At 49.2% G+C, this 136,861-nt stretch overlaps 4 protein-coding genes across 5 annotated transcripts; all 4 read left to right on the top strand.

Annotated features, from left to right (window-relative positions):
• Positions 1-62,244: 62,244 nt before the first annotated feature.
• On the top strand, positions 62,245-79,547 carry CABP1 (calcium binding protein 1). Of its 2 annotated transcripts, none has more exons than XM_063315631.1 (7): positions 62,245-62,416; positions 70,120-70,296; positions 71,813-71,843; positions 73,246-73,389; positions 76,366-76,475; positions 77,120-77,267; positions 78,950-79,547. In XM_063315631.1, the coding sequence occupies exons 1-7, from the start codon at positions 62,372-62,374 to the stop codon at positions 78,973-78,975; spliced, it is 681 nt and encodes a 226-aa protein (XP_063171701.1). In that variant the 5' UTR covers positions 62,245-62,371; the 3' UTR covers positions 78,976-79,547. The 2 variants fall into 2 exon arrangements, with proteins under 2 accessions (XP_063171701.1, XP_063171700.1); XM_063315630.1 differs by having other exon boundaries at positions 70,117-70,296.
• Positions 79,548-89,646: 10,099 nt separating this feature from the next.
• Positions 89,647-112,379, top strand: MLEC (malectin). The gene is made up of 5 exons (XM_063315627.1): positions 89,647-89,949; positions 98,620-98,798; positions 100,122-100,298; positions 101,478-101,535; positions 106,680-112,379. Exons 1-5 carry the CDS (start codon positions 89,736-89,738, stop codon positions 106,907-106,909), a joined length of 858 nt encoding a protein of 285 aa, XP_063171697.1. The 5' UTR covers positions 89,647-89,735; the 3' UTR covers positions 106,910-112,379.
• Positions 112,380-113,215: 836 nt separating this feature from the next.
• Positions 113,216-125,013, top strand: UNC119B (unc-119 lipid binding chaperone B). Its single transcript, XM_063315639.1, has 5 exons — positions 113,216-113,456; positions 118,917-119,030; positions 120,795-120,903; positions 121,860-122,032; positions 122,466-125,013. Exons 1-5 carry the CDS (start codon positions 113,249-113,251, stop codon positions 122,576-122,578), a joined length of 717 nt encoding a protein of 238 aa, XP_063171709.1. The 5' UTR covers positions 113,216-113,248; the 3' UTR covers positions 122,579-125,013.
• Positions 125,014-125,734: 721 nt separating this feature from the next.
• Positions 125,735-131,239, top strand: ACADS (acyl-CoA dehydrogenase short chain). Its single transcript, XM_063315552.1, has 10 exons — positions 125,735-125,824; positions 125,965-126,095; positions 126,975-127,124; positions 127,258-127,369; positions 128,099-128,250; positions 128,709-128,879; positions 128,968-129,105; positions 129,593-129,688; positions 130,158-130,214; positions 130,423-131,239. Exons 1-10 carry the CDS (start codon positions 125,773-125,775, stop codon positions 130,573-130,575), a joined length of 1,212 nt encoding a protein of 403 aa, XP_063171622.1. The 5' UTR covers positions 125,735-125,772; the 3' UTR covers positions 130,576-131,239.
• Positions 131,240-136,861: the final 5,622 nt, after the last annotated feature.

Genomic DNA, 136,861 nt, shown 5'->3' with positions numbered 1-136,861 from the left:
TGAACGAAGCAAACTACGCTTGGATAGCCTGCTTGAAGCGTTGGGGGAGTGATGGGCTCAGGACTCTTCCAAACTGGGAATCAACCATCTCTTTCTCCTTCAGCTTCAGCAACACAGTAAGTATTGATTATGCAACAAAGATGTAGAAGCGGTAAGGGGCACATTTATAAAAATGTGTAAACACCAATGGGAAAAAATGACTGCCCTTTTACTTCCAACTCTCTCCACTACCTTGAAATGTCACCTTCCTCTTCTAACAAACATTTTAAGAACTTGGTTCAATTTGTAGCTTCTGCATCATGTTGCAGGAAATTTACATAACTGCTTCCACGTAGTCCCCCAAAACTATTTTTATGGTTATGAATCTCCTCCAACTGCACTGCCAATTTTTCCAGCAAGATTGCCAAGAATTGACAGCAGTTTCCTGTAATTCTGCATTAATTAGAATTGATCAGTTAGAATTAATACAATTTATTACAGGAATTAGAATTCATTAATTCTAATTCCTGTAATAAATAAATTGTATTAATTAGAATTCTAATTCCTATAATATAGTAGGAAGCAGGTAAACACAGTTTAAAAAAACACAAAACCTGCCCTTCAAATACAAAGGAAAACCCTCTCACATATAAGGGTGTGTGTGAGACGCAGACGTGACCACTGCGCAGCTTATTGTATTAGGGCTTCTTCCATGCCAAAAAATAGTGCAGCCCACGCTGCTGTAACATGTATGTTGTATATTTAAACATTTATTGTTCTTTGTCTAAAATGTGTGTTAATATATCCAACATTAAATTCATAAACTAGTCACATCCCTACCTTTTGTGCCTGAAGGGAGCTTGTGCACAATACCAGGGGTATCCACAGCGTATGGTCAAAAAGGTTGAGATGGCACCCACAATGCACCCATGTGTATGTGCAACGCATATGAAAAATGAGCAGCGCTTCAATGGTGCCATTGTGGCCACCACCTTGACTTTTTTGACTAGAAACTGTGGACGCCTCTGCAACCTTTTGAGTCTATTAGAGTCTCGGCCCAACACTCCTGCTTCAAACCCACTTTTCCCTTCCTGGCCCTAAACTTGGTTGTTAACTTGTGTTTAATCTGGTTGCTGGACATTCCTTCCCAGAGAATGGTTAGCCTTCCTGCTTAGGATCCCAGTGGGTTTTCCACTGTGTAGAAGTTTCTCCAAGTAACATTTTCTGTCTTGTGCCTGATGAAACTATGAACTTAGGTTGTGCTCACGGTGTTTTTCCATTTGACAAAGATGCAGCTGAGGCTTTGGTACCCTGTCTGCCTCAGCGCACTCAGTTGGGTAATCTGATAGGATGGGTGCACTGAGCCAGGTCCAGCGAGTAGCAAAGGTCTTCTATTTTTGGCTCAGGAGTCTGATTAGGGGTGACATGGAAAGCGGGGGCTGGGTTTTACAGAGAAAGTGCAAAACAAATAATTTTTCCTTCGTTTTTAAACAGGAAAACACCATTGTAACTACATTCACCTGGGGTAACTGTTAATAGAACAACTGCTATCCTTGTGGAAATTCAACAAACTTATCGTCATCAATATCAGCTTCCTTAAATTCTTCATCAACTAGAAATTAAGGAAACTGATAAGTGTTTTATTGTCCATGCTCTCTAGCATGAGAGAATATCAAATGCACATCACCTACAGGTGGTTCATGGACAAATACAGGTGAGAGGAGACATGGATCCATGACACTCAGTGACCAGTGGCATGGGAAAATGGGGCTTCAGAATCTCTAGGAACTTTGGATGAAGAACCATCCTGATGGCTCAGAGTAAAAGATTTTTTCCCCTAGCATTCTGTTACCAACAAACTTTGTCCAAACTAAATGAGGTTTCAATCATATTGTCAATGTTGTAGAAGGAGCTTTTTATTATGATTAACAAAGTGGGGGGGAGACTTAGATTGGGGAGGGCTTTTGACCTGGGAGGAACACACCCATTGGATCAAAGAGAGCTTTTTTCCCAAGAACTAATGGCAGGGGGAATGCTTTGGTCCTTTATAACACAAACATGGGATGATTGACAACGATGCTGTAGAAGGTGGCTGTAGAAGCTTCCAATGGGCTATTTGGAAAATCTTTGTAACAAGGACCTCCGTAGGGGATGAGTTCTAGTCAACAGATGTGAGGCTGTAATTTGGATTCCTGATTCAATACACAGATGGAGTCACAGTCTCTTCCAATACAATCATGGCCAATGCCCTCCTCTTTGTTTTAAGTCAGAAAGTGGTGCACTGTAGTGGTTATATGTTTGATTAGGACCATTGAAAACCAGATTTGTCCCTACTTGACCATTGGCCTTACAGGGTGAGTCTCAGCTGAACTTGTTTGACATAGTGCTGTTGTGGAATCAAATGAAGGGAGCCCCCAAGAGTTAAGAGGGGGATGTAAACATACCCACAAATAAATAATGAATCCTGTTGAACATTCCCAGGGAAGGATAAAAAGCGGGTCTGGCCAGAATGTGAGCTTTCTTTGAGAAATCCTGGAGAACTGATAAGTGCCAGATGACCAGAGGAGGACAATATTTTCTCTGTCTTCAAAAATGAGAGAAAGGAGAATCTGGGAACGATTGACCAGTCAATCTGACGTCAATATCTGGGAAGGTTATAGAACAAATCATTAAGAGATTAGTCTGTAAGCACCTTGAATATTAACAATAATATTAGACTGTGAGGTCCAAAGTGACCTTAAGATGATCTAGTCCAAACCACTGCCTAGTGAGACTACTACTGTACTACAGCATCCACAAGAAGTGGCCATCCAGTGCTGCCTGAACACATCCAGTGAAGGAAGGTCACCGCCTCCAAAGGCAAATCGGTTCTGTTGTTGAACAGCTCTTAACATTAGGAAGTTCTTACTGATGCCCAATGCAAATCTTTCTTGCAATTTAATCACCTGGTTTCTTGACCTGTCTTCTGCCCCATCTTCTACATGATCGGCCTTCAGTTATTGTGTCTCCTCAGGCTATACGTACCCAACTCCTCTAACTGCTCCTCCTAAATCTTTCCTTCTAAGCCTCTTGGGATTTGACATATCTTCAGCGTTCATTCAGAGTTCATTTTCTCTGTTCAGCAAGTACCACTGGAGATGCTTCTGCTTTGGTTTTGTTAGCAGGACCTTCCTTCCTTCCTTCCTTCCAGCACTAGCCACAACTTTATAGAATACAGAGGTTAAAAGCCTCTTCTTTTGGAGAAGCTGTGGAGAGGCTGTCCAGTCAAGCAAAATGTTCCATCTTTGATGTCTACCCAGAAACCAGAAATTTAGAGATCAGAGGCCTGGTGGCTAATGATGCTAGATGGAATGATGAGGACACAGTCCACTTTCACCACTTGTGTCCTTGTACAATTACCAGAGAGGCTTGGGGGAAAACAAAAGCTGAATTCCATTTATTCAGACCACTCAGCATGGGGTCTACTTACCAGGTACTGTAGAGGGCACTGTTGTGCCGTAGCTAAAGCAGGGATACATAGCTGGTTTGCAAAGGGTACTCAGTGCTCATCAGGCTGGAGGAGGGATCAAGTGGAGTCCAAGCTGTGCTTTGACCATTTTAATTCATGACTTGGGTAGGAAGGTGGAAAGAACAGTTACCTGATTTGCATATCATGAAAAAATGCATGGAATAAATAGTGAGAAGATGGAAATAAAAATTTAAACCAATCTTGATAGATTAGAGAAAGGGTGGAAACTTAACAGTTTGAATTAAGGGGAAATAAATCAGACTGCCAGATGCAAGATGCACAATACCTGGCTTGGCAATAGTATTGGTGGAAAAGATTTTGGAATTGTAGATTGCAACTTTATATGAACCAGCAGTGAGTTGTGGCTGTGAAACAAAACAAATGAAAATTTCAGCCACATCAATAGAAATTTAGTTTCCAAATCATAAGATGGTAATAGTTCTACTTGCAGTGAATTGCTCAGACCCCACTTGGCATATTCTGTTCTGTTCGTGGTGCAGTACCACATTTAAAACCTTAAAATTGCTAAGGTTGACTTAAAGTAACCAGACAAGCTGCAGGATTGAGGCATGCCCATATAGGCACCTAAGGCAGCACAATGGGTAAAGCAGCAGGTAGAAGCTGGCTGCAGGCGAATGTGCCCAAAGCACAGTGCGCACTGACTGGGGAGACCACTAGAGGGCAGCAAAAGGGTACAGAAAGATCTACCTTATTGCTGCTCTCTAATGATCATCCAGATTTTTGCAGCTCAGATCTGGTAGCCCAAAGCCAGTATTGATGGTTATTTCTTGGCAAGATTTCGGAAGTAGTTTGCCATTGCCTCCTTGCAGGACTAGAACTCATGGTCTCCTGGTTTCTAGCCCGGTGCCTTAACCTTAACCCCTACACCAAATTGGCTGTCTTATAATTTATTACAAATATGTATAGTATGTTATTTAGTTATTGCAAATGCTTTTCTGCCTGCAGTTCACAAGCAGCAACATGTAATGACACAATAAATAAAGAAAAAATACTAAATATATCAAACCATAAAAATTACAGTCAACAGTCATGATATTATAGTCATAAAACCATAGCATTCTGTATCATCAGTCAACAAGAAGATTCATCCCATATTCAGGGAACCCCCTGCTCTCTCCTGGCCACCTCCGTCCCAAATTCACATTGGAAATGCCACATGGTTAAAAGTACGGGCGCAGATCTTACATCTGGCAGGAGGGAATTCCAAAGGAGGGGACCTCTGGTAGACACTGCTCCCCTCCAAGGCCCCGGGGATGGGGGTTGTGGCTCTTGGCATTCATTCCGGACTTTCTTCTCTTCTTGCAGACATTACATTACCGAGGTAGGGAACATAACCAAGAACCCAACAGTTCAACCTGGAGCTACAAATATTCTCCACTGTTGGAACGGGGATTGCTAGTAAGCGTTCTCTATAGCAGAGGATTTCAAACTATTTCAGGGCGTGGAACCTGTTAGTTAAAAAAAATTAAAAATCCCAGAAGCCCTGATCAAGAGGCAAGTTTTAGGGATAGAAAACAGGCAATAAAATGAAACTTCTGCCTGTTATTTATGCATATGTATATATTAGTTAATTAAATTATTTATTCCATTATACTTATTATAAGTATAAACTGTTTATTGTAAATGCAAAGTTAACATTTCTAATATACTTGAATGTCGTAGTTACTTGGAAAATGAATGTTTTGACCAAACAAATTACTGTTCAGTGATTGGAATGTGATTGTTCAAAGGACTGTTTAGAGCATCTGATATTGTACTTTTAAAATGTAAAACTGGTTGCAGTTTCTGGCTATGCTTTCCATTTAATACCAGAATTACCCTGTGCATTTTTTCTTTAGAGACTGTATTATTTTTTGCACACTTCTTGGAATGACCATGTGAGGCAATGTTGTGTGATCCCACAATTCTGGCACAACCCTGAAAAAAAAAATGCGGCTCCTGTAGAAAACCCTGTCAAGTTACTTATTATTAACAGAATACAAGAGCCCACCGCCCTGGTTGTCCTCTGTATTTTAAAATGGCAGGCAGGTTTTGATTACGAGGAAGACACATGCCAGGTGGATGTGCTGTCGGCTACCGCTTCTCCCATCACTGCCCTTCTGGCAGCGGTGCTCTCAGTTGGTGGTGTGATTTTTCACGCCCTCCTCAGTCACCGCACACTGACAGCCAAAGAAAGGAGGCATAGCTTTTTGGCTCCCCCATTGTACTTAACATCACTTAACCTTTCAGATAATGGAGGGAAAGAAGATCTGGCATGGAGCTGATGCCTCCTAGATGGTGGGACAGGAACAAAATTAGCCAGCAATGGCATTAATTAACAGCACAGAAAAGAAGCTGAAGGGATTAGGCAGACTCTGCCATGGTGACATATGCCCAAGCCGCTCAGGAGTCTCAAACGCGTACCAAGCGTGGCTGGTTTTTGAGATCTCAGAATGGACAATAGCTGACCAGCCTGTGGAGGATACAGGTCTTTCTAACAGCCTCATCTCCATCGTGAATTGCTCTAACCTTATTCAGAAAGCTGCCCAAGACCAAGTGTGAAAAAGCCTTCCTCAGTTCTGCAGCTCGCGCTGTGTCGGTCCAGCCCCACTTTTTCTTATACTGCTTACCGTCGAGCCATCCTGCTTAATCCGAGATTCACGTTAACTGGAAGGGCCTTTCAGGCAATCCCAGTGGCCCTGGGTCCTTCGCCAGCCCCAATAAACAGCATTTGCTTTTCATCACCACTTGGAGAGCTGTTTGTCTGCCACTGTTCACTTAACCTTTTAGTTTTCTTTTTGGTTCCTATCCTGCAACCATCAAGATACACACTCTCTCTGTTTCAAGCAAAAAGCCTAAACAACAGCGAACAGCTCACTCAGAAATATTTATTTATTTATTTTCTCTCCTGCCTTTATTTTTATAAATACCTCAAGGTGGGGAACATACCTAGTGCTCCACCCTCCTCCTATTTTCCCCACAACACCAACCCTGTGAGGTGGGCTGGGCTGAGAGAGAGCGACTGGCCCAGGGTCACCCAGCCGGCTTTCATGCCCAAGGTGGGACTGGAACTCTCGGTCTCCTGGTTTCTAGCCCGTTGCCTTAACCACTAGACCAGACTGGCTATAACAAATAACAAACAACAAACATAGAAACATAATAAAAGCTGGATGATAAACAAACCAAAATTAGCAACCCGGAAATGGACTTATTTGCTAGGAGGGGTTTGGGTAGATTCTTCCCCTGCCCAGCTTGGAAGGTGCCAGGGACCGTCTACAGGCGCAGCACCCACAAATAATAAGCTGGGTAGAACAAGGGGCTAACTTGCACTGGATTCCTGCCATTCCCTTATCATTCCTCCCCCAACCCATAACCTCTCACACAATTATTCTGGCCTTCTCATGAGCTGTTTTTCAGATGCCTCTTTGGAGGAGATGCTTTGGAACAGGCCGGAATGCAAGCACAGCAGCCATGACTTCTTGCCGGCTTCACAGAAGCCCTCCCCACCGCCCAAACCGGCTGCATTCTGGTATGTTCTGAAGCACCTTTTCAAAATCGTTTTTGATGCATGCAGAGCCTCACACAGGCAGAATTGTTTGCCTGTCTGATTGTGCCTTCAGTGATCTGCAGAATTCCTCTGAAGCTACACTTCCATTCTGATCTGGCTCATTGTTGTGCAGCCTCAATTATAATCACTGGGTTGAAGGGCCAGGAGCTCTGTGCCTCATTCTCTGAGGACCTGCTGTCTTGCGCAACTTCCCAGCTTTCAAGTTTAAAAAACAGCACCTTTTTAGCTCTTGTAGAACCCACATTACAAAACATCCAGCAAATGTGCCCATTGTTTGGTGAAGAAGAAGCCTGCTCTTATGTTTAGCCAAGGTACACATCCAATAATGACAATCCGTGATCCACCTTAACTATAAAAATGGATATGAAGGGAGCTCCATTTGGAAACCGGACTTCTTCTTTTAAATTCAGTGTTAGGTCTCCCTTCTTAGAATGCTGGTTACCATCAGTAGAAAATATTAGTTTTCTGCTTTCAAGAAAACCTGGAATATATTTTCCATTCAAACATTTCATAGAGGCATTGCCACTCCAGGCATATCCTGGGTTTCATCCAGTGTGCAATGCGCATAAAAAATGGGCAGAGCTTGGATTGCACTGTTGTGGCTGCCATCCTGGCATTTCTGACCACGACCCCGAGGTCACCCCTGCCACCAAGGCCTGCAGGATGTGGTTCTGGGAAGGGTGCTGTCCACTGCCGGAAGAGACAGCTACCTGCACTTTCTCCCCACCTGGATGCCTCAGGCAGTGCCTGTTAGAGGGGCTGCATTTGGGCTTACATAAACCTGGTGATGCGACAAGACAGGCTGTATCCTTCTGTTGCACTTGTTTCACCAAAAGCATATTTTCATCCTAAAATAACCTCCTCCACTGAATGTACAAAACAATCCGGCTAAAATTAAAACAGCCGTTTGAATCTTTTGCTGCTCCTGCCTGGGGCTTTCTGTTCTCTGCCATCCCTCCACCCCAACCACCCTTTCCCTCATTTTACAAAGTCACTGAAACAGAAATGAGCATTTTTGGCACACTGGCCTGGAGCCCAGCGCACCAAGAAGGCCACTGGCACAAGCTGAGCCATCTCAAAGGCTCCCTCTGGAACATACAGCTGAGAATCAGTGTTTTGCCGAGAGAGATGCGGGCAGCCAATGTCTTTCCAAACCAGTTGCTCATTAGACCAAAATAACTCAAAACCATCTGGGGGAGCACTCCTCCCTTTATGCCCAACCACAATTCTTGACGGTTTTCTTTCAAAAGAGCCTCTGCTATCGCCACTTGCCAGGATAAATTCTGCCTGCTGTCCAAGCTGCGGCGAAAGGTTTTTGGTGTATGGTGTGAATCTCCTGCAAAGGTCGCTTGGGAATTTCAGCTTCTGATTTTGGTGCTGAGCACAAATCATACCTTGGGGGGCACTTTTTTGACACTTGCCCTGATTCTGGGCTAATCAATGTCATATCAGAGGAAATGTTTAAAGGCAGCCCATAGGTAAAGGTAAAGGTAAAGGTTTCCCTTGACATTAAGTCCAGTTGTGTCCGACTCTAGGGGGTGGTGCTCATCTCTGTTTCAAAGCCGAAGAGCCGGCGGTTGTCTGTAGACAGTTCCGTGGTCATGTGGCCAGCATGACTACACAGAACGCCATTACCTGCCTGCTGAAGCGGTACCTATTAATCTACTCACATTTGCATGTTTTCGAACTGCTAGGTTGGCAGGAGCTGGGACTAGCAACGGGAGCTCACCCCGTCACGCGGATTCGAACCGCCAACCTTCCGATCGGCAAGCTCAGCGGTTTAACCCGCAGCACCACCGCATCTCCCTGCAAAGGCAGCCCATACATTATTAGTAGCATTAATAATTAAGATTTAATATCTAACCAAGATGTCCAGGGGTGTCTGTGAGGAATGGTCAAAATGGTCAAGATGGCAGCCACAACAATGCAATCAAAGCCACCTTGACTTTTTTGACCATTCCTCACAGACATCCTTGAAGATGTCTTTCATAAGCATTGAAAATGGCAATTGGCACCATTAAAAACCTTTAAAACCACCAATGAATGAATACAGCAGTAGGCTAGAAGAACAGAATAGAAATATGTCAGAGAAACAATGCTGATCAGTTAGGCAGTTAATTAAGGTTTTTAAAAACCTGGAGGTTGTTGTCAGAGCCTCAACCAAGGACTTCTAAAGGAGCCCCTCCCCAAGGCTGCGCATCACCCCTTCTGTGGGAGGAGGGCGTCAGTCCCAAACATCCCTCCCCCTCAGGAATTTCCCCCAGTGTTTAACTGAGAGCTCCCATCTTATCACTCTTAAGGAGCTGGATCTGTAGGGATCAAAATCTGCAGGTCAGTGGGGACAGGGTCACAGTCAAAGATGATGGAATGGTACATAGGAATGACCTCCGGAGACAGGAGGAAGAGCCGCAGACCAGACAGCAGTCAGACAAGGGGCAGCTGAGCCCGCAGAAGGAAAGGGGCATGGCAAACACCTCGGGAGGGACCCTCCCTCGTTTCTTGGACTGCAAACACCTTGGGAGGGACCCTCCCTCATTTCTTGGACTGCAAAGGCAAGGGGGGAGGGTTGTACTTTCAGACTTGCAAGGTTCTGCTAATGCAACCTTGCAGTGAAGACAGAGCAAGTACTTCTGGGCGTGCTTCTTGTCTGGACTGCCTCAGTGACACTCCCTTCTATGAGCATGTACAGAAGGGGAGGAGCTTCTGTCACGGCACTGGACCCACCACTTTCCTGGCCTTGACACCCTTCCTCCGCAGTTGCCCCTCTCTTAAACCCCATTTATTTGGGGGGGGGGGGAATGGAGAAAAAATTTCTGCTGTCTTTGGGTTTTTCAAGAAGGCTCGCTTGTTCCCCTCTTAGTCTTCTGTCTTCCAGGTGAAACCTACAGCCAGGTCTCACGAACACTTAACCTGGTGGTTGAAATAGCCCATTTTTCTGGGTTCATGCACTGTTGTTGTTTATTCATTTAGTCACTTCCGACTCTTCGTGACTTCATGGACCAGCCCACGCCAGAGCTTCCTGTCAGTCGTCAACACCCCCAGCTCCCCCAGGGACGAGTCCCTCACCTCTAGAATATCATCCATCCACCTTGCCCTTGGTCGGCCCCTCTTCCTTTTGCCTTCCACTCTCCCCAGCATCAGCACCTTCTCCAGGGTGTCCCGTCTTCTCATTATGTGGCCAAAGTATTTCAGTTTTGCCTTTAATATCATTCCCTCAAGTGAGCAGTCTGGCTTAATTTCCTGGAGGATGGACTGGTTTGATCTTCTTGCAGTCCAAGGCACTCTCAGAATTTTCCTCCAACACCACAGTTCCAAAGCATCGATCTTCCTTCGCTCAGCCTTCCTTATGGTCCAGCTCTCGCAGCCATATGTTACTACGGGGAACACCATTGCTTTAACTATGCAGACCTTTGTTGTCAGTGTGATGTCTCTGCTCTTGACTATTTTATCAAGATTTGTCATTGCTCTTCTCCCAAGAATTAAGCGTCTTCTGATTTCCTGACTGCAGTCAGCATCTGCAGTAATCTTTGCACCTAGGAATACAAAGTCTTTCACTGCTTCTACATTTTCTCCCTCTATTTGCCAGTTATCAATCAAGCTAGTTGCCGTAATCTTGGTTTTTTTCAGGTTTAGCTGCAAGCCAGCTTTTGCACTTTCTTCTTTCACCTTCATCATAAGGCTCCTCAGTTCCTCTTCGCTTTCAGCCATCAAAGTGGTATCATCTGCATACCTGAGATTGTTAATGTTTCTTCCAGCGATTTTAACTCCAGCCTTGGATTCCTCAAGCCCAGCATGTTGCATAATGTGTTCTGCGTACAAGTTGAATAGGTAGGGTGAGAGTATACAGCCCTGCCGTACTCCTTTCCCAATCTTAAACCAGTCCGTTGTTCCGTGGTCTGTTCTTACTGGATTCCTTTAACTGGGTTCCTTTAACCTAGGTGGGGTGATGGTGCGGCGTCTCCCTCACGGATCAGGCAATGCCACCCTGGAGAGTTGGCTTGCAATTTCCACCAGGGGATATGCCATGGTGTCAAGGGCCTTCGACACATGCTGCATCATCACCTCCATGCCCGACATCCTCGCCTCCAGTCCCCAAATTGCTTGCAGGGTCCCATCAGGGTCTGTTGCAGTCCCACAAGCACCCGACTGTGAGGGCTCAGCACCCGCATGTGTGCCTCCAAAGGTGGATGCGCTCTCTCCTCCACCTCCTTGGCACCCGACTGTGAAGGTCCCATTCGAGCATTCACACAAGGACAGTCAGGAGCCTGGGTTCCTTTAACTGTTTAATGAAGCGAAATGACTAGGACAGAGGTAAAGCTGCGAATGGAGAGTTCCCCCTAAAACACACATTTAAAACTACATTCCCACGTCTGCCTCCCTTTCCCACGAAAGTGTGTCACCCCGCTTCTCATCCAGGTGGTGTTCCTGGTGTATCTCTAACCACTGGCCTTGATGTGATCCATCATAAATCTGTAGCCACAATAATGCAGTTCACACTCCAACCCCACACCCCCTCCCACCCGGTGGCAGGGAGTCTGACCCCTTGATAAGGAAGTGATGGAAGATGCTCTGATAAGGGGTTCGGTGAACCCTTTGATTGGAGGGATCTGGCACATAATTAATTAATTAATTAATTAACTTCAATCTGTTTGTATAGCCATCCATCTTGCAGCAGCCACTCTCATGGGTGGCTAACATGGATTAAAACTCAATTAAAAAAACACATCAGTAACAGTAATAGTAATGATACAGCAATACTGGCAGCTGAGGACAACCATCACGACAGCACCTTGCAGGCCCCATTTGCCTCCTGACAACCCCTGCCCAGGAGCACAGCCATGTTTCTAAGGCTTTTTCATAGTTTTTTTTTTAAGGCATGAGTGACTGTTTGAAGGGCCCCCGATCTAGGAAAAGGCACAACTGGCGCACCAGATGGAGTTGTACAAAAGGCCTTCTGGACCACACCTGATACCTGCTCTTCAAGCAGGACCCCCAGATTGCATGCCAGTGTCGAAGGGGGAAGTGCTATCCCATCCAAGGTCAGAGGTGGAATATCCCCAGATCTGGGTGGCCCAAACACCCACAGCCTCTCGGTCTTGATAGGATTGAGTCGGAAATGGTTCCTCCCCGTCCAAACCCACACAGCCTCCAGGCACTGGGAGAGGAACTTAACAGCCTCCCTTGCCTGGTCTGTGGTCAAAAGATGTACTTGGGTGTCATCAGCATACTCCAAACTAGCAGATGACTTCACCCAGCGGTTTCATGTAGATGTTGAAAAGAAGAGGAAAGAAAGTAAAACCCTACAGCGCCCCACACAGGAAGGGCCGAGATCTCTCTCTCCCCCGCAACCAACACCAACTGGAAATGGCCCCGGAGAAAGAAGAGCCACCATAAAAGAGTAACCCCAATCCCCAACCCACGGAGCTGGCTCAGAAGGATACCATGGTTGAAAGACCAAGAGTGCAAGGATGGATGCACCACCACCACCAGGTTCAGAAAATGTGGATGAGCACCAGCACCTCCATAAGGGGAGGGAGGAGTTGACCATAACCCAAACACCCCACAGCCTTGGAAGAAGAGACCTGGGGGGGGGGGGCCCTCAGGCATTTTTTTACAATAAATGGCAGCATCCAAATGGTCTTTCCTAACATAGTCAGGAAAAAATCTGTCTTTGTCTGCAATCTAGGTTTGTGGTCTTAGAAGTGCCCAGTACGCACATGTCTTATTTTCACTGAACTACAATGAAGAACTGCTGGGCTTTGACAGTAAACTCATGATCTGAGCTTCAGAGCCCCTGGACCCCTCGCCAGCTTGTTCGGAGCCGCTGTAAGTCACTCTGAGCCCTATAACCTTTAAAGCAGGGAGGCAGCTGTAAACTTCTCTGAACAAAGACAGGGTATTTTAATTTTCCTCTAGACCATATCTTTGAGGTTGGCCTCTTTCTCTGCTCAGGAGCTTCACTGGTCTGTTTGTTGGTCACTCAAGCTGGATTCTGACATGAGGATGGCTGCCTGGGAAGATCTTAGATTATCCCCCTTTCACACATGGACATGCAGCAGGGCAGATGCGCCCTTAGGGGGAACAGCCAGTTGTGGGGAGAATAATTGTATTTGGAGTCTGTGATGGGTAGCCGGCATGCCACATCTTGTGCAGGTGCCAACATGATGCCTCTTGGATGCCAGTCACTGACAGCCCGTGGGGCATAAATTTTGTATTTGCAACTAATCGGCCTTGACCAAAAGCTGTCTACCTCTCAGCTCCAACCTCAGGTAAATTTTAGCTCTTACACACCACCCTAGTCAAGTCCCTAAAAAACAGGTGATTGCAGGGTGTGGTCAAAAAAGTCAACTTGGTGACTGCAGAAGTGCAATTGAAGATCCAGGCTGCGCATGAAAAATGGGCAGAGCTTTTATTATACCATCACAGCCACCATCTTGACTTGGGAAAAAGCACGGGTGGTAGTGTATATGAAGAAATTGCACAGGCTTGAGCTTTCACAGTCCTCCAGAGCCCTCTGGGTTGGGAACTGACAGGACTGCAGATTTGCCTTACCTCCCTCAAGGTGTCTTTTCTCATGCTGGCTAAATGGCTGGCTGAATGGACACCGCTGATGGCCTTTGATGGAATATAATCCCCATTTTCTTCACCCCTATTTAGTAGAAGAGCCAGTCTGGTGTTGTGGTGAAGGCACCAGGCTGGAAACCAGAAGATGGTGAGTTCTAGTCCTGCCTTGGGGATGAAGCCAGCAGGGGGACCCTGGGCCAGTCCCTCTCTCTCAGCCCTAGGAAGGAGGCAATGGCAAACCACTTCTGAAATCTTGCCAAGAAAGCTGCAGGGATTTGTCCAGGCAGTCTCTGAGAATTGGACATGACTGAATGTATTAAAACAAAAAAAAAAATCCTAGTAGACCCAATGAGTTCAAGTAAAAGTGGCCTTTATCAAATTGAGCTCAATTTCCTGAACATGTCCGTACTGTTTCTCTTAGCAATAGTATGGAAGTGGATTGGCCCTGGCAGGGGTGTCCACAGGTTGTGGTCAAAAAAGTCAAGATGGCAGGCACAACTGTGTGATTGAAGCTCCACCCATTTTTTATGTGTGTTGCAAAGGCAGAGCTTTGATTGCAGCATCATGGCTGCCATTTTGACTCTTTTGACCACACTCTACAGACACCCCGGCTACTGGGATGTTTTTCCAACTTCCCAAGACTAGTCTACTACCCTGCAATTCCCTGGTGGCTTTCCATTCAAGGTCCAACTCTAGTTAGCTTTTCAAATCAGCCAAGGTTGGCTTGGTGCTGCTGGCTGGGCAGGAAGTCAACAATGGTGATTTGGGGCCTGGGTTGCTTTTCTGCCTCTTGGAGGCATCTGAGTGCATGTTCCATTCTCCTTTCTTGCTGTTTTTACTTTTTATTTTATTTTATTTTATTTTATTTTACTTTATTATTTTATTTTATTTTGGGATTTAAATGGCTGCCCATATAAACTGTAACTCTGGGTCGCATATTTCAGCTTGCATCTGTACAATATCTTAGTATCAGACAAGTTGTAGAACAGGTTTCTTTGTACATCTTTAATTAGACTAGTGTAATAGTTGCTTATTTCTTACAGACTGTCCATGCAAGAACAGAGTCCCAAATCAAAGCATCTCGGGCAGATGGCTCTCTGTCCTCTGATTCAGCCCATCCAGTAAAGGGAAATCCCCTCTTTTCTGGGGAGCAGAATCCACTGTCAATCTTCCCTTACTGTTTGGAATCTGCCTTCTTAGATAGAGCCCCCCTCTAAATCTCAGCTTCTGAAAATGCTCCTTCAAGTTTTCTTTTCTCATCAGCCATAGAGATGCATGATATAAATCGCCTTAGAGTCAGTCTTGATTCATACAGTTTCCTAGGCAGCATTTTTGGAAGGGGTTTGCCCCAAGTCACCCAGCTGGCTTCAGACTTCCATGGCTGGAAGTCACCATCTCCCAGCTTCTAGTCAAATGCCTTTAACTACTATACCGAACGGGCTCTCTTAAGTGCATTAGACTACTGAAATAGCCATGGGCCCTTGAAGAGTAACCTGACAACACTTGACAGGGAGTGAAAGCTCCTGAAAGACTTTGTCCTTAAGGCATCAGTCACATGCTGTCCTTTGCTGGGATAACAGGTCCCCTTACCTTGAGGATGTTCCAGCCGGTATCAACATCTTGTGCATTACTTAAAATCCTGACAGTGACTTGCCTTGCAGTGATGGCTTCCTCTGGGTTGCTAGACAAACCGGGAAATTTGGGGCAAAATGATGCAAGAGGAAGTATTCTGTAAAGGGTGCACCCAGGCCAGCATCCCCTTTGCCATAAATGCCCGCCAGCCCTTCTTGCCGCCTCCCAGCAGCTGTTCTTCAGTGACATGCTGCTTCTGAAGATGGACCCTCCAGTAGTCATTAATCCCTCCGTTCTTTTCCATTACTGCGGCTAATTTTCTTCTAAACCAGTGGCCATCATCATACCGTGGGCAAGAGTTCTGTATAGTTTAAAGCTCTTTAAGCGAGCAGGGTGTTTCTGCCTTTCACAAACCCACTGCCAGGCAAAGTGGGGGATTAAAGGAGAAGGGCAAATATCTCTCCACGTCGCCATTCTCCACGCCGACATCCCACTTCTACAAACCTCTCCCTGCATCTTCTTTTAGCGGTGCTTATTCCTCACCAAGAGCCCCAAAAGTTTCTTTTTTCCACGGGGAAGTCGCAGGGGCTCCAATTCTCCTCTTCCGAGATGGGACAGCAAAAGGTGAACACAGAATGTGCCCAGTGCGGCTGCGCCCAGCGCGTGACAACGGCACTGGAATCTTCCGTCTCTTAGCTCAGCGCTTCTCGACCTCAGCGACTTTGACATGCTGGCTGGGGAATTCTGGGAGCTGACGTCCACCCGTCTGAAAGACGTTCAGGTTAAAAAAGCTGGACTCGTTCGGCACCAGCGCAGGAGGCAGCCGGCAGCCGGTCTTGAAAAAAGGGCTAAGCGTGCTCATACCGAGCTAGCCCTTGGATGGAAGACTATGACGGAGTAGCAGGAAGTTGAAATTTTCCCAAAAGAGAAAACTGCATCGGGCCTGCCCGTGACATCACTGGGGATCAAGTCTGACCTTCTCCCCAGCATTTGGCATTTGGCATTTGGCAAGGCATTTCCATGGAGCTGCCCATCCCAAGCTCTCTTTCGGAGCTGGTCCTTGGCATGTTTAGATTCCCTTCAGTGCAAAGGCATCCACAGGGTGGAGTCAAAAATCCAGGTGGCAGCCACAACTCTGCAGTCTGAGCGCCCCCTGCTTTTTGTGTGTGTCGGCCCTGCTTCAGTGCACACGTGCATTTGAAATGTTATTTCGTGTTCAATCTGCATCATTTTGCCCTCACATTCAACCCTGAATGTGGTTGCCACTCTTTGCAATTCAGGGGAGCTTTTGTCATCCTGAAGATGAAGGTGCTTCACATTCAGTCTGGGCTGTATCTGTCTGCAGCTCCCTAAAGGAGCCACATCTTTTTTGTCTTGCGTGGACGATAGTTGTGTGTGATCTTAAGAAGACATAAGGAGGTGGTGATGGGGCAGTTCTCCTGAGCCCCATGGCTGCTGTGAAAGGCCAGGAAAATATGTGGTTTCTTTAAGAAGCTGCCAACAGGTGCTGTATGGCAAGGGTGCCCACCCCAATCTGAAGCACCTTTGCCCATCTCAAAACTGATTCCTGCACACCCTGATTCTGTTGAAAATGTTAGCGAGTCAGCATGCCTCATTAGCATATTTATGAGTTGCTCTAGGATGCAGCCTCTATGTACGAGGAAGCTGTTTGTTGCAACTCCCACTTCCTCTCTCTCTCTCACTTCCTCCTTCACCATCTAGGAAGAAGCATGTTTTGCTTCTCTCTCCATCTTGGGCCTAAAGCCATGTGGCTGCCCCTTTCTTCCATGCAGCTCTTAGCAGCTATAGGGCTAAGAGATCACTAAGTATAGGGAAAGAACAGAAGAAACAAGGAACTTCATTTTTCCTCCGAAGATGGATGTAACTGAAACAAGAATAAAGTCAGTAAGACTCTTTTTACTTATCTTAAAACTACTTTGTCTAAGTGTGTAATTCTTTATGCTTGGGAGGGCTAAGTGTGTAAGATCAATAACCTATGTTTCTCTAACGTGCTCATTAAAGCTATTTAAGATAATATTCTTTTTCTGTGTGCAGCTTCTCTGCTGTGTTAAGCTCTGCTCCATTCCGTGGTCCTAGCTGTCCACTAATGACTTCAGATTCGACCATAGGTGAAAAAAGATCTGCCTTTCTATAGTAAAGAGCTCTACAAAAAAGAGAATGAGCATAGAAACATATTGACACCCCCCTCCCAACTCTGGGGGAAGAAATAACTCTTAACAAAATTGGTGACATTGAGGCACATATTTTCCTCCTAAAAAGCCCCCCAACCCTGGCACAATGGCAATTCTGGGGCCAAAAATGAAGTCCTGGGGACTTGGTGCCTTGCTGTGCAAACTCAGACCATTGTGAGTTACTCAAGTGAGCTTAAACAAACCAGGAGTGGGTGATTTAAGAAGAGATAGTGATTCCCCCCTCCATCCAAAATAATGGATGACTTTTTGCTAGTAGATCTAAATGTTGGTAATCTGGACACAAACTGTTCCCTGCTTGATTGGAGTCAACACTCCAGTGGCATCCTACATCCAGTTGGATGCAGTTGTTTTTTTCCTGTGACTCACGGTGTCTCTTCTTAATGGCAATCAAACCCTTTTGTGCTTTTCACTTTGGGCAGAATTATTATATCTCCTACGTAGCTAAAGCAATGTTTCCTTGAGCTCTTTGTTCTCCAAAAGGTTCTTGTGGCTAATTACACCCGCCCTCCCAAAAACTGGACATTTGTCCAGGGTGTTTCAAGGATGCAGAGCTGTCTTGTCACTTGGCAGCAACTCCTGCGTCTAGCAGGACACGCAAATCCTTCTTCGTTAAAGTTCCTTGCATACAAATTGAGATAAGTGCCACTGAGTCTCACTTTGCATAATTCCCATAATGCAAAGCCATTTCCCCAGATCATTAATAAGCAATAAGGACACAGCATAAGCTGCAACACTTTCTCTCCCCCTCCTTCTCTTCTTATTAAAGAAAATTCCGGACATCTCCAAGTAAGAATCAGATTGGACGTTGGCCAAGGAGGACAGAGGAGGAGGAAACAATAAGAGGTGAATCTAAATGTCATCCTGGCTGAATGAGCCCATGAGACTCAGCTAACAGAGCCAGAGATAGACTTAGTCCTCTGGGTATGCAAAAGAACACACACACACACACAGTGAGAATTGCTAGACTAGAATGCCCATCATCCATCACTGCCCTTCCTCTCTACCAAAGGCCCCTGCCTGAATTGGAGGTCCATGGGGAGAACTGACTTAGGCCTCAGGAAAAGCCCAATGTCGTAATGGCCATCACCTCCTCTTTCTCCACCTGCTGTTCTGTTGAGGTGCCTCAACAGAGCAGGAGGATACATAGCTCTGGAAAAGCCCTGCAAAATTACAAAGGCCTGGTGATTGTTTGACTCCTTAGCTCAGGAGCTTTCCTGGGGGTGTGACTTTAGTTTCACTGGTTGTGTGTTTCACTTCACTTCCTTGAAGATGTGGCAAGCCAGATCAGGTGGGCCTGTGAGGTCCCCAACCCTGCACATCTGCTCTCCAATCCTGTCATGATGGAACCACCAGATGCATTCTGCAGGGTGTCATCAAAAACATCAAGATAGCAGTTGCAACAGTGTGATAGAACTGCTGGTGGGGCTTCAACTGCACCATCAGGGCCACCATCTTGACTTTCTAGACCACATCCTGTGGACACCCCTAATTAGATGAAAGACCAGCTCCATAGAGTTCCTCCTGCCTCTGAATTGCTTCATTCCAGATAGGAATTGTAAGAACAGTTGTTTAAAAATTGCCATCCCCCTGACTTCTTGGGGAGGCCTGGTGAACTAAGTGATAGAGTTTTTAAAGGTTAATAAAAGAACTCCAAGCAGCTAACAGCAATCTTGCAGAGTAGAAGTGTGAACCAAAAGAAAAGAAAGAACTTGCACATTAAGCTTAATTATGTTCAGAAATAATTCAGTCTTCACACTGTAGTTAGTTGAAGAAAATAGAGATAGCTTACTTTTATTCAGTAAGATCTGGATACAGGTAGGTTCATGGTAGAAATCATCACTGGTTCTTTGTAGATACTTTCTATGTGGAATAGAAAGTCTGCATGCAGGCGAGATGGAAGGAGGAGCTGCATGCAGCAGCAGCTCCTGCTTGCATGTCTGCCCAGAAGGGTAATGGAGGTTGTTAATCCCCAAGCCCAAGAAGAAGGAGGAAGTGGAAATCAGGTGACCCATGTGACATCCCACAAGCACAATAGAGATGTGTTTGCTAGAGAGACCCCCATATGCTTATGAGGCAATGCTGAGTTGACCCCTGAATTCCAACACTAAGCATGTCTCTGAAAGAGTGAAGATGATGACCGCAGCAAAGACCGAAGAACTGGTGTGTAGAACGGTTCTTCGGAACCTCCTCAGATAAGGAGAGGATGGGAGATTACCTAGATGTGCTCTGGATGGCTGCTTCTTGCGAGGAGACAGCAGGACAACGGTCTCTCATGGGTTTGAGTGCTGGGAGACAAAGGGATCAGTCAGCATGCTCACAGCCGTGGAGGAGCCTTTTAAAGGACACTGGATGTATCAATCAATCAATCAATAATATTTATTCGGTTAATGATCAGCAAAATTTAAAAGGACAAAAACAGAGTAAAACAAAGAAATACAATAATATACTACCAACTAATAAAACAGTTCACATAATAATACAGCATTCGCTCCTCTATTACTATATTAATAAATTTGTTACCCAGGTCATGTGAGTCTAAAACATTAATAAGTATAAAATAAAAAAAATAAAAATATGTATCCCCTAACAATTTATTAATTAAGATATTTCAATTTAAAAGTAATATTTAAAACAAGGGTAATTACTTTTTTAGCCAGTTTTGTCCCATTTTCATTGCAGCAACACAAAATTTGGCTACTGCACATGTCATGTCTGGTTTTAGATCTTGAAGAAGATGGTTCTTATTGTAAACTGCCCAGAGCCCCTCCTTGGGGGTAGATGGGCGGTGATAAATTTGATTAATAAATAAATAAATACATGGCTCATGTGCAAATTATCTGGATTCCCAGGGAATTTATTTATTAGGGGCAGAATGTAGACTGACCTAACGTCCCTATAAAATTTACAGTATAATACTACGTGTGAGACGGTTTCAACTTCCTCTTCACCACAAGGGCAGCTTTGCTCAGCTCTAGGGATTTTATTGTACCTGCCTTGAAGAAGTGCAGATGGAAGAATACTGAATCTGAACACTGGATATACAAACAGGTTGGTTAAAGCTTTGAAAATCAAAGTGGAAATACAAATGATATACCAAGAGAATGACCTAGATAATGACCTTTTACTGGATTTACAGAAGAGGTTTGTAGGAGCCTTTGGGATGAAAAAAAGAAAAACGGAAGAGAGATCAAATCCTATGACAACATCTGAATGAATTAAAAATCAAGATTGTCAGAAGTAAAAGGAAGGAATATAAAGTTGGTTTGTCTGACCAAGATTAAAATAAGACATGTTTCTATGAAGCTCTGGTAACTCTTTACAGACTTTTTGCTGACACCAGGACTGAAAAGTTGATGATTTATGGATTGCATATGGATAAGGGGTGGGTTATGGGAAGAAGATATTTGCTTGTAACCTAATAGAGGGTGAAGAGTTGCTAAGTTTGTTTACAGCTGTCGTGGTGAAGATAGGAAGTCACTTCTTTACTTCTTTCTTTTCTTTTTCTTTTCTTGTACTTTTTATTCTTTGTTTCTCCTTCTCTCTCTGAGTAGTTTGCTATTACTACTGTAATTAAAATCATATACAAGATAGACACAGACACAGATATGGAAGCATTGCCACCCCTGACCCTCAGCCACCACAGGGAAGTAGAAGTCAAGGCAACAGCCCTGTGTGGGTCACTCTCCTCTGCTTCCTCCCTTGCCCTCCTGGGAATCTTTTGATTTGCCCAGTCCAGAGCCAGCAGTAGGAGGGTCTTAAGGATGAGGAGCTGCCAGGGAGCCACAGATATAGGAAGGACAATCCATGGCTGTGCTGAGGTGGCCTGTTATTCCACGTTGCCTGCCAGGGCTGTTTTCCTCCAGTGCTGCCACAGCCACAGCAACTGGCATTTCCCTGCTGTTTGCTTTCACTCGCATGCCAGCACAGGCGGAGCGAGGCACTGAAGCGCCAAAACAGTGGCAGGAAAAGTACAGCAATTGAGGAAAGCGACTGAATTACTGCAAACAAGCATTAATACCACCACCTGGGTCGAGTGGCTCATGCTGGTTTGGAGAGATGGGGAAGTTCCTGCCTCCTGCCCACTCAAAAAAGGGTCATGGGTGTCCATGGCGGGGGGGGTCAAACAATGAAATGAGCACAACCACCACCTTCAAGTGAGATGGGTGGTGACAAAATTCAAAATATAAACCTCATGCAAATGCAGATGACTTACATACTGGCTGCAGATGTCAGGATGCCTGTAGATAATGATGTGTCTACTGATGTGACCACATGGGTGTTGTCATTTTGGCATCATGGCAGTCTGCTGTGGACACCTCTGAAACAGGCTGATATGCCCACTTTCACACACCTGTTTGCTAGGAGCCCCAATCCCCCCTCCCCCCTCATCAGCCCCGCAAAGGCCCAAAATCCAGGAGAAGCAGAGCTCCAAGGCTGGAGCCCCATCACTGCCGCTCTTGACAGCCCCCAGGCCTTCCACGTCCCTCTAGGGGGCAGGGGCATCTCATTCCAGCCCACATCTTGCTTGCTTGTGAATAACGTTATAACCATACTTCAGAGTTAAAAACAAAATCCCGAACTCTTGAGCCCATGGTAGAATATTTGAGAGCTCCCTACTTTTTCCAGGAATAGTTACAAGCAGAATTAGAGCCGAGGTTCCATGCAGCACTTCCATAATCAGCGACATCCTTCCTCCAAGCTGCGGGGGGGGGGGGGTGTCTCCTAGTGACCTTTTGACTTCAGTTATCTATACTGTCCCCTGGACAATCCAGCAGCCATACTTGTTAGCCTTCTCCCCAGGTCTCATCCCAGTCCATCACTGATGCAGCCTTATCTTGATATTTCTGTTTTTACTGAGCAGGTGAACAGGGAGAAAAAACAGGTGTTCGGCAGAGGCCAAAATAAGATAAGAGGAAGGAGGCAAGGGAGGAGGGGCAGGGGGTCTAAAGGGTATGGTGAAAAGGGGCAATGAACAAACTAATGGGTGGAGCTTCTATCACCATCTTGACTCTTTTGACCATATCCCATGGATACCTGTCAGCCTTGTGGGGTAGAAGCACACCCAGAAGAACTAGCTCTATTTTACTGTAAGTTACATTAAGAGAATCTTGCAAATCTGAAAGTACATTTCTCCCCCATCACCTTTACAGCCCAAGAGACTAGGGAAGGTCCCTTCTGAGATGTTTCCCACATTGCTGCTGCGGGCTCAGCTGCCCCTTTGCCTATCATTCCCCTGGCTGCAGCTCTTCCCCCGTCTCCCATGGTCATTCCCACAGACCTTCTCTCCCTGAGAAGGACAGATTGTGGACTGCTGTAGTTGCTGCTGATTCCTGAGAGCTCTGCTGTGATTGTAGTAGTAGTAACTTCCATTTAATGTGTGTTTGCAACCAAGCACAATACTGGCAAACTAGTAAAATATAACACAGTGTAAACCAATACTACCAATAAAATAGTGTAGTAATCAATATAAAACATTTCTTAGTACTGGCACAACTGTGACATAATGCAACTATAGCATAACAACAAAGAAAGTTCTGGCTTCATAGAGGCCCTGCGAAGAGAAGTCTCTGAAGGGCCTTTTTAAACTTCAGCGATGGGGCTCGACGTAATTCAAGGGAGAGTCAGTTCCGGAGGCTAAATGGGGAAAAGAGGTAAAACGTGAACCTGCGGGCAAAGAAATCAGCCTTGATTTCAAGGCCAAGCTGAGCGTGCAGGAACACCCACTGCACGGAATTATTCCAGCAACTGGGAGTTCCTACGTGTGCGGCCCAGAAGGTCAGGACCGGCCTTGTAAATGGCCGGCTCGCCCAAAGACCCCCAATATGGGGCCCGGCAAAAGAGAAGACGGGGGTGGCTCAGGAGAGCCCTACAGCTACACTGAAAAGTGAAAACAAAATATTATCAACGCCTAATGAACTCAGAGAAGATAATAAGATTTTGCGATTAAGGATATCAAATGCTGCAGACAAATCTAGCAGCACCAATGCTGGTCTTAGCGTTTTGCCATCAGCAAATCCCTGATGCCCTAACAGAGTGCCAGTGCCATAGAGTGGCCCACTCAAAGCCCCAGCTGAAATGGGGCCGTGAAACTGTCAGCGGATGAACAAGGAGGGAATTGGGTGAGAGCAAATTGGTACTCTTAGGTAAAACTGAAAGGAAAAAACCTGGAAGAAAACAAGAACCAAAACATCTAAATAAATTTGTTTCTTCTTTTAAATAAGATAAGCATGTATGTTTGTATGCATATTAAAAAGAAGGATGAAAACTAACCAAGAACTCATATTTAGAATGGAGAGAGAAACAAAAAGAGGGAAATAAGAAAAGAACAGAGCTAAAAGTGCAGATAGACCACGGAACAACGGACTGGTTTAAGAATGGGAAAGGAGTACGGCAGGGCTGTATACTCTCACCCTACCTATTCAACTTGTACGCAGAACACATCATGCAACATGCTGGGCTTGAGGAATCCAAGGCTGGAGTTAAAATTGCTGGAGGAAACATTAACAATCTCAGATATGCAGATGATACCACTTTGATGGCTGAAAGCGAAGAGGAACTGAGGAGCCTTATGATGAAGGTGAAAGAAGAAAGTGCAAAAGCTGGCTTGCAGCTAAACCTCAAAAAAACCAAGATTATGGCAACCAGCTTGATTGATAACTGGCAAATAGAGGGAGAAAATGTAGAGGCAGTGAAAGACTTTGTATTTCTAGGTGTGAAGATTACTGCAGATGCTGACTGCAGTCAGGAAATCAGAAGACGCTTAATCCTTGGGAGAAGAGCAATAACAAATCTCGATAAAATAGTTAAGAGCAGAGACATCACACTGACAACAAAGGTCCGCATAGTTAAAGCAATGGTGTTCCCCCTAGTAACATGTGGCTGCGAGAGCTGGACCATCAGGAAGGCTAAGAGAAGGAAGATCGATGCTTTTGAACTGTGGTGTTGGAGGAAAATTCTGAGAGTGCCTTGGACTGCAAGAAGATCAAACCAGTCCATCCTCCAGGAAATTAAGCCAGACTGCTCACTTGAGGGAATGATATTAAAGGCAAAACTGAAATACTTTGGCCACATAATGAGAAGACAGGACACCCTGGAGAAGCTGCTGATGCTGGGGAGAGTGGAGGGCAAAAGGAAGAGGGGCCGACCAAGGGCAAGGTGGATGGATGATATTCTAGAGGTGACGGACTCGTCCCTGGGGGAGCTGGGGGTGATGACGACCGACAGGAAGCTCTGGCGTGGGCTGGTCCATGAAGTCACGAAGAGTCAGAAGCGACTAAACGAATAAACAACAACAAAAAGTGCAGATAATAAAAAGAGGAGAGAAAAGAAATATGAAGAAATGACTTCCAATTTTCTTTTACAGCAATTATATGTATAAATGTAAATTAACCTCTTACTCTTACATCATTGCTTAATTTTTTTATAATCTATTTTTTTCCTAACCATCAAATCCATACATCATAATGTCATTTGTTTTCCTGTTTCACGCAAAAAGTCAATAAGGAGATTCCAATCAGCATTAAACTTAGACAATGTCTTATCTCTGATTAAAGCTGTCAAGGAGATAAACATGTTTTAGAGGGCCTGGGAAAAGCACCTGCCATTAAAGAGCAATTTACTAACCTAGTTTAAGAACACAGAAAAGAAGGAGGCAGGCAGGCAGGCATTGTATGGTGAGCCTATGAGCCTATTGTCTCAGGAACAGAAAACGAAAAACTAGAAGGAAGGCTTATGTAGATCAGTGGGGATGGCACCCAAGCCTGGCATAGAGAAAGAAACCTGGAGCATTTCCATTTTGACCAGAAGTATCTCCCAAAGTCATCCAGGGTAGGAGAAGATGAACTTTCCACAGCACCCTCTGGCAAAGATTAAGCGACCGGAACAGGCAAAACCCTGCTTCCAGGACTTGGGACACGAAGCTGCTTGTCTCCCACACGCCCCCAGCCCCTCCTTCAGCCCATGCCGGAAACTCCAGTCCGGACTGCAGAGGGTTGGCAGTGGGGCCGGGCTGAGGCCCCCCCAGAGCCGGTCCCCTGCTTCTCGCTCTTCCCGCCCTTCCGGTCCATACAGGGAAGGGGAGCCTCACTGGCCGGCTCCCGCGTGGGCCCATCTGCCACCGGAGCCTCCCCACCCCGTCCTGACGCGAACGCAGAGCCTTTCGATGCCTCCAGAACCAGAGCCGCGGGGCTGTTCTCCCATTCCCACGCTCCTCTGGAGCAGCGTTTCTCAACCTCCGCAACTTTAAGAGGTGTGGACTTCAGCTCCCAGAAATGCTGGCTGGGGAATCCTGGGAGTTGAAGTCCACACCTCTTAAAGTTGCGGAGGTTGAGAAACGCTGCTTTGGAGGTCCATGGAAACTTTGTAGCAAGGAAGAACTGGTCGTTCAGCTTCGTAGAAAGGAAGTACAGCATTCCTACATCTCCATGCGAAAGGAAAGGGAACGTTTTCCGTACTGGGGGCAGGAGGTAGGGAAGCCTGCTTTTTAGGTCGAACTGCCATGAGGACGTGACAGACACGTACCTGGATTTCAACAAAGCCGGCGACAAAGTCTCCTGTGAGATATAAGTAGAGGAGATGGGAAAATATGGGCTGGCCGACGCAATGGTTGGATTTATACCAGGCTGGTTGAACAATTGTATCCAATGGGTGTGCATCAGTTCTCCTCACCAAGCTGGAGGGAAGTCCTGAGTTGTGTCCTGCAGGTCTCTGTGCTAGGCTTTGTACAGTACATTTATAAATGAGTGGGTTGAGGGATAAGAAAATACAATTACCACATGTGCAGATTATACAAAGATAGGGGGAAATGGACAGTAATGAGAATCAGAACCCAGACACCTTAAAGTTGCCAAGGTTGAAAAACGTTCCTCTAGAGCAGCCTTTCTCAACCTTCTGACCCCGGAGGAATCCTTGAAATATTTTTCTGCCTCGGGGAACCCCTGCGCATTCGGGCTCAAATATAGGACAGAAGTTACAAAATTGTTCTATTCGTTTCCTGGGTAGGCCTGTATAGATGCAGGAACAGTGTTCTTAAACTGAAAATAAAGAATGAAACTTTCCACTTTCATGTGAAGTTGCCTGACTTCGAAATAATTTTTTAAATAAATCGTGATCTCCCAGGGAACCCCTAGTGACCTCTCGTGGAACCCTGGGGTGCCACTGAACCCTGGCTGAGGAACCCTGGTCTGGATAGTGCTTGGCCAGCCTAGTTGAGCAGGATGTTGGATAGGCAGGAGAATGAGGGAATGCAAGAATGAGTGCTTGGTCCATGTTTACCGAGGCTCTAATTTGGCAGGTCTCTTTGTCTCCTGTGAGGAACCTTAATTGCCTCAAGGCTCAGTTGAAAGTGGTCTGCATATGCTTCCAATTCTTTTCCCAGCTGTCAGCCAAGCCTGCGCACTCCCTCCATTCCAGTCACACCGATCTGGACTGCCTGGGTGGAGAGCACAGGGGAGTGAAAACACGGCTTTGCCATCTGGCCTGGGGATCCAGTAATGTGGGTGTGGAATCTGTCAGGTGGTTATAGTGTTATACATAACTGACTGCGCTCTTCCATAAATAATGGTTTTTAATGGTTTTACTGCTTTTAATGTTTTTAATGCTTTTTGTTGTTAAGTTTTTTTGATTATTCATTGTACTGTTCTTTTTTAACTTTGTTCACTGCCTAGAGTCACATATATGAGATGGGCAGCTATATAAATTTACCAGATAAATAAACTAATATGCTGTCTTGAGCTCCTATGTGAAATATGGAATATACATTTAAGAAATAAATAATAGACACATCTCAATGGGGAAGAGACAAAGGTACAAAAACCTTGGGATGCCCGATGGAGACACCCTGTCAGAAGGCCGAAAGCTTCCCTTAATAAGGGGGATCCAATACAATTCTGTCAACATTTCAACCTGTTGTATCTTCTGTAAAAGAGTACTAAAGATTTCCTTTAATAGCTAATGTATTATTTAAATCACGTTTTAATACAAAGTGCAGCTTTTTAGTTTTAAAGAAAATATTGTTATTTTAAGAATGGTTGTAAGGGTGACGATGATGGTGACGATGATGTGCATTGAGGGTTCTGTTGGATGTATTCCTTTGGGGCTTGAGAGACGGGATGTGCGTGGGGGAGGGAAGGACTTAAATCCGTTTTGAACTAAAATTAAGTTCTTTTCTTATCCAAGACAGATCTGTTGTTCCAAAGCCTTGTTTTAGAATTCAAGAATAAACACTGGGGAATTCCATCCAGTTCTGCATGTCCTGCAGTGGGTAAGGAATTCATAAAACCACTTGGTAAGAGGGATGGCTTTTGTCTAGCTTTTGCTTATGCATTCTCAAGATCTCCTGGAGAGAGTCAAGTTACAAAGCAGCATATGGATTTGGTCGAACAGAGGACATGTGAAAGTTGAGAAAATAAAATCTTCTCAGGTACAGACCAACTCTTTCTCCAACCCACACAAAGTAACAGAGAGAGGAGTCAAGGCGGAACTATTTTTATCTGTTTTTTTCTTTTACTTCAGCATAATTTGACATTTGTAGTGATTGACAGTTTCCGAGATTGGTAGGCATTTAGTTCTTGGTATTAGGAATTTCCTTTCCTTTTCTTTTTTTTGGACTTAAGGGAATTCTGCTCCCATGGTGGCAGGCACTGTTCACTTACTAGGAAAGTGTCCATCAGCCACAATTCATTCTGGATCTGAGATTCAAGATTCAAAGGAAACAAGATTCAGTTCAAATCAATTTAAGATTCAATCTCATATAAGAATCAACTACAGATTATCAAGAGGATGTATTGAAACTTTTGCAGTTGTTTTATTGTATTTTTATTTTGGCAGATCTTTGATGACAATAAATTGAACTGACCTTTATTTTTTTTTTGGCAAAATTGGATGAAAATTGCAAGTAGGTCCTTCAGATGTTATTTTCTCTGCAAGGTTTTAACCAGCCTTTAAGAAAACAATCTTCTTCCTGCATTTTTTAAGGACAGAGATAGCAGGGGGGAAGAAAGCAGCCTCTAAATTATCCAGGGCAGAGCATATAAAAAAAAGTTCAGAACCACCCAAAAGCTGTTTAAAAAGAGTGCTCTTTCTAAAAACCAAAGAGTCCACCTTCTGCAGACCACTTGCAGTTGTGGATTAGAAGATTTTCTTGCATATCTTACAGGCATCAGCACAGCCCTCTTCTGGAAATGGCAACCATTTAAAAAAAAGTCTTTGTGTCACCATATAAAGCTTTCTGCATTATATGCAACAACCGCCAAACATCAGGCACATCATTTCAGACCCCCTCAAGCACTGAAGACGACACTACAAGACAGGCAGAGCAAACAGAAAGAAGTGTGTTTGTTTTTCTTTTGGAGGGGATGAGCAGGCAGAATGGACTAACAGAGCTAATCAGCTGGACACAGAGATTAACAGGGACTAGACTACAAGTCAGAGGAATAGACAGAGTTAAGGAGGGATAAGTGGAAAAGAATATGGATCTGGGTAAAAATAGAGGATTGCAGGAGACAAAATGTGTCAGATCAAAAAAAAGAACAGCAGAATACATCTCTCCCTCCCTCCCTCCCTCCCTCCCTTCAGGTGAACCTGCCTGAACAAATTCTGGCCGAAATGTTAGATACAGAGAGCAGCCCTTTGCTAAGCCCTGTGATAGGCCCTGTTGGCAGAGGTGATAGCATCCACTGGGCTGCTACTCATGTCAGCATCGAAGAACATGTCACACCACTTCCTCCTCCCCACCCCAGCCTCATTCCTGTATGGAAAGATAGCTGCTGTGATGTCTGAGACTGCAAAATCCCAAAGTTCACTGAATCTCTGACTTGCCTTCCAGTTTCTCTAGTCTCAGGGACCTAATTCAATTGGATGCCTTAAAAACTTCATACACCATAATTATTAATATCAGTTACTGCTTCCTTCTTGGGATTTATCCCTTTCAGTTTTGAGAGACAGACAGAAGGTGGGCTGGGTGGGCGGATAGGAGTGAAGCAAAGAAATAAATGCTCACCAAATATGTGCTTCTCAGCCCACACAGTATAAATACTTTCTGTGAGGCATTTCCAGCAGAGTTAGAACAAGTTTTGCCCCTGTTCCTGACCAGGCATGAGATTATCTGGAAGGCTAATTCTAGACTTTGCAGGCACTGGGTTCTCTGCTTTTAAATTAAAAGCACTGTTGAACCGTGTAGAAAGTCCAGTGGGGCAGCAGGGGTGTCTGGAAGGTATGGTAAAAAAGGTCAAGATGGCAGCCACAATGGTGTGCTTGAAGCTCTGCCTGTTTTTTATGGATGCTGCACATGCAGTGCCCATAAAAAATAGGCAGAGCTTCAACCACACCCTCGTGGCCACCATCTTGATCTTTTCAAACCAGGTCCTGTGGACACCCTTATGGGTCGGGGAGCTCATCAACCCGAGAAGAGGGGCTTATGGTTCTGTGGGCATGTCCCATTGCCATGTTGAGGTGGATGATGGTCCACTGGAATGAGAGCCACCAAAAGAGGTCCTGCTTGTGCATCAGCAGAAACTCAGGAAGGATTTGCTTCCTGTGATTTCGGTTTTGCTTGTGTTCCATCTGGGGAAAATCCCTTTTGACAGCTTGGGTAGAGAGCTTCTAATTTCAGTCTGCAGCTCATTTTTCAGTTCAGTCCCTCAGGGAAAGGATTTTAACGCTTGATGGATTCAAACTAAATTATTTCTGTTCCTGTGGCTTTGCAAAACCCTCCAAGGGGTGCATGTGTGCAGTGGGAAGGGCAGTACAGTTTTTGCCTCAGATTTTCCTGCTGAAAACTCAGTCCTCTTTCTTATTCCTGCCAAGGGATCCCCACAGAATTCTTGGAGCTGAAATCCGTCTTAAAGATGCCAAGGCTGAGAAACACTGCCATAGACTAAGCCAGCTCGCCTCAGTTGTCTGCAGTGGAGGCAATTTCCCCAAACGCCTTCCTGTTTGGTGGACCGGTGACTAAGAGAAAATCCACTGTATAGACCAGCGTTTCTCAACCTTGGCCACTTTAAGATGGGTGGCCTTCAACTCCCAGAATCCCCCAGCCAGCACAGCAGAGAAACTGCTTTAGATTTTAGAACACAACTCATAACTGTGGGAGAAATGGGAAGCACTAGAAAAGCCACATGTTTGGGGCAACCATGTTGAGTTTAGGCTTCCCAAGGCCACTGCGTATGTTGGGCTTGCGGTCACTCCTTCATTTCTGCGCTTTGAGGCAGAGCCGTGGCTGCTGTTTCCCTGTTCATCACTCTCCTGAGGAAGTTAGAGATCTCCTCCCTCCCATGCTATTATTTATTTATTTGGAACTTCGATACGGCCACCCAACTGAAACAGTGTGACTCTGGACAGTGTATAAAATCATCAAATAAAAATAAAAATAGAAAAGAAAAATAACATATACCACTAAAGCAAACGAAAACAATTAAATGGAGTTCAGAATTAAAATACAATAAAACTCACCAACTGGGACCACTACTCATCTTGACCCAAGCACCTGAGGAAAAAGCCAGGTTTTAACTGCCTTTGCAAAGGTCTGCAGGGGTGGAGCTCACTGTATTTGGGGGGGGGTCATTCTAAAGGGCGAGGCCCCCCTCAAGAAGATGTGCCTCCTGGGTTCCAGAGAAGGGCCCCTGCGTGTGCCTCCCCTGTTCGAGTGTGTAGGGGGGTGGGCGGATACTCCTGGGAATGGCAGTCATGCGCATAACCTGGTCCTATGCCAATTCTATCCATGGTGCTTTCCTTTTTCTGTAGTAGACATAACTTGCCAGAGGTTCTGATGTGGTCTCCTTCTAGGCCTGGGAGGGAGGAACAGGCTCAGATCTCAGGCTGCTTCAAGGGCACTCTTACGCTTCTTGTATGCAGGAGACGGCCCCGGATCACACCCCCCACTTCTGAACTGCTGCCGGCTCCTCCTCTCTGGAGACCATGCTGTCTCCCTGCTCAGTCTGGAAAAAATTGGATGCTATTCCCCACCCACAAGCCCATAACCCCTACATCCCCCAAACAGTGCCCTCTAGATCCATTGAGTGTCAAGTTTCATAATCCAGTGGACACACAGGATGAGGGATTATATGGAAACTGATGTGCAACACATCTGGAAGGCTTGAATTGGGGAAGACTGCTTAGACCAATGAAAAAATTAATCCATTTAATAGCTGGAGACTTTCCTTGCTTAAGTCATTTTTTTAATGTCCTGTCTTAATTGTGATATGCTTCAGTGATATCTGACAACATATCTTACATAACCTTCTTATCCATACCGGGCTTGTCAAATGTAGTCCCCAGGAACAGATTTCACTCTGACATCCTGATCTCCAGCTCTTTCATTATATACAGAGCCCTCGAAAATGGGCAAGGAAAATGAAAGGCTTAAAGGCCTATTTCAGTGTCTACTTAAGGCAAATCTCGTCCTCTCATGCTGATTATGCTTTGGACCATCGTGTTTTGCATTGCAAATATGGCAGCAACTTAGCACGGAACAAAAAATGTCCTTACTTGTTATGCAGCAGAATCGGTTTCTCTGCCCTCCCAGGGGCAACGAGGGTTGCAGGGAAGTGTGGCAAGACCGTCTGCCCATCTGGCTGAAGACTTTTTTAAACCAGGGGTCAGAATTAATGTGGCCGGCCTGGAATTTCCTATATCTTTCCCTGAACTTTCTCTTGTTGATGGAAGAGAGGACCAGTGGAGGTGAGATTAGGCAGTTGCTCCTGGCCCCCGTCAAGAGGAAAACTGACCAATTGCCCTGGAGTCCTGAGCGGCTCATGAGGAGGCGGAAGATGGGCATGTAGTGGGGCCAGGCTGTCCACTGCCTTCCCAGCTGCCACCAGGAGCAAAGAGCTGCCTGTTGCTCAGAGTTCCTCAGGGCAAGATGTTTCTGAGAATCCGGGCCAAGCTCTTACCCAGCCTGCTTCACCATCAAAGTACCAGACCTATTTAGTCGGGGGTGTTCCATGCCTCCCCAGGAGAATGTTCGACCAGGGAAAAGACAAAAGGGAAGTTACGGAGTGAAAGGTGTGACATCTGGGATACAGTTGCTGCCTATCCTGGCTACTGACCATGCAGCTCTCCCCCCTCCCCTGCTTAATCTGTTCACATCTCCTCTGCTGCTGCTTGCAGAGACGACCATCGACTAGCACTCCGAAGTCCTTCAGTGTTTTCCTTCAGGCCCTTCTCATCTTGGTTGCTCTCTCTGGACACCCTCTTCTGGTCAGTGACCTTCCTAAAATGCGAGACCCAGAACTATCGAGCCCAGTGTTTCTCAAACATGGCAACTTCCAGACATTGGACTTCAACATGCTGGCTGGGGAATTCTGTGGGTTGAAGTCCACATGTCTGAACTTTTGCCAGTGCAGAAGAGGAAGAAGCCATGACTTCTTTTGAGCTTGACCAGGGTTATCTGCAGGGTATGGTAAAAGAAAGTCAAGATGGCAGCCGTAACAGTGTGATTAAAGCTCCACCTATTTTTATGTGCATTATGTACACGCACTGTTGGAGAGCCCTTGCCTCCTGGACTCATGCACATGCACATGTTGCAGTTATTGGTGTGGCCTCAGCATTTTCAGGCTGCCCGGGGTCATTCCCCAGCATGAATAACTGATGGTTCTTCTGCTAAAGGTTACCGGCACTGCTGCAACTGCCCGTCCCAGGGACTGGATGATGTTGTGCATTTCCCATGTGCTTAGACTGTCCTGACAACCTTCTGTGGCGCTGTTCTTCTACCTAGTACCAGTGTAGTATTCGTACAGTAGTTCACCAGGCCCTATGCAGCGAGCACTGTTTTCAGCAGCTGCATATTTTTAATCAATGGTTTTTAAGAGTCCTATAATGCAGGTCCACCCTGTGATCTGCATCCAGAGCAGCACAGCTTGTGAGTGGTCTCTGGACTTTCTGCCAGCTACCCTTCCCTCCCTCTGCCACCAGTCCCTACACTGGGCATTCATAAAAGATGCCAGTTTAAGTTGCTGGGTGGGGAATTCTGGGAGTTGAAGTCCACACATCTTAAGGTTGCCAAGTCTGAGAGGCACTGATCTACCGTACTGACTCACTCCTCTAGCCAGGCCAGCTAGTACTTCACGCATTGCAGTTAAGAGCTTTTTCGCACCTAGGGCCAGTCCTCCAGAACCAACTTCCACCAGAATTATACCTGGTTGGAAAGAACTAAAAACATTACTTTTTCAGGAGCCTTCTTTAGGGGTTAAGCTTCTATTCTTTATGCAGAAATATATTGTTATTTAGACATAGGAGAGCAAGTGTAGTTGGTGGTGAAGGAACTGGACCAGGAGCAGGGAGCCTCAGATTCTAGCCAATCTTCAGACAGGGAGGCACCTGGGGGGCTGTGGGCCAGTCACATTCTTGCAGTTACCCTACCTCACAGGGAGGTTGTTGTGGGTCAAATAGGAAGAGGAACACTACGCATACCGCATTGAGCTACTGTACAAAAGGCATAACTCTAATAAATAAATAGATACAATTTTAAATGCTATGGGCCATTCAGAATTTTAATTCTGATCTTAAATTGGATTCTATTGAATTATTGTATTAATTTTTGGTACTGTCTTTCATCTAGTTATAAGTGCATTAAAAAAAAACACCCTACTAGTAGTATTATCCTAAATGTGGCTTGACTCTCCTCTACAATGGAAAGCAAGTTTGGAAAAAACACCAGTTAATAATCTTAGAAATCTCCAACCCTCTTGACTCATCTGTAATTTTCATGATTTGCTGAACTTCAAACAGGGGATCTTGTTCTCACGATTTGCTACAACTGTGACAGCTTTCCTGAAGATTAAGTAAAAGGAGATGAGTAAATTGCACACAGATAAGAAATTATGCAAAGTTGCTCAACATACATAATTCATACTGAGCTCCGCTTTTCTTGGACCAGAGACCTGAATGTTCCCAGCAAATGCAGTTTGTGCGTCTTTCAAGGGGAGAAGCGGGGCCAGTGTAGCTTCGCCCAGCATTCCAGGACAAGAAATCCTGTCCCACGAGGGAACCCCAGCATTGCCCGTCTCTCACCCTGCAGCAGAAGGAGAACCAGCAGAACGGGCTGCAACGTCGTTTGGCGCTGCCCGGTTAACAGATGCGTTTGGCTTGGAGAGACACCCTTGAAAGCTCATGCACTCAGGAAGTTCTTCCTGATGTCTAGCCTGAATTTCCTTCCTTGCAATTTTATCCCACCGGGTCTGGTCCCGCCTCTGGGGCAACAGGAAATAAGTCCGCTCCCTCTTCTAGGTGACAAATCCTCAGATATTTAGGGACTGCCATCCCAACTGGCTTCAATCTTCTCTTCTGTAGACTAAATGCACCCAAATTCTTCAATCTTTCTGCGTAGGGCTCACCACTGTGGTAGCCCTCCTCTGGACTCACTTCAGTTTGTCAATTCCTTTTCGAACTGGGCACAGTGTTCCAAGTGAAGTCCAAGCAAGGCAGAGTAGTCCTTGCTTAACAACCATTCGGTTAGTGGCAGTTCAGGCTTATGATGGTGCTGGAAAAACCGACTTACGACTGGTCCTGTGGTCAGGTGATCACGATTTGGGTGCTTGGCAACCAGTTCACATTTATGACCATTGCAGCATCCCGTGGTCACATGATTGCCATTTTCAACCTTCCTGGCCAGCTTGTGGCAAGCAAAATTAATAGAGAATGACATAATTCAATTAATGCCTGTACTGATTCACTTAATGGCCACCACAAAAAAGGTTGTAAAATCAGGTTGGATTTGCTTAACAACCACTTTGCTTAGCAACCGAAATTCTGGTCCCAACTGTGGTCGTTAAGTGAGGACTACCTGTAGATGTACCTCAAGATCGCATCTGCCTTTTCTGCAGCTTCACCACCTTTCCTGGTTGTCCTGTGCCAGAAATTACAAGTGCAGGAGGTCAGAGTTAGATCAGAGTTCTTTATGGCTATAGATCGCACTGCATTACAGGAATATGAGAGCTCAGGAAAAACAATAAAGGTTACTTCTCTGTGCAGACAAATCCAAGATTTAGGAAAGCATCATTTAGCAGTTGCACTGCACTGGGCCTCAAGCCAACATTTGCCTTTTTTTAGCAGTTGCATTACATGGTGAGCTGAACAGCTGCAGTATAATGACACTCTTACATATGCTAAAGACGCATGTTGTTTTTGTTGGAATTATCAGGGATCAACTCAGCATTGTCTCATAAGCATAAGGGGGTCGCTCTAGCAAATCACATCTCTATTGTGCTTGTGGGATGTCACATGGGTCATCTGACTTCCTCTTCCTCCTTCTTCTTGGGCTTGGGGATTAACAATCTCCATTACCTCGTGGGCAGACATGCAAGCAGGAGGTGCTGCAGAAATGCAGCTCTCCCCTTTTTTTTTACCATCCAGTGATGATTAAGTGCTTTCTACTGTGAACCTACCTGTATCCAGATCTACTGAATAAAAGTAAGCTATCTCTATTTTCTTCATCTAACTACAGTGAAGACTGAATTTATTTCTGAACGTAATTTAGCTTAATGTGCAAGTTCCTTTTTGGTTCACGCTTCTACTCTGCAAGATTGCTGTTAGCTGCTTGGAGTTCTTTTGTTAACCTTTAAAAACTTCATCAGTTTTATTGTTTTATTTTACTTCATATTTTCAGTTATTCAAACATTCAACACTTTGAACAATAATTAAAATACAGAATATAAAATTAAAAATTTGCAAAGGTGGCATTGTTCTTGAGTCAAATCAAGCTTGGCTCTTAGTCAAACACTTGGCAAATGAATAATGGAACATGGGATTGTGGTTGGTAAGCAATTGGCGATTAGTACAGGTCTTTCAGTACAGGCACCATACAAAATAACAACGATAATCAACTCTGCTGAATCAGGCAAGTCTTAGTTAGACAAGCGGCGGCACCCAGAAGTCTCCAAGCTGCTCACAAGCAGGACGTGGAGGACGGCCATTGTCTCTCCCAGCAACGTTCTCCTGCAACTGCAGGCAACCTGGAAGAGCATTGCTTCAAGACCAAAAAGCCTTTAATGGACTTATCCTCCATTGGAAGCCATCCGTATCGGACTGTCACCACGTCTTGTGGTAATGGATTCCACAGCTTAAAAAAAGTACCTTCTTTGGTCTGCCCTAAATCTCCTTCCAGTCGTTTTCAGTGGGTGATCCCTGGTTTTAGCATTTTGGCAATGGGGGAAAAACTGCTCCCCATTCACCATGCATGATTTTATACTCATGCTCAGTCTCCTTTTCTCTAAGCAAAACAGTCCCATGTTTTCTAGCCCAGGGATGTCTGCAGGGTATGACCAAAAAGTGAAGATGGCTGCTACAATGGTATAACAGAAGCTCCACCCTTTTTTTATGTGCAGCCACCATCCTGATTTTCTAACCATACCTGCATACGTCTGCTCCAGCCTTTTCTTTTCCCCTCCTTGGGAGTCATTGCCGCCTTCTTCTGTACTTTTGCAGCTCTATATAATTTTTCAAATGTAGTGACCAAACTGGGCACAGAACTCTGGATGTTCCAACCAGAAAACACCATAAAATGAATTGGGATTGTATTTTAATTCATTATTTTTACTGCCTTAAATAAAAAGTATCTGTCCATCTGATCATTCAAAACTTTGAACTGAGCCCCCTTCATATATTTGGGGCTGGGGCAATTCCTTGTCTCCCTCCCCATGCTGTTTGCAGTACAAAGGAGCAGAACATCTTGTGAATGGGTGAAGGAGCATTTGACTCATGGCAGATGTTTCCCTGAGGGGAAAAAGTCCATATGGCCTGTTCTCTCTTGGGGTTATTAATATGGAACAACATCCCTTGGGGCATTTCTGTAGGCAAGCCAACTGGTGCATCTTGGAGTTTGCATGAATGTGCTTCATGGAGGCACCATTTTTGGGGGGAGGTTTTTAAAAACAAAATCATGTGACTTTTGTCTCCTGGCACCTTCTAATTCAGTGGAAGAATCTGCTCTTCACTGGAAGAACAGTCTGACTTAGAAGCCAAGAAAAAGTTCCACTTTGAGTCAAGAGGCTTGACTGTTGCTGCATCTGGATGCCACCCCAACCACATCTCACCCTTTGGCTGACGTGGTTTTAAGCTCTCATCCCAAAGCAGTCATAGAATTTAAGGTTGGAAGGAACCTTGGAGATCTTCAGTGCAACCTCTACAGGCCATCTAGCCTTTGTAAACACCTCCCTTGAGAGCCCATCATCTCCCAAAGTCATCCATTCCACTGTTAAAAAGCTATTTCCATTAAGAAATTCTTCCTGCTGTCCAACCAAAACCTGCTTCCTTGCAACTTAAACCAATTCTGCCCACGTTATACATGACGGCCCTTCAGATACCTGAAGAGAGCTATCAGGTCTCCCTTCCCATTTCACATCTTCTCTTGTCTCCAGGCTAAAACATATTAACACCTTTAACTGCTGCTCCCAAGTTTTTTCTTCCTGGCTGCTTATTGTCTTGCTTGCTCTGGACACCCTCCCGTTTGTCAAAGTCCTCAGACGCCAATTCTGGGCGCTTTGTCCAGAACTGGATGCCACATTCTAGATGCTCCATATGCCTTGCTGCACTGCTAGAAGGTGTTTTCTTGCCTTAAAAAGCACATGGGTGCCAATGGTAGGCTTGTTTCAGAAGCAGTGAATAAGCATATTATGTAAAATATTAAGTGTCTTGACAATTCAGTACTGCCAGATGGCAAATAATCCACCCTCTCTCAAAAGGCTGTTTATGTAGCTAGCAGTTTAATCACATGAGATCTTTGTTCTTCTTGGGACGGATTTGGGCCCAGGGCACCTCCACAGCTCTTTTGTACCCATCTGCAAGTTGGCCCTGGGATGAAGAGCTGGGCATAGCAGGAAGGATGTTTGGAACTTCCCAAGCAAATACAGAGCAAGGGAATGTTTCCCAAACTCTGTTACTGCTTGAGCTTCCTGGCTTACAGGCCAGCAATATTACTTCTTTCATGCTCTATTTTGGTTCCAACTGACATTTCTGCTTTCTCTTTCCTGGAGCAGAATCCTACTCTGCACACTCCCAGGAACATTTTGTTCTTTGGCCAGTTTTAAAATAACTTTCCTTTCAGTGAAAAAAAATGCCCTTAAGTCCACTTAAAGGACTTTCAATTATTATAGCCCAGTTATAATGCATATGTGTGGGGGGAGGGATATCTGTCATGACTGGCTTGGGAATTCTGGGAGTTGAAGTCCACACATCTTAAAGTGGCCAGGGTGGAGAAACATTGATTTAGACAATCCAAAGCTGTGCAGAATGGGTGTTCCCCCAACCAACAGCCATGGAAACACTTCCAACGTCTACCGATTAGGACCTGAGGCAAGCACAGACATGCAGTGTGGAGGGAGCCAATGGAATTATTGCAGCCAGAATCCAGGATCCATTGCACCTTAGGAAAGGCCCCCCAAACTTTGGTTTATGTAGCCTTGGGAAAATAGAAGAAGGCATGGGACAAGACCCTGGGCATGGCAGATGTCCTGCCTCAGTTCATCTGGAACTCCAGACCTAGCCTGGGTTGTGTGTGTCTGAGAGAGAGGGAGGGAGGGAGAGAAAATGAAGCTTTCATCTTCAAATGCTTTGGTAAAGCTATTGTATTCACCCTGGGCAGACCATTTTAATTAGCCCACAGAAATAGCCATTTCATACAGTAACTAACCAGGAACTATTGACTTTCTTCATCAAGTCAGTTGCACCTCCAGAATTAGGGCTTCCTGCCTCAACCATTTTAGCTCCATTCATAAATTAGCCACTTTCACCCATGCTGAGTTCAGCTGACTGAAGCAACAGACAGACATTATTCACATATCTTTAAGAATCAAATGGTGTTTTGGAAAAGGGAATCAATTAGGGACATGTTATGCCTGTGCTGTGGGATGCCTTGAAACAAGTAAGAAAAATATAACTCAAAATGTTTGGTGATTAAGGCAGGGTTATATTTAATATCGTTTCCTTATGTAAAGATTTAAGATGTAAGACTTCAGACAGAGTGTCTGTTGGGTACTTATTATCAGGCAACCTGGCATTTCTGTTTTTCGGTCCAACTGTAAGATGGCCTCCCCCACTGGTCGCCTGTGGAAATATATTGCAGATGGTTACTAGGCATAAAAATAGCCTGCTGTGACCTACCTGGGTGTCAAGTGGGCACCTGAGAAAGCTGAGGAGGGAGGAGGTGTAACCTCTGGCTGCTGATACTCAGCATCTATCTGGCCCAAGACTTTCTTTACTTACCTTTGCAAGAGATAATTCAATGACGTGGCCAGCTTTAAGGGATAATTAACCCAAGATAGATTTCATTCCAGAATCTGAGACAGCGAGATTAGTACAGGCAGCCTTTGTGGTTTCAGCATGGGCCTGACCAAAATTAAGACAAAAAGTTAGAACTCTGCCAGGTGGACCAACCACCCTTGGTCAGAAACAAGTTGGCACTCAAGTTTGCACCCAATATTCCACAAATGAAAAACAGACCCAACAGATCAAGAAGTCTCTAGAGAATCCAGGCAGACCTTGGCCTGCCTGCCACATTTAACTGGGTCATGAAGAAGGAGGCAACAGGCATGCAAACAGGCAACCCAGAAAAACTGAGTTTTAGTCCCCATTGGCCCCAAGGCTGTTTGGAGCTAAAATAATTTCTCCTGAGTAGCTGTGTCACCCAAAGAGCTAGCAGTTTCCACTTCTGAAACAAATCCTACAGAGATCCCTGCTTCTTTTTAGTTTCACTAAACTAAAACGTTTCCCTTTCACACACACACACACCCATGCCAACTGGAGGGTGGAAAGGGAGCTAAAAGGGGTGTGAGTGGGTAGGTTTCTCCCAAATCGATCCTATCTAGCCCTCTTAGCAGGATTATTTTCCTCTAACCCTGGCAGAGAGGAGAGAAAAGTTGACAGTGGGAGCTTCACAGCTTACTTGTGAAAATGGCCACTCACCAGTTATTAGGGTCAACAGAGACTCTGTGCTGATCATCACACAGAGAGGAATTCATTAACTGCAGGGGCAGCAAATCAGGTCAACCATGTTGTGGAAACATGGCCATATTGTACAAATCATATGAAATTAAGCAGGTCTGGGACAGCAATGTGGCCAACTATGGTTCTACAATATCGTTAGATGACTTATTTCTTAAAATATCTGAAATTTTGCCAAATCCAACATCAGATGTCACCAAATTTTGGCCAGTGTTAATAGGAGGGAGGGAGGGAGGGAGGGAGGGAGGGAGGGAGGGAGGGAGATCATATTAGCCATCTGGCTAACCCAAGTTAAACTTGAGAAGCAAAGCAGGAAAGCAGGCTTGGTCCTGGTTAGTAGTTGGATGAGAGACCACTAGGAAATTCCATGACTAAGATAGACTGGGAAGTAAAAATACACCCTGGAAAAGGGCAATGACCAACAATTCCTGCATGGTTGCCAAGAGCATTGAGAGCCAGCATGGAATAGTGATCAAGATGTTGGATTAGCACAGGGAAGACCCATGCTGTAGTCCTCCTTTGGGCCAGTTTCTCTCTCTCTCTCTCTCTCGGTTGTACATGGGAGGAATAGGAGGACGGAGGACTAGATATGCTGCCTTGAGCCCCCAAAGGAAAGGCAACCTAACAGTTTAACAAATAAATAGGAAACCACATGGATGGTTCCATGACATCACCAGGACTTGGATTCGACTGGAAGAAGACTTCATCCTTATGGTACTATTACTGGATTTGTTATTCTTGTTGTTCAACATTGCCTCAGAGCCTGGCAGATGCCAGTGTGACCTGAAAAGGTTGTTCATCCCTGCTGTACTTCCCCCATGAGCTGGGGATGATGGACCTTGTAGCCAGCCAACACATCCAGAGATTAGCAGCTGAAGCAGATGATAGAAGAGGTACACCAGGACAAACTGGGTGGTGGGGCAGGGGACCGGAGCCACGTAGCTGTGCCATTGTGGGGGTCAAGGATGAATCCTCCAAAATTAAGAGAGGTCCTCCCTCCACTTCTTGGTTTAAAAGCCAAGCTCCCAATCCTGCACCTCCAGATTGCCGACCTGCCTGGCTCTGCGGCTCCATCAAGATCACCCCTGTGCTTGGACTGCCTCCCCCCGCCCCCCGCCAGGTTCGGGCCCCGCGCTTGGCCTGCCGCCCTTTCAGCGGGCCAGCGAGGCAGCGAGGAGCGTCTGCGGATGCCCCGGGAGGCGGAGGCGCCGCGCTTCAGCACCACGGCCGCGGACAGCGGCAACGTCGAGATAGCCCGCCGTCGCGACTCTGAGCTGTCTCGGCGCGCCTCTGCCCGGTGCTCCCGCCTGCCCCGTTGGCGCTGTCCGCGGCCGTGGTGCTGAAGCGCGGCGCCGCCGGAGCCGCTTCCCGCGCGGGGGGAGATTGCTTCGGCGGCGGCCACAGCGCCCCGCCCTCCGCCTTCCCGCCTTAAGAGACGCTTCGCTCCGCGGGCGCGCCGACCATGAGCTCCGCACCGCACCAGAGCGACTCCAAGGCGCCCCTGCGGCGAGCGGCGCGCAGCGGGAGCGGCAGGCGGGCACCCGGCCAGCCGCCGCCCCCGCCGCGGAGCCAGAGGCGCACCGTGGCCGCGGCAGAAAGCAGCCCCTGCCCACCGATCGCCGCCGAGCCCAGCTCCAGGAGGCCCCTCTGCCAGCCCGACGCCGCGGCCAACGGGAGCCTCGGGCGGCGCCAGCAGCAGCAGGCAGCGCCGCGGCGGGGGCGGGGGCGGCCGCGCCCCCAGGACCCCGCGCAGGCGGCCCCGCGCCCCGTGCGGAACCTCAGCCCGGAGGGTGAGCAGGACTGGTCGGCGCGGCGCTCAGGCTGGGGAACCTCCGCGGGCGGTCCACGGGCCAGCCCCGAAGCGCTGCTGCCGGCCGACGGCAGGAGCCCCGCGGCCAAGCCCGGCGTTGACGGCGACCCGCTGGTCCATCAGCTGCGCCCTGTCCTGAGCGCCGTCTTTGGCCAGGTAGGCGCTCGCCCCTCGCCTTTCTCCTCTGGGGTCGAAAACTCTGTTCTGGAAATGCGCTGCTTCGGGGGCAGACGGGCACCAAACTTCTCTGAGTTACTTAGGGCCAGCCTTTGGCCAGCCTGGGGAGCGTTTGTGTTGCAGGGTCACTGAAATTCCAGCCGTACAACTGTAGGAAAGACAGGGGACAGAAATGGAAAACCACACTAGTCCTCAAGTCTATGTTCAGACAAAATGGGGAGGGAAAGGTGGTCACCTGGGTAGGATGTTAGGTGGCCCCGTTGGCTGAGTGTGGGCGCCACCTTGGAGCTCCATGCCTCCTTCCTGGCCTTCTGTCTAGAGACTTGCGTGCCTGCTGCAAGAAAGACTTGACCCACCAAAGGGGAGCATTTACTGCCTTGTCCGTCCCTGAAACTGGCCAGCCAGGGATCAGGCTGGGCTTTGTGTGCCTGCAGTGCTGGTCTTGGCGTTGCCTTCTTGCCTGTCCTGGGGGCAGGCAGTCTGGTACCTGTGGAAGCAGAGACTACCCCACATATGCACGCATGCACACTCACACACAGAAAGAGGCTGTATTCACACAGCAAAAGTACTCAGTTACAAACCTAGCAGCACCATTTATACGGCATGCTAAACATGGTTAATGTTAAGCTTGGCTAGTTTTGTGTGGTTTTGTCCTGCAAGCCTAGTCCATTTGTTAGATTAGGCTTTCAGAATGTGGGTTAGTTCAGTCACCCTCTTAATCATGTTGTGTGGATGCAGCCAGAAGCAGTAACCTGTGCAAACCTGCAATCCCTGCCCAGCCGCTGGAATGCTGCTCTCTCCATTCCCATCCATTCCCAGAAGGCCTTCTCCGTCCCAGCAAAACAGGTCCCACATGCACCAGACTCCCACCTGCTGCTCTGCTTCTCCTCCAGGTTACCCCTTCGGTGGCAGAAGGGGAAATGTCTTTTAACATCGCCTTTCTTTTTCATTTTCTTGTGTCCCCCGAAGGAAAAGCCAAGGTTCAGCAGCCACTTGGCAGAAGGCAGGAGAGATATCTGCAATCCTTGCTTTATTTCCTGAGTTGTGCCCTTGGCCTGCTCCTGTGCATGCAGTGAGTCACAAAAATTTGGATGAGGGAAGAATCAGGAGGAGATTGACAGGTGTGCGAGCTTCTGACCCAATTCTGAGGCCTTCCGAAAGGCAGGCGGAAGAGAGCTGCAGGAAGCGTGGGCAGGAGTGGTGATGGAAGAGTGGAGATGGGATTCCCCCTAGCAGGGCTATTCATGCCACCTGAAGAGTAGATTGAGGAAGAGGGGCTGGCTGAAATTTCTTGCACAGAGGCTGGCATAAGAGTGACTCTCCTGAAAGGCCTCATGCTCAGCTAGTGGTGTGGTGCAGTTGGCAGGCACATGATAAGACTGTGATAAAGGCCAAAGAGGTAGGGAAAAAATGGTCCTAAGAAGAAAGCTGTGACCATTTCCTCCCTGGTGACTTTAAATTCCCCCCAACCATTGCTGTACTGTGGCTGGATGATCCTAGAAGATCCTACCAGTCATTGTGGGGAAAAGGCTCTTGAGGCAAGGTTGGGCTTTGGCCAATACATTTCCCACATAGTTGGAAGAAGTGGGATTACATGCTAAACCTCAGGCATCATAGCCTCCGCATAACATAGCTTTTTTAATGATCCCAAACCAGCTTTCATACACCATTGCATAAATGTGGCATATTTAAAATGCAGCAGAAACATCATAAAATATAACATCCCATTTAAGGGCAGAGGTTCCCTTAGAATATCTAGGAGTATCTAGACAGGCTCTACAAGCTCAAACACAAAATTTGGCTACTTTGTAGTTGACACATCATGGCCCTTTTTGGCTAAAAGGGTAAAAGCACAATATGGCAAACTTCTGGGCACCCAGGAAGTGCTCCCAGAGAAGTGAAGTGGAATGGGCTCAAAACAGGAAAGCAAGTGGGTGGGAGACAGATGTCCTTCTGTGATCTAGATCCCTGTTTCATTCCTGACACTGGTGTGTTAAAGTCTACAGTTCTGCTTTGCAGGACTTCAAGGAGGTGCTTCCCAAAGGATGGGTGTCCAATAGACCAACCTTGGCAATTTTGAGATGTGTGGACTTCAACTCCCAGAATTCCCCAGCCAGCATCTTAAAGTGGCCGAGGTTGTGAAACACTGCAACAGGCTGGCTAGCAAGGTAAACACCAAGCCGTCATTCTGGAGTTTCTCTTTCAAATATCTGAGATTCCAGTCTCTTTCAAGATAATGTAAAGGTAGCCACTGACAGCAGAGAAAAAGAGCAGGGGACAAGGGTGGAACTCTCCTCTTTCTCATTCACTGAAGTCATTTTTTCTCATTCATATACTGCAGGAATGGGGTGCAAGTCACAATCCCTTAGCAATTGGTTGTGTACTTTGCTGTGTTGTGTGGTTGTCCCAGGCATACTTCACCATGATTTGTGATGCTAGCAATTTTATTTATTTACTTATTTCATTGGTCAAATGTATATATCCGCTCATCCCACGGGAAGTGACTCTGAGGATCCCTCAATTCTTCTCAGTTGAGGAGAAAGAGTAAGAGATGATCCAAAGGATAGTTCTCCCACGAGAGGGCTTCTGACAGAGGACGCAACAGTTCCTAGAGACCAATGGCTGGTCCAGGTGAGACTGCTCTGGCTGTCCCCAGAATCCTCAGATGATTCGCCAGAGCAAGAAAGAGTGCCTGCATTTGCTTTCAACTTCCCTGTAGAAGAAACGTGGGCTCTGCTTGAACTGGCCTCTCCTTTTATTCCTATCTTAATAAATAAGACTATGTAACAACTTATTCCAGGAGTTGGAAAATAATATTCTCCAAGGGCAGCTTCTCTCCATCCCTGTAGCCCTTCCCATGGATTGGACTACGAATGCCATCATTCCTGCTGTTACCTAGGACAACATGGGCTATATTCTAGCCTAACCAGAGGGGGCCCAGTTGGGAAAGGCAGCCATAGTGAAAGAGGCAGATGAGGTAGAGAAGGAATGCTTAATAGTTTGGCATTGCTAATAAAATAAGTGCACCTGAAATCCATGGTTGGGCCAGGTTTTTATAGAATTGATCAAAATGACAGAAAAAGCCTGTGCAGAAAAGTCCTCCAGGACTTTTCATCAGACAAGAAGTTAGAAAACACATTTGAAAATCAGGGCAGATGTTGAAGCCACAGATGTCTGCATCTGAATGTTGGTTCTAGGATGTCGTTGAGGGTTGAATGCAGAGCGTTGCTGGTATCTGGTTGCCCTGAACCTTTGGGGGCAAGGAAATGAGTGTTCCCCAGGTGGGAAAGTGCCAAGACTAGAGTCTCCTGCTTTCCTCTTGCGCTGGGGTGAGGCCCATGGACACCTGATGTTGGCAGAGTGCAGAAGCCAGGAAACCTCATGGAGCAATGCGGGGCTGCTCCCTCATGTGTGGATGGCAGGAAAGTTAAGGAGGCTGGACTGGGGAGAACAGAAGCAGGACAGACAGCTTTCCTTTGCCTCTGCATGGGAGACAGATGTTGTGGGATCTGCAAGCCATTAGGGGAGGTGTTGCAAAGGAGCCTCAAGCCCTTCAGGACTGCCTTAGTGGTGCAAACTGCAGAACTGCAGGGGCAAAACTGCAGCTTCTTGACAGGATGTGTTGTTTCAAGGCAAGAAAGCAGCTACTAAGCTGCGTGTTTTCCTGAGCCTCCCATTTTTGTGATGATACAAGCAAGGAGAGGTTGTGGGGCTCCAGGGAACAATCAGCTCTTCTGGTGCTGAAGAGAAGGAGCCCTTCTCCATTAGCAGGCAACTTTCCTCAACCTGATGCCCCCTTCTGGCTGCAGAGGTGACTTTGGCTCAAGCGTCCGGGGAAACAGGGCATGCAAGGAAAGGCAGCCTGCCAGCAAAGCCACGGCCCAGGTCCAGCATTTAGGCTCCCACTGCTCTTGGCACGGCGTGCTCAGTTTCCAGTGTCACCGGCTGTGCTTGAGCTGCAGTGTCGCATTAGACTAATGACCAGCTAGCGTGTGTGTCTGGTGGAGTCATTGCTAAACCTTAGCCAAGCGGAGTGCTCTGTGGGACAGGGGCCCGGAGCCAAGGTGCAGCCAGCCGGCTGAGGTTGCCCAGCAGGAGCCAAGGTGAAGCTGAGCCACTGGAGCACTGAGAGGAGCAGAACACACACACACGCCCACCTTAAACTGAGGCTGCCTGCCCTCCTCTTCTGCCACCACCAGCCAGCAACATCCCTGGGGCCAGTTGTGCGCCTGAGGCTGGGCAAAGCTGCTCTCAAGGCAGGATGATGCATTATGCCTGCAATGATGGTATTACCAAATCTTGGAGCAGACCACCCCCCATTGGTGGTTCATCTGTTTGAAATGCAGCAGCTTAGGAGTGTGAAACCGAGTCCCTCTCTAAGCACTGCCAGTCTCCTTGCAAAAGCTCTGCTTCTGGTGCAAGTTGCATTTCCGATGGTGCAGGAGGCTACGCTGGTTTGCAATGCTCAGCTTCTCATGCTGGTGGATCCTTCCCACCAGCTGGTGATGGAGACCAGCATCCATCTTTCCAGCTGCTCCACTGAGGCTGTAAAAACACTCTCCTTGTTAGTGGTCATCCCTGGGACGCCTGCACAGTTGCAATCTAAATGGGATTGCCTTTGGTTAGCACACCAAGTCGTGTCCCACCCAACAGCACGACTGTGATGGCCCAGGAAGGGCCCAGGGAAAAGGAGGTCTGTGGCTTGCTAGACACAATTTGCTGGAGGCAGTCCGGGTCTCCTGCAGCATTTCTCTGAAGGCAGATAGCAGTTGTCTCTGGCTGTTGCTTATTTATTAGAAGAGCAGCATTCCTGAATGCGTCACTTTGTAAATTATAGCAGGAAAGTTCCTCTTCAGAGGAGATTACGGTCTAGACATTGACAAACGGGAGACAAGAGAAGACAGAGGCAAGGAAAGCATCTGTGTGCAGCCGTTGTACATTTCCTTGTATCTACCTCTAGGCATCACCCCGGAATGCCCTGGGAGTGGGGGTCCTATACCCAGGACTTTGAGCTGGATGCAAATATCTGCTTATTTATTTATTTGTCATATTTGTCACATTTATTTACCTTGTCTGCTTCCCAAGAATCCTACATTCTTTTTTTAAAAAGTCCCATGTTCAGGGTGCAAAAGTGGGCAGGCAATGCATGTCAAGAGAGCAAGGGCTGAAGAATCATAGAATTCCAACAGAAGAGAATCTCTGTAGCTCAGGGCTGAACGGTGAAGTCCTGGGTGCTCTCTGAGTTTGGTTGTCTGCTTGCAGACGTCTCACTACCCAACTAGGAAACATCATCAGTGCGAGGGAGTGTGGGGTTTGCCCAGAGGTCTGATTCCTATATAAGCCCCCTCTGCAGCTATCCCGGGAGTGGCCATCCAGCCTGTGCTCAACACTTCCGGCAAAGCCGAGTCCACCACCGGCCGTGGCAATCTGCTCCACTGCTGAACAGCTCTTCTTGCTGGAAATTTTTTTCCTGGTGCCTGACCAAAATCCATCTCTGTGTAGTTTAAGCCCCTTGTTTCTTGTCCTGTCTTCTGCAACAACTCTGAAAAATTCTGCCTGTCTTCTACAGAACAGCTCTTAAGATACTGTCATATCGCCCTTCCTCCACCATGTCTTCTCTTCTCCAGGCTAAATCCTTTCCTCAGAAGTATTTTCTTCAAGACTTTTTATCATCTTGATTACTCACTTCTGGGCACCCTCCAGTTTGTCAGTGTGTTTCCCAAAATGCAGAGCCCAGAACTGACATAATATTTATTTAATTTCTTTTGTATTGTTTTAATTGTTTGACTGTTTTTTATGATTGTTAGCCACCCAGAGTCACTGGTTTGAGATGGGTGGCTATATAAATTGAACGAACAAACAAACAAATAAGTATTCTAGGCGTGGTCTGACCAACAGAGAATAGAGAAGAACAATGACCTTGACTCTACACTTCTGTGAATGTAACCAAGGATTGCATTTGGGTTTTTTGTAGCTGCATAGCTCTGTTGGCTCATGCTTAGAGTATGATCCACAAGGACACCCATGCCCTGATACCCAAGGTGGTCTCCCCCATTGTATGCTCTTGATGATTTTTACTACTGAAATGAAGGAGTCAAACATCTTCACGTATAGCTCTTTGCATCTCCCCAGACTGAACCAATATAACTTGGTTTAATTATGCAAAATTTTACAAAATCCAAACTCTGCACAATACTTGCATCATTTCCACACCCTTCAGAAATCTTGATGCAGAATGTTTACCTTCCTTTCCCCCTCGTGTGTCGACTACCAACTGTTTTCTTTTGCAGCTCTGCAGTTTGATGGTAATAGCTTTGATCAGCAGAGCAGGACTCTTACTTGGAGCATAACCTGGGGAGTAACATTAGTACAATGGCTGTGTAAATAGCACTGTCTTGATTAACACTTTGGTTTTCTCAGGAGAGCCACAGCACGTGAGCCATAAAGACAGATGGGTAAGGGATGCAGGATTTCAGGGAGACATTCAGATGTTGAGACTTACATGCATATAACATGCATGTACCAGTAAAGAGCCCCAGGTAATTGATCTCCAATTCTGAAGCCATCCAAGAAACAAATCTCCTTTCTCTGCATTAGCTCCAGCGTGGATGCAGTTAATAACCACAACTGTGTGCGTTAGCAAGATTGCAGTGCTGCATCTGGACCCTGCAGTGGGAAGACCAGTTCTGCACTGTGTGGTGACAGCAAGGTGCTCTCAATTTGTTCTCAGGAAGGTTCCCCTGGGCCCGGTTTCTTCAATTTTACTTCCCTTGACCTTGACAGGGACTATTTGTTGCTCTGTGTCCCTCTGGACAAGTCCAGGCAAGTCCCTGATGCTCCGCTTGTCTGCTTTTACGTTTGTAATGATGCTCTTCCCCAGCCTGGCACCATTCCTACCAACTGCTCTTAGGATCACTCCAATACCATCTGGCTCAAAGAAAGGTTGATGAAATATCTGCCTGCTGGTCCCTCTTTTGGAAACCTCAGCGGCACCCTTTCTGTCAAAGGAAGAACCCTTAGAGGGTTCGGTTGCTCCTCAAACCAAGTAGGCTCCCCATCCCTTCTTCATGCAAGCTGCCAGTCCCCGCTATGCAGCTTCTTCGCAGCTCTTCTCCAGGTCTCAGCTGTTTCTCTCCAGCCCCACTGTGTGGATCTAGCCTCCAGGCATGCCTTTCTTTCTTCCTTGTTTAGCACAGGGATGGGAAGCCAGAAGATCTGGGGGCTGGATGCCCCCCAGTTGCAAAAACCACATGCATGCTGAGACTCCAGAGCAAGATTGGAAAGCAGAGGGCCAATAACCCATAACAGGGTCTGTTTAACGGCAGGCAATTGAATTAACTACAGCTGGCTGGGTTCACACAACACGGTGAGCCATCAACCCTGGTTTACAAGCCCCAGTGGCCACACTGGGTACAACCCGATGGGCCACACAAAACAACCCCATTATAGCTTCACGCAATGTGAACCAAGCCACTGAGCAGAAAGCAGGAGCCCAGCTTTGACCTGATTTCGCCTCTCCCTCCACCCCTGCCCCTCCAGTGAGCTTGCAACCCCTCCAGCAGATGCTTGGAGGAAATTCAGTCCTTGGCATAAAGAAAGTTCCCCTCCCTGGTTCACAAGGTGCTTGCCCCATCCAAACCTCAGCCATTAAGATAGCCCATAAAATAACAGATGGGATACAATTCTTATACTGAGCCATCAAAAACCGTAAGAATTCTACTCATCTGAGTACAGGGGCCACTGAAAACGTCTGTCCTGGAAATGTGGCTTTTCCTTCTTCCAGCTGTGTTAAGTGGGAGGGTGGGGGTGGGGCATGGCTCTAAATTCTCAGCAACTTCATTGCCCAGGACCCACAATAATGAAACCATACTAAGCTGTATATCATCCCCTATAATATATATATATATATATATATGTATATGTATATGTATATGTATATGTATATGTATATATGTATGTATGTATGTATGTATATATATATTTGTATATGTTTATTCCTACTATCCACCGCCAATGATGACAAGAGGGCAAAAGAGTTTCTGGGGATCTCCATAAGGTCCCCCCCCCCCGCCCACTTTCTGGCAGTTTATTCATGTGCTTGTGACTATTTGCCCCTTGAAGGTGAACCTTTACCCCCCTCCCAGGGGTAGAAAGGGAGTTTGGCCTTCCCCTGGTTGTGACAGCCCATTTCAGGTTGCTGAGAGTTGACGACGACTTGGTGGTATATAATCAATCACTCAGTCTATCCGTGGGCACTCATGCCAGTGATGCCACACCCTTTGTGTGTTCCCCAAGGCAGAGAAGCCCCTCTGACCACTGGAGATCCACAGTGGCACTTTGCATTCTCCTCAACTTAGAAAGAGCGAGAACAAGAAGGAGTGCAGCTTCGGATGACAGATTTGTAGATGGGAGCAAAGAGTTCCAGGTTCTGCCAGAAGGACCAATGAATCAACCCTGGACCAAGTAAAAGCTGGCCGTTCCCCTGAGGCACTGATCAGGAAGCAGAGACTCACATTCTTTGGGCATGGAGGGGATGATGGAACAGAAAAAATCATTATGCTTGGCTGCAGCCTCCACAATAAACCACAATAACGCCCAAATATTAGCACATCTGCTGTGATGTCATCACAAGCCCACCACCTGTGTGGACCTGTATCCCAAGAGCTGCCTCAAGGACATCAGGTGTGGTGTTTGCATGATGATGTTTTGCCCCCCTCTTGCCCCCTCCCCCCCTTGGACACCCAAGATGCAAATTTGAGGAGAGCAGAAGAGGAAGACAACAGACAAGATGGACAGAAAGGATCAAACAGTTTACAGGAACGCCTTTGGAGGGTCTCTACATCAGTGTTTCTCAGCCCTGGCGACTTTCAGGCGTGTGGACTTCAGCTCCCAGAATTCTCGGAGCTGAACTCCACATGTCTTAAAGTTGCCAGGGTTGAGAAGCACTGCTCTGCATTGTTGCTATGGACGAGTTGGGGTGGTGAGCCCACGCAGAAGCCGAATCTGCCTCAGTGACACCTAACAAATTTGCTAAAACTTAATAATCATCTGCAGGGTTCATCCTAGACCAAGTGGAATTTCAAGCAGGAAGCTTCCTCAGGCACCCACATCACTCCCTTGCTGTTCATGGACCTTCTGCAATGCCTGAACTGCAGGGACCGCTCTCCTCTCAACATCTGAGGCATTTTATTTACGTCAGGGAGTGCTAGAACCCTGGAGTGGGAAGCCATGACGTCCAACCCCCCCGGTCAACAGAGGAACCCAAATTCCAGCATCCCAGGGAGGCGGCTGTCCAGCCTCCACTTGTCCACACCTGACCAAGAGGCGTCCACATCTTCTCAGAGCCATCGCTGCCAAATGGCTGTTCCAGTTTTCTAATGTGTGGCTGGAATCTGCCTCCAGGTACCACCTCTCTGTAAACGAAACACCGCGGCTTCCTCAAAGCTTTTATTTTACTACCACCTGAAATGTGCTGACAGAAAGTAATCAAATATTTTCATCTGGGGTAGAAAAGTCTTCAGGTAGGTGCACGGGTGTCTGCAGGTTACGGTCAAAAACGTCAGCCGTGAGAGTGCAACTGAAGCTCCGCTTGTCTGTTCTGTGCGCCAAGCCTAAAACCAGGCAGCAGCTTTGATTGCTCTGTCATGGCTGCCATCTTAACTTTTTTGACCATGCCCTGGGGAATCCTGAACGTGTGCCTCACCAGAGCCAACAGTCCTAGCACCTTTCCTGTCTGTCTTCTCCTCAGTTCTGAGGGCAATTGGGCACAGTGCAAAGCATCTTCCTTTCTTTGAGGGAGCTGAACTGGACTTTGCGTGTGGAGCAGAGCCAGGCAGCCCTCCAGGACCACAGCTGCACCCCGGGCTTCCTTTCCTCATGACAAGGAAGGGCCGGAGAAAAAGGCCTGGCAATTGCTTTCTTTGTGCATAGAAAAGTAGCCGTGGGAAAGATGTCCGTGAAACTGCCTGAGCTTTTCCAGAAAGCAGCGTCTGTTCTAGAAAAGCAATAACAAAAATGTCTCCTTGGAGAGCACAGACTTCTGAGCGTTAGAAAGCCAGTCTGGATGGGCAAACTTTGCATGGCCGAGGGTCACGTTCATGGCCGACCATTAGCTGCACCAGGTAGGTTTGGGGGGGCGAAGAGTTAGGGAGAGGGCCCTTTTGATTTTTTCCCCTTCATGGTAAGCTCCTTTGGAGCTGTCACTTCAGTTCTCCTGCCTGAACATGGTGGGAAACGAGGCTGTGGGTCTTGAGAATTGTGGTCAAGGCCAATCTCTTCAAAGAGAGATTGGGCAGGCAGTAGATGCTCCTGTATCCTTGCTCGCCTTATGAGTATTTGGGTATGCCTGTGCTTGCATAATATTACAGTATCATAATTATCATATTATAACATTACACAGTCTGTAATATTATGATCTATCAGGGCCTCACAATAACTTACAGCAAATAAGGTGCAATAAAATCTAAATAACCATAATACAGGGCTTCCAGGACATTAAAAAAAAGCAAGTAGCATGCATAATATTTTAGATCAGAGAGGCTGACAGGTTGTCATCAGTATTTTGAACACTGCCTGCAGGTACCTGATTTGCTGACTATTAGAGGTGGCTACTTTTGAAAAGAAAAAGCTCTCTAAATAGGGATAAGCCCACGAGAAGTAATAAATAGATCCACAGTGTAAAATGAATGCCCATCAATGAGTGTGTTTGCAAAATTGCCAGCATTCATTTTCAGGCCTGTGGAACGTCATAGCAATGTCAGAGGCAGCCCAAGCTTGTTTTCCCTGGGAAACAGAGGGGGCCGTGGATGTGTGGCTCAGGCGTTAATTCCTTTAACATGAGGAACTCCAGTGTGGGCTTCTTGGCTGCCTCATTCTGTTTCAAGTCCAGCGTGGGGATTTTTTAAGATGTAAAAAGTATAATGGAGAAAAAACGGCTACCTTCTACCATGGAAGAAGATTGTACGTTGATTCCAGTATCAGCGGCTGCCTCAGAAAAACTTTCTGCACTTGGATGGCCCAGAAGCCTCTGCAGGTGGCCTTCTGCTGGAAGCATTGCTAAATCAATCTGCTCAATAAATAAACAAATAAATGTTCCCGGCTTCTGACAGCAGACTGGAGAGAAAAATCACAGACGTAAGTGTTGGGAGGGATCTGGGATCTCATCTTTTCTAGCCCCACCACCAGATGCAGGAATTCCCCCCCACCCCACCCAGCCTTCTCACAAGGTGGCTGTCCAGCCTCTGCTGAAACACCGCCAGCAAGGGAGAGTCTGGCATATCCTGAGGCAGCCTGTTCCGCCGTTGAACAGCTCTCAGTTAGGAAAGTTCTCCTGATGCCCAGCTCAGATGAGCCGAGTTGCAATTTTGATCCCCTGGTTTGTTGTCCTGCCTTCTGTAACAACTCTGAAAAATTCTGCCCCATCAGAAACTTAAAGACAGCACTGGGTGGGAGGGGGGTTGTTCCTGTGGCCTTTTCTTTTTCCTCAACACCTTCAACCATTCCCCATCACTTTTTCCTTCCTGGACCTTCTCATCTTGGTCGCTTACCGCTGGACAGCCTCCAGCCTACCAATGTCCTTCCTTAAATGTGATGCCTGGAATTGGGTGCAATCTTCTAGTTATAGCCTGAAAACAAGGCAGAATAGAGAGAAAAAACAAACTCTCTTGATTTTGACATAATAGTTCAGTTGATTCAGCCTCGGTACACATTTGTATTTTTTGCAGCTGCATCACAACATTGGCTTATGTTCAGCTTGAGATAGATAGATATAGATAAATTTTATTAAAAGTTTTAAAGAGAACATAAAAACTAACACAAACTAATACAGAATGAAGAAAACAATGAAAGAAAAAGAAAAAAGTGCAGAAAAAAAGATAAAAAGAAACAGAAAGAAGCAGCTTCCAATTTTCTTTGCAGCAAATATAAGCATGATTACGAAGTTTTCCCTTACTCTATGATTACAGAAAAAGCTACTTTTTTCTATTATCTATTTTCTTTCTAACTGAAATACTTTGGCCACATCATGAGAAGACAGGACACCCTGGAGAAGATGCTGATGCTGGGGAGAGTGGAAGGCAAAGGAAGAGGGGCCGACCGAGGGCAAGGTGGATGGATGATATTCTAGAGGTGACGGACTCGTCCCTGGGGGAGCTGGGGGTGTTGACGACTGACAGGATGCTCTGGCGTGGGCTGGCCCATGAAGTCACGAAGAGTCGGAAGCGACTAAATGAATAAACAACAATTTTCTTTCTAATCATCAAAACCACAAATCACAAGTGCATTTTTTTCCTGTTTCATGCAAAAAGTCTATAAGGGGCTTCCAGTCAGCCATAAACGTAGATATTGTCTTTTCTCTAATCAAGGAAGTCAATTTAGCCATCTCTGCAAATTCCATCATCTTCACCAACCATTCCTCTATGGTGGGTAGTGCCGAATTTTTCCACTCTTGAGCATATAGTAATCTCACAGTCGTCACAGATAAAAACAAAGTTCTATGGCTTTTTTCTAGTTGCCTGTCCATTAGACCCAAAAGAAAAGTCTCTGGTTTCAGTTGTACATTAGTCTTTAAAATCTTCTGAATTAGTGTCTTTATCCAAAATTTTTTGGCTTTTTTACATGTCCATCGTTCATGTTAAAAGGTCCCTTCATGTTGTTCACATTTCCAGCAAAGATTCAAAGTACCTTTGTACATTCTAGACAGTTTCTCTGGTGACAAATGTCAATGATACATCATTTTATAAAAAATCTCTTTAAGGCTAGAACATAATGAAAATTTCAGTCCTTTCAACCACAACTCACATTACAGGGCTGTTGTGGGGAAAATAGGAAGAGGAAGGAGTATTAGGTTATGTTCGCTACCTTGAGTTATTTCTAAAAATAATAAAGGCGGGATATAAATAAATACATAAATAAATTTTCCTAGTGATCCATTTGTATATTGTAGCCAAAAATTTTCACCCATTTTATCATACATTCTTTCATTTCTTCTGTCTCATATTTCAACAAAAGTTTATACATTTTAGCAATAACGTTCATCATTTGTACATATTTCTATTTCAAACTCAGTCTTGCATTGTTCAAAACCATAAAATCTTTTACCCACTTTTAACCTTTCTCATAATTGTACATAAGAAAACATGACTATCCTTCTGTTGTCAGCTCTTCTCTTGATTTCATTTTACAATCCCCTTGAGAAAATTCTAGCACATCATGATAAGTTAACCATTTATGTTTACTTACCATTTCTCATCTATAAAATGCTCTTGTGCTGAGGCTTATGTTTGCTTGTGACGCATCAACATACCCAGATCCGTTCTGCATGTACTGCCACACCGTCTAGTCCCCTGATCCTATTTTCTTGCCTTTGAGTTTTTCCTATCCGAATGTAAGGTTTTCATTGGTCCCTGCTGAGTTTCATCTTAATGACTTCTACCTCTTGTTCCAGTTTGATAAGATCCTTCTGAAACTGGATGCGGTCCTGTATGGTGTTTGCTGTCCACGGACCTTCATGTTATCTGCTTCCAAGTCATTTATAAATATTTTGAACAGCATAAGGCCTAGAACAGAACCCTCTGACCCAACACTCACTGCATCCTTCCAGCATGATATGAAGCCAGCTGAATAATCACTGGGTGAACCGTCCCTGTATCCATCTAATGATAGCACAGACCAGTCCTATCTACCATCTTTTCCCCTAGAAGCTCACATGGGGCTTTACTGTATTGAGTACTTTGATGAAGTCAAGGTATGCTCATAAGCATCCATGGGAGAGGGTGGGGGTTACGTATATAGGCTTTGATCATGCGGTTTCACCACCTTGACTTTTTTTACCTCCTGTAGACGTCCATGTAATGCAGGTATGCCCCACAGTCTCAGCACTGCATGTCAGCACAAAATGCTCAGAGCTGATGAGGCCCAATCCTTCCCTTCCCTAGAGAAGACTATGAAGGAGGAAAGCCAGGTTAGTCTATGGTGGCAAAAAGTCTGGAGGAGCCTGGTAGCTCCTTTTCTGACTAACAAAATGTGTTAAAAGACGGGGGCTTTTGTGAGCTGAAGGCCAGGTTTACCTGCACAGCTATGGGGAAGAGTCCCCCCCCCATTTCCTTCCCTTGTTGAATGTTCTTGCTGGAGTGAGAGTTTTCCCATCTCTCCCCACGCAAGTGGGGAGTTGTTCCAGCCAAGGACTGGGGGGACTGAGCAGTCCTTTGTTCTGGGGGGCAGGGGTGCTGTTTCCTGCCCTTCCCTGCTCGGCAGAGGATTCGCAGCACTCCTCTGGCTCTGCTCGAGTTTCTCAGAGCTCTGGAAGAGCAGCAGCAGCAGCAGCTGTAAAAGAGGCAGCGATCTGGGAGTTTTCCCCTCATCTGCCTGGTGCCATCCGGAACACTGGCTTAGACCGAATCTCACAGTACAGATACCAATGAGGAAGACAGGCGAGCAGAAAAGAATGCAAACACAGAAGTACAGCTCTGGGCTGCTTGTTTCTTTTACTGTGTACAATTGCACTTTTAAAAATAACATAGAAGTAATTTCCAAACTTTTTGTTCTCAAGGTTACCTTCACTGGAAAACAACACACTCATTTTATTTGCTTTTGACGCTTCTTCAGCAAGAACTGAACACGCTCCAGTGCAAAACAACAAACAAACTTTAGCATTTGTTAACTATGGAAAAGCAACATGCCACCCATTTAAATATAATAAGCAACTAATAATCCTGATTGTTTAATGCAGTGAAAGAAAGTTACAGTTAGCATCTAGATGACAGCTGCTGTACTTAGACCATGCTTTGTTTTTCTATTTTGAATGGAGCTGATTCTTAAGCATACTGGTGTGCATTGCAGCTTGTCTGGTCCTGGCTGAATACATGTCAAAGCACCTCTGTGTAAAATTAATCTGTTCCCTCTGCAGTAGAGGCTTCCCCAAAATGACTTGTGTTAGCCTGTTGCAGGGAAAACACACATGGAGCCACAGGACTCCTTTATGACCATGTTTCTTGTCAACGGCCTCAATTTTTGGAGGCAAGGGCTCCTTTGCCGGCTGTATGAAGCAGTTATCCAAATGCAGCAGCCAGATCAGAGAAGAAAACCTTGCCAGCCACAGCACCCAGCTGCCTCTCTGCCAGCTGGGGGCATCCTTGCTGAGCAAACCTGGCAAACACAAGGGAAGACCAGGGGAGAACTGATGGAACACCCCACCTAGCAGCAGGCCAGCACTGCAAGAAAGGGGAGCATTCAAACCCGAATGGGGATGGGTGTCATGTTCACTGTTTCAACATGCACTGTACATCGTAACGTTTCACATGCCATGGCACTGATGCGTGTTTCTGTTGGGAGGGAGCTGCTCCAAGCTGCCTCATGTAACTTTTAGCATTGGTTAGAAAGAAAGATAACTTGGTTGGATCCCCATCAAACCTGACAGAAAAGTCTTTCACCCCCACTCCTGTTGGGGCGAAACCGGTGGCTGCTTGAGTGGTAGTTGTCGCTCTGCAGGGTGGAGATTCATCCCGGAGCCGTCTCTGGCCCCGCTCCGCCGGCGGTCCGGGTGGGAGGATGGGGGATGGTTGCATGAAGCTGGGACCTCCGTTGTGCCTCCCCTGCCCCCCCAATGACAGAGACAGGTTTCTTAACATGTACTCCATCGCTTCTATTTTGGCCTCCACCACTCTTAGCCTTTCAGGGGTTTGAGATTCCTCCTTCCCTCGGGTGTTAGGCTGTCTCTCCGTTGACACCGTGGTAGATTCTACGTCTGGGGTCAGCGGGGACCGATGCTTCCAGGACGCCTGGGACGTCCCTGGCTGGGGTTCTCCCATTGCATCCCAGGTGATCAACTCTGCAGGCGATTCGCTGGGTGCCGGTTGCTCTGGTTCTCCCCCATCGTCAGATTCCTCCACCTCAGGGCTGGAACTCGAATCCTGCCGGAAATCTGAAGGTTCTGGGGTGAGGCTCAGTTCTCCGCTCTTGACCGTCGACTCGGGCCTCAAGCTAGCCGGCTCCTCAAGTCCCCCAGTCATGAGCTTGGACTCGGCCATCGTTAACTATTTTCCCTCACAAGAAACTGATCTTGGTAGGAGCTAACGGTACAACTTTGGTGATTCTCAGCTTTATGTAATGAATGCCTATTCTAAAACACTCTCAGACTCATGAGCAGGAATGCAAAGATATCTGATTTATTAAAGAATAGTATGCAGGATCACAAAGAAAGCTGAGAATGATAAAAGCGCGACAAATGCAAACTAAAAACCCTCGGTACAAATGAGATCCCTCCCCCCGTAGAATCTTCCCAAGCTCACAATCCCAGGTGCTCCTAACGGCTTCTGATGGTCTGCAGCTTCTGATGGTCTGCGGGAAAAGTCCTTGAGCAGAGCACATAACCCAAACACATTCCATTGAAATGAACACAGATACAGAGCTTGGTACAAGGTTTCACAGCAGCTCCCTCCCAAACAGAAACGCGCATCACGCCATGGCATGTGAAACGTTACGATGTACAGTGCACATTGAAACAGTGAACATGACAACGGGGTCCTGCTGTGCAGCTCTTGCCACAAATGAGATTTTGCCCTCTCAGCTGCTCCAGTTTGGAACCTCTTTTCCTGTTCACAGAAGCCCATCAGCTGGAGGAAAACTCAGAGGGGTCCCCAGCTGTTGGTTGGCAAAGAAAGGAGGTTGAAGGACATCAGCTGCCCCTTTGGGCAGGCCTGGCCCTAGTCTCCGTGGCTTCCCCGGGAGGTCTTGCAGGGCCGAGAAAGGCCTCTCTGCATCAGCCCTGGGTGCCGTGCAACCACCCCACCTGCACCCGTCTGCAGAGACCGCTTAACACAGCCAGGAGGACACCTGGATCTGAACATCTGCTTCTTTGGGGATCTCGGAGAAGCCATTCTCAGTCCGGCTGCAGGCCGGTGGAGCCGAGGGACACTGGCATCGCCCCTCTCCCTTCCCAGGCAGGCTCGGTCTGTTCCTATCAATGCCTTGATAAGATAAGCAGCCACTTCTGGGAAGGAAGTTCCATCCCGGCCCCCCGTTGTGGATGGAGAAGGGGGGGACCCAGGGGGGCAGCACTCGTGGCCTGCTGGCAGCCAGGCGGAGACCGCCTTCTCTGCCCAAGCAGCTCAAGGGCTGCAGGGGAAACCGAATGGCTGAGATTCCTCTGAGGCAATTTCAAGTAGGGGGACTCAGCCTCAGAGAGGACGAAGCGGATTTTGAATTAGAGTCGCCTGGTTCCAATATACTCTTGGGTAGAAGAAACCTGTCTTTGGTAAAAGGATAGTCATGAGCACACAACAGGCCAAGCTGCCATCTGAAAAATAGTTCTGTGTGTCCGTTCAGGACACGTGTAGTTAGAAAAGAAACATGGTGGGAAATGAGCAATGACTTCACGCAATCGTAGTCTCCCTCTTGGACAACCAGGTGTGAGCAGGAGGTCTTTCCGCTCCATTTCTGACCCTGTCTAGTAGAAGAACCATGCTTCTCAACCTTGGTAATGTTAAGATGTGTGGACTTCAACTCCAGAATTCTGCAGCCAACAACACTTTAGAACAGTGTTTCTCAACCTTGGTCACTTTACGAGGAAATGGACTTCAACTCCCAGCAGTCCCCAGCCAACATGGCTGGCTGGGGAATTCTGGGAGTTGAAGTCCACACGTCTTAATGTTGCCACGGTTGAGAAGCACTGCTTTAGAAGACACACATCCCTCTTGGCTTGTTGGACAGCTCAGCCTGCAGCCTGTGACTGACGCCCTGTGAGTCAAGAGCCGAGGGTCTCCTCCCATGGTACGCAAAGCACAGGGCCAGAGAGGTTGCGCCCTCTTTTTCAGCGCAGCAGCCTTGGTCACTGATTAGCCACATCTAGCAAACACTAAGCAGAGTTGCTGCCCCCCACCCGCCGTTGCACCCTCCCCATCCTCAGAAAGGGTTCCAAGCTGAGCTGCGGTGATTTTCAAAACAGTGGGAACAGTATGAAACTATCGGTTCTTCTTTCTAGTTCTTCCGCAAGGGGGCAAAGAACGGACACTCAGTCAGGGTCCTCCCCCAGCTGCACCCCCAGTTCAAGTTGTCTGCACCTGCTCAGTCATTTCCAAAAGGTGATGGGTGGTGGCAATGACAAGGGGAAGAGGCAAAGTCACGAGGTAGTGTGATGGCTGAGCCTCCATGGGAAGCATGAAGAGGGATGCTTGAACACAGGAGCCAGGTGGCATGATGAGGGGAGGTCCCCTCTTCCCCAAAATCTGAAAAACCTCAGCATCATCAATGGGGAAAAGTACTTTTATGTCAGATACTCCACAACTAAGCCCAAATAAAACAGTTCAACTGCAAATAATAATAATAATAATAATAATATCCCACCTTTTATATATATATAACTCAAGACCACAAACATACCCAATACTCATGCTTCCTATTTTCTCCACAACAACAACCCTGTGAGGTAGGCTGGGCTGAGAGAGAGCGAGAAAGAGAGAGAGACTGGCCCAAAGTCACCCATTCAGCTTTCAGGCCTGAGGGAGGCCTAGAACTCCATCTCCTGCTTTGTACCCCAGTGCCTTCACCCGCTACGCCACACTGGCCCTCACGAATGATAATGATGTGATATTGCACAAGGGCTGGTTCTGGAGTAACTTTTGTGGAGCTGCCCCAAGTTGGGTGTGGGAAGGCGTCTGCTTGCATCTCCTTAGACAGCCCAGATCCCACTGCCTCTGGCTGTGGGCAAAGAGCTGGGGCCTGTTCCTCTTCCTATCTCTCTCTCCTTTGAATACGCCCGATTTGGTTTCGTAAAACTGGTTCTCTGCCCCGAGAGGGACAGACAAGCAGCCAGATTCCAGAATATCTGGCCACAGACTCAAGTTGGCCTCAGCACGTGGGCAGAATTCCCTGAGTGTCACTGTGAGTTTCCTCTCCTTCGGCCCTTGGGCTCTCAAGGGGTCCAGGGAAGGGAAGGGCTCCCTCTTGCTAAAAATGCAGCAATAAGGAAAAAACACAACCCATCTGCCTGCTTCCATTTCAGTGAATGTACCTTTGCGCTGCCTTGATTTGATAAAGCCAGCAGAGGCGTCACTCTGCTGTTTCCAGGCCGGGTCCGGGGTGAGAAACCCCCTACAGGTTCCCCTCCACGGCGAGGAAAGCTCAGAACCGCCGCAGGCAGCGCCGGTAGTGCTGCGGGGCTGGTTTTACCTGGGGGCGGCCGGAGCCTCGACGGCAGAGTTCTCCACAGGGAGCCTTGAGCGCCGTCGATTTCCAGAGATTCAGGCAGTTTAACTCGATCAGTGTTAAGACTTCTGAAAGCTTTACAGAGGCACTGAAGGAAGTGTGAAAGATGCGCAAGCTGCGGCCCATGGCTGGGATGGCACCTTTTCCTGGCTTTTTAAAGCCCTTTCCCATAACTCGCCAGAATTACCCCGCCGCCTCCTCCTCCTCGTTTAGAGTCAATTTATCTGCTCAACTCTTTGTTGGCCGCTTCACCCTCAAATGTTCGTGCATACCTGCACGTCGGAATGCTGGGGGGGGGGGGCGGGGGGCGGCAACTCCTTGACCTCCCGGTCGAGCTCAGGGCGCGGCAAGCCTCCCGGGACCCCCGCTCCCTGCTCGGAGAAGTCCGCCCTGCCGTCTCAGGGGGCGCCTGTCCTCCAGCCCGGGAGCCCCCTGCTCGGTTGCGAACCCAGAGGCAGAGCGGCGGGCAGGCAGCGGGACGCCCGATCCTCAGCAGAAAGAATTGGGGGCGGGGGGGCGCTCTGCCCTTAATCTGCTCTCCTTCCCGAGCCAAAGCAGCTCCCTCCCTTATGGGCGGGGGGGGGAGGAGGGATCCGGGCGCTAAGCCGAGGTAGCTTAGATCATTCGTCCCTCGCTCTCTCTGCCCCTCCTTCCCCTCTTTCCCCTTCTTGGCGGAGAAAGTGGGCTTAAAGTTGGGAGAAAGGCACGGACGGGAAGCAGGAGGGAGGGGGGGAGGGAGAGTCCCCGTCCGCGGCGGCCAGAGGGCTCGGAGGTGACCGGTGGCGCCCTTTGCTCCGATGGGCTCGGCTGCCGGTTGCCCTTTCTAAGCCGGGAAGGCCGCCCCCGCGATGGGCAACTGCGTGAAGTCCCCCCTGAGAAGCCTCTCGCGGAAGGTACGTCCCCACGCGCGACCTGCCACTGTCCCGAGAGCCCAGCCGCGGGGGTGGGGGGCGCGGGGCAGAAGCTTCCTGCGGGGGAGGCTGCCCGGCGCCTGGACCTCGGGCGGCGGGTGAAAGAAGCCCTTGCGCCGGGGGTGTGCTGCGGGAGGCTCCGGCACGCAGACTCGTATGCCGGGGCGGGTGGTCGTGTTACGTGTGAGCGTTTGCAAAGGGGGGTGGATTCGGCGGGACGCTCGCCCCAATTCGCTTATCTGGAATTGCGTTTCTCGCGGAGCCAGCGCAACTGGGGATGCGGACTGCCGAGGAGAACTTCTGGAGGGGGGCAAAGCCCCCTCCCCATGCTCTTTAGGCGTGAGGTGCTCCCTCTTCCCTTCCACACTTACTTGCCTTAGTTTCTGCGCACCAACCGGTGAAGCCACCTCCGATGGCTGTAAGCGTGACTTTTGCACCTGATGTGTGTACGCTCACCAGTGTCAGACGCAGGTGGAAATAGTACCAAGATCGCCGTGCCCAGGTTTTTGCACAAGGCTGCATTGGTATACGTTCCCCCACCAGTCCCCAAATATTTGCGTCTCTTTTCTCACAATCCGCTGCAAGTAGTTTATGGGTGTGAAAAGAGGTGCAAAGCGGGAAGAAGAAGAAAGGTGTCTCTCCAATTAGAGTAGTTGAAGGAATTCCCCCCTCCCCCCCCGACTTCCATGTGAATCGCCCGGAAGGGATGCGCCGCTTCTTGCTTCCCCCTTGAACGACCCCCTCAGTTCCCCTGCTTGGAAAAGCCTCCTGGGGAGTTCCAGGTGAGGCCGTTTGCGTGCGCGTGCGTGCGTCTAAACACCTCCAACTCAATAGTCTGCTGAGGGAGAGATTTCCACAGGAAATCGGTATTTTTGCTCAGTGGAGCTTCCTTGTATAGATTTATGCCCCGGGGCATTTCTGAATTGCTTGCATTAACGAGCAGGTGCTACGTCGTAGATTCATAAGGGGGCTTGTGGCTTTAGTGAAGTTTTAGCCAACTTGGCAGCCCATGGTGCTTTGGGATGGCAATCCCCAGAATTCCCAGCCAACGCGGTATTTGGGAACTTGCAGCGGGAACACACCAGGAGGCTAGATTAAGCGGCTCATGGAGCTTAGCTAGGGTTTGGCTCTTTATGGGTTTTGGGAATTCATTCCACTTCTCTTGCACCTCCTTTGCAAACCATTTAGCTACAGAGAATGCAACCGGTGGGTTTAAACGAAGAAACTCAGCAATCGTGCAGAGCAACACCTGTAGTGTTTACTGATTTTCACAAGAGGCCCTTTTTTTCTGAAGTGGGATGAAGCTTTGAATGGAGGTAGTTTCTGAAGCAAGTAGATCTGTTCAGTTTGAGCAGCGGACTGGTCTCGGCCAGGGTGTCCGCAGGCTGTGGTCAAAAAAGTCAAGATGGCGGTCATAACACATGAACCTCTGCCCATTTGGCATCCATCACTCGTTCAAGACCCACCATCTTGACTTTTTTGACCACAGCCTGTGGATACATCTGGTCCCTGTAAATAAAACTTTTTGCTTGGGCTTTTTGCTTTGTTTGCATTTATTTAAAAAAATCTAGGCTGTTATGCAGACCAATGGCTTCCCGGGCTGCTTTCCCGCCCTGCATTGGTGAACATGAATATATGCAGTAAACACCAAGGAAATAAAGGAAAACTATCCAGTCCAGTCCAAAGCTAAACAGCAGTAGAAGATAATTGATCAGTGATTATGAGTTGTTAGAGCTTTCCTAGAAACTGGTTATGATAGCCTTCAGTGGAGCCCAGATGGCATTCCAGAATTGAGTTGCCCACTGCAAAGAAAAATAGTCCCTTGTTCTTGCAAACCTGGTTGCTCTCAAAGGTGGGCAGGGAAAAGGAGCCCCTGTGGGCCAGCAGAATCCAATCCTTCAAGGAACTGGGGCTTAAACTGGGGGAGGCTCGTGATGTGTGTGTTTGTGTGTACAAGTCAGAGTTCTAGAGGAAAATAAGTGCATTAATGCAAGCTCATGCCCAAATGCATATGGTGTTAGTGAGTGTGTGGAATAGGGAGGTATATTGACCAGCGTTCCTTGGGCACCCCAACAACCCCCCCCCTTATGGGGGCATTTCACTCTCTGGACATACGCTGACCAGAGTACTTCTGCCTCTCTTTCTGTGTTTGAGCATCCCCATTGGCCTGAACAAGCGGAGGCTGAGATCATCTGGAACAACCTATTTATGTGCATGTTAGCCATAAGTCAGCTTGCTGCTCTGAATATCTGTGCCCATGCATGTGTGTCTGTGTGTCTGTGAGAGACAAAGATGCTAAGACAGGAAAAGTTGGGTTCTCCATTGTGACCAACTTCAAAGGAGCAGTCTGAAGAGAGTGTGGCTCCAAGGCGGGATGTCAGCTCAGTCACAAGGTGGGAAGGCACCCAGCCCAGAGAAAGTGCTTCCTAAAGGCAACAAAGGCTGGAAATGAGGAGAGAGTGCTCCTGCCAACAGTCCAAAATGCCTTAAGGAGAGATGTCCAGCAGTGACAGCACTTGCCGCTTCAGTGCTTAAATGAGGTCTCTGTGGCCCCAACAAGGACAGGTGGTGATGCTGGTCGGTGGATGGTGGAGGCAGCACGGGATGGCTGGGGGTCTTTCTGGGCAATGTTCTGGCCCATCACCAGGTGGGCAGACTAACAGCTGCTGGCTTTCCCAGGTGGATCTCAAACAGGTCAAGCGATGATAGGAAGAGCTGGCTCCGATGTCAAGACATGTAACATTTGGAGGAGGTTGAAGAATCTTTTCTGTATATATTCTGGAATAACCTTCGGGTGTGCTGATACAGCACCACAGCTAAGTTTATCTGCAGGGGTCTTGGCTCAACGGCAAGGCTTTCTATTTCTTTTGCTCTGCCCTCCTTCTGAGCAACCCAGATAAAGTTTCATAAATAATTAGCTTTAGAGATTATGATCCAAAAGAGGATAAATATAATTTAGGACTCAGAAGCTCACATGAACTCTGGCTGTCTCTTCCTCCACATCCCCCTGAAGTCTTTTTTGAAGAAGCTTTAAGTGCACCCCCAAGAATGCATGTGTGAATGTAACAGCCACGTGCCTCATCTTGGGACACTGATCGGGGAGCTAGGTCCCACTGGGGGCCCTGTTCATGAGAAGAAAATCTGTGTTCGATGGTCCCCACGTCTTCCAAAGGCAGCCTACACAGCCACGGGGCAGCCTCTTCCCCGTTGCCTTGGTCTTCCCTTCGCCACTGCAATTTTAGAAATCTTGCTGGCAGTGCCCAAAGAGGCTCCTGGTGCTTTGGATTTACAGGGGAGACCAGCAGAGTGTTGAATGGGGAAGGAAGGGAAGGAGGGAGGGAGAGATTTTGATTGAAGTGTGTGTGTCTGTGTGCCTTCAAGTCAGTTTTGACTCCTGGCCATTGCCTGGACAAGTCCCTGCAGTTTTCTTGGCAAGATTTCAGAAGTGGTTTGCCATTGCCTCCTTCCCAGGGCTGCGAAAGAGGGACTGGCCCAGGGTCACCCAGCTGGCTTTGTGCCTAAGGCAGGACTGGAACTCACGGCCTCCCAGTTTCCAGCCTGGTGCCTTCACCACTTGGCTCTCTGATTGAAATGAGAGATAGACCGATGTTAGAGAGAGAGAGATAGAGAGATAGAGACAGATGACCCCACCTGCAAGGGGGGTACCGCAAATTCAACTGACCAAATGGTAGAATCATAGATTCCTGGGGTTGGAAGGGGACCTTGGAGGTCTTGTAGTTCCACCCCTGCCCTGGGCAGAAATCTTCACCAGACCACACCAGACCAATAGCTGCCCAGCCTTTATTTGAAAGCCTCCAGTGATGCAGCCCCCATGACCAGGAGGCAGAGTCTTCCACTGCTCTGGAGCTCTCACGGTCAGGAAATTCCTCCTTATTTCAGGTCTGGATCTTCCTCTGTAAAGCTTCCATCCATTATGGCTCTTGTCCTACCCCTTCACGCTCTCTGAAATAAATCCGCCCCCGCTTCCCTGGGACAGCCCTTCACGGATCAGAAACCTGCTCTCTCATCTCCCCTGAGCCTTCTCTTCTATAGGCTAAACTTACCTAGTTTCTTTACCCACCCTCTGGAGCATTTATCCTCCAAGCCCCTCACCATCTTTGTTTTATTTATTTATTTATATTTATTTTTCAAATATGTATGGCTACCCATCTCACAAAAAAGTGACTCTGGGTGGCGTACAACACTTAATTAAAAAACCAATACATATATTAAAATATTCATGATAAAAAAAACTATTAAAACCCTCTGTTGCTTTTCTCTGCTCTCTTTCTGGTTCCTCGGTGTCCTTTTTGTATTGTGGCAACCAGAACTGGACAGTGCATTCCATAGCATAGAGTCTACTACCCGGTGACAGATTGGGGGGTGGGGGGAGGCTGAGAAGCGAGTGGGTGACATGAATTGGGGGTGGATGGTGAGTTCAGTGCGGCTTCCTGCCCTCCCTGCTTTCCCATTGCCAGAAGCAAGAGTGAGAAGGTGCTGCTGGGTGTCCTTAGAGCAGTGTTTCTCGACCTTGGCAGCCTGAAGATGTGCAAACTTCAACTCCCTTAGCTGGCTGGGGAATTCTGGGAGTTGAAGTCCACACATCTTATTAACACCGCCTTAATAAGAGAAAGCATCTCTGGGAGCCTAGGGCTCCAGCAAACCCCATGGTTGAGCAGAAACCATGGCTACCTGCTCCTTCCCATGACCAAGATATCTGCTGCAGATTAGCCACTGTGTCATCAGAGCCAAGTTGCCCCCTGTCTACATGGCACTGAGATCCTCCTTGGTCCAGCCTTTCCTTTTCAAAAGGATGTTGTGCAGCTGAACATGGGCCTCCACTGGTGCCAGAAATTCCCTCCAGCTGCTCCTCTTGGGCTGTCCGTTTGGGCAGATGGTTGGGGGAGGGTGCCCTCTTCTGGGGGAGCAGCACCACCTTATTTTGTTGAGGCCTCTTTGTTGTGGGTGGAGATCCTGCCCTGGATGCTGTTCCTGTACCCCAGTGCCCCGGCATTGGACCAAAGTGGGTCAGTTCAGGCTGTGCTTCAAAGAGAGAACAGGACACCACCATTGGGCAGGGTGCATGTCCTGCAGTAAACTTTCCCAGCCATTTGACATAGCTGTGCATGCAGACCTGCGCCCATGTTCTCGGCCCTGCCAGAAAGCATTCTGCCCTGCTGCGTGATGGTGTGGCAGCTTTTTAATGGCAGCTCTCAAATGGGGCCAAGGAACTTTAGGGAAAAAATGCTCTTGGCCTCTCAGGAAAGCGGCCATAGGATTGTGAATGTTTCTTGCATAAAATCCAAAGGTCCTTGTGAGCACTGCTGCTTTTTATAGCTGCATGGGAATGTCAGGAAGGAACATTTCCGCCAGAGCCTGCGGGGTGCGTGGCTATATAAGGTGAGCCGCTGACACTCTGGTGGGCCTGGAAGCATTCATGCGGGGTTCCACTCTGGACCCCAAAGGGCCACTTAGAAAAGCTGCACCCCTCATGACGGGGAGCAGGACGAGTGGGTCTTGGCCTCAGGTGGGGGAACCACCTGTTTTTTAACCCAGTGGGTTAAAGCCCAGGATGCAGCTGGTTCCTGTGGAGGACATAGCTGGCAGCTACTGCTGCTGAACCTGCTCCTTTTACTGCTCTCTCTGTCATGCACACAGCCTTACACATACGTGCACGTACAGCCAACCCCCTACATGGAATGCAAGGCTCCCGTGTTGCACAGGAAACTTCTGAAATTTCCACAGGGACAGGGTTCCTGTTTCTCCTTTGAACAAGCCACTCACCTTGAAATAAAGCCCCCGAAGCTGAAGTTTGGTCTCGTGAGAGCCAGTGTGGTCCAGTGGTTAAGGCTCTGGCTAGAAGCCAGGAGACCGTGAGTTCTAGTCCCAGCTTAGGCATGAAAGCTGGCTGGGTGACTTCGAGCCAGTCCCTCTCTCTCAGCCCAATCCACCTCACAGGGTTGGTGTTGTGGGGAAAAGAGGAGGAGGAAGGAGTATTAGGTATGTTCGCCGCCTTGAGTTATTTAGAAAAATAATAAAGGCGGGATAAAAAATAAATAAAGTTTGAGGGATTCTGAATTGCTGGTCAGTCTATGCATGGTTTTCTGTACATGGGCAGAGTGTAGCCCTAATGAAAGGACAAGGAACAGATTCAGGGAGGGCATTTATGGAGCAGGGAGCAATCAGACCCACAAGGAGTTTGCATTTTCTGGCTTGGTGCAGAAGTCTGTGTCCCCAAGTGTCCAGTCTGCAAAAGAAAGGGGAGGCGTGACCTCTACTGTGGCACCACATCTTGCCCTATGGCAGGGACGGGCAGCCCGCAGCCCCTGAAGGCTTTTCTGCTGGCAAGGGACAAGAATCAAATGGGCAATCTCCCACCAGCTGCAGAGAGGGGACACATGAAAACTGCAGAGGAAACCCTAACAAAGGAACATTGAACTGTGGCCCTTTCCCTCCTCAAAAACGTCCTGGGAGGCCCCTGCCCAGCCCTGTCTTAGCAGATAATGTGATCCGGGAGCTAGATGGAGCCTCCGTCCCGCAACGCCTAAGGCCGAGGCTGAGTGGGTCTGGGGGGGAACAGCTTCTCCTTCTCTGAAGGATCGTTGCTGCTGTCTCGGTCTTAAAGACAGCAGTTTATGCTCTTGGGAAGCGGGTTCGCCTCCACACGGGCCATGCTGGGGGCTGCTGGGCCACAGACGCCAGGGGACGCGAGCATCCCTGGGGAGCAATCCGTAGAACTGCCCTGGAGCTAGAAACATCTCTGGCAAGCCGGGCCCGGCTGCTCTTTCAGTGCACCCCTTTGCCAGCAGCCTGGTTTGAGGTCCAGCTCCACCCTTCAGTGGGTGTGATTCTGGAAATGCAGGCCCCCTGCCTGACTTTCAGCTGGGGTGTCTGTCCTCTTCCCGAGTGAAGATCCCACCTGCATGTAGGGAACACAAAGTGGATAGAAGGGATTGGCCAGCACAAAATCATTGTATAAGTATAGCTTATACAATGGCTTCTTTTTAATAATTTCTCAGACACGTGCATAGTTACAATTCAACACAAGTTTTGGAGAGGCTTAGTTATGGCCCCCCATACTAAATGGTTTAGGTTCGGGACCTGCCGTTGTGGTTAGCGATAACAAGCAGTTGCCGCTTGCATTGGGGCTGGAATGTGCAGGAACCCAGACTTGTGGCCTCTGGAGGATCCCCACGCCCCCTCCTAGGGGCCCTCTGGCTTAGGACCGGGGCCAAACTGGATCCAGGAGCCCCTTCTTCCGTGCTGCACTGTTGTCTGTTGGAGGGAACGGGCGGGCAACCACAAGCGTTTTTGATACCGTTGCAGAAGGAGAGTCCACGGGGCTGGGGAGGGGGCTGCTTGACTCTCATCCCCTCTTAGAGGTGAACTCATGTTCTGGCTGCTTACAGTGGGGCCAAACTGTGAGGCGGGTAGGACTGTGGAATGGAGGCAGGATCCAAGGCTTCTTGGAGAGAAAACATTCTATGCCTGAAATACGTGGCTGCTCGCAGCCCTTGTGTCCTGGAATCACACAGCCGGTCCCTTGAAACCAACCTCAGCCAAGAGCGTTTCTGCGCCGTCTCAAGCTGTCGGGTGGGTACTGGAGGCAGGATGCCCACATGAGCTGGGAGGAGCAGAGAGGTAACTTCCTCTGTTGTGTTGTTTGCTTGCTGCTGGCCAAGAAGATCCACCATGAGGAGAAGGCATGCTATAAGGCTGTCCAGATGAGTGAGGAGGGGCCGTCAGCCTGCGAGCGCCAGGGCTCGCTCATGGTGCTGGCCCAGAACTGCGCTGTGATGCACAACCTGCTGGGGCCAGCCTGCATCTTCCTGAGGAAGGGATTCGCAGAAAACAGGCAGCCGGTATGTAAGTTGCATCCTCTTGGGACAGGCAGCCTGCAGAGGGCATGGAATCACTGCCCACAGGGCTGGAGCACAGCAGGTGGCTGCTCCGAGGCCATGGAGACCACACCTCCCTCCCAGCCGGGCCGGACCATGCCCCCCGCTTGCGGTGCTCCGGGAGGTGCTTATCCATGGAGCTGAGCATCCACTTAGTTGCAGGAACACAACGCTGGAATTGCAGCAGGTAGGCCAAGGCACGTGGATGCCCAGCTGAGCTCAACTGGGAGGAGGACAAAGTGAGTTGATCACCCTTAAGAGTGGGCATGGAGAGTGGCTGAGGGAGCTGGCAGAGTGCACAGTTGCACCAGGATGCCTGTTAGGGGATCATGCTTCTCATGAGCTCTCCCCAAGGCGCCCTGAAGGATATTTAAACCCCGTGGCTCCCCTCAGCTGCCCCACCAGGGCATCTGGCTGTGTTCCGCTCCAGCTCTCTGGGTGATTATCCCTGCTGTTGCCTTATCGCTCTCGGGGTCCTCATGGGACCCTTACCCAAACCCAGCAAACGGCTGCTTCTGGTCTCCCAGTTATTGCTCATGAGCAAGGAGGCCACCTCTCCTCCTTCGCAGCATCTAGCTTGCCCGCCAGGCAGGCGGAAGGAAGGAAGGGGGGAGGGGGCTCTGGAAAGAGGGTGGGGGTGGGGAGGGGGCGTCCGGGAGGGCTTTGCTGTCTAGTTCAGCCTTCTTGCTGAAACATGGGGCACTTGGAGCCGCCTCAGGCACAGCGCAGAAGCATGGTAGGTGGACTCTGGCAGCACCAGGCATTCATTTGGGGGCAATACCATGGCTTTGTCAGACAAGGAGAGCGGGGGGTGGGGGAGGGCTGGGAATGACCTATGGCCTGGAAGCTGGCAGCCTCCTATGGAAGAAGAGATGTTTCCCCCTTAAGCAGCGCATTTCCACCTCTGGCTTTGCTTCCGCTCATGCAGCCACAGAGTTTTCTTCTGCTCTGGAGAAGACCCCTTCCCTCCCCGTGCCTCCACCTCTCAACCACGAGGCCCATCTTAGCCACTTCATCACCTTGCCGAGCCCTCCTCCCTTGTCTCCCCACGAGCGGAGCCACTCATGCTTCATTCTCTGGGCACCAGGTGCCTTCGGGCTAAGGCTGAGCCATTCCTGGTGCCCTGAAGAGCAGGAGGGGGGATGGCTGCAGCTGAAACACCCCCAGGATGGGAGGAAGAGGTCATAACTCCCCATGGCCTATCCCTGCCATCTTCTGTCCCTGGCAGTGATGGCGTTTATTCAAGTCCACCTGAACTGAATTGATGAGCCACACAGGAGGGGAGTGTTGCTGAAAATGTCCTCTTAGGCTGCTGTTGGCCAGATTCTCTGCTGGACCTGGTGATTACTGGAATAGTAACAACCCCGTCAGGGACTCTTAGTTCCTCTGCCCCCCCCCCCCCATGTTAATGTACCTGGTGCATGCTCAGAAGCTGTCTTTGAAAGGGCCGTTTTTAATCACAGGAACTTTTCCCCTGCAGGACAGAGAACTGCGTCCAGAAGAAATAGAAGGTAAGATGTTTTCCTCTTTTCTACTGTTCAAAGCAGTGTTTCTCAACCTTGGCCACTCTAAGATGTGTGGACTTCAACACATCCTGTGTGGTGAAATCTGGGGCTGAAGTCCACACATCTTAGAGTGGCCAAGGTTGAGAAACTCAGATTTAGAGGTCTGTAAAAGGGAAAGACAGCAGTTCATTTCAGAGTCCCCAGTTCTCATTTTTCCAATCTTTAGTTCTCTCCCACTTCTGCATCAGCGGACAACTTTTTAAAAAAAAAGTTATGAAAATTCATGTTTTTGTTTATTTTATTTATTGATCATATTTGTATAGCTGTCCATCTCACAAGAAAGTGGCTCTTCATTTCATATGCATTTATGTTCTCTCTCTCTCTCTTCCATCTATCTACCAATATGTCTTTGCAAGCAGTTATTCTGAATTTTCCACCCACTAATGTACACATATTAGATTACACTTTTGTGTGAATACATGAATTCTTACATAATTTCTGAGAAGTGTGAAAGCTGGAGAACCATCTTTGGATGGCATATTGATTTGGAAGTGTGAACTTGAATCAGCAGCAGAGAAGCATCCAGCTGGGGTGTCAGAAAAAGGATCTTGGACTCTGGATTTACCGGCCAGCGGTCTGAGGTCTGAGCAGCTACCAGTCCCTGGGTGGGGGAGAGAAGGGAGATACAAGTTGGGGTTTTAAAGATTGCTTCCTTAAAACCGTGATGCTTTGAGATGCCTTGAGTGGGATCCTACGTTTGGGGGCCACCAGGAGAGACAGTGGAGAAGCAGGAAGACCTTTGCGTGGCTGGCTGGGGAATTCTGGGAGTTGAAGTCCACACCTCCCAAAGTCGCCAAGGTTGAGAAACCCTGCTCTAGCTTCTTTACATTGATGGGGAGAACAATAAGTTGTGGGCACTCTTGCTAAAAGGCCAAGTGTCCTGCTGACTCCCCAAAAGGCTGCCTGAGGGAGAAAGCACCAATCCCCCAAAATGCCCCCTCCCCCTCCCCCCACCTTCCTTTCAGGATCCCTGATCAAGCGTTTCTCGGCAGTTTTTGCACTCCCAAGGGACGTCTCTGGGCTGCTGTCAAACACCATCTTCATCCTCTTGGGAAATGGCACCCGCTTGGAGCATCCCTGGAAATAAGCACGAGGCCGGAGGGCTTCTTTGCTTCACCACAAGCCAATTTCTTTAAAAGGCGGGATGTCCGAGAGGGCCAGAGGGAGCCCCCAGGAACATGCGTGTGACCTCAGCTGGCTTCCCCAGCATGGCTTGAGCTCCAGCCAGCAGTGAGGGGCAGAGAGGGACCCCAGGCAAGGAGCCCCTCCAGGGCCAAGCTTGGGAGGAGGCAGAGTTGAAAGACCTGCCCCCCTTGGCAGCCCCCCCACAACCAGATTTGCCCCACAGAGCTGAGAGAGGCCTTCAGGGAGTTTGACCGAGACCGGGACGGCTACATCAACTGCAGAGACTTGGGCAACTGCATGCGGACCATGGGTTACATGCCGACCGAGATGGAGCTGATCGAGCTCTCCCAGCAGATCAACATGAACCGTGAGTGTCGGCCGCCTGCCTGCTGCCGGGGGCGGGGGGGAGTGCTGGCCCTCCCTCGGCCCCCGCCTCTCCCGGACGCTGTTCTCCCTGGCCCGATCCTCCTGCTCCCCACTTTGCCTGCCGTGCTGCACTAGCAGAACCCGGGCTTGCGCCAGGCATGTGCACTGCCTGGCCACAGGCAGGATCCACACGACCGAGAGCTCCGCGTGACGCCGCCTTTCCTCTGACAGGGTCTGCCACAATCCACTCCCCTGTATGGCGCCCTCAGAGCGGTCCCTCCAACGCTCACGCTCATGACCTCCTTCCTCGGCCGGCTCGGCCGTTTCTGCAAGAACAGGAGGGTTGCTTGGGCCACGGACTCTCTGGCACGGGTCACCCGGGACACTCAGCCCCAAAGCCACGTCCACAAAACTTTGTTTCAAAACTCATGTTCAGGCTTAATGAGATGTGCTGGTTTGCGCAAGGCACCCTAAAGCAATAGCTGAATTCCTGCAGTGTGCGGAACCACAAAGCACCCTCTCCGCTTAGCTTATAATCGGTGCTGTGTGAACCTCTGAACCTATAGCAAGGAGTGAGGCTGCATTTTGGGTTGCATCGCTCAAAGCATCACTTTGAAATCATGGAAAGGGATCATTCACGTTTCACTGCACTGCTCAGACCTACCTCAAGTCCTGTGTCCAGTTCTGGGACCTTATTATTATTATTATTTTATTTATTTAATCCCACATTTTACGGAGGATTTAAAGCAACCGAAACAGCAACAGCAAGCTTATGCCCTTTGATAAAACCTGTTAGGTCAGAAAAAGTGCTACCAACCTCCCCCTGATTTTGTCACCATAGACCAGTGTTTCTCAAACTTAGCCTCTCGAGGATGTGTGGATTTCAACTCCCAGGATTCCCCAACCAGCATTCTGGGAGCTGAAGTCCACGTCTTAAAGCATGCTGGCTGGGGAATCCTGGGAGTTGAAGTCCACGCATCTTCAAGTTGCTAGGAGTGAGAAACGCTGCTTTAGAGTACAGAATGCAGAACCATGGGTTTAAGTCCAGGAAGTCAGATTCCTACTGATTGTTCAAAAAGCCTTAAGAGCTGACCCCGAGAGGCGGTGGGCTCCGCCTCACTCAGTGGGCTCAAACAGAGACCAGACCTCCTGTGCCTGGCTGCTTCTGTGTGGCCTCCTGCCCTGAGGGGGGGCTGGACTGAGGAGCTCCTTCCTGTTCCAGGATTTTGCAAACCGTGCGGGCGCCAGCTGGGGATGGAGGTGGGAAAGGGCTCTGCTTAGCTGCTTGTGCATCCTCCCGCTCACTTAGAGCCAGGAAGCAGAAGTCTTCTTCCCCCAGCGTGGCTCCCTTCAGAAAGGCCAGATGGCGAGCTGGACATGACTCCTGCATGCGTAATCTCCTTTCCGCTTTGCTGCACCCCTTCCCCGATCCTTTCCTCCAGGGCTCCTGCTGCTGTAGACCGGCCCTGCCGGGGAGCAGAAACCAGGCCGTGTTGGTTTGAATCAGTTCCGGCTGGCCTGGCCAAGGCTGTTCAGTGATAGTCTTACCCTTTCTTCCTGGAAGGGCAGCAGCCATTACTCTGCGGTGAATCGGCAACAGCAAGGCAGCCAGAGAGTTTCGGGCTGCCTTAATAGTCCTCCGCTACTGCCCTGAACCAGCAGATGCCTCATTCGGGAAGAAACATCGTGTTGTTTCAGGAAATAACCAGCGATCTGAAAGTTATGAAAAAGAAGAAAAGGACACGCTGGCCCATGTCCAGTCAGGCTGCCATCTTGAAATGTAACCAGAAGGAAGAATTCTGCACCGAGAGCTGTAACGGTCCCCGGGCTCTGTGTGTGTGTGTGTGTGTGTGTATCGCTGTGTACCTGTGTGCATGTGCAACCTCAAACATCAAAGCTGAGCCCATTTGCCATTTATGCCCCTTTGGCCACAGCAGTGTTTCTCAACCTTGGCAACTTGGAGATGTGTGGACTTCAACTCCCAGAATTCCCAGCCAGCATGGCATTCTGGGAGTTGAAGTCCACACATCTTAAAGTTGCCAAACACTGGGCCACAGAATCCTGCAGCCCTGCCCTGTTAGCAGCTCTGGTTATACCAAGATCAGCCATGAAAAGGGCAACCAGGGCTGCAGGCATTCTCTAGCTGTTTGTCAAGCATTTATGAGGATGTTTCCAGTCCCACTGGAGAAGAATCTTTTCCAGCCTCTGGGAAGGCAAGCTGGTCGGGCATCCTGTGCCAAGGAGCCTGGTGTCCATCACAACCGTCAGTTTTACTGGGCTGGGAATATTTCAGATCATGCATCAGCTCTGAATCCAGAGCCGCTTGCTTTTGCTCCACACTGAGCTGTGAACGAGCTGAACATCAGCCTCAATTTATTCCACTGAACTGGTATGCTGAGAATGTAGGTTGCATGAATGTGTGCAGCATTAGGCAGAAAAAAGCAGGATGCCAGGTCTATTTAAATTAGGAAATTCAGATTGAAAATATGATCATAAGAAATAACAGAGCCTTGCACATTCAGTCTGCAGCTCGTGAATTTATTTTAAGTGTGCTCTGCCAATCAACGTCTGTGCTGTTGCTGCTTACGACATTGTGACATGAACTCATAAGAAGCCTAATATTCTACACTCTTTCTTCAGTAGGAGGTTGGCAACTGAAAATACTTCTTTTTCTTCTGTATGTGTAGATTCCGCTGCATTCTTGAGTGGTTGTAAAAGAGCTGGGAGGGGCAGGTGGCGGGTGGTGGCCCTGGCTGGCATCACGGTCTGTTCATTTTGAGATGTCAACTGTTTCTGTGCCCTTTTAGGCACAGGCCAAGCTGCATGGAGCCCCCCAGCCGCATGCTGCCTCCTCAACTTGGTGTGGGCAACTTGTGCTCGTTCTGTAGCATCCGGACAGTGCGATCGGAGCCTGGGCTCTGATGGGGGTACTCAGCTGTAAATGCCTTCTGCACATTCTCCCTCCTTATGTCCCCAGTGGGCGGCCATGTAGATTTTGATGACTTTGTGGAACTGATGGGACCCAAGCTTCTGGCAGAGACAGCTGATATGATTGGGGTCAAGGAGCTGCGGGACGCTTTCAGGGAGGTGAGAAACCGTTTGCTCTGTTGCCGTACCAAGATCTGCCTCGCACTTTTGTTTTCTTTCTCCTTGGGAAAGGCTTCTGTTTCTCTGCCTTATTCTTGGGGGACCCAAAGATTTCTTTCCAAATTGCCTTGGTGGTGTTTTTTTCTTACTTGATGGTTGGAAATGATGGTGGTGCTTCTGCTGTATCCTCGCTTTCTTTTCCATCACTATTTCCTTCGTAGCAGGGCTAGGCATGCTTCAGACTGAATCTCCACAGCACCTGTCTGCAAGACCTGAAAACAGGGGTTGATAGGACTTGCTGCAGACAGGGGCCAGGTTCACTCTCCTACACGCTCCAAAGCCCTTTCTGGAGACCAAAGCTGAAGAGCTGCGAAGCCCTGCTTTCCAGCTGTCAGTACTTCCACCCTGAAACCTAAGGAGAATTCCCTCCACTGGGGGTTCCCTCTTCTTGTGTTCTGGTCCTTATGCGCAATTCACACTGTTGCATGCCCTTTCAAGGGGAGCACACAAAGTGCGAGATGTAAAAGAAAGGCGACTTTGCACGAGTGGGCTGGGGTTGGGCCGAGGTGCGGCTTTGGGAGTTCCACGGAAAGCGTGTGGACGACAAACCAGTTCTGTGGTTCCTCCTGGTGCCCCTTGTGCAGTTTGATACCAATGGGGATGGAGAAATCAGTACCAGTGAACTACGAGAAGCAATGAAGAAGCTCCTCGGGCAGCAAGTGGGACACCGAGATATAGAGGACATCATACGAGATGTCGACCTGAACGGAGATGGGCGAGTGGACTTTGAAGGTGAGAGAGGGAGGGCCTGTCCCTGGGCGACGGGGGGAGGCCAGCTGCAGAGCTGGCTGGGGGTCCCAGCTGTTTGGCGAAGGACAGACTTCCTATACCCTGCTTTCTGCAGCGTGCAGAGGTTTTTAAGAGGCACTTGATAAAACCTCAAAATGAGGCCAAGGGCCCGTCCACCTGGCCATCACTGCCACCCTACACCCCCAGGCACTCGCCACTCTTCTCACAACTGCCCATGATTGACCTCAGCAAGCTGTTGTGAGGATGCCAGAATGATCAGAAAGGGGGCCTCTGGCCAGCATCTCACCCATCCCAACCTTACTAGGTTAGAGAAAGGAAACTGCTCTGGCTGCAAGAGGCTTCTGCACCTGTTGCTGCCAAGGGATGGGGGAGACACAGAGCCAGGAGCTGGGCAGGGGCATCTTCTGCCCACCCCCAACTCCAAGGCCTCCCCCCAACTCTAATGGGTCTCTGGGCACAAAGATGGATGTTTTGCCATTTGTGATTTGGGGCAGCCAAGCCGGAAGAAAGTGGGCTTCGCTGGCCAAAGCGTGGGACCGAAGGGTATGTCGGCTCCAGCATGCTGCTGAGGCCCCATGGAAATGCTCTTAAGATGCCTTCTGACCTCCTAATACAGTTATTTGCAGCATTTCCAGCCCACCCTGAAATAGCTCCTAGAGTGCCTAACAATGAAAATAACTTAATTTTTAAATTAAGTAATTTAAAATGGACATTTTATTTAAAAAGCAAAAAAAAAAAAATACAGGTTTCACCCCACCCCACCCCACCCCCCAGCACCATCTCCAAGTGGGGCTGAAAAACTGTAAGGAATTGAGAGCCGAACTTGGAGAAGGTATGAAAAAGCTATTAAGGGGAGGAGGGAGGGAGGAGCCGATTAGGTGACAGACGGACAAGAGATCATGAGACAGAAGGAAGTGTGAGAAAGAAACTCAAGCTAGTATAAGAGGGGACAGAGGGAAACCTGAACAGCCTTTGAAGATTCTGTTGCTTAATCCTACAATGTATATCCTACAATGGTAAAGAAGCATTCCTTTATCTATTTCTATAGATTTATCAGTTTATCATGGACTTTTTGGTTTTGTTGCCACCCAGAGTCCATCAGAGTCCAGTGGCTATAATAAATTTGAATAAATACAATAAATAAATAAATTCCTGGAATCCCACCGCCCCAAGCCTGTTTCTTGACTTGACCTGTCTTGAAGGACTGACCTCAATCTAGAAAGCTTGTCCAGGTTTCTCTCTGTCCCCTCTTATACTAAGCAAAGTGAAGGTGGACTCTTCTGAGTTTCTTTTGCGTGCTTCCTTCTACCTCTGGGCATGTAATCTCTTTCTGGGTCCTCTTTGGATGGCTGTTTCATACCTTCCCCAAGGTCAGCTCTAAATTCCTTTACAGAAAACCCCCTTTTGCAACTCTGGAAGACTGCTGTAAGTCTGAATCAGTAATGTGGTCTAGACCAGTGTTTTTCCAGCTTGGCAACTTTAGGATGTGTGGACTTCAACATCCAGAATTCCCCAGCCAGCATGTTGGGTGGGGAATTCTGGGAGTTGAAGTCCATACATCCTAAAGTTGCCAAGCTGGAAAAACACTGGTCTAGAAGGAACCTTGGTCGGCGGGAGAAGGCCACGTCCAGCACTCTCTCCTCGGCCTCTCCCCTTGTCCACAGAGTTTGTCAGGATGATGTCTCGCTGAAGGTGGTTCTTGAGCTGAACAGTGAACCAGCACTGGAGGGAAGAAAAGGGCCTGGGTGGCACGCCATGCCCTGAGCTCCTATGCAACGCTGGCTGCCCCACCGACGGTGCCACAGTGGCCTGCCTCACTAATCCAACTGGCCTGACGCTCCTTCCCCACCACACTGTGAAAGATGCACGTCCTCCTGCGCCAGAGGCGCCCCCGGGGGAGGCAACCTCAGGGCGGCAGCGGTGCGCCCAAAGCAGCCGCAGAGTGCAGGATGGTGACATCTTCTCTTCCACCTCCTTGCCTGCTTTTGCTCTTCCAGCAAGCCCTGCGCAGCAATGAGAAAGAGGGGCTCCCTTGAAGCAGGGGCCACGCAGGACCAGTGCCTGACCTGGACCATGCTCTGCACGTCTTTTCCTTGGCGAAAGAGCCTTGTGCGAATGCCTCCATTTTTTTGTCTCCTCTGTATCGCAGTGCTGATTTATGCCTCCTGGAATGTTCTCCTGTCTCCCTACCGTCATGTTAAGAAGTACCAATATATGTTTGCGCAGAAAAACAAAGAAATAATACGAAGCCTATACTCTCAAGGCTGGCCCTTGTTTGCAAGGGGGTGGGAGGGGGCCGTGTGGGGCAACTGGGATTCAAGCCCCGCAACCCTGCCACGGGAGGCTTCTAAGAGTCCCGAGGAAGCTGGATCTGGGAGTCACTGCCCACTGGAAGGACCACCTGATAGATTGGCATAACGAAGGCAACCCCTTTTTAAGGAGAGGGGCCAGGAATGCATGGTACAACAGAGCCCTTGGTGCCACAGGCCACGTGTAAATACTGCAGCTCTGCAGCAGGGGTATGCCCAGGAGGGTGCTGCCACAGCTTCCTTCAGTGGCCCTCGCTCTTCAGTAAACAAGCAAGGCATCGTGGCCTTGAAACATGCCTCTGCTACTCTTGATACTGTTGAAGGCATCCCACTTTTCTCACTGGCACAAAGCTCCAGACCATGCTTGCCTTAGGATGCAGGTAATGTTTACCTGGTTTACTCCAGAGCAGTGTTTCTCAAACTTGGCAACTTTGAGATATGTGGACTTCAACTCCCAGAATTCTCCAGCCAGGGGAATTCTGGGAGTGGAAGTCCACACATCTTCAAGTTGCCACTTTTGAGAAACACTGCTCTAGACCCTCTGAGCTTCAGGAGCAAGAAAGAGCAGCTCTCAGATGCCCCATGATTTATTTATTTATTTATTTGTTTATTTTCTATCCCACCTTTATTATTTTTCTAAATAACTCAAGGCGGGGAACATAACTAATACTACTTCCTTCTCCTCTTTTCCCCACAACACCAACCCTGTGAGGTGGGTTGAGCTGAGAGAGAGGGACTGGCCCAAAGTCACCCAGCCGTCTTTCATGCCTCAGGTGGGACTAGAACTCTCGGTCTCCTGGTCTCTACCCCGTTTCCTTAACCACAAGACCAAACTGGCTCTGATGATGGCTTCTGCCGTCTGACCTTCCGCCTGTGGCTGCTCTCAACTGCTTTGATGGCTTCTCTAAGCTCCAGAGGCTGCTGCTGTTTGCTCGCATTCCCACCCCAGACACCCCCATGCCTCAGAGCAATCAAGGGAAGGCAACCCCTTGCCCACGAGTCCAGGTGTGCCCCTGGATCTGCCCAGTTCTGTGTCCAAGTGGCTTTCGGCTTTCTTCTTTCAAAAGAAGTAAAAGGGAAGCGGAGATGGCACAATGTATGCGCCAGCCTCGTCTTTGGACGTCAGGCACACAGGCCTCCTAGTTTGCAGAGGAAACTCAGGTGTGCCCTGAACAGCCTGAAAGGAGATGCTGGCGGGGAGTGGGCACTTTGGAACAACCTTGCCAGTTTGCACTTTGGCCACATGCATCGTGCCAGCCAGCCAGTCTGGGAATACACAACCTCACCCAACTAGCCATTTTGTGAGAACTGACAATGTGCCATCAGCATCCCAAACTGACCCTCTGCCTCCCCAGATCTGTCTGTGCAGATCTCCAGATCTTCGCCAAGCTCCAATGGGCTTTTATTCAACCCAGATGGAGTGTCTGCAGGGTACAGTCAAAAATTCAAGATGGCAGCTGTGATGGTGCAGTTGAAGTGCTGCCTGTTTCTTATGTGTATTGCTTCCATCTTGACCCTGAATCCAGATAAGAGATGACAACTGCTGAAGGAGGAAGGGCAGGCCTCTCTCCTGACTGGGCTGGCTATTAATTTGAGCCAGCTGGAAGCCAAGTCCCTGAGGCACACACAGCGCGCATGAAAACAGGCGGAGCTTCAATCATGCTGCTGCAGCTGGCATCTTGACTTTTTTGACCGAACACTGCAGACCTCTCTGAAATGGAGCCACATCCGTTTATGCCAAGATGCCACGGGTGGGACATGGTCAGCAAACGTGGCTGGAGCAATTGACTGGGGCTTGGATGCTGAGGCAGTTTTCTGTTCAGAGTGGCAGGCAGCTCACCAAGTGAGTTAAAAGATCAAAAGGGGCTTTTACAGATAGGTCAAAATAAATTTAGCATAGAATGTAAAAACACACCTTCAACGAGGGGCAGCACCTCAAATAGCTAAGAAGAGTCATATCTACAGGTAGTCCTCACTTAACAGCCATTTGTTTAGTGACAGTTTGGACTAACAGTGGTGCCAAAAAACTGACTTACAACCGGTGCTCACACTTATGACCGTCGCAGTGGTCACGATTTGGGTGCTTGGCAACCAGTTCACATTTATGACTGTTGCAGCATTCTGTGGTCATGCGATTGCCATTTTTGACCTTCCCGGCTGGCTTCTGGCAAGCAAAATCAGTGGGAAACTGCATGATTCGCTTGATGACCACCGCAAAAAGGTCGTAAAATCAGGTTGATTTGCTTAATGACCGCTTTGCTTAGCAAGCAAAATTCTAGACTCAATTGTTGTTAAGCGAGGACTACCTGTAGTGAATACTTGGATGGGAGACCACCAGGCTACCAGAGAGGGTAGGCTACACCAGGAACTCAAAACACATGACCAGGGAATGGCAAGGCACCTCTGCATTGGTGCCAAGAAAACGTTGTGGATCCTGCATCTAAGAAGTGGCCAGGAGCCAAGGGAAACCTCGTCTTTATAAAAAGATGTGCATATGCACAAACACACATCCTCTAACACATGCTCATTCAAATGTGGATGTTTCACTATAATGTCTGCCTAATACCTTCAGCCTAGACCAAACATATATTAAGTGTGATATGAATGGAGGGAGATTCACAATGCAGTCAGCAGGAATACTGTTCCACTGGATGACTAAATACAAAACTAAATACTGAAATCGCTCAGTATAACACAACATGATTAATTTAGATCAGTGTTTCTCAACCTCAGAAATTTTAAGAAGTGTGGACTACAACTCCCAGAATTCAGAATTTTGGGAGTTGAAGTCCACACATCTTAAAGTTACCAAGGTTGAGAAGCACTGCACTAAACTGCAACCGCAGGCTAACGGAACGGTGGCTGTGTTCAGCTGGTGTGCTGGGCCCCACCAATAAGCCGATTATGGCTTCACAGGATGGCCTGGTTCCCGCAACAGGCTGAACCCCAAAGAGGCAAATCCATTAGCCTCGTCTCCCACGTTGGGTGGACCCCACTCGTCCTGACAAGCATCCAGAATGGTCTCTCCCCCCTCTCAGCCCTGGTGGCTTGGCCTCGGCCCTTAGCACCTCTCATTAAATCTTGGGGTGGGGGGCAGGATCCAGTCCTTCCACCCCCTCCTGCTCCTCCGGTAGGAGAGGCTCACCTGCTTCACTCACTCTCTGCAAATAACGCTCATGGAGGCAGGCGGGGGGGCACGTCTGTTTTCATGTACAGACGGATTTGGGGATTAAGCCTTCAATCTAGTAATCCCATTGCAGAGATTACTCCTTTCATCTCCCAGCCAGCCCAGCGGGGGATTCCAACAGTCCAGCAGGCCACTGGGAGAAAGGCCGGAGCAGCTTCCATTGGTCGGCATCCCGGCCCTTTTGGGCAGCTGTTCTTCTGGCATGAGATATCTGGGGGAGGAACCGAATCTCTCCCTCCCTCCCTCTGCAGGACCCTTTCCAGCCTCACCTTCCCCCAATGTGTGGGAACTGCATCTGCCTTGAAGCTTCTCTGCCTAGGAAGCCTCAAAGAGCGGGTGGCAGGTTGGAGACAGATGGCGCATGTATGTAGAAAGGTTCTGTGCAGGGGGTGACGGGCAGCCCACTCCTCTCGGCATAATGGGTGGAGCTGCTCTTAGACAGCAGCATTGCCAAACATCTGGATCTCCCAACAGGTCCTCGTTTGCCCTTGCTCCAGCAGAGAACATATCCCGAAATGTCTGGGATTAGGGTCCCCGATTCCAGGCATTTCAAGCTGGAGCAGCTACAGAGAACCCCCTCCAAAGTGCAGCATTCCGAAAGCAGAGGGGCCGGGCTTGCCAGGAGGGGTCTCTAGGTGGGGGCCTGGCCACAGACATCTAAAAAGAGAGCTGCTGTGAGTTCCAGGAGGTGTAATCCCGGTTTGCTGTTCCTTGGGGGGGTTTGCTAGAGAGAGAGATTTTAAAATGTTGGTTTGAATGGCAATGGCCCTTGATTCTGTGCCACGGAGAGGGATTTTTAAGCAGCATAAACTTGATTTTGAAATACTGTTAGCTCTGGTGGAAACAACCAACAGAACAAGAGCTGAAGTTGGGAGCCATTTGCGGTTGCCCTGTTGCCAAGGAACATAGATAAATAACTAGATTCTGCGCACCACACAATGCACTGCGTGCCACTAAGCGGCCCCCTTCCCGGTCTCCTTTTCTTCATAAAGTTGAAATATGGCAGCTCTGTGGCTCTCCACCTGGCGGACTAAGCCTTGCTGAGGCTCATTTGCTGTGATTACAGTTGATGCTCATTAATCTGCTATGATTTCTCACTTAGCATAAGCTCTGATTTGTCAGATCAGTAGCCCTCCCTCGAAGTATTTAAACGCAACTGAGAGCACATTATTAGATATGAATTGGGAGCAAAGAGCTGCGTACCTCCAAACGGGCACACCAGCTCTGCAGCTTAAATAAATACCCATCTTCCATCCCAGGTCAGAGACAACCAGACCCCACACACTCCAGTGAATGTGGCAGACAACTTTTCTAGGGACCACTGCAGCTGTGTCCCTCTCTCTTCTCTGCCTGGATTTGCATAACATGCTTGTCTAGGCTAAACAGGCAGCTTGTGGCGGGCTTGCCTGCTGTTTCTGCATGTGGGGTGGGTCTTCCTCTTAAACCATGATCTCTAAGGTCCCTTCCACCTTGATGTTCCAGTGACTTGCTGGGTTGAGGGTAGCATGTTTTGTGAACATGGCAGTTGTGTTTTGGCAATCGGAGCAGAGGATTTAGCAGGTTGTACAAAACCAGTCACAACTTCCCATTGCGAATGGACCCAAGCGCAGAAAGGCCTGGTTGGTGATCGTGAGGCTGGGCTCCAACACCTTTTTCCTTGTGGCCCTTCACTGAATGCTCATGACACTTTTCCTTCTGCCAGCGGTATTCTGCCAGAAAAGGTAAGGGAGTTGAAACAACGAAGAGTTCAAGAAACTTATTTTTATTCTAAAGATTTGTACGCCTTTTTTGTTCCATTTTAACTAAAGTTGTTTTCACTTGTGGGGCAGAATGGAGCCCCCCACCTGCTCCTCAGATCCTGCCAGGCAAAGAACAAAAAGTGACCTGTCTCATGACATCATCGTGCAAAGATGCAGACTACTCCACTGGCACGAGCGATGCACGTTAGGTAACTGGCATCCTTTGTGCGATGGCCTGGTGGCGGCTTCCCACAGACACGTGTGCCAGAATTTGTTCTTGGCCAATGGAAGCCAAGCTGCTCTTCTGCTTTCTCCTGCCTTCGCTTACCTCTCTGTGCCCCGTGGAGAGGACTTACTCCTTGTCAGACCACCAGACAAGTGAAGTGTTTGTGTTGCAGAACGAGCTGAGCACCTTAGTTGGGCCAGCCTGAAGAGGCAGAGTTTCTGCAAAACGCAGAGCGTGCAGTTCCTCAGCAAGAGGAAAATTGGCCCAGCAAGGAGCATGTTGAGACTGAGGCCCTTCCAGATGAGGGGCTGGACCTCACAAAGAACTGCAGTGATTCCAGCCTCCCAGCCCCTGATCAGATGACACCATTACTGGCATCTTGAGAAAGCTACTTGCTCATTTTGTTCTTCTCAGCACAGCAGTAATTATATTTTCTCAAAACAGCCTGGTTGCATTTCCTTTCCCTGGAAGGGGTGGGGGCAGTCTGGACTCTCCTTCAGGTCACCTGCCTGCAAACCTCAGGTTCTTGCCTTAGCCGAGAAGGCAAGCTTCAAAGGAGTCCACAGGCAGGAAATTGTACATTGCTATATAAAAGGAAATCTGTTTCCTCTCTTTAAAGATGTGAAAGGAGAATTGGTTTCAGTATGAACCAGGACGGGGGAACAGGCCTGACTGGCAGCAGATGGTGCCTGGTGGACAGTTCCCTCAATTTAAATATTACATTCTCATAATGTCCTAATTTCTGAGAAGTGGAATTAGAAGGATTTTCATACTGAAAGACTCTTAGTCGTAATCTTTCTCCCTGATTTTTGAAAGTAATTTTTTTAAAAGGACAATCGGAGCACTTACATTATATTCAGCTCTTGTGGTCCACTCTTAATATTTCAAAATTCCAAAACCCCAGGTAAATACTGGATTGTTTTTTAAGTTGGCACAGATCTTTTAAAAAAATACCAAAACAATGAGTAGCACGTGGCTTGATGTGCTGTCTGTATGCCATGGAAGAGGCAGTTTCACAGAGCTGGGAGCCGAGCCCAGGGACCGTCCAACCTTCCTCATCCTGGTGCCCTCCAGACAGGTTGTACTGTTCTTCTCAGTCATCGTGGCTATGTTGAGGGACATCAGGATGATTAACAAATACTGGCACTGGCCAGGCTGTATCTGGACTGTCTCCAGATCTAGCTCTAGATCAGTGTTTCTCATGCTGGCTAGGGAATTCTGAGAGTTGAAGTCCACACAGCTGAAAGCTGCCAAGTTGGGAAATACAGGTCTTGGCTATTGTGAAGGCACAACAGAGAGAGAAGGTACAATCAGAGAGCTAGCTTGGTCTAGTGGTTAAGGCGCCAGGCTAGAAACCAGGAGACGGAGTTCTAGACCCGCCTTAGGCATGAGAGCCGGCTGGGTGACCTTGGGCCAGCCGCTCTCTCTCAGCCCAACTCACCTCACAGGGTTTTTGTTGTGGGGAAAAGAGGAGGAGGGAGGAGCATTAGGTATGTTCCCCACCTTGAGTTATTTAGAAAAATAATAAAGGCAGGATTTTAAAAATCTAAAAAAATAGGTACAGTGTGCCCAGAAGAAAACCATGATAGTGAAGACTACTGTATGTAAACCAAGTCCTCTTACAAACAGTTGAAAAAGCTGAATAATGTAGCCTGAAGAAAGTAATGAGAGACATGAAAGTAGTCTTCAAATATCAGAAGATGGAACAAGCTTGTTCTCTGTTGCTCCAAACTAGAGACAGGAGACCGAAGATGCACGAATGTGAGCAAAAGGTTAGGAGACACTTCCCAAGAGAAGACAGAAGATGTGGAGGGCTCTCCTTTGCCAGAAGGAGAGGATGGTCAGACTTCTACCTAGGATGCTGTATAGTAGCACTGTCCGAATTTGCAGGCCTTGCACTGAGCATGTTGGACTAAATGGGGTCCACAGTCCCTTCCACTGGCTCAGAGTCTTCAATGGGAGGAATTCTGTAGCATGGTTCTCGAAGGTGCACAGCTCCACCTAGTGCCTAGGTCGAGCTGCCTGACTGCCTTCGTGAATCCATCTGACTGCTCAGAATCCTTAAACTGGGGCCACTCAGCTTTTAGATGTTGTTTAAATGCCAAAGGGAAGCCTCTGAAGCAAGCATGCCAGAGACCGAAGACCCCCTACAGCTTTGGCCAAGTTCTGCCAGGTTGCTGACAACTTCTGAAAGAGCACAGATGGAGCGACCCCGCACAGGAGGGTTACATCTTCTGAGAGTCCTGCTGCAGCTGCCCACCATCTGAAGTGTCCTTGGAACTATCCAGAAGCCATGCTGAGCTTCTGTTTGAAGAAGCCATGAAAGGGAGAGCATAGACTGAACTCCACAAAATCAACCAGAGCAAGGCAGGATCATAAATGGAAAGAAGGCAACAGGATAGTTGCCAGGATAGTTACAAAACAGTGAAGCCTGTCCACGGAAGGAGCCATCCACGATCATCTCCCCCACAGGGAAACTTGCGGAACTGAGAGCAAGACACCAAAGCGCCAACACAGCTTTGAAGATGGCTCTCCTCTGACCACTGTCACTCTCTTAGGGGTCTGTTAATTCAAAATCAAGTCATCCCATCAGGACATAGAACAGACTTTAACAAAGTTAACTTAAACTTGCTAGTTTTCCACCAACCTGAAAGTATGTTATCACAAAAAGCTGTACAAAAAAACCTTCCCAAATGATATTGATACTGAAATCTATCATGCAGGAAAAAAGCAGTGCTGAAAGTGGGGGTAACAGGTGATCACCCCAAACTTTCTGGTAGTTGATTCCTGCTGGAGGATAGAGCTGGGCGTGCCGATGACTTTTCCTGCTGGAGATGTATGCCTTGCCATCTGAGGGCTGTTGGCAGTGAGGAGAGGGGTAGCAGATGGGATACCACTGGGTCCCGTGCAGGAGCCAGTAGTCTTCAATGTTTTTATTAACATTCGGGGGAAGAAGTGGAGGAGGAGGAAGGAAGGCTTATCAAAAGCGCAGATCAGTGGGCTAACGACTACTTTAGAAGACAGAAATAGAAGAAGACAGAAAGGGCAGAGACACGAAGGATAGAACTAGGTTTGAAATAACAGAATAAATTTGGCAACGGCAAAGCTCTTCACATAGGAAACAGTTCAAATGCACAAATATGGGATGGGAGATCTCTGGCTTGGTAACAGCCCACATTAAAACAATCTTGCAATAGTAAACAACACACTGAGTATGAGCCAGAAGCATGATGCAGCTGCAAAAGAAAGTCAAATGCAATTTTGGGCTGCCTCAGCAACAGTATAATTTCGGAATCACAGAAAGTAAGCATTACGTACTATTCTGCTTTGATGAAATCCTCCTTCAGTTCTGTCCTATTCTGAGCACAATTCGACAGACCTCTTCAAATGCTTGAAGGACGTTGCATAGAGGCCCAGATTGGAAGAACAAAATCATGGGTTAAGACAGATTGATTTTCGAAAGTTAGCAAGAGGAGTTTGATGATGAAGCGAAACGCCCAGAGAGCCCGTGGGCTCTGTCCCTCAAGGATGCTTGAATTTGGATTCCTGCCTTGAGCAGGGAGCCTGACTGGATGGCCTCAATGGCCCCTTTGAACTCCATGGCTGGATTCCCACCAGATCCCTGGGTCCTTGGTTGTCAGCTGCAGTCGCTGAAGTCGAGACGCTAGAAAATGCAGGTTGAGGAAGGTTCTTCTAAGAAAGCAGGGAGTCAACTGCCTGCAAGCAGGATGAAGGAAATGCACTCTGCACATGCACAAGTGCCAGCAGCAATAGTGCTTCTGTTTATTATACCCTTATTTCTAGACAAAGTAGACACACAATAAACAATAATCCATCACAACACAATTGGGATAAAATAATGCACTATAATAAGCTCTATACAGTACGTGTTTTTCCAACTCGGCAACTTTAAGATGTAGGGACTTCAATTCCCAGAATTCCTCAGCCAGCCATGTCTGGCTGGGGAATTCTGGGAGTTGAAGTCCCCACATCTTAAAGTTGCTGAGGTTGAGAAACATTGCTCTATACTTCACTTATTTTAAATCAACGTCACAGGCTCTTTAAGTCTTAATAGCAAAGTTTGCGAATATGCCAGGTGTGCTAAAAGGCGACGGGGAGACCAGCCGCTGCCTCATCACGGGAAGCAATAAGATGCTTCGCTTACACGCCACGCTAACCCGGGTTCAGCCAGGAGCGCGAACCCACCAGTGTTCCCACGAGGGCAACGCTGCCACCCGAAGCCATCCTGAACCCCCATCGGCCGGGAAATTAAGAGCGATCCCAGCATCGAGGGCGCCCCTACTCGAAGACAGGCATGTGCTGTCATGGCAACCGCCAGGCCTCTGAGCACCCGGACATCAACTTCCGGCTTCCTGCCAGCACGACCTCCACAATCCACCGCGCTCAGGAGCCGCGCTGTAGCTTTCTAATTGGACAGCCTGCTTTGGGCTGTACCACTACATCGGGGTATCGGTGTAGGGAAACAGTTGCCGGGGAAACAGAGACATCGCGGTTCCTCCTTTTCTCCTCTCTCTGTGGCTTAATAAGCACGGGAAGCAGAGGCTTCCTGAGAGAAGCGAATTCCCGCGCCCCCGTCAGATCGCCGTGGAACGGGCCACCGCCTCACTCCGTCCCCAGGAAGGCGGGAAGCGTCGCCAATGGGCGAGAGAGTCTTCCAATCGGCTTCGCCCGCTTGCGCTCTCAACGTACCTTGCTGCCAGCCCCACGCCGCGCACCTATGGGCCGGCGGTCGTGCCGATATGCAAATCGCGGGATTCCAGCAGCCAACGAGGCCGCGCGACGCCGCGCGGCGATTGGCCGGCGTCAGGCTAGCCGGCACGGCCAGCACGCTTGGATGCCCCCTTGCGGCTGAGGCGGTGGGAGGCATGTGCGAGAGGGGCAGCGGCAACGGCAACCGCGGCGGCGGCGGCGGCGGCGGCGGGGCGGAGCCGTTGCCGAGCTGAGGCGCCAGCGCGGAAGGAGCCGGAGATGGTGGCCGCGGCCGGGGGGCCGCAGCTCCGCGCCGCCTCGCTCTTGGCCGCGGCGCTGCTGCTGCTGCTGCTGCAGCCGCCGCCTCGCAGCGTGGCCGGAGCCAGCCTGGCCGAGAACGTGATCTGGGCCGTGAACGCGGGCGGGGAGGCCCATGTGGACGTCCACGGCATCCACTTCCGGAGGGACCCCCTCGAGGGGCGGGTGGGACGAGGTGAGCTCGCCGGCGCCGCGCCCGCCTCCCCGGCCGGGGGGCCCGCGTCTCCGAGGGCGGCGGGGCGGGGGCCGCTTCGGTTCGGGCTGCGTGGGGCGAAGGCGAGGCGGGCCGCTGCGGCGTCCCAGGGAGGCGGCCGGGCTGGGCCGGGCCGGGCCGGGCCGGGCTGGGCGAGGAGACCGGGGCGTTCGCGGGACGGGGTGGCTGCCGGTGACGCTGGCCCCGCCGTACAGCTGCGGTGGACCTGCCCCGTGCAGGGGCAGCCTATCTGGGTGTCGGTGATGCAGACGAGCGGGGTGGCTGCCCGCCTGGCATCGGCTTCCAGAGGCGTTCAGGACTGCTTTTAGAAAAGAGGGTGTTGAACTGGGAGGCCTTTGGACGCCTGTCAGGGCAGGGAAGTCGGTGCTCCCGCGAGTCTCGTTTTCCCGTAGCGCTGGGAGGAAGGTCAAGCTCTGGACTTAAGAGCGTTGCTGGTCAGCGGTGAGGACTTTGTCTGCCAGCCTGGATCAGAAGCACCGCACTGGGGAGCAGCTTCCCCGCTGTCAGTAACGGTGTAAGCCTGGGTAGCAGAGCGAAGGCATGGTCTGCGTTATTGTGGCCCAACGGCCGTTATTACAGCTTGAGCTGTAGCCCAGGAATTAACCTGGAAAGCCCACCATTCCCATTCCGCCACACCCGTGGACACCTGGCTCTGCGCTCGCATCCAGAGACTGCTCTCTCAGAATTAAAGCTCAGTTTTCGGTGGGCACACTTCCAAGGAAATGCTACGGGGTAGAAGCCTCTTAGTACAGGGCTAGCCCCTCACCCCGCTGCAGATGAGGCTATTGATGCTAATAAGTGTTGGTGTGAAAGAGGTTGAAAGAGCATTGATGGCACAGATGCTTAGCATGGTCCAAGGCACTCTGTAGTTGCTGTTAGCCAGGAGTGATGCAGATCTCATTACCAGAACAACCGTGTCCGGCTTTGGGGCTTCCAGGTGTGTCGGACCACAACTCCTCTGCATAGCATAGATCCCAGTCCTCCTCCTCCCTTTCGCTGATTCTGTCATTCGTATCCCTGCCTCTGCTGCTTCTCACCCAGCACCAAGCTCCGGGAAACTCTGGGGCTATTCTCAGATGACACTTCTGCCTTGCTGCCTTGATGTGAGTTCCAGCGCATCCCCTGCATGCAGGCAGAACTTTAAGCAGTGAAACACTCTTCTTTGCTTCTCCCTGGGACGCAGAAGGGAAGGTGAGGATGGGTGAAGGGTAGCCCAGCTGCTCTGACCTTGCTGGGCTTCCCCTCCCCTCACTGCAGAGGCCCGTTCTCTTTCCTCCGAGCATCCCCTGCTGAGCATCCCTTGCTGATCGGCTTCTCTTTTTTTCACCATTTCCCAGCACCTTGATTTTTACAGTCCCTCCCCCTCGTCCTATCTATCTGTCTCTCTCCCCGTATTGGCTTGTTGTGGCTGGATTTTGTTGCTTCGGTCACTCTCTGGGTTCTTTTGGCAAGCCGTTATAATCTTCTTTCCTCTTATGACCGTTAAACTGCAAATGTGGGGATCTTGAACCTGAGCCTATGCTCTGTTCTCCTCTTGATCGGTATGTGATTGGGGTGGGGACAGCCTGTCCAGTGTGTGGGACTGGTGGAGGTAGCTGTGGTTTCTGCTCAAACAAACAACCACAGCAATTCCAGGTGCTTTTTTTAAGGAGCTGTTTGTGGTTTCAGTGAACCAGAAGCTGCTTCTTTTCTAACTTCTTTCTTATAAAATGCTGCAATAATTTCTGTTGCTTGCTCTTTCTACATTGCTTGCTTTTTTTCTTCTGCACTGTGCTGTTTTTTTGATCTCCCAGACTCCTTGGGCTGGTGGAGAGTAGAAGATTTTGAGCACAGTTGCTTGACATTTTCATCACTTTGTCCTCCAGCGGCTCCAACTGTTCTCTTCCTCAGTTCATCTGAACTCTCTCAGCTTCTTCACAATGCTCATTTCTAGGCCTGTTAACTGTTAAGCGGCTTGCCTATTCTAGGTAGAATGACAGAATTCTAGAGGGTTGTACTGGAAGGACACAGTACTTTGACACAGTGCTGCAGTTCCTGCTTGCACATTTCCAGTAGTACTTTCACTGATGGGCCAGGGGGCATGATGAGTAAAACCTTAGTAGACTGTGGGTTTTGCAGAACAGATTAATAATTTATTTTATATCCTGCCTTTATTTTATTTTTTTTAATAAATAACTCAAGGTGGCAAACATCCCTAATACTCCTTCCTCCTCCTATTTTCCCCACAACGGCAACCCTGTGAGGTGAGTTGGGCTGAGAGAGAGCAACTGGCCCAAGGTCACCCAGCCGGCTTTCAGGCCTCAGGCGGGACTGGAACTCTCGGTCTCCTGGTTTCTAGCCCAGCACCTTCACCACTGGACCAAACCGGCTGTCATCTTCAGTCATGCCTATTGTCTTCTGGGGGTGTTTACACATATGGAATGTGATTTTGCTGTATAAGCTCCTGCTTCTAGCGGTATTGAATGAAATGTCAGAAGTTTTAGCCCTGGGCCCTGTAGCTTTTAAAAACTACAAGTTTATTAACTATTTGCATGGATAAGACAAATGCTTAACAGATTTGCAGTTGACAGAGAAGTAAGTAGGATAGTTAATGTACTAAAAGGTAAAAACAAAATTCAGAACCATCTTGGTACATTGGAGGAATAATCTGAAAATAACAGAATAATTCCTATGATGAGAGATTGAAGGAATTTGGAAGGAGTAACATTGAGAAGGGAAGACTGAGGGTGGAGCTGATAACCCTCTTCAAGTACCTGAAACCACGTCATGTGGAGGAAGGTCAAAATCTTGTTCCCTTTCTTTGCAGAATGCGGGACATGAAATAATGGATTTAAATGGTAGGAAGACAGATTGTGAATGTTAGAAGAAATTTCTCAAGAGTAAGAGCCGTTTGACAGTGAAATTAAGTCCGAGAAAGGTGGTGGTCTTTCTTTCACTGGATGTGTTGAAATAAAAGTTGGTCTTTTGGGGTGCGTTAATTTGGATTCCTGCACTGAACGGGGAGTTGGACTTGGTGGTCTTAGGGCTCCTTTAAAGTTTTGATTCTCTGAGCTTGCCCTTGTGATCATGCTACAGATGTCTTCTGACTGTGTAATTGAACTATCATCAGGCTTAATTATACTAAGCAAAACCCAGATTTCTCATTGAAAATCAATATGCGAGACATATTACACTGAATCTCCACTTTACTCACTTTCTGTATTGCATTCATATCGTCAAATTGCTCTCTGATGTCAAAAGAAAGATTCTTCAGAAGTTCAGTTCTCATGCAAGTGTTTAAATTCTCTTCTCTATGTTAATTGTAATTTAAGGAGCCCACACATCTGGAAGTTACCAGGTTGAGAAACTTTGGCTTGCAAAATCTGGACTTGCCACAAGTCTATAAAAAGTATTTCAGCCTCAGGCTTGCTGCAATATTCTTTTGTCTTGTGGCTACAGGCTGTTGGGTTTATGCACACGTGCAGTCTGTGTCTCGTCGTCATATCGAGTCAAACCCTCGAGTTTGGCTTTTGCAAGGGAGACTGTGGGAGAAGACCTGGCTGTGTACTGTACGAGGATACGTCCCAAATGCCTCTTCCCAGGAAGCCAGTGAATGCGGCCTTTTTCCCAGCCGGCTGCTGCAGCTCCGTGCAGGCCCTGGGTCTGCTTCCCACTCCCTGCCTCACCTGGGAGTAAGGCTAGCTGTGGGTAAAGGGAACTTTGTTGCTTTGTTCCCTGTGTTTATATGCTACTTTTTCCTGGTTCGTAATTTGGAGCAGTAAAAGAGACAAAGTAAAATTGGGGGAAGAATGGCGACTCTTCGGTGCTGTTGTGTCATGACTGTGCAAAGTGCCCCTGGATGGAAAGTCTGCTTGCAAGGAGGAGCAACTGAGGAATGGGCCGCATTCGGGCCAGTGGTGGGCCCAGGGAGTCTCACGTTTCTGAGATGCAGCCAGGTGGGAGGGCTGCTTGTGACAGGGCCGTCCCTTTGCCCCAATAAAGAGATGGCTCTGGGGCCAGGCGGGCCTGTCAACAACGCTTTGCAGCTCCATTTCTCTCTCAGATGCTCCTGAGTTGGAGACGGTATTAACCGCTGTCCTTTGCCAAGGCTTTTTTGCTGAGCTTTTTGGGAGAGGAAGCCCAGGCAAAGATCCAGACCGGAGGCTCGAGCTATGCACATACTCTGAGTATAGGCTTGTTGTGGGCATTTTGCATTGGATTCAAAATTAAAATCCCTCAAAATACTCAGGCTTGGTGCTGAGGTAGGGTTAGTTTAATCCCCCTTTCCCCTATATATTATATTATTTTACAGTAAAACATATTTAAACTATAAATTAAAAGTCTTCTCAAACTGTTCCAGAGCACCCCCTAGTTGAGAGAGGGAGAGGCTTTATTGAGTTGTAACCTGACCACCTGATGAGTATATCTATTTCACATTCATGAATATTTCCCATATTCATTTTCCCTGGATTAAATTATCTTGAGTTCTGAACACAAGGATGTGTTTTCTCTTCTGAGCTAATTCTTTGCATCTTCCTCTTTAATCCTTCCTTTTCTAACTTCCTCCCTAGAATCATAGAGTTAGAAGGGATCCCCGAGGTCCTCTAGCTTAAGTCCCTGCTTGGTGCAGGATCTGCTGCAGCATTTGGGACAGATGGCTGTCCACCCTTGGTTTCAACACCACTTCAGAGGCACCTCTCTTGCAGCTTTTACCATCATACCTAACCTGTAGTTTCAGCCTCTTGGATCTGGTCTTAGATCTCTGAAGAGCACTACCCCGCCTCTCCCTGGCCTTCTCTTCGCACGCGGAACACGCACGCCCACTCCCTTCATCCAGTCTTGGTCAGATTTGGTTTCCGGAGCCTTCTCCACATTGATAGCTGTCGTCTGGACGCCCTCCGGTTTGTCAGTGTCCTGTTTGGACTGTGGTGCCAGAATCTTTATGGTATTATGAGGTGTTTTTTTTTTAAAAAATATGTTGGCTGTAAACTATTGGATGATGGAGAATATGACGTCCTCTTCAGCTGTGCAGGTAGTTTTTATTATTGTGTATTGATTTACTCCTCCTCTGTTAGATTCCATCCCTGCTTGGATATCTTTCTGTATTGTTGGGGACTGGGTGTTTTCCCAGACTATAGAAATGTAGGCATTCAGACTTGCAGATGGGAGTCAAAGCAGGAAGGATTCCCTACTCCCAGATTATCCTAGACTCGTTTCTTTGCAGGAGCTTCCAGGCAAGTTTTTCTGAGGGTGAGCCAGTCTGCTGAGAACCTGCTCTGAGAGTAATGCAGTTGCTCTCATTGCAAAAGCTGGGCAGAAGCAACCTCCTCAGGATCGTAGCACTGAATCCACCAAACGAATAGAATAACAATTTCTCTTACTGGGGACTTTAAGCTTGCAACACAATTTATTTTAATCTGCAGCCTGCTGTTGGGAATTTTTGGCCCAAGGAAGATTCAGGCAGGGTCTTAAGCCTAACTCCCGACTCATTATGGGGGGAGATGGGCGGTGGCAAAATTTGATGAATGAAATTCATTCTACTGTTCAGATCTAGTTTTGCAGCTTGTTCGTTAATAGAGTTTGCTGCACTTTGCTGTTAGGGAGTGAATTATCAGTGATGAGTACATGGACTTGAACTAACGCTGTCAATCTTCTAGTAATTGATGCTTAAATATAAACTGGCTGTTGCTTTTGGATGACATACCCATGTGTCATAAAAGCAGCATTGTTTCTGAAGAGGCCCTCTCTTATATGTGTGAGAAAGGAGTGTGGCTTTAGCCAATAGTTATATCAAAAAAGAGATCTGCTTCCTGGTTAATCGGGAATGATCTGTTATTCAGTGATGTTGTAATGACATGAAAGTACTGTAGCCATACATAAAATAAAGACTCTTATCAGCAGTTTCCACACCCATTGCAGTCTGAGATTGTGTTGCTCGTCTTCGGTAGATGAAGCCAGAACCAGGGCGAGTGTGCACTGACTTCCGTCCTGAATGGCTTCTCTGCTGGGATGACGGGGAGCGAAGTTTTCTTCCCCTGAACCTGAATATCTTTCAAGCTGGATAGCACACTTTGCCCTAAACAAGTATATCCAAGTTCTGCAGGTAAATTGAAGCACGTGCCCCTCCAAGCGACACCCCCACGATCTAGCCATATATAATTTCAGACGCCTGCATGGTCAAATACAACACAGCACAGGTTGCAGTCCAGCTCCCTTCCGACCACCGTAGTATTTTGAGAGGAACATAAATGCATTGGACGATGTGTGGACAGCAGCGTGTTGGGGAAGGCTGTCTTAGGGGAGTCTGCGTGGGATAAGCGTCATTTGCTGCTGCTTTGATTGGTTCTGAGCTCAGCCCTTCAGAAGGTAAACTATCAGGCCCATCAATAGATTGGTTCCAAAATGGTATGTCAGTGGGAAGGGATCTGGGCCACAGGCTGTGCTGTGCTGTGCTGTGCTGTGAAGTTCTGCACAGCTCCACGACTGGGTGCCCGTTTTGAGGAGCATCTGCCTCACCCTGAGCTCCTCATTGAGCAAGGTGGTCACTGCTGTTTTCTCCTGACCCTGTAATTGTAGGGAACGGCTCTGTGTTCTTTCTCCCTTGTAGTCTCAGAAATAATCCACGTGGCTTCTGAAAGAGGGAGAAAAAGTTCTGTGCACCCCCTTGGTGGAGCTTCTGCTGCCCTTCACTCCTTGCCTTGTTGCTTGTAAGGAGCAGGAGGGCCGAGGGCACGCTGGGGTTCGCGGAGGACAGGAGGGTTTCCCCTGGACGCCCCTTCTCTGGGGCTGCTTTGAGGAGGCATTTAACATGGGGCTTCTGGTTGGCTTGGGGCTCGTGATTCTCAGGTTCCCTTTTCAGCTAGCTCTTCCTGGCAAAGAAACCCTTGCTGTGTTCCTGAACTCGGAATAGCTGAACCACTTTGGGTTTGGGTGGCTTTTTCAAAAATTGAAAATGGAAGGAAACTCCACTGTACTCACACTGAAAGGAAGAGTCCCATTTCTGAAAGGTACATGCTAAAGGGTTCACACAGTGGAACTCACCATTTGCTTCGAGCAGCGTATCTCAGCCTTGGCCCTTTCAGGTGGGTGGACTTCAACTCCCAGAATTCCCCAGCCACCCAGGTCCACACACCTTAAAGTTCCCAAGGTTGAGACAACCCTGGCTTAAAGCCTCCTCTAAGAAGAGGTGATTTTGTTGTGACTTTGCCCTGGGCTTTTTCTGGGAGGAGGGTTAACATCCCAAATGGGGGCATACACGGAAGGATTTGCCATTAACAGAAGTCGACGGAAAGGAGATCCTGAATGTACTGAACATTTCTCATGGGAATTACAAGGATTTTTATGTCAAAAATAGCTAATTGAAGGCTTCTGCTTGGCTGTAATAAGGCTGTGGTCAGGCATTTTGTCATAAAGTCATAACCTTTAGGCCAGTGTTTCTCAGCCTTAGCCGTTTTACGATGCGTGGACTTCAGCCCAACGCTGGCTGGGGTATTCTGGGAGTTGAATTCCACGCACCATAAAACGGCTAAGGCTGAGAAACGCTGCCGTAGGCTGTCTAATAGCATTTCCTCAAGCAATTTTTTCTGGGCTATGGGTGGCTGAAGTTCCTCTTGTTATTTTGTGACTCCTTTCTCCTCCCTCCCACATCCAGAAAAAAAGAGGGAGGAGAGCTACTTCTGGAACACAGCAGAAATCAGTTGTGTAAAATGGTATGTATTCGTTGCAGGTCTGTTCCATCCACCTGTCAAAGAACTCGGAGAAGTTCATATCTTAGAATTTTAAACCATAAAATGTATAAATCATAAGACAACATACCATAAACACTTAAAATGAAAATAACCAAATGAAGAGAATTTGTTTTATAGTATCAAAGTGGCTTGGAAATGTACAGTCGGCTATTAATATACCACTAATTCAAGATCTTAGTTTGGTAAACAGGAAGATGTAACGGAAAAAGCTTGCATTGCTGAGAGGAGCACAGCTGTATCCCTCAACAAGTTGCCTCCAGAGAAGATCCCAATACTGGGCAGACTTGAACCTCCCGGGATCTTTTCACTTATTGGCTGCAGTCCTGAGATCCACCAACTGGGACAAAGTGGCAGCTCACAAAAGTGGACATAGATTCACTGGGAGAGATGCAGCCGAACGTGTATTCAGCTCAGGACTTGGTTTTCGGCACCAGAGTTTGAAGTTCATTCACCCACCAATCACCTTCTGGTTTTGGCAAAGAGTTCTTGATTCAGTAGCCTAATTTAGGAGGGAAGAAAATGCTCCTCTGTTTATGTTAAGCTACTGAGAGTAGGAGGCCCTCGCTGATCCGCCCCGTATCGCTGGGAAATAGGCCAGTAGATTCTGGGCCAACGTGAGCCAAACGTCATGGCGGAATCCTTGGGTTACCTCGTGACTGCCTTGGTCTGAGCCTGCAGATGCGGCTCAAGTCAGCCATGTGTATCTGTGGGCTCTCCGTGTGCCGTTTGATCAGGGAGTTCTTTCCTTAAAGTTTGGGAGAAGGAGGAGGGGAGGGGAGGGGAGGGGAAGCTAAACGCGTCAGTGTGGGGGAGGAACTTTGGGGCAACATTCACACGGGCAAAGGTAAACTGCAGAATGCTTAGGGAATGTTCCCATTTTATTTGTTTGTTTGTTGGACTGCAGCTTCTGACTATGGCATGAAGTTGCCGATCTTGCGATCCAACCCTGAGGATCAGATTCTCTACCAAACGGAACGCTACAATGAGGAAACATTTGGCTATGAGGTCCCTGTCAAGGAAGAGGGCGACTATGTCCTCGTACTGAAGTTCGCTGAGGTCTATTTTGCGCAATCCCAGCAGAAGGTAAAAAAACGTCCGGACAATTCAAGTGATTCCTAGCAACGGTTCACCTTTTTTGTGAGTGAACACAAGCATCCGCTGAAGGTTGGTGGAGCTGAAGAGCGGCTTCCGAGAGGCCTGGGTTGGGGAGTTCTCCTTGACGTTTCCAGCGTACGGCTTATTTGCCCCTGAACTTTGGAGGGGTGTGCTTCTGGGCTCTGGAGGGTGTACAGACTGGGCCATAAACTTTACTTCTGACTTTTTTTTTGCATAAAGGTATTTGTCTTATTTTGCCGGTGGTTGAGTATGCCATTCTGTCTAAATAACACCTCCAGATGTTGGCACCCCCTCAAGATGAGGCACAGAATAAATAAAGTAGTATTTCTCTTGGCTCAACATTTACTGAAGCATAACACACAGTGGTCTGAGTTACGCAGGATTCCTCACCAAGGAGTACAGAAGGGTGGCCATTCCATTTTTCATGAGGAGAGTTTTAAGTAGCTTGAACCCTTGCCTGTGCTGTGCCAAGGCCTACTTTTCTGTGTGCTGCTAGCAATTCTCGAAGAGCAGGTGGCAGCTGTAGCCAGGAGGGCCTTTGCTCAACTTTGTGTTGTGCGCCAGTTATGCCCTTTCCTGGATCAAGAGGCCCTCCGGTCAGTCACTCATGCCCTAGTCATCTCCCGTATAGACTACTGCAATGCACTCTACGTGGGGCTACCCTTGAAGAGTATCCGGAAGCTACAGCTGGTCCAGAATGGGGCTGCGTGGGCAATTCTTGATGCCCCTAGATCGGCACAAGTGACACCATTGCTTCACGAGCTGCATTGGGTACCAGTCTGCTTCCGGGTGCAATTCAAGGTGTTGGTTATCGCCTTTAAAGCCCTTCATGGCATGGGGCCAGGGTACCCGAGGGACCGTCTCATCCCCATGACATCAACCCGTTGCACCCGAGGTCATGTTGCGTACCCCGTCAGTAAGTGAATTCCATCTGGCGGGGTCCAGGAGGTGGGCCTTCTCTGCTGTGGCACCCGCCCTGTGGAACAAGCTTTCCCCAGAAATGGCAGATTCCATCTCTTGCCTTCCAAAAACAACTGAAGTAATACCCCTGGAGATGGTTAGCACTCTAAAATGGCCCTTTAGATATATGTGAGTGATATTCCAACTATCATTGTCATCTGGATTTTATACTCTATTTATGTTCAATATTATATTTATATTTATGGTATTTTAATGCTTTTATCTTTGTTGTAAACCACCCAGCGTCCCCCTTTGGGGGAAGATGGGCAGTGGCGAAATTTAATAAATAAATAAATAAAGTCGTCTTTTTTTTTTTTTTTTTTGTCTCAGGTTTTTGACGTGCGTCTGAATGGCCATGTGGTGGTGAAGGACTTGGACATCTTTGACAGAGTTGGACACAGCACAGCCCATGATGAGATTATTCCCATCAGCATCAAGAAGGGGAAGCTGAGTGTCCAGGGAGAGGTTTCGACATTCACAGGGAAGCTTAACATTGAGTTTGTCAAGGTAAAAAACCTGCATGGGCTCCCCCTCTTTCCATTGCAGAGGTATGCGAGCAGCTATAAGACAAATTTGCTAAGCACCTTTTCCCCTTCAGAAGAAGGGCCATGTCACTGTCCTGTGCAGGCAGAGGAGCCTGAAGAACCCATGTCTATTTCATGTAGAAGCAAGTTTTATCTCAAGCGTAAGGGGCCGTTAGAGCAGGAAAGAGGTACCGACTTTTCTTCAGCCGTGAGCTGCTGTTCGTCCCTTTTAGGGAAGGGCAGAATGTTGCTCCTGCAGTGCTGCTGCTTTCATGCCAAGATCTTGCAGAGGCTCTGCATCAACAAGCACCTCTCAGGATATGTGTGTCTTAATGATACATGTTTTGCTGTTGGCTAATCATCTTGCTTCCCTGCTCTTTCAGGTCTGTGATGTTTCAGACCATTAATACGCAGTTTTAAAAAAAATTCAAACCTCATTCTGCAGACTGAATGTGGCGTCTGTGAATTTTCCAATTCATATTTAGAGTTTGAAATATCTTCCCTCTCCTGAGTGGATAATCAAATAATGTGAGGTCCTAATATAATAATAAATAAATAAAGCAAACTTTATTCCTGCAGATGGCCAAGAGATTATGGTCTCCAGGGTTGTGTACATAAATGTACATGAGCATGCAAACATGCGTGTCATGGCATATTGTAAGCTTCCTTGATGATCATCCAGTTGAAAAGCAGAGTACAGCTCTTTTAAAGAACATTGGGATTTGCTTGAATGCATAGAATTTTTTTGGAACTGATGGGGTACCTGAAGTGCATCCAGTCTGAATCTCACTCAGTGGAATGTAAAATGTTTGCATGTAATGGAGTTTTGGGCTTGGCCTGAGGAAAGCCTGGGAGGGCAGTTGACGTAGATGAACTTCTGTGCTTAGAAAAGTCTAGGAGATACTTGGCCTCTGCAGGGATTAGCGGTGGATTAATTGCAGGGCTGGTATCGGGTCCTGCCCATCAGCACAGCACCATTTCTTCCAGTGGGCTGTAGTGCAGGCTGGCAAAGACCCCGCAGAGCCTGACCTCTGAACTGCCCTACAGAGCTGCCATAAGGCCCTCTTGTGCAGCCCCGACTCTATTAAACAGTTTCTGAAGGTGGGCTCTTCCAAAGAATCTGATGGTCAAGAAAGAAGTTAATCTCTCTTGCTTTCCACAGGGGTACTATGATAACCCAAAAATCTGTGCACTGTACATCCTCGCGGGAACAGTGGATGGTGAGTGTTCCTTTGTTAGCATTGTCCTCACGTTCCTCCTCTGAGCACCCAGGCAAATGACGAGGGATCCTTTCTCTGTCTTAGGCGGGGCCGAAGGACAGCTCTGGGTCACGCAATGTTTCTCCCTAGTCGTTGTGTTCCAGGGCTGCTAATGGTCACAAATCTGGGTTGGCCAAATTTTATAAGGAACTGAAAAGTAAGATGAAAGATTTTTTAAATTGTGGAATGGAGACCTGGAGTATCCAATGTTGGGGAATCAGTGGGTCCAGGTGTTATGAAATGTAAAATATAATACATTTAAAATGGAAACTTAATTCATCAGAAAATACTGCTTTGTGTTTATAGGATCCCTCAAATAATGTTCGAAAAGGGATGGGTCTTAATTTTTTGAACTCAGCATTGGAAGAAATTTGAAGTTCTTCCATTCATGATGTGGTCTTGCCCAGCTGTAGTCTCATTTTAGTTTCAAGTCATTACCTATATCAGTACAACTTTGGGAAGAAATAATTATAATTTAAGGAACTTAATGGGATGTTAAACTAAATTGCAAAAACATGGAATTTGTCACCTCATGAAAAGCTTTAGCTCTGTCAAGTCTGGGGCACAGCAGAGAAAATAACGTGTAGATGGAAATAACTCCTGATTTTAAGAAGTGGATTCAGTGTATGAATCTGTTGTTTCTGAAGTCTAAAAAGGGAAAGATGAAGTAATGTTTCTGTATGGTCTAATATTAGTGATAAACTTAAGGATTGCTTTAATTTTATATTGCTACCAACAGTTACTATACAGATTTTTTTCCCTCTTTCTCTGTTAATTAGTTTTCTCTTTTTTGTCTCATGTAATTTATTTTAATCTATCTAGGGTTTTTTCTTCACTGTATAACCACTATTTATCTTTTTTCCCCCTTTTGGTGCTGTGCTTTTTTGTATTTCACTATTAAATTAAAAAAAATTGGTTGGCTCAACTAGCCTTGTGCTTAGTCACCAGAGATGGAGAAAAGGGTTAACTCCGCCTCTTCTTGTTAGAAGGCAGGGCTTAAAATTTCTTCCTGTCTTGTGGAGGAATTTTTAGCTCTTTAAGGAAGAAGCAGGAACTTCCCCCTCAGCTCTGTTTTGAGGGCCAAGTAAAGAGGAAGAAAAGCAGAATAGTGTGTGACTGAAGACAGTCCGTAATAGTACACAAGCCAAACAATAGGCTGATCAGAGGCCACTGTGGAGCGTCTACATGGTGGTAGGTGCTTAGAGGACTGGAGCAGGGAGGGATAAATCTGGAACCAGCTGAGGCTGAGCACGTGGAGGAGGCCCTGGCACCAGCAGTTAGTCTTGCAGAAGATCAGGATCCTCCACCAGTGAACAAGGCAGCAGCCAGTTCTAACTGGGGGGCTAAAGTTGTTGTTATGGTTAGCAGAGGAGGCGCAAGCCAGCCTGTTAGGCCCCAAAGGGCACTGAGTCCGTTCTGCTTGGATAGGACATGGGAACCCCAGCCAGCTTCCTATGACCAGGTCTCCATGGGTTCTGTGTGACTCTAAACCAGCTGATAGAGAGCAGAGGCTGCTCCAGAACAAGCAGGAAGAGAGGACAGCAAGCTGCCACTATTTCCAGAAACACACCAAGCAAATCTTGTCCTTTTCGTGCTTCCTCGTCGTCGTCTTCACATTCACACAGGAAGGGGAAGAAGTGAAGAGTGAAACACATAAACAGTTGCAGAGAAGATAAATGTGTACGGGAGGTGGACATCCATCCCAGCAGTGTCAGAGGCAGAGAGGTGGGCGTTCTCTCAAGCTTGGTATTTTCAACTGTCACCACCCAAAGGGATAAGGAGGAATTCTTGTACCCTCAGGAGTCGGAGGAGAGAGTCACGGAAGATACCTAAAGCCCATTCCTTGTGGAGTTTGGATCAGGAGGAAGGTCAGCTTTTAGATGATGGATGACTTCACACCATCTGCTTTTTCCCATCAGAGAGTGTTTAATGCTGATTTATTCCCGATGTTACTTGATCAATCAACAAAAGTGCTTAACTCTTATCAGGCCCTGAGCCTTCAGGATGGAGAATTAAGAGCAAAAGCCATGGTATCAATTTTACTAGTCTTGATGAACCTTTTAGAGGCTTGTTTGCACATCCTGATCAGACCTTTTCCCTGGAAGTTCCTCAGATTTGTTGACTTCAGCACCCAGGGTATTTTTCAAAGTGATATGTCCCATGTGGGACACTCAGGATTCACTGTTCCAAAAAGTGTCCACGTTGGTAATCTGGATGATTTGCTTATTGGATTGTTCTCAACAGAGAAAGCAGCGAGCAGCCCAACTCAGTGCCTCTAGGATCACAGTGTCCTGAAATCTACAGGTTCACACCCTCAGAGAAATCCTGCACTTGGGAATCACCATCATCAGCACAGAGGAAATAAAACTATACCTGTCTCGGGGGCACACCCTTAAGTTTCAAAGGACTGTGAAGGCCCATGATACTGGCAAGATCACAGGGTGTGACAGCCATGGCTCTGGACTCAGTATCACAGGCCCGATTCTGTTCCAGGACCAGACTGCCCTCAGATTCCTCTACATAGAATGGTGCCAAGCAAGGCACTTGCTATTTCCATCCAGCCTGGCACAGGAAATGCCAATCGTACATGTCTAATGGAAGGAGGAGCAGTGCTGGAATCATGGAACTATCATGAGGGGGCATTGTTCATCAACCAACTGGGGACTGAGGGCTGTACAGCTGGCTCTGAAGGCACTACCAAACCAGGGGAGTGGGCAGCACCAACTGGAACAGATGGAATATATTATGAAAGCCTGTGTAAACAGTTACGGTGGATCCAGATCAGGGAATCTTGCGAAGGAAGCCACAAGGCTAGTGGACATCTTTCCATATGAGCCGAATACTTAAGAGTATCATTGAACACCACAGCCAACTGGCTGCGTTGTCAGCTGTTGTCACAGGAAGAATGGGTCTGGCTCTGGAGATCCTTCACAAATTCTCCGCAAGATGGGATTCCTCCACGTTTGCTTGTTTGTGACAGTAAGCAATAGACAAGTGAAGTGTTTTGTCTCCAGTTTCAGGAGGATTCAAAACCCTGGTGGCGCCATGGCCAGAAGTACCGCTCTTTTCATTCCCATTGATACTAGCACTGTCCAAAGTGGTGCGTAAGGTGTACCAGAGCTCAAGGCAATCTGGCCTAGGAGGCTGTGGCTTTCCACTGCAGTGGAGGTAACTGAGGAGTCCAAAATGCCTGGACCTCTTGCCTCAAAGCCAGTATCCGGTTGGCTATGTTTATGTGCCTGGTAATCGAATGGGAATGTCTCCTGAGTCGCAGCTCTCCAGTAGAAACCATCTTGGCTTCAAGGTCCGGAGCCACCACCAAAATCTGTCGTCTGACTTGACAGGCTTTTAAACAGTGGTGCAGAGATGTATGGCTCCAGTTGCAGGGATGACAGAACTACTGGGTTCTTGAAGGCAGGACCGGAGAGGCGTCTAGTAACGGTTGGACTATACCAAGGCAGCCCCCTTGGGCTCCATCACCTTGATAACAAAGAGCATCTCTCTCTGGCCATCCTCACGTGTGCACTTCTGTAGCTGTGCAGCCTTCTGTCGTCATTGTTGATTCACTGTTTCCTCTTATAAGACTTGTCATTAGTTCTTAGGGCTCTAACCATTGTTCCCTGCAACCCATCCAACAAATACCCTTAACATCCTCAAGCAGCCTTTTGGGTAACCTCATCATGGTTAGGTGGGTTGGAAACTAGGGGAACTGTGTCTTCTCCATCGGGACAAGGTAGTGCTAAGACTGAACCCTTCCTGTATGCCCAAGGTTGGTTCCAAATTCCACGGAGCACAAGAGGGTGCATGCTGCAAGTTCCACCCAGGCCCTTCCCACCCTAGAGAGCAAACCTGGCACAAGCTACGGTTGAGCGAGAATATCATTTTGATAACATCGCCGGCTTAACCTTTTAATGCTTTCCTGGCCACTAAAAGATAGGAATTATTCCCACAGTGCTGGAAGAAAATAGAGTCAGAGATGGTTCTAGCTCCTAAGGGTTTAAACATTAACTTTTTCTTGGCTAACCGCTACATGCTCTTCTTCCCTTTGCCCATGCTTCCTGCCAGTGGAAAGGTTTTCTCTTGTTAGAGCGCATTATTCAGCAAACCCCTTGAACTAGACTCGGCTGAAGTCAGCGCTGACTTTGCCACCCGAGGAAGGGGTTTCCCACAGGAGACAGGAAAACGTCTTAAGCCCTGCCTCAGGCTGAAGGGGTGGAGTTGACCCTTTATTCTCCAGGCCACCTTTCAGAAATCAGAAAGGTACCTTTTGGTGAGTCCAGCTACCATTTTGCTGAGGGGTTTCAAGTACAATTGATCAGTAAAAAACGCTAGGATGCCCCACCCACGCCCCCAAATGCAGGCTCTTCTCTTGCTGCCAAGAGTTGCTTGTCTCATCTCCTAATCCAGTTCAGCGTGTGCTAGTTGGCATGGCAGTCCTTCAGTTTTTCCAGAACTCAAAAGAAATTGGGCCAGAAAGGAGCTCCTCTTACCCTACCTGCAGCAGTTTTCCTTTTACTAAGTTTTTACAGCTGCCTGCAAGTCCTGCTGCGGGAGACACGGTCGGTAGGCTTTAGCAAAGGGGTGTGTCAAGCCAAGTGTGCTGCCACTTGCCGTTTAGCCGCGCTAAGCCAGAGAACTCCTGGAGCAGGGAAGGTGGGATGCCGCCACCTGCGAGCATCACTCCCGATTGGCTGCTCTTCTCTGGGTGGGAGAGGCGGTCACGGGGGAAGGGGGCTGGTTGCAGGTGCTCAGGCTGCTCTGGCCAGTGTCAGCCCACTTGGCTGTTGGGGGCGCCCACAGGAAATGGAGGGCGGTACGGGGTGCATGGGGCTAGGTGCCTCCACCACCTAGGGCTGGTCCCAGCCTTTCCCTCCAGGGAAAAAAGGGAGGTTTGTAACGGGCTGATAATACTAACCCTTTGTATTTTACCCTGGCATTGATAATGTTTCATATGTGCACTAAGCATCATAAACACAGTTTGAATTGTAATGGGTGAATGTGGCCTTGTGTCTCCATAGTACTAAATCCTTCCTCCTGCCGCCCCACAATTTCTCAGCTTTATGCCATGGTACAGACTATGACATTGCTTTCCCTTCATTCTACAGATGTTCCAAAGCTTCAGCCTCACCCAGGCTTGGAGAAAAAAGAGGAGGAGGAAGATGAAGAGGAGTATGAAGAAGGGTCCAGCCCTAAAAAGCAGACCAATAAGAACCGGGTCCAGTCAGGCCCCCGCACACCAAACCCCTATGCCTCGGACAACAGCAGCCTCATGTTCCCAATCTTAGTGGCCTTCGGCGTCTTCATTCCAACCCTATTCTGCCTTTGCAGGTTGTGAAAAAGACAGCAGGCACAGTGGTCTGCAAGCCCACTGCAGGAGGAGTGGGGCCAGATACCGAGTCTGTCCTGGCTTCTCCATATTGCTCATAATTTAAGGAAAATAATGGCTTGTTCAGGAGCAGCAGGTACAATAAAGGGAGAGTTTGCATCCCCCTCAGCGGAACTTTGGGTCTCGGCCAGCTGGGTGCCCCAAGCAGGCGCCTCTCCTGTCCAGAAAGTCCTGAAGCAGAACCTGGATGTTTTGGGCAGTGAACCCTGTGACGAGCAAGATGGAGGGGGAAGAAACGGGGAGGGCACGTAATCCAAAGGTTGGCTGCAAGAAAAGCAGACTTGGCCACTGAACATCCTTGCCGGAGTGATTCGCAGGTGTGGAGGGGGGGATGGGAAGATGTCCGCTGGAACGTTTGTAACTCGACACGTGGTACTTCTTTTCTCTTCTGAAGGAGGAGACTCACCCTTGTGGACTGATCTCTGGTAAAATGCTTCTGGTTGCGGAACAGGTTGAACAGGTTATCTGGGTCACCTGCTCTGCCAGGTGTCCTGAGCAGCTTTTACTTTCAGGCCGGTGGTTTCCCTGGTCGTGACAATTCTGACGGGAGCCTTGGATTGTCCTTGGAGAATTCCCCCTCGCCCACTTGTGTAACTAACCAGGTTTCTCCCCGCCTGCCCCACGCCGTGCTTTCACTCTTAGGACTTGACCCTTCTCCCTATTACATGGCGAAAACCTGACTGGTAGAAGCTGGCGCTCCAGGGGAGGAGGAGGCAGTTTTCCCGATGGCCTTCAATTTTTCTCGTGCCTGGAGACTTTCCACAATCTGAGATGATGTCTCCTTTTTTTTCCACTTAAGAAGTCCAGGGCAAGGAAATCTCAAAAGCTGTCCTGTCCTTGAGCTGCTTCGGTGGTTAAATTCTTTTAGGCTCAGTTTCAAGGTAACTCTTGAAAGAGATGCATGCCCCTTGAAGGGATCCTGCTGGTCATTCCTTTCTCAGTTCTTTTCGTGGGCACAGTCTGAAGTGATCTTAAAAGGTACTTCCTGCCGTGGAATGCAGATGGTGAGGTAGCAAATACAGGGTTGCCTGAATATCTGCAACCTAGAGAAAGATTCCCTCCTTAGGTTGTTGTGACTACTGTTGTTATCTTTCCTAAATACTTACTGGGATCTAAGGAGCATTTTTCTCCTGATGTGGCTTTCTGGTTTTCCATTGCTACAGTTATATAGTGGAATCTGGGGGAAACAAGGCAGAGTATAAGTCGTTTTCCTCAGTGGCCTTTTCGTACAGAGCGAGCATTTGCCGAATGGCTGTACTTGTGAATCAGTCTCAGTTGATACTCGGCTCGTGGTGATGGACCCCCACCGCACCCGTGCTCTGCCACTAGCTCTTCCTCCATACGCCTCACCCACCCCTCTGGTCGCCTTGCTGATGCCACCCGGTGTGATGTTAAGGCCTTCCTTGGGCCTTCATCTTCTCCCCCACCGTAATTCCCTTGCATGCACTCATGTAGTTAAAAAGTGTCATGTGAGGGTGCCAAATCATACCGCGGGTGACGTTTTCTTAACTTTGGTGATCCTGCTGTCAGTCGCAAGAGTAGTCCGGATTGAAGAGGCCAGTCTTCACCAGCAAATTTCACCTTTCTTCTCAGAAGGGTGAAACGTTTCATGTTTCTTCCTACAACCTGTCCTGTTTTTCCAGTTTCAGTGTGCTTAATTTTAAGGTACTTGCCTGGTTTCCTCCCAGGTACAATGTCAACAGGAAAATGACTGCTTTACACAGCCATTTTCTTTTCATACTGCTGGTAAACATTAAACTCAGTCCGCTACTCTCTTTCTCCACCTGGCCCAGAAAATCATCTTGCCTGGATTTGGCCTCCTTTTGGACATTTTGGCCCCAAAGTAAATTATTCTTTCCTTCATTTTATTTATTTATATATATTTCTACTACAGGGAGTAACGTATGCCCCCACGCATTTAGTATTCATTTTTTTAGGAATAAACCCCATTTGGCTGAAAATGCTGGCAGGGATTTGCAGCAGTCCTCAACCTGAAAGTTTCCACTTGCTCTTTCTCCTCATGGCTCTAAACTTTGTTTGATGGAAGAGTGTCCGTTTTCATGGCTGCTGTTGGTGAAGTGACTTCTGGCTTAGGCTGTGTGAGACGGCTGAGATGTGCTAGCCAAACCTGGCAACAGATACAGCTAGGGAAGCGGCACACCTTCGTGGTTTCACACACGTTACCCAGAAGTAATTTCACCAAGTGCCATATTCTGTTAATCTCAATTTGGAAGAATTTGATTCAGAAGCTGTTTAGATGTTGCAGGTCCAGACAGAATAATCTGTTCTTCAAAGCAGGTGGACGTTATGTGAGCTCAGGTACATAGCCATGAGGGCAAGGGGCTGCTTTTATCTTGATACTGTTGTTCTTTTTTTTTTTTTTTTTGAGTCCTTAATCTTTAAACAAAAAGCCCTTGTGGCTGTTTATTTAGGAGCGGGTTTATATTTTGCAAGTAATCTGAACAGATAAGTTGCCTTGCCTCTCTCATACCCTAATATTTCCCACTGTAAATTTGTAAGAATGCGTGTTTCCTCTGCAAACTCTGAAGCAAATTGAACATAGAGGAAGACCAAGTGGGCTATTGCAACCTCATTCCCATTCCCTTTTCCCTGCTGGGGCAGAGGCAGCTAACAGTGACTGATTATCTTCCTGAACAATTGTACTCCCTATCTCCTCCATTTCAGAGAGCTCTAAATTCCTACCTAAAGAAAGAAAGAGAGATGGTTTGTTTCTGACACGTATGGGTAGACTGAGTGGAAGCTCCACCCCCAGCAAAGTCTTTAACGTAACTAAAATTCTGCATTTCTGAGTCTTGAGGTGTAACAAATGACAACTGCCTTTATCCTCATAAGAATGTTTGACCCCAGTCACACACTAGTAAGCGCAGCCTTATCCCTATTTTCATATATGGAGAGAACATGGGCCTAATTTCCCGACAAGGCATCCCAGTGGCTTCTTTCTTAGAGGGAATTGCAGGACTGTCAACATCTGAATCTGTATCTGTATAAGCTTCTTCAGGTAGTGAGTTGGCAGGCTTTGCATGTCAAGAAGTCTCTCTCTAAAGAACTTGTTTTTTCTAAACACTTCGGGTGAGGAAGGCCCCCTGGAGCCCCACGGTCTTCACACGTGCAGAAAGTGGCGAAGGTCAACGTCTACACTTCACTTCCTGCTCTGAGATGCCACTAACAGTATGGGCACGTGTGAGGGCTTGGTCTTTCCATGCTTACATAGTCTGAAGACCAAAAACCAGGCAATCTGTCAAGAGCCTTGCAGGGTTGCCCTCCGCAACAGACATCTAAACATCAGCCATAGAACAGTCGAGGAATCTTGCCATTACATCTCGTTGTGTGTGAGGGACATCTACCCCTTTGGGGCGCTGTAAGAGTATTAAGACTGCTGTGATCTGCACACCAACAGTGTGTTGGTTCAGAAGGTCGGTGGTCAAATGGCTTATGTTGCCTTGGCATCTTGATTTAGAGGCTTTTTTCCTTTGGGCTCTTCTACCTAAGCTGGAAATCTTAGGTTTGCAGTGTAGGGTTCAAGCAGATGGCAGCATAAATAGACAAGAGGGACTTCTTGCCTGCCAGATGCCCAAAGGTACTAACGGTTCCTGCCATTGCCTGCTGTGAGAAGGGACAGTGTTCTGGCTTCATTTATGCTGATGAATGCCCTAGTAGATGTTGGAGCACAAGTCCGTGTGCAGTAGCATTATTTGGGCACGGGTATCAGGCTGCCCTTTTCTGGAATTGTTTTGTTCTTTGACCTACATCTACATTTTACTTGCACAAATACAAATCCCCCCTCCCCAGCCAGTAGGGAGAGTAAATGGTCGCTTTATAGTCCCCAAGGTCCCGTCAGAGACATGCTGTTGAAAGACGCCCTGTTTGAATGCAGCAACTTAGACATCCGAACACAGACGAGAAAGCCTACGGATCAGGTATCATAGTTTGAATTTCCTGAGGGAGAAAGGGGGCCATTTGAGTAGCCTTGGGAAGGGTCTGCAGCTGCCTCTGGCTGGGGGGTTGGGCAGGGGCTCATCAGCAGCGAATCCCAAAGGTAAAGCTCTGCTTGGACTTAAATGTGTGTTGCATTGTACAGACCAGGACTTGCTAAAAACGTGTTCGATATAAGTCGGAAAGATCGGGTGTTGGAACTTGCAAAACAGAAAGTCTAAACTGATATTGCTGGGCTTCCTTGGTCCCAAAGCAAAAGGTAGAGTTGGGAGTTGTTACCGTGCAGAACTGTTTATCCTAGAGATCTACAGGTTACCAGAACAGAGCTGTACCTTGCTTTTGAAAAGTCCCAAAGGCAGCAAGGCTGTAGAAGTCTGTCTGAGAATTGTGTGTGGTCCTTGAATGCAGTCTTCCTTCAGGAGCTAAGGAGTGATCCCTGGCGGCACATAATGCCTGCTAGCACCTTAATGTTGCTTCCTAGGAAGCTGAATAGCTGAGGAAGGTGGCAGTAAGGAGCGCATTGGCAGCCAGCCTCTTTCCAATGCCTTTGGGCTGCCCAGAGGCTCCAAATTCTCAAGCCCTGCCTGCAGTGGGGATCCAAGAATGGTGCTTAGCTTCCAAATCATTTTTTGACCAGGGCTGTTTTTTTTTTAACCAAGAGACAATTCCCTGGTTAAATGTGTGGGAAATTATTGGGGTGCCTTTGGGGAGTGCCTTGAGAGATTTTTGAGTTCACCCAGGGAAAGGGCCAGACTTTTTTTTTTAATTCACTTCCTAAGCAAATAGGAGTCAGGTCATCTTATCACAATCAGCGCTTAAGTGAAGATAATCCTTGTTATCAGTAACGAGGCAGATGCAGGTGTTGAGAGCTGCAGTCTCAGCTATCATATGATTGAGGGGCCCACCCTTTACTGTACTGTTGTGTAAGTTTCTCTTTTCTGTTTGTGCCCCTGCTTGCTCAGGAGGCATTGACCTGGCCTCCTGGGGCGGCCTAGATGTTTGCTTCCGGGTGACAGGCCTAAGTTGTGGGGGAATCTGTCCTCACTGCTGGTTTGTCATTCGCAACTGTAAACTCAATACCTAATTCTAAAGCAGGGTAGTGTGTGCAGCTGTCCTTTACTTTGTGTCTTTAATACTTTGCAGTGGTTCTTTTTATTATTGGGACATGTGTAGGTGTGCATTTAATATTGAGCTTGGGCAAAGGGTAAAAAGCACATAGGACATTGGCTTTGCAAAAGATTTCTTTTCCTGGGGAAGCAAAATAGGTATGGGTGAGTTCTGCATTAATTCTTCCCTCCACCCCATTTTTTTTTTTGGTACATTTAGCTGTTTGTTTTATAAATTTTGTTGGTTTCTTTTTCCCCCAGGATGTCTGGTTGAGGGAAATATTCTGAAAACTACTGCCTGGCAGTTTTAACCAGCAGTGTGTTAAAAAAAAATTAAATAAAACAAAATTATATTGTCACTTAGATGAACCTGTGTTGTTATTAAGTGGGAAAATGAAGGTCTCAGCTCGAAACTCCTATACAGCTCACACCTAACTTAAAACTTTGGAATCCTTCCCAAGGCTGGCAGTTGTATTCTTGCCTCTTTGGTTAACATTTGGTTTGTTCTCACAAGTATTAAGAAAACAGGGTTGGTGGTTTAAAAAATATTGTTCTTGCTGTTTTAGTAAGGTGTGCTTTAACTTAAGTCTGCTTTCTGCAAACAGCCCGCAAGCAGATGAAATTCTCACAATGTTAAGTCCAGTTATGACATTCTCAACCTTACCAATCGAAGCGAATTCTCAACCTTGGCAATGTGTGGCTTTCGGCTCCCAGAATTCTCTAGCCAGCATGGCTGGCTGGGGAATTCTGGGAGTTGAAGGCCACCCTTCTTAAAGCTGCCAAGGTTGAGAAACTGCTCCGAAGAAACCGTATCCGGAGGAAACGTGTGGTCAGTTGCGAAAGCCTATTTGGGAAATGCGTCCAATTGGGCCGCTGGATGCGACCTGCACATCGGCTGGCCCGCCCGCCGGCCTTTCTTCCGGGCAGGGCTGGCCCGGAGGGAGCCGCAGCCCTTCTTCCCCCGGGAGCTAATTTCCTCCGCGGGACGTTGCCTCCTTTACTCACGAGCCGCAGCGGGCCCCGAGCCTCTCGGCGGCCTGCAGCGCCCCGCGGGGCCTCGGGCACGGCCCACCCGCCGCGGGACGGGGCGCGGCCGGGAACAGCGGGGCCTGTGTCCACGTGCCATCCCGTTGCTAGGCCGCGCGTCCCGCCCCCCGGCTGCCATGGCTACCGGCGGGGCAGAGGGGGAGGCGGCGGCCATCTTGGCGGCGGCGGGGCCGGCCCGGCGATGAGCGGCTCGAAGCCCAGGGTGGCCCCGGCCGGGCCCGGCGGGGCGCTGAGCCGCCTGCGCGGGCAGAGGAGCTCCGGGGCGGCCTCTCCCGCCGCGCCGCCGCCGCGGGCCGCCCTTCCGCCGCCACCGCGGACGGAGGCGGAGCTGCTGGCGCTGGAGGCGGTGCGGCCCGAGCACGTCCTGGGACTCAGCCGCGTCACGGAGCGTGAGTAGCGCCCGGCGCCCCCCCGCGCGGCCCTCCCCGCCCTCGCCGGAGCGCTTCCGGGCGGGCTCTCGGGGACGGGGCGCCGCGCCCCCAGCCCCGCCCGGAAGCGCGAGCGCGCCCGCTGCCTCCCCGGCCCCTTCCCCCGCCTCGCCCGCCGGAGAGCCCAGGGCGCCCCCGCCGGCCCGGCTCCGCGGCCGCTGCTCGCTTCCCCGCGTGCCGTTCGGCCTCCTCGAAGACCCGGCCGGGGCGGAGACTCCCCGGGGCAGGCCGAGCCCGGGAGCGGGGAAGGGCTCGAGCGCCGGAGCCCCTTCCCGACGGCCGGAATTGCCCGCCTTCCGCCCCCTCTCGCCGCAAAGAGCTTCTGGGGGCTCCGAGGCTTTCGCCGGTTTTCTGACCCGGTCCCTCGCTTTTCTCCGGCTCTGGCTGATTTCCGGCCTTTGCCTGAGTTTTCTCGCCAATTCTAAACGGGCCTTTCCTTTTTAAAGTGTCTGTTCCTTCGCCAGTTGCTCCAAAAAGGAGGGGACCCTCCGCTGGGGTCCGTCTCTGTCCTGCTGTCTGGTCTCTGTGGGATCAGCTTGTGCTGAGAGAGATCCGTCGCGCTGGGAGTAAAGGGACGTGCGCGGCCTTTATGAATTTGTCTCCACAGAAAAATCGAGAAAACTGGTATCACACAAACAGGGTATTAAACACGCTGCGCCTGTAGGTGGGCACACTCAAAACGTGTGATGGTGAGTCGTTTTAGGCTGCATGGCCAGGCAAGCAAAGGTGGGCATTTCCAGACTTCCACCCTACTTAACAGTCGTGAGACCTTGGTGGCTTGAGCAAACAGCTAACCCCCTTTGCCCCCTATCCAGCTAGGCCACGCCACACTCATTCTTCATGCATAAACACACCAGAGAAATGCAGAAGTGCCCTGGTTGCCCTCGATGTCAAAGTTGCTCAACAACCCTAGTTTTTTGAAAGGTACAGGCCACTACCTCTGCACATCAGGCAACAGCCACCCCGAGTCTCACACTCTAGGTACAACCCAGACCCAGTGGCCTCAGCCTCACAGTTGCATCGCTCAAGTTTGGGTTGGACAGCTTGGTTTGCTTGCTTGCCCTGCACAGCCTTGGCAAGGCCAGCGGCACCACCGGCCAGGGCACCCGCCGCACACAACCCACCAAGGATCAGTGGTAGTAACGTAAGGTTGCCACCCATCTTGGTCATCCACTTCAGCTAGACCTTACTGAATTTCAATCCTGTTCCAGCACGCTTGCCCTTCTCTTTCGTGATGTGGGCAATCTGCTGTCATGCTAGCCCAAGCTTGTCAATTCCATGGAGTTGGTCATGGGGCAACTGGAGAGTAACTCCAGTGACATCCCTTGCGGCTTTGGCCAGCGTCTCTTTTCGCCCATTGCTTAGCGCTACGCCAAAGGCCATGTGCTCTGTCTGTTTCATTTTGCTGCTCATTTCAACTCCTGGATCCATTTCGGTATCTCATAATGAACCAAAAACAACTGAACATTAAATGGGGGGGGGTCAGACTTGCTCCAGTCAGTTAGTACACGGCTGAATTTGCTCTCATTAGATTCAAGGTACATTAACTTGCTGCTGATCAGGAGGCCATACATAATGATAGCCAGTGCAGTGGCATCAAAATCTGCCTTGTCAATAGTAGTCATCTTCAAACCTTTGGACTGCCTGTGCACATCCAGAACAAAGATCAGGTAGAAGTCCACAAAGGCCAGTGGTATGATTTGGTTCAAAGGTACAAGAGTTGATCCCATAGTACTACTCCTTGAAGTTGCGCATAGTCTTGTAGGCATGGCTGGTCTTGAGCTGGGTGAAGTTGACATCCTTATCAACAATTGGGTAGCAATCGCTGTTGAGCAGTGCATAAATGTTGTGTAGCCACACGTGGTCAAACAGTACAGGATCTGCTGCTGGGTAGTGGCCTTTCTGGTCTGGAAGCCACTGAGGATCCAGCAAGGCTTTTCTGTGCTGATCTTCACACCCAAACACCATGAGAGGGAGCGGGCTTGTGGTACAGCATAGGAGTCACACTGCATGGCATGGAACACCACCTTCATCTTGCTTTCAGTCTGCTTCATGAGGAGGCTCTTGTACTCAAGGGGTGATATAGCACAAGGCATGAACCAAGACAATTTAGTGAGCATAATCCAACCATTTGTCACATCGGTGCCCCGGAACAGGCATCTGCATCATCCTTTCAGCTTAGCAGGAGGGACTGCTTGATTCTGTACACAGCTTTTGTGTAGTCTTCGCAGAAGCTGAAAAGGTGTCTCAACAGGACCACAAAAGACAGTGTGCCAACAGGGTTCAGCCTGGCGATGATCAGCTATCCTCTAGCTTTGAAGCAGAGGTTTGCAGCCGTGGCCACAGCAATTATATCTTTTTGCTGACACATGTTGAATCCTTCAGCCTTCAAGAAGTCATTGCCATAGGTCAACATTCCTTTCATCACTGGCCTGCTTGGGATTCATAACATTTTTGATCTCAGTGTTGTTCACAAGATACTGGATCTGACTGAACATGAAGGGGATGGGATTGTGAACACCGCCAACATTGCCGCAGTATATGCTTCATTGTTGGTTGATGTAAGCGTGCCCTCAGCGAGGAGGTAGACGGCTGCATGAAGACATCCTGGTTTTGTATGTCAATCTGGATTGTCGATGGCAGCAGGGTTTTGGGGCTCATACTCTCAAAATACTTAGCTTTCAATGTTCTTGTTGACTAGTACCACCTCAACGTGTTACTCTCTGTACTGATTTGCATAATCTTGTCCTGCAATGTGCTATCTCCAAAAAAGACCCTTCTTTAATTGCCAGGTGCACTACTACCCACCAGGATGGGAATATTATTAAATGGATGGTTTGGGCTGAGCTGTAATCCCTTGACTCCCTTGCCACGCAGTGTTTTAAATTCGGCTCCATGATCAAGTGTCACCACTCCAGCGACTAGAGCAGCTTTTCTGACTAAGCTCAGCCGCTCCAGCCGTTTTAAGTGATTGAGGGACTTCTCTGACAGAACCTTTTCTACGGGCTTTGGAAATGCCTTTGCAACAACTGTCACAACATACTTTGCTTTTACCACATCAGCGATTTGCTTCACCACAGACACTGTTGTGGCACCAGCCTTTGAGGCATGGCCAACAAACTCTCCAGTGGAATAGTATCTTCAGAAGAACTGTGAAGCATAGCTACTTCTCTGGGAACCTCTTCAAGGGCCTCAGCCCAATCACAGAGAAACTGGTACTTCTTTTGACCAAGGGATTTTGAGCAGAGGTGGTCAGAATTAAGATAGCCCTTCTTAATAAATAGGTTCAGCAAAGGGTTTGGTTTCCCGTACCCTGATAGATCTCAGATAACACAGCAAATGCGGATGCCTGGTTTGAACTCCCACCAGATGATCTTGGCAAAACCAGTCCTGATGTCCTTTGGGAGCTCCCTATTAATGGCTGCCCTCATCGTTTGGTGGGTGGGGTGCCCAAATATCTTGAGCTAGGGTTGGGCCTTGCCTTGATCTTGCAAACTGGCTCGGTAGCACGCTTTCATGTCAGTGCTGACATCTCTTGTGTCGCAGGCCATGAAGTTCCATAGACTGCTGTGACTGTGCTCTACGCAAGCCTTCTGGATGTCTTCTAGAAGAGAAGCTGGTGTAGACATCCAGCTGTTGCACTCTCTGGCAACTAACTGGCCATGTGGTTAACCCCAATGGCCCTTTTGGCCAATGTTTTGTCCCCCAGGGCTTCATAGGTCTCTTGGAGTCTTACATGGCCCTCCTGGAAGACAAACTGGTTGATGTTTGCCTTGGCCCCCAAGGAGCCAGACCGCAGTGGATTCATTTTGTGTGGCTTTTCCAATGGCTTCCCAGAGATCGCCCGCATAGAAGCAGACCTGCCAGCAGTGGGGGAATGGAGGTTTTTGGGTCAGGTGTGGCCATTGTGGACGATGAGCTTGACAAGTCTGTGTCCACGCATTTGCCGCTGTTATAGATGTCCTCACCAGCAGTACCTTTCAGGATAATTGCCTGCTTGAGGATCGTCTCACGCTTAGCCACATCGCTGACCGTGACGCCTGTATCGTGGACCCGCTGCTCCCACTCCTGGATTTTCTGTCATTCGGTAGGAGTGAGACCGGAGGAGTGGCGAGATACGGTCTGAGCCCAGGACCGATGACACAGACAAGGGGTGCGGTCCTGGCACAGTGATGTCCATTGGGTCAGGAAGAGTTGGGAGTCCCTAAATGACTGAACAGCAACACTCTGGACATTCTAAAAAGATTCACATAATTCGGAACATGTACATAAAAGGGCAAGCAAGAGGGGGCTTGGAGAGAGAATTGAAGGGTGCATACGGGATAGCCCTGCCCCTGTACTCGAAAGGTATCACAAGCCAAGACCAGCATCTTCTTCCAGCATGGAGGACAAGGAACATTAGATGCAAATTACGGGAAGGTGGGATCTGATTGACTATGAGAAGAATATTTATTTATTTTAGTTTTATCCTGCCGTATTATTTTTATAAATAACTCAAGGCGGCGAACATACCTAGTGCTGCTCCTTCCCCCACAACACCAACCCTGTGAGGTGGGCTGGGCTGAGGGAGAGCGTGCGACTGGCCCAGGGCCCCCCAGCCGGCTTTCGGGCCCCAGGCGGGACTGGAACTCTCGGGCCCCTGGCTTCTAGCCCAGCACCTTCACCACTGGACCAGACTGGCTCAGAAGAAACTCCCCAACGGCAAGAGCAGGAAACAACGAAATTTATTAGACGATCGAACTCCGTTTCTTCCTGATGAAACAAATTCCAGGATTTATCGCACAGCATGAGATCTCTGGGTTATACCAGTTCACTGCTTTGTTTTTGTGCTCGCGCTCAGTTCCCACCTCTTTTTACCCTGTCCTCCTTTTTTCCTCCACGAACAAGACCTTATTAAAAAAAAAAGTCAGATGAAGTAGATTATGACCCACAATTCTTTGTACATCAAGTTAGGTCCTTTTTGTCCTGACATGAGTTAGGTTGCACTTACTTACATTTAAGCAGGTTGCTCGTTTTAATTCTCTCTTGGCCAGTTGTAACTGTTCTTTTATGTTTCTTCTGTCTCACTCACCTGCATAATTTGGTGTCATCAGCAAGCTTGACAATTAGCTTGCTCAGTTCTAAATCCAAAGCTTTCTAGAAAGTAGAGCCCCCGTGGTGGTGCTTGCGTGTCTCCATGACTTACAGCCTTCAACTTATTCCTGTGCTTTAACCGGGTTCCACTCTTGACCACAGAGTCTGCCCAGGAGTCCTGGGTGAGGGACTTCCTAGCATTGTCTGCTGTGCTTGGAAACAGCGCTTCCTTGTCCCACCTGCAAAGGCCCTTTTGGTTGGTAGGGCCAGGCACCTTCGCCATCGCCACCCAAGGGCTGAATCCTCAGTGTGGCTCCTTGGCATCGCTTCTGTTTCCCTCTCTTGTAGATTACCTTTGCCGACCCGAAGACAACATCTACAATATTGACTTCACCAAGTTTAAAATCCGGGACCTAGAGACTGGGACAGTGCTATTTGAAATTGCCAAACCTTCAACTTTAGGTAAGCCTGGTGTAAGGAAATGGGACGATGTTATGAATCGCAAGACCCAAGTAACAGTTAAAGATTCCTGGGAGGATGTTTCGCTTCCAACTGTGGTTAGATGGTGGTTTCAGAATCCCTGAATCTGTGTATGTATGAACAAGCACGTCTGTCAGGGAAAAATGAACCACTTCTGCTACTTCTATTTGGTCCCTAACTGTTGCTTTTTTCCAGTTTCCCAAATTCCGTTCCTTGGCCTTTTACGATTCTGAAGTCTTCACCCAGGATTTGAGTCCTCCTGCCTGTGATGGTCCAGTTTTTTCCGTGTTGCCATGGTCAAACATTCCAGGTTCCTCTGGAGCTCTGCGCACGGGCTGCCGCAGCTCAGTTGGTCAAAACAAATTACGGGGTTGGCAGCGTTGCTCTTTTCACCATTATTTCAGGAGCTGTTCCTCGGGTGGCCGTGCTAGGTCTGCTGGGACTGAGTACTGTCTCTTTTTAATTGCCCATGTCCTTCCTGAGCTTCATCTAACACCTCTTTTGTGGCCTGAGCAGATATTGGTGAATTCCCTGGCTACCTTCTTTCCTAAGTCTGAGTTTGTGCACTGTTATCTGTGAAAACACATAGCAATGGGTCTGTGTTCGCTTTTCCTTCTGGTCCTTCTCCCCACGCTAGTTAGTCCAAATCTTGCTGAAGAGGTTTTGGTATGGAAAGCGGGGACAGGGGACCTGCAGTTAGTTAGTTATGAATCGATTTATATAGCTGCTGATTTAGTGCGTGATTCCAGGCAGCTCGCAACATTAAAACAAATGAAATACATAGACAAATACAAAATAAAGCAAGGAATATAAAAAACAGCAGCCGGACAATCATAAAAAAGTCCTCAGCGTAGCCAGGGAACGGGCTCTGTCACTCACCCAGGCCCCAGGCTCGAGCCCAGAACCAGGCCTTCAAGGCCCTGCGGAGCGCCAGCCGGGTTGGAGCCAACCTAATCTCTGGAGGCAGGATGTCCCAGAAGGCAGGTGCCGTGGCAGAAAAGGCTCTCCTGCAGGGCGCTGCCAGCCCACGCTCCTTGTCTGACGGCAACCGTAGCATGCCCCTCCTGGATCCGAGAGGACAGGAAGAGACAGTCCCATAAGAACCTGGTCCCAAGCCCTGAAGCGTTTTAAAGGTGACTGCCAGCACTTTGAATTGAGCCTGGCAGTTCAGGCAAACTGGCAGCCAGTGCAGCTTGCAGTGCAGTGGTGTCACATGCGTCGAGTACGTTGCAGTAATCCAGTCCACGTTACGCAGATGTTCTTGATCTCTTCCTCCCCCTTTCCTTCACCGTTGGCCATGCTGGCTGAAACTGCGTGGGTCCCCCCCCCCCACCCTCAGTGACGCCATTCTCAAGCCCTTTGGGATGTCCTGTTTCCTTAAGTGGGCTTCTCTGGGAGAACTTTCTGTCTGAATGTGGGTTCTGTCCATTATTCCAAGTACCGCAAAGGCATCTGTCACAACGCTTCAGTTTGTTAACCCAAATCACGTTCGCTTGGACCGGCAAGGCTGTGTTAGAAGTTCTGTTTTGGTGCGTACCGCCTGGCTTGCTTGTTCTGCAGTTCCCGTTCCGTGGCCACTTTGCAGAGTCAGCCCCAGAAAGCCCGAGACCTGGAAGTGCTGGTGGCGGCTGCAGGGGCTTCCAGGAGGGGCCCCACTTCCAGAAGGGCACAACTCGGGCATGCTTTGGCTGATGAGAAGCCCCACAGAACCGGCCTCCTGAGTTCTTTCCCCGTTAATTCCCGCAGAGCAAGAGGACGAAGAGTGTGACCTTGGGGAGGTGGATGCCAGCGCCGGACGCTTTGTTCGCTACCAGTTCACTCCTGCCTTCCTGCGCCTCCGGACAGTTGGGGCAACGTGAGTCTGGGCAGAATATTGTGGGATGGGGGGACCACGGTGCTGCTGGGGCTGCCTCAACACCAGTCAAATGTGTCTTTGTGAGTGGAAAGCAAGTTCAGCACTCCCAAATGAGTACAGTAGTCCTCACTTCACAACCATTTAGTGACAGTTTGGACACAACAGTGTTGGGAAAAATGACTTACGATTGGTTCTCACACTTACGATTGACGCAGCGTCCCCACAGTCACATGATCAGGATTTGGGCCCTTGGCAGGCGGTTTGCATTTATGACCGCTGCAGCGTCCATGGTCATGCAATTGCCATTTTCGACCTTCCTGGCTGGCTTCTGGCAAGCAAGTTCAATGGGGAACTATATGATTTGCTTAAAGAGCACATGGTTTGCTTAATGGCCACCGCAAAAAGGACATAAAATTGGGTCAGATTTGCTTAATGACCACTATGCTTAGCAATCAGTATTTTGGTCCCAGTTGTGGTCATTAAGCAAGGACTACCTGTACTTTAAAAGGAAAGAAAAAAATTTACAAAGTGAAGTCTGGAATTTTGCAGTTTGTATGAATTGAATGAAAGATAACCTGATTCCTGTTGCTCAACCCTGGTCTGCTGCGTTTGTTCTTTTTCCCAAATTTGTTCCACTGATTCGAATTCTTAGTTGCCCTGCACCTGAAGCCCTGATTTTTGGTTGCTGGGTGTCCCCTTCCTAGTCCAGCGTTTCTTTACAAGCCGAGGGAAAGAAATGCTTATGCTTACGTTTTTAAACCCTGGAAATAGATACTTCTAAGAGTGACGATCTCTGTGGGTTTCTGTCATCCCACGGCTGGGCCCTCTCCTAGGCTGCTCCTGCTGCCTCGCCGGCACAAGCGCCGTCTCCGGGGCAGGACCCCAGAGTCCCCTGTCCTGTGCCATGTCAGGAAACCCGCTTGATTCTCCAGCGGTGTGCTTCTCTCTCTCGGCAGGGTGGAGTTCACAGTGGGAGACAAGCCCGTGTCAAACTTCCGCATGATTGAGAGGCATTACTTCAGAGACCGTCTCCTCAAGAATTTTGACTTTGATTTTGGCTTCTGCATTCCCTGCAGCAGGAACACCTGTGAGCATATATACGAGTTCCCCCAGCTTTCAGAGGATCTCAGTAAGTATCTCTTGGGCCGGGCCGGGCCGGGCCGGGTTGACAGCCCACGTATGGAGGGCAGCGCCCCGGATGAGCACCCGAGGCCCAAGCAGGGCCAGCTGCCTTCGGCCTTCCCTGAGAGGCCTCCCGCAGCGGCAGCCAGAGAATTCCTGCCCTGGTGGTGATCCTCCCATGGCAGTCTGCTGTTTGTGCCATTATCAGCCACAGGGCCAGTGTTTCGAGGGAGACAGAAAATAAACCCCTTTACCCCAATTTCCCCGAAGCCCACAGACCCTCTCGCTTCTCCCTGCCCCGCAGAGCTTCCTAGGCTCCTTTGCAGAGCAGCAGCCGTTCCCGCCACAGAGGCAGAGTCGGGGGCCGCCTCTTCCCGGCAGGCCAAGGGCGGCTGCTCCTGAGCCCTGGCTGACCGCCCTCCCTCTCTTCTGCCCTGCAGTACATCTGATGGTCGAGAACCCCTACGAGACTCGCTCAGACAGCTTCTACTTCGTGGACAACAAGCTGATCATGCACAACAAGGCTGATTACGCCTACAATGGTGGGCAGTAGCCGTTCCAGTGCCGCCTGCAGACATTGTGCGCCTTCGGGCTGCAGGGGGCAGGCCCCGGCCCTGCTCCCTTTTCCTGCACGGCTCAGGAGGTGGTGTGGAAAGCGGGAGGGGCCTCTTCTGGGACAGTAAAGGAATTCTCCGGGCCGCTGGCTCCTCTCCCCCTTGGCATCCTGGTCCCGTGACGAGCCAGGTGCAACCCCCCCAGTCGAGCAGGCTCAGCTGCAGTCCTCCTCCTAACGCCTCCGCGACCCAGAGTGCTGCGCAGGAGGGTTGGCGCAGGTGCCCGTTGCTCGCACTGGTGCCTCCCGGCCCGCTTTCCACCCGGGCCGGCATTCCTTTTGGTCGTGTCCTCTCTCTCGGGGTCGGAGTGCCTGGGAGGGTTCCAGGGCAGGGGGTGCAGAGCTTTGCAGTGTTTTATCCTGGGCCTGTTAGAACCGCAGTGACCCCGAAAGGTCTGGCCTGCATTGTAAGAATTAGTGGTGCCCTCCGGCCGGGGGGGATGGAAGCCTGGCCCCCTTGCTTCTTCTGGTGGCTCTCGTTGTTGCGGGGGGGAGATCTGACTTCTCCGCTTCCCTCCCCAGGTCTCCTTTTGTCTTGCTTCCAAGTCGCGGGAAGGCAGAAACTGCAGGGGGGGGACTTCCTCCGCCATCTGGCCAGCCTCTCTGCTGTGGCGTTTGGGCTGGAGTCCCTGGGCAGGGATGCAGCCTCCCGTGGCAGCAAGTCCCCAAGGTGGGGGGCGGGCTCCAGAGGGCAATGGAATAGTGGGAAAAGCGCAATGCTTAAGCCTCTTGGCTGGAGGGGAGGTTTAACGGCCTCAATGAAAGGGTTTCAGGTGCAGGACGGGGTTCTGTTTATTAAAGGGGGGGGTCCTGTGGTCTTCTGGAAGTGCTCGGGATGGAGCTCGGGGGCGAGGCTGCCCTCGGCTTTCTCCAGCAAAGTGCCTTTCTCCAAGGGCTTCCTTCCCGATCCCTTGCAGTCCAATGCCAGGTGCCTTTGGAACCGCCCTCTGCCGTGCAGGCTTGCCCAGGCACCACTCCGGCCTGCTGCTCTCCCCAGTTGACCCCAGCAGTCCCGGAAGGGCTGGCCCAGAAGCAGGGGCTGCTCTGCTGTGGCCGGTTCCCCTGCCGCCCCCTCCACCCCCCCACCCCCACCCCCCGGGGAGCAGAAGATTCTCCTCTGTGCCTTCCTTGGGACTGACTATCCCAGCAATAAGGGGAGGGTGTGCGTGAAAGAACAGGATGCTTTGCTGGGCAAGAGGTAACTGAGTGACCCCCCGAAGTGCAGGATCCAAAGTGTACCCAGTTGCCCTCTGGCGCCCCTTGCTTCTAGAGGAACTGCCCTCTGAGCCCACCCTCACCCCACGCCCCCGGCTGTCCTTTGCTGCTTTCCTTGAGCTGTTCTCTTCTGCCGAACTCCCAAAGGGCCGTGCTTCTGCCACTAGATGGGCACGCGTGAGTCAGCGGGGGGGGGGGGGGGGTTGCTGTTTCTGCCCTGCTGACCAAAGGGGGTGTGCAAAGGATGGGGCTGCTGTTCAAAAGCAGGACGTGGCTTGCAGGCAGCGGCGAAGTCATTAGAAATCCGGAACCCCCTTTTGGCCTGAGAACCGCAGGGAGACCGGGGACCTTGATAGGCTGGTGGTTTCTGGACCGGCCTCCCGATGGTGAGACGGGCGTGGGATTGCTTCCGCTTCCTTTTCAGCTGACAAGAGAAACCGAAGACGGGGGTCCCCCTTGAGACCCTTGGAAGCGAGGATAGGGAGGCAGTGGCCTTGGCCACCTTTGTGGCAACGAGCACTACCCGGTCCCAAGTGTGCCCCACCCCGAGTATTGCTGAGGGTCAGCAGCTTGGCTACCTGTGGCTCTGGCCGCCCGAGTCAAGAGGCAGTAAATCCCCGCCCCAGCATCGCCGGTGGTTTTCTGTTTTGGGAACTGAGCAAAAAGTTCAGGGCCCAGCAATCGTGTTTCTTCACATCACCGATGTTCTGGAATTTTGTATGCAATGATGTTGAGCAAGTGGTATTTAGGGTAACGGTGCAACTGATTTCCCAAGGGAGGGGTCAGGTTCAGCACTGTGGCCAAAATACCACCTCCCCCCCACCCCCGCCTGTGACCCTGAATTGGCCATTGGCACTTTGTGGTAGTTTTTCGATGAAACCGCTCCCCCTACCCACGGAGTCTGGGTGTGGCAAGCATGTCCCCTTTTACACATGTAAATGTACAGGAAAGGGTTCCTCGTTTTTCTATTTTCCTGCCAAGGTATTTTTCCACAGAGAATGGCAGAAGTGCAGAAAGCCCTTGTGTGATTTCCCTGAATGGTGTCGGCACCATCATGCTATGTCTATTTTATATCTCTCCTTGATCTGCAGTAAACTAGCTTATTTGTATAAAATGTTACTTTGTCTCAAGCAATAGTAATTAAAAAAAACTGCATTCCGTTCTGGTCTTGTTTCCTTAAGTGGGAGGGATGGCTCAGATGGGGAGCCTGGAAATGGGGATTCTGAGAGGGCAGCCCGGTGGGGGAGCCTCGCAAGGACGCCCGATGCAGGGAGGGAGGATGCCCAACCTCGAGCAGCAGCAAAGGGTCCCGCCTCGGTTGGGAGGCTCGTTTTTTCCAAAGAAGTAAATATACTCCCCCCCCCCCATTAGCTATCTTCAGGAATATAACCTTACTGAAGGTGGTGGATCCGGCCCGACCCTCCAGTCCATAGGGCGAGATAAGAAAAGGCGGCTCAGCCCGAGGGTTCCCGGCTCCCCGTTCCTGGCCGAGCAAGCCCCTCCGCGTCGGTCCCCCGGCCTCGATCAGGGCGGGCGCCGGGGGCCCGTGCGAAGAGCCACCCTCCCCGGGGGACGCGCGCCGTGCCCCGATGCGGAACTCGGCCGGAGCCGCCTCGGGCAGGGACAGCCGAGCACCCCCCGGAGGCCCGGGACGGCCGCCGGGTCCCAAGTCTGCTGAAAGGATGGGGCCCGGGAGAGGCGCCCGGCCCGCCGCGTCTCGCTCCCCCGGGGCGGTCCGACCCGGCTGGGGAGCAGAGGCCGCGCCGCGCCCGCCGCGCCTCCGGGCGTCGCTGGAGAGGGCGCCGGGAACGGCCGGTACGGCGCCCCGGGGCAGCGCGGCGGCCCCGCCCCTCCCCGCGCGCGCGCGCGCGCGGCCCGGCCCGGCCCCCCGGTGGGCGGCGACGGGAGCGGCGGCGGCGATGGCGGCGCTTCTGGCGGCGGCGCGGCGGGGCGGCCTCCCTGCCCGCGGAGGTCGGCGGGGGCGAGCGCGTGGCGGGGCGGGGGACCCCTCGGGCTCCCCTCGGACGGCGCCGGGAGCCTCCCCGCGCAGAGGCAGTCTACCGCCAAGGGGGCCCGCCTGAGCCGCTGCCTCCCTCTCTCTCCGCCCGCAGCCCGGCTCCTGCACGCGGAGCTGCCCGAGACGCACCGGATGCTGCGGGAGACCTGCCGGGAGTTCGCGGCGAAGGAGCTGGCGCCCGTGGCCGCCCGGCTGGACCGGGAGCACCGCTTCCCCGCGGAACAGGTGCGGGGCGCGGGGCGGCTTCCCGGGGAAGCCAAGCAGGGGCAGGCCCGGTCGCGGTTGGATGGGCGACGGCGGGCGGGCGGCCAGACCGGAAAAAGTCGGGGCGGTCAGACCCCTGCCATGCGGTGGCCGAATCAGGAGCCGAGTCTGCGGTTACCCGCGGTCAACTCCTGACATTGGCAAGGCCAGCCTCTGGGTGGGGATGGTTTTGATTCATGCCATGCCATGCCATGCCATTCCATGCCCACCCTAACCCTAACCCGAACCCGAACCCTGGCTCCTTCTGGGTTACGGTACTTATTTCATACTTTTTTTGCTCCCTTTGGACAAAATTCCTTCCCATTCGTTGGAGGGAGCTCGGACACCGTGGCGTTCATCCCCTCTAGTGTGGGAATCCAGGGCTGACTCTGCTGTTCTGCCTTGCTCTCGGCTGTTTCTCAGGCAGCCGGTGGACTTTGAAATGTATTCCGCCAACTGTGAGATGTAGGCATTTTATTTTTCAAAAAATGGAACGAAACTCTGCTTCATGGAAAAACTGAAATTTCCAGCCCCCTTTTGCTGTTTTCTGCCTCTTAAGCTGCTGCAGACTTGTCACCTGAACAGCCTTTGCACCGTTTTTCTTGCATTGCCTGTCCTTGTTGGACTTGTCTATAAGTTGCTGTGAGCGAAGCCCTTTTGGGCCGGAAGGGAGGGAGGGAGTAGATTGTGTAGCCCGATGACACGTGGGTGTGATGGGTGCCCCCAGGAAGCAGCTGGAGGACAGACTGGCAAGAACTACCCTTCTCAACGTTCCGCTAAATTGCTTTAGCTGGGGCTTCCCACTGGGACCGATTGACATGGCCTCAAGCACTGCCGTAACCTCATTTCCCCTCTTTCCAGATTAAGAAAATGGGGGCCCTTGGACTCCTGGCAATGGCTGTGCCCGAAAAATACAAAGGAGCTGGCTTAGACTGCCTGGCCTACGCCATCGCCACGGAGGAGATCAGCCGAGGCTGCGCTTCCACCGGCGTCATCATGAGCGTCAACAACGTAGGTCCTTTGCCCGCCCCCCCGCCCCCTTCGGCATGGCTCTGCGGGGGGTTCACCCCCTGCTCCCCGGGGGGCCAGGTGTGGCGGCTCCCACAACCGACAGGTGATTCACCGGATCCTTTTGTGTCTTGAGTCGCTCTATTTAGGACCAATCTTGAAGTTTGGGTTGGAAGAGCAGAAAGAGAAGTGGATTGCGCCTTTCACCAGCGGGGACAAAATAGGGTGCTTTGCCCTAAGTGAACCAGGTAATGCGGGTGTGTGGGAGTTGCCCCCAGGCAGCCCTTTCCTGTTAGGGCCGTGTTCCATAAGGGGACCTGGTGTGTGTGTGTGTGCGTGTGCATATGGAGGACTGAAGGAGGCAAACAGCCATGGGAGGTGGCCTCCCCCCCTGCCGCTGGGGCCGAGCCCCCCCCATTCCTGCCTGGGTCTTTGCAGTTAGAAACCCTTCAGAAAGTAGAGCGGAAGTTTGCCACCTGTGCCCTGACATGTGGCTCTGAAGTGCCTGCTCGGTTCTGGTGGATGGCTCTGCTTTGCTCGCATAAGCTTTTAAAAAAAATGTAGATTGAAGTTAAGAGGACCGGAGCTGCTGTTCACTGGAAGCTCCCTGCCTTGCATGACTTCTGTTTTGCATAATTACTTCCCAAGAGTTGCACATTTTCTAACCTTCAGCCACGTCCTGCCTACAACACAGTCAGGGGCTCCCAGGGGACGGGGCACCCCACAAGCCCCAGTTCAGACGTTGCCGAAATGCCGCTGCCGCCTCCTCATTCACCTGGCAAAGCTACCTGCCATGTCCTGCCTTTTGCCAGCATCAAAACAGGAGGAGTGCCCGCAAGCTGCATGGGGCTCTCCAATTGGCACAGCTCGCTGGAGGCAGGGAAGGGCAAAGAGCTGAAGGCCAGCCTTCCCCCACCCGCGCAGCCCGGCAGCAGCAGCAGTGCCTCTCGTCCTCAGGCTGTTTTTTTCCTGCCAAGGAAACGGCAGCGACGCTGGAGCGGCCACTACTGTGGCTCAGCTGGTTGGGGACGAGTGGGTGTTGAATGGCACCAAAGCCTGGATCACCAACGCCTGGGACGCTTCTGCCACCGTGGTGTTTGCCACCACAGAGAGATCCCTGAAGCACAAGGTAGGCACTGGCCTCGGCCATGCCAGGCAAACGGGTGGTCCCTGCATGGTGAGGAAGGGTCCTCTGGGAAACGAGGAGCAGGGGCTGAAAGAGCGGACCTGGGCAGAGAAGAGGAAGGGGAGACCAAAGCAGTCATCCAGCATCCGAAAGGAGGAGTGACAGAAGAAAGCGGTGGCTATTGAAAGGAGTGGAAGTTCTCCTGATCTTTAGGAGAAACTCCCCAATGATGATTGCCACTGGACAGAGGACCTGGGGGCCGCTGGTATTCCAGCTGTGCCCTGAGCCAGGGAGGAGGGCAGGTGACCTCCCTCAGGCGGTGCTCCATCTCCTTGGCTCCCCAAAGAGGTGTAGAAGTCTCATCCTCCTCTGTTCCCCAAGTCCTGCTGGGCAGCCAAAGGAGGAGGTTGTGACTTTCAGGCTTCAGGGCAGATGCTCAGGAAGGCTGCTCTTTGTTGCAGGGCATCAGCGCCTTCCTTGTTCCCATGCCATCCCCGGGCCTCTCGCTGGGAAAGAAGGAGGACAAGCTGGGGATCAGAGCGTCCTCCACCGCCAACCTCATTTTTGAAGACTGCCGCATCCCCAAGGACAACCTCCTGGGGAAGCAGGGAATGGGCTTCAAGATAGCCATGGTGAGTGGGGGGGGGAGGAGTGTCCTCCCCGGCCGAGACCAGGAGAGCCGAGGCCCCTCACCCGATTCTCGCACGGTCTTCTCCTCAGCAAACCTTGGACTCTGGTCGGATCGGAATTGCTTCCCAGGCCTTGGGCATTGCCCAGGCGGCTTTGGATTGTGCTGTGGAGTATGCTGAGAAGAGAATGGCTTTTGGCCATCCCATCACCAAGCTGCAGGCCATTCAGGTACGGGGGGAGGTGGGAGTGGGACTCCCTCCCCCCGCTCTTCCCTCCCTCCCTCCTTGCTGCTGCTCTCCTGCAGGAGGTCCCGTTTCAGAGTCACAGAAGATGCGCCTTACGTTGGTGACCTGGGCCTTTCCGGGGCCCAAACTACAAAAGGCCGCACCTTCCCACACCCAGTTTGGTGCTCCAGCTCACGTCCCTCTGGGGGCCGGGGCAGAAGACACCGGCCTCCTTCCCTACTTGATGGGAAATCCCCCTGCTCCACCCCCTTGAAACAGAAGGACCTGGAAGGACACGCACAGGCTGTTCCCGGGCCTTCCGAGGGCTGCTTGGCTCTCCTCCGTGGCCTCCGTAATCTGCGGCCCTGGGGCAGCCCCCCTTGGCTTTTGCTGAGCGGGGTCACCCGCTAGCCAGAAACAACGCAGGGTTAGACTCCTGTGGGTCAGAGGTGTCGACAACGCCTTACCCGCGGGGTGCTCTGTGTCTGCAGTTCAAGCTGGCTGACATGGCCGTGGCTCTGGAAGGGGCTCGCCTGCTGACCTGGAGAGCAGCCACATTGACTGACAATGGAAAGCCCTATACAAAGGTAATCGCCATCTTCCCCAACAGGGAACACCTTCCAGGCAGCCTAGAAAAATACACAGCAGAAGCCCTGGCAGTCTCTTGAAATGGCTAGCAATAATTAGCATCTGTGGAGGGGACGTTGGGGCATCTGCAGATCGCCAAGATTAGAGGACTTTTTAAACAAATGGCCAGCATCTCATGAGAATGCCAACATTTTGCAAGCTTATAAAAAGGAATAGCTGGGATCTCAGGGATGACATTGTCAAAACCGTGGGGAAAAAAATTAAATGGGAAGTGGCACCTGCAAGATCATGTCCTTGGACCTGCTGCTCCCTGGTGTAAAGGCTGCCTGGTCCCACCAAGAAAACGCTGCTGGGATAGCAGGCCCTCCATTCCGCAAGGACAGCCGGGCCGGCCAGGGGTCTCCCACAAGCAGCAGGGGCCCCACGAGGAGTGCGGTGCCAGGCAGCTTCTCCGCTTTTCCTCCCCAGGAAGCAGCAATGGCCAAGCTGTCAGCATCTGAGGCAGCGACATTCATCTCCCACCAGGTAAGTTTCTGCCAATGGGCCGCTGGCTCCAATTTCTTCAGGAGAGGTTGATCAGCCAATGAGCAGGTGGAAGGCGAATCGTGTCTCTGTCTCAGCAAGAACGGGAGAGCCCTGCAGAACCCCCGGATTCAATGACGGGCAAACTGGCCCAGTCTGTGGAGGGCTGCCTCCCTTTCCACGCGTGCCAGAACTGTGGCTTTTATTTCAGGCTATCCAGATCCTGGGAGGGATGGGCTACGTGACGGAGATGCCGGCCGAGCGCCACTACCGAGACGCTCGCATCACCGAGATCTATGAAGGAACTAGTGAAATCCAGAGGCTGGTGATTGCGGGGCAGCTGCTGAAGGCCTATCGAGGCTGAAGCGGAGGACTGCGGCGGGGCCCTCTTAGGAATGGGGATGCTGGCCTTTGGCTCCCGGGTCATACCTTAGGTCAGGGACTGGGTTAAATGTCAGGCACTGGCCCCTCTGCTCATCTCGGGAAAGGTAAAGGCTGAGCATCCCACTGCTTTGGCGATCAAGTCTCTAGTGGAGGCTGAGGGCGCCTCGAACCACCAGGGGAGGAATGACCACCAGAAAACGGGTGCGCATGTGCCTGGTGCCTCACAGTTGCCAAGGTGCGCTACCAGCCATTTACTGGTCTTCTGGTCTCTAGGTAAGATCTATCTACCCGAGATTCCGGTGGATTGAGGTCTGCTCAGGTGAACCTACACTTGTTCTTCAGTGGCAACCGCAAGACAGCAGGTTGTTGGAAAATGGAGATGGCAAATAACAGGGTTAATGGGGGGTCGGGATGCAACCCTCGATCAACTGAGGAAGTGAGTCGTGAAAAGGAGCCGGTCTTAGGAGCAGGCGGGGTAGATCGTAGCCACGAGTCCGAGTGCCTTGGCTGTGCCCTGAAGGCACGTCCTCCACCCACTGACACAGATTCCCAAGACGCCGCCTCACTGATGCAGTCAGAACTATTAAATTTGAGCACCAATTTGCTGTATCTTTTGGTTTAATTACAATCATTTTTCGAACACACGTGCAAAGTGCACTTCTTCTGCTTGATGGAATCCTGAAGCTGGATGAGGGGCCCTCAGAGCCATCGAGTCCTGACACCTGCTCCGGGCCGGAACCTGGGTGGCCTTCCCAGAGAAACGGCAGTCCAGCCTCTGCTGTGGAGACCCCGTCCTGCTGGGCCCCAGCTCCCCCGTCAACTGGTTTCACCGTCAGGCGTTTTTGTCAGACTGGACAAAAACGGAATCCCCCTGAAATTTAAGCCCGTTAGTCTCTCTCAGAAAACCGCCCGCACGTCCTTCTGGTGCCGCTGCTCAGGTGTCTGAAGAGGAGTGTTGCCTTCCCTCTGGTCTTCTTGAGGCTGCGCCTTCTCTGCAAAGGGCCACGTCCTCGGAGAGAAACAGCCGCACTGGGTGGGGAGGGGGGTTGACCTCGAATGGGCTTCCCCACCACGCTCTTTGCCTCGTCTGGCACATCTGCGAAACCTGGTTGCCCGCGACTGCCGTGGTTCCTCTTCCCCCTGCTTTCCAAAAGGCAGTACTGATGTGCAACCCCAGCGGGGTGGGGGGGTGGCACTGCAGAGCCGTGCAGTGCCTTAGTCTGCAGGCTCCCTTCCAAGATGACAGAAAACTCGCTGGAAATCCAGGACGGCTACTTGGTATTCACCTGCTTGGCATTAGTTTCTACCGTGAACATAACATGAAAGGTTTTGTGCATCTGAACAGTCACGTTCGTTCATCTGCTACTCTCCAAATTCATTCCCAGATTCTTCTAGGCAGGGTGGTCTGACCTGATGGTTACAACTACGATACCTCAGTGGATCTTCCATCCGTCAGAGCAGATTTCAGCAGCAACAGCAGCTCAAAGAGGTGCATCAGATTTCTGGCTGGTCGCTGTAGTCTTTTTTTCAAACTTGGCAACTTTTTAAGATGGGTGGACTTCAACCCATAGCATGGCTGGGGTGTTCTAGGGATTGAAGTCCATATATCTTAAAAGTCGCTAAGTTTGAAAAAAAAAAATGCTGTAGTCCAAAGCAGCATTGTTTAATGGGGCTGTTCTGGTGCCATTTCCAGCTTGGTACCTTGGTACTGAAAGGTGGTATCAAGGCTGCTCTGGTTTGAATAAAACCTCCTTCCTCTGCCCAGGGAAAGTCATTTTAGCAAGTGTGCTGGTGCTTCACATTATTTTAGAAGCTTCCAAAACTGGCAATCATTAACGGCTTTGAACCTGAGACCCAACCCTGGATGACAGTGCGTGACTTCTGGCGAGAAATGCCCTCTGCTCACCTGCCAATTGGAATGCCAGGCACTTGGTCCTCCAGCGACAGTGGCCTGAAGAGGAACTAGGGGAGAAAAGCTTAACCCGTCTTCTGTCTCCCTGCTCCTCGGGCCTCCTCACAGAGCAATTTGCACTTTCCCACAAGCTCTCTCGGTTATGTCATTTCAGCTGCATGTAATTCATGTGTCTCCAGGATGGCATCGCCTTGAAGGAATCAACCATGAGCCAAGAGCCAGCACAACCTGCAACCCGTGTGGTTCAGCCTGCCAGACTCGCATTTCAATGTTCAGTGGCCAAATGATTTCTCGGTGTACACACATTTCTCAGTTTGTGGTTAACAGCAAAACCATTTACCACAGCCTTCTTCCAGAATGCTTTTCCAACTTCCTGGGATTCTCTGGTGGCCTCCCACCCAAGTTCTAAACTTCTTCAAGATCAGCCAATAGTTGCAACAAAGGAAGGGTTCAGAGGGAGGCGGGGGAGCCTCGCTCAGGAAGAGGGAACAAGCTGATCCCTACCTGGAGCCAGGCCACCAAACTCCCAGAGCAGGAGGTCCCCTTCCTGCCCAAGGCCCACCTCACCAACTACCTGACTGTGGAGGGCAGGTGGCCTGCATCACTGAGGACCAGATGAGAAAGGGGGAAAGGTTCCCCCCTCAAAGATTTGATTTCAGATTTGGCACCAGCCAGAAGCCCAAGACAGGGGAGGAGGAATGGTGAAGGAGATGCAGGAAGCTCTGCAGGCAACCAGAGGCCCTGTTGTGCAGATTCCTGGGTGTGAGGCTTGCTTTTCAAAGTTGGGCTTGAGGGACAGGCTGAGGCTATGCCAACAGCCCCTACTGCCTGGCAATGTCCCTCCCAGAGTTGTTCTATCTCATTATATCTCAACCTTGGCAATTTTAAGATGCCTGGCCTTCAACTCCCAGAATCCCCCCAGCTAGCATGCTCCCAGAATTCGGGGGGGTTGAAGTCCAGACTAGTTAAAGTTGCTAAGTTGAGAAACACTGCTCTATCTCATCCCCAAGTTGGCACTGGACATCCCCCCAGGCTTACGACTTGTGCAGCTTCAATTGACCTTCTCCAGGGTTGGGTTCAGTCAGTTGGAGATTTGATAGCCACCATGATAATCATGGAGGCTGACCATACATTAGATGCAAGACCTGCCTTTGGTCTTGGAGCAGAGGTAGTGTTGCTTGAATTTGGGAAACACTAGACAACTCTGTGATGCTTGGGTCATCCTTTGAGAGGAAGGTAGTGCAGTTTGATATGACCAGAATGAACATTAAATTTTAGGCTGACCATATATATATATTTTTTTTTTCTCCAATGCTGAATGGTCCTGTGATCATCTAAGAAGGGTATGTATCATATATAGAAAAATAATAGTAGTGGCAAATGAATCTCAATGATAAATCAATATTTACTTACCTAAGCAGATAAACAGAATGACCACAGGCAGGCAAAAAAGCAGGGGGAGTGGGAGCAACTTCTGACTTCCTGCCGGCTTCCCCATTGACTTTGCTTGTGAGAAACTGGCAGGGAGTGTCGGAAATCACAATCACGTGACTGCGGGGACAACTGTGCAAACTGGTCCCAACATCATGGAAATTTCAATTCCACAAGAGCAATGGGTCCCAGATTTTTAATGCATTCTTTAAGTTAGTGGATTTTAGGTATCTTGATTCAAAATTGTTGCAGTATAATGCACTGTTTGGGCTAACTTGAGGGTACAAACAGAAAACAGATAAGCACAATGAGAATTTTAGTAGTATATGGATGGTATTATTCATCATTATTTCCTTACCATATTCCTCAATGCCTTCAACAATGGCAGAGCTTCTAATGTATTGGAAAAGTTCTTAAAAATTCAGGGAAAGATGTATCTTCTTTGAAAGTAGCCAGTGTTGAACTGTATAGTCCAAACATCAGGAGATGACCACAGGAAATGTTTTATGACTTTTTGTATTATATCATAAAATGTTTTATAAAATTTGCCAAATTTCTATTCCACAGGAGTCATGGATTTTGGACCCATTCTGTAAGTTAGCCCATTTGAAGTACCTTGGTTCAAAAAATTGCCCTATGATGCACCGTTTCGCCCAGTTAAAGGTTATAAAGTATCAAAGTTTTAGTAGTATATAGATTAACAACTGTCATTGTCAGATCCCTGCATGGTTGAGTTAGAGCTGACCAGTGCCATCCCACTCCTCAGAAGGGAATGAACAATTTAATTGGACCGCCCTAGGCACTTTAGGGATCCTTTGGGTTTCTAGAGAATGCTTGGGAAATATCTGAAGACTTTGCTGAGCAATTATGAGCCAGAGTGGTTGAAATGATTAAGCTGTTGAACTGGGAGTGGGGAAATGGGTTCTAATGCCCCCTCAGCAACAGAAGCTTCCCAGGGGACTAGGACCAGTCCCAACTCTCAGTCAAAGAGTGTGGTGTAATGGTGAAGGGGTTTGCCTAGGAGCAGGGAGGCCCAAGTCTTTGGATGCTTGCTGGAATTTGGAGATGGCCATACCCTTGGGTAGGACTGCACTTGAGTGGCCTCTCCTGGGCCAATGATTTGCTCCTTGGTAAATCACCTCTGGGGAATGAGGTGGTAAAGAAGCCACCTAGACAGACACTGGTAGAAGACAAAAAACAGAATGAATATGACAAAGCATGGGTAAGAGCCCAGGTTCAAGCCTACATTGTAGGAGTAACAGTGGTGAAATGTCAGCATTTCTCGTCTTACTGCATCTGGACCAACAGCCCACTTTAAAATGACCCCACCCCTTTGGAGAAGGATGGCCCTGAAGAACTTCAGTTGAGCCATTGTGGATCTGGCATTCAGAATTAAGTCGCTATCTGAGTTAGCTGGGACAGTTAACCCAGTTGAGGTGAACAAGGCTTCATCTTGTGTGAGGTTACCTGGGATGAATTTACTTTTGCTGGTCCTAAGGTAGTGGATCTCTATCCTCTGGGACATCTACTCCACCTCCTATGGGTTAGATCCCTGCCTTTTCTGATTGGTAGAAGCCCCCAGAGAAGTGATAGGTTAGAGCAGTGGAAAATGCATCCTTGAGGGAGAGGTTGGTGCTGCCAGCTTTGAAAGTGGTGGTGCACTTCCTATTCAAGTAGACATCACTCAACCTGTCTGGCTTGGAGAATTATTAACCAGTCTCTAACACTCCATTCATAATGACAGTTCTTGAGAAGGTTGTGGGTCTGTAACTAGAGGGCCCTGGAGGAAATGCATGTTCAATCAGTTTTGGGAAATGATACCCAAACGACACTGATTGCTCGTTTTGATGATCTGTGTTCCTCCTCAAGCTTTCAGCAGCCTTTGATTCAATCAATCACAGCATCATTCTGGTCTTTCTCCTGCACTTGGGAATGGGTGGCACATGTTTACAGTGCTTCCTCCAGTAAATCCAGCGAATGGCAGTGGGAGAGGTCGAGTCCCAAGGCCCTCTGCTGTAGGTGGCTGCAATGCCTGATACCTCCTCCTACTATTTAACCCCTCTATGAAGCCATTGGGCAGGTCATTTCTGGACACAGGGTTAGGTATCATCAGTATCCCAATATTCAGCTGTGTATCTTGGCATCAAGCCACAAAGGGGTAACCAGAGGCCAGAATCCATTAAGATGAAATTGCCTTGGATTCCAAGACCCCCCTATATTCCATCATTGATTCTGGAAGGGTTGCACTCCCTCATGTGGAACTGGTTAATAAGGATCTTCTTGGACTCGTGGCTCCTCCTCAAAGAAAGGTGGCAGCTGCAGACAAGAGGGCAGTTGCACAACTGCATTGTGTGCCAGTTTCTGGACCAGGAGGCCCTGCACACTGTCATCATGCCTGGGTTATCTCTTGGTTGGATTACTACAATGTGCTCTACATGGGGCTGTCCTGGAAGGCCACCCAGAAGCTAAAACTGGTTCTGAATGCAATGGCTTAAGTAGCTATGGAGGTTCTTCGTTTTACCCATGTAACACTGGGTTGCCAGAAGACCTCTGGATGCAATTCAAGGTGCTAGTTGTGACCTTTAAAATCCTGTATGGCTTAGGACCTGGGTATCCTTGAGCCTGCTTGCTCCCTTCCACCCAGTAAGACTGGGGAGGAAGAGTTCTCTTAAAACCCCTTCCTTCAGGGGCCTGCTCAGGTGCTGCCCCCACCCTATGGAAAATATCTCCCCTGAGATTAAAGCAGGTCCGACAGACAATTTAGAAAGCTACTAAGACTCGGTTGTTCAGAAAGCCTTGGGGGCTGAAGTGGGTATGGTCCCGCTTCAGTTTCTGATCATTTATACTGGGAGGGTGTTGCCTCGGTACAGTAAGATGAAGTTAAGGGTTGTTACGTGGTGTTCTAACTCTTGTTACTGATGCA

This window comes from Candoia aspera, chromosome 15 (assembly GCF_035149785.1).
Source record: "Candoia aspera isolate rCanAsp1 chromosome 15, rCanAsp1.hap2, whole genome shotgun sequence".
NCBI lineage: Eukaryota > Metazoa > Chordata > Lepidosauria > Squamata > Boidae > Candoia > Candoia aspera.
This window is presented reverse-complemented; position numbering and strand designations above follow the sequence as displayed.

Excerpts from the sequence above, each read along its gene's own strand:
- CABP1 (XM_063315630.1), top strand. The coding sequence starts at position 62,372 with ATGGGCAACTGCGTGAAGTCCCCCCTGAGAAGCCTCTCGCGGAAG. Across the intron at positions 70,297-71,812 it reads TCGCAGAAAACAGGCAGCCG|GACAGAGAACTGCGTCCAGA; the intron begins GTATGTAAGTTG and ends TTTCCCCTGCAG. Across the intron at positions 76,476-77,119 it reads TGCGGGACGCTTTCAGGGAG|TTTGATACCAATGGGGATGG; the intron begins GTGAGAAACCGT and ends CCCCTTGTGCAG.
- MLEC (XM_063315627.1), top strand. The coding sequence starts at position 89,736 with ATGGTGGCCGCGGCCGGGGGGCCGCAGCTCCGCGCCGCCTCGCTCTTG. Across the intron at positions 100,299-101,477 it reads TTAACATTGAGTTTGTCAAG|GGGTACTATGATAACCCAAA; the intron begins GTAAAAAACCTG and ends TGCTTTCCACAG. Across the intron at positions 101,536-106,679 it reads CCTCGCGGGAACAGTGGATG|ATGTTCCAAAGCTTCAGCCT; the intron begins GTGAGTGTTCCT and ends TTCATTCTACAG.
- UNC119B (XM_063315639.1), top strand. The coding sequence starts at position 113,249 with ATGAGCGGCTCGAAGCCCAGGGTGGCCCCGGCCGGGCCCGGCGGGGCG. Across the intron at positions 119,031-120,794 it reads TGCCAAACCTTCAACTTTAG|AGCAAGAGGACGAAGAGTGT; the intron begins GTAAGCCTGGTG and ends TAATTCCCGCAG. Across the intron at positions 122,033-122,465 it reads CCAGCTTTCAGAGGATCTCA|TACATCTGATGGTCGAGAAC; the intron begins GTAAGTATCTCT and ends TCTGCCCTGCAG.
- ACADS (XM_063315552.1), top strand. The coding sequence starts at position 125,773 with ATGGCGGCGCTTCTGGCGGCGGCGCGGCGGGGCGGCCTCCCTGCCCGC. Across the intron at positions 128,880-128,967 it reads TGGGCTTCAAGATAGCCATG|CAAACCTTGGACTCTGGTCG; the intron begins GTGAGTGGGGGG and ends TCTTCTCCTCAG. Across the intron at positions 129,106-129,592 it reads CCAAGCTGCAGGCCATTCAG|TTCAAGCTGGCTGACATGGC; the intron begins GTACGGGGGGAG and ends CTGTGTCTGCAG.